Consider the following 144,179-nt stretch of genomic DNA (forward strand, 5'->3'; position numbering starts at 1 on the left):
TTGTTCCATTTCAAACCTCACCTTTTGGAATGTGTTTGTTCCTCGCATGAATACACCGAAGGACCCTCCAGAAAGAGTTTCACTTAGTTTGTTATTATGTTGAATTGGTACATTTCCAACAGGATGCTCCTCTGATAGCAGAGCCGGGCTGTTTCTGATGAACTTCACATCCTGGACGGGCTGACTGTGCCCTGTGAAGGCCTTATTTGTGTCTTTTGGTTTTCTTTATCTACATTCCAGATGATGACCTTCTGTCCCATTACCCATGAACACCACACTGCGTTTATGTTGAGATGTTTGACAATGTGACCGAGAGGTGAATCCCCTTTTTCTGAAAGGATGGTAATAAAAGTGTGCAAAATGATAGCTGAGCATGCTGGAAATGAAGTCCGAGGCCTCCGACTTTATGTTTCTTGTGTTCAGAAGGAAGTGAAGCATGAGTTGCAGCTGCTGACACGTGAATAAAGTCTTATTATGAACTCTGACATTGGAAAGCCATGGTGAATAGAATCACATCTTTTCTATCAGATATATTTTATTATGTATTTTTATTTTATTTGAATTTTGTATCATCTTTAAACTCCAAGTTCATTCATCCTAAGCAAATTGACCCTTACTTAAAATGAGTGTTTCCCCCCTGTTCCCTCCCCCACAGTGAGGTGTGCCCAAAAGGATATTATGAATCAATACATTAAACAAGTTCTGTATATGCCACTTAAAAACGAATGTGCTTCTTACGGAGGGCGTGTGGGGGGGGCTCGTCCTGCATTTCTTTAGTCTAATGCTGTGGCAGAAACTCAAAAATACTCACTTGATTGGCTGGATGTTCAGATGTGTAGTTTATAGTGAAGCCGTCATTAGGATTATAATTGAGTGTTATGATTGGATGCAGAGTGTTTAGAACGTTCAGAGCACAGCCTCAAACACAAGTAGACGGTCTCCCATGGATGTTCAGCAACCCCCATGACCAGTCCTCCTCTTCTGTTGAATACACACCAGTCATCTTCCCAAGTCTTCACTAGACAGGATTTATTTAGAACATGTTTTACTGATCAGAAGCTGAAAGCTCTCCTGGGGGAACAGAGAGTAGCGTCTGAGAAACAAACCTGGGTTAAAATCTCTGACGTCCATGTCGTTGAGGCAAAACCTAATACATTTGATTTAAAAAAGCAAACAAAATGTGACGATCAGTTTCCTGTTTCCTCCATGTTCCAGAATCAGATAGCAGAATGTTCAGTAGTGAATAGAGAGTATTTTGTTCCACATTCTGACCCCACTATGACCCACTATACTGGCACCTTGCCGGTCCTCAGTAAGAAGTGCCGGTACCACATGGGTAAAAATCAGAAGTGCCGGTACTGTGTACCGGTCAGTACCGGCCCAATTCAAGCACTGAATATATACATATGTACACATGTACTTGGCAAATGAATAATAATTTATGCATATAATAATACACTGAACAAAAATATAAATGCAACACTTTTGTTTTTGCTCCCATTTTTCATGAGATAAACTCAAAGATCTAAAACATTTTCTATATACACAAAATAACCATTTCTCTCAAATATTGTTCACAAATCTGAAAAAATCTGTGATAGTGAGCACTTCTCCTTTGCCGAGATAATCCATCCCACCTCACAGGTGTGGCATATCAAGATGCTGATTAGACAGCATGATTATTGCACAGGTGTGCCTTAGGCTGGCCACAATAAAAGGCCACTCTGAAACGTGCAGTTTTGCTTTATTGGGGGGGTCCGAAAACCAGTCAGTATCTGGTGTGACCACCATTTGCCTCACGCAGTGCAACACATCTCCTTCGCATAGAGTTGATCAGGTTGTTGATTGTGGCCTGTGGAATGTTGGTCCACTCCTCTTCAATGGCTGTGCCAAGTTGCTGGATATTGGCAGGAACTGGAACACGCTGTCGTATACGCCGATCCAGAGCATCCCAAACATGCTCAATGGGTGACATGTCCGGTGAGTATGCTGGCCATGCAAGAACTGGGATGTTTTCAGCCTCCAGGAATTGTGTACAGATCCTTGCAACATGGGGCCGTGCATTATTACATTACATTACATTGCATTTAGCTGACGCTTTTATCCAAAGCGGCTTACAATAAGTGCGTTCGACCAACAAAATACAACTTGAAGAAAACAGAATCATATAAGTACATCAGGCTTCATAGAGAAAAAACATTTCAAGTGCTACTCAACTGGCTTTAGATAAGCCAGTCCTTTATTAGTATAAAAGTGCTTCGTTAATAGTTCTATCGCTCGAACAAAAATGTGTAATAGCTACGTTGGTCCACAGGGCCTAACTGTTAACCTGTTGAACCCCATCGACCCGTCCCCGGGCGGAAAAACACATCTGCAGGAAACAGCGTCTGAGGGCTTCTTAATATTTAATAAACTATGAATGTTTCATATCCATGTAACGGGAAGAAACTCAGCTAACGCTCATTGGAGTGGAGTCCTGTTCTCAAAGTCCAGCAGATGCCTCAAGTCCCTTTCAAATGGGGAATCTGCACAAAAACAGAGGAAAACTTGACAGTAGGTGATACCGTGAGAGGGGGGCAGTGAACCTACGAGGTCGACATTGACATGGTCAAACCTCCTCTCAGGTACCACAAAAAGTTCGAAAGGGGCTCTAGTATGGCAGTGCACTTTAGCCCGTTGACAGGCCACGCAGTCGACCCAGGACTTCACGTCCTTGTAAAGCCCTTGCCACAGAAACTTCTGCGACACCAACTTCACGGACGGTTTCCTGCTCGGGTGGGAAAGGTTGTGAATCGCCTCAAAAACGGGTCAGCGCCAGTTCGCAGGGACCAGCGGTCGAGGCTGGCCCGTGGAGATGTCACACCACAGCTTCACGCCCGAGTCACCGACCGTGACCTCCTCCAGGCACAATCCTGTGTCCGAAGCCTTGAGGGTCTGGACCCCGTGGTCAGAGGCCTGGTCTGTGCCCATGCAGAGGTAATTGAGGCCCAGCTGTACAGCTCCGATGACCGCTCTGGAGAGGCAGTCCGCGACCACGTTAGCCTTACCAGCGATGTGTCGGATGTCCGTGGTGTACTCGCATATGTATGAGAGCTGGCGTTGCTGGCGGACGGACCACGGCTCGGCCACCTTGGACATGCAGAATGTGAGTGGCTTGTGATCCACGAACGCCGTAAACTCCCGGCCTTCCAGCAGGAAACGGAAGTGGCGAATCGCCAACTAGAGGCCAAGGAGTTCCCTGTCGAAGGCACTGTACTTGCGCTCCCTGGGGGTCAACTGGCGACTGAAAAAGGCGAGCGGTTGCCAGGCGCCGGCGACCCATTGTTCATGCACCAAGCCTACAGCGTAGTCAGACGCGTCGGCGGTAATAGCGATGGGGGCCTTGTGTGATGGGTGAGCCAACATGGCGGCTTCACTCAGGGCGGCTTTGAGTCACATGACTTGGACTCAAGTCAGACTCGAGTCACCAATTTGATGACTTTGGACTCGACAAAATCACAAAACACTTGCGACTTGAACACCAATGACTCGGGACTTGACTTGGACTTGAGCCTTCTGACTTGAGGTGAATTGATACTTTAATTCAGGGGTCTCCAACACGCCGATCGCGAGATGCCGCTAGAAGACCAGACTCCCGTCAGGGAGAGCCTAATCTTCAGCCCTTCCTACTCTTGCTGAGAATCCTTGCAGGGAGGGGCGGGACTTTATTTTGCTGGGCCACCATGCGGCCAATCATATGCGAGGACATGTTATGTGGGAGCAGACGCTCCAAAGACAGCAAATGTAGTGGTACAGGCCAGCTACACAGAGCGAGACGAGGAGACGAGGAGCCGGATTTAAATGCAAGCGCGTCGGAAAAAGTCAAGAAATTGGCAAAAACCGAAAAAATAAGCAGCATCTGGCTGCATTTCAATGATGTTGGAGAAAGCAAAGCTGAGTGCAGGATTTCTAAAATGAAAATAACCTTCAGAGCAGGGCTCTGTATTAGTATTAGCATCAAAATATAGTTAAAGTACCACCTGCAGAGGGATCTAGATTCAGGTGTTCTCTTCCCCATAGAGACCGCCTCGCTGCACATTATCCCTTGCATAAAGATAGATTGTGGGTTCCTTACAACATGTTGTACACAGTGGAAATAAACATTCTGGTTACCTCAACATCAGGGATCTTATACATTAAACTCCTTCTGAATCAAACCGTCACGGTAGCCTTACCTTACTGATCCCTCTCAAAATAGAAGAAAACACGTTACTTTACCAGCAGAGAGAAAATTGATTAGTAAATTATTAATATGACTAATAAAGAGCAGTTTGATCTGCAATATGATGAGGAACAACTATGCATTTATTGATTGAGTTATTATTGTTATCGTACTCTTTAATGTTTGCGTTCAGGAGCAACTTGTTTGAGAAAAAATACATGATTCATGATTTGTGTACATTTTATATATTATATTCTGTTTTGGTGAAAGGACATAATGACTTGTCGGTTTTCAAAGTTTAGGGCTTGGACTTGACTGGACTTGCCCATCGTGACTTGGGACTTGACTCGGGACATTAGTCCAAAGACTTGAGACTTACTTGTGATTTAAGTCCAAAGACTTGAGACTTACTTGTGACTTGAGTTCAAAGACTTGAGACTCACTTGTGACTTGAGTTCAAAGACTTGAGGCTCACTTGTGACTTGAGTCCAAAGACTTGAGACTTACTTGTGATTAAAGTCCAAAGACTTGAGACTTACTTGTGATTTAACCTGTTAAGCCCCAAGCCTGTTTTTCAGTTCTCAGGCTCGAAAATGACATTTCCAGAACAAATGACCATATCTTCCCTTCTAAAAGGGGAAAATTAATAATCTTTTTTCTCAAAGTAATGATAAACCTGTGAGTTGGATGTAGAAAAGTCAGAATCAATATAGATTTTTTAGATATTTTAAAGAAAATTCAGATTGAACATAGTAAAAAACTGTAAATTATAGTGTCCGTCCAAAAATTATTTTTACTTATTGTGAAAACCACCCTTGGATGATGGTAAGGTAGACTAAAAGCTTTAGGAATCCAAAGTACAACATATAAGTACCCTGTATCAAGATTGATGCAAAACAAGTGACATTTGCCTTTTTAGAGAGGTTTAGCAAAAAAAACTCCACCTCTGAGGTGATTTGGGTGGAAATGGGCGTTTTTGCCGTTTCTCTGGAACCCATTGGTCGATTTTGATGATTGACATATCTTTTTAACCGTTAGAGCCAATAGAATCGAAGGGGAATTTCCACATACACATCACCGTTACCATTGAGAAGTGGGGGCTATGCGCACGCACTTTGCCCAAAACGAAAGCTGTTTTACGCTCTGAAATCTGAAAACTAGTTTTATTGCTGATGGATTAATAGAAATTATTTCAAAGTGACACAGACACATTGGATTAACCTATGGATTAACCTTCAGTAGCGTTTTTATCGTTTTAATGCCATTGAAGACAACTTTTGATCAGACAACGACAAAGGTAAGACATATTGCCTTGTTTGCTATGCTACGTGTTGTGATGTCTGTTTTTGTTTATAATGTTGCGAGTTCTGATCATGGAGTGATATGTTGGATGTGCAGTTACGATAAGTAATAAGGGTGTTATACCGTGTTTTCTGTGCTAACGGCGTTAGCATTTTTTCGCTCAGGGCTAATTCAGAGACTCAGCGTTAGCCTTGTGTTTTTTTTTGCTAAAAATGGTTCATACAGTATCATCAGTTAGCTGAGTTTCTTCCCGTTACATGGATATGAAACATTCATAGTTTATTAAATATTAAGAAGCCCTCAGATGCTGTTTCCTGCAGATGATGCGTTTTTTTTCCGCCCGGGGCGGGGGGATGGGGTTTAACAGGTTAAGTCCAAAGACTTGAGACTTACTTGTGACTTGAGTCCAAAGACTTGAGACTTACTTGTGACTTGCAAAACAATTACTTGGTCCCACCTCTGATAGAGAGTATTCTGACTGGCTGCATCACGGCCTGGTACGGCAGCTGCACCGCCCACAATCGTAAGGCTTTACAGAGGGTGGTGAAAACTGCACAGCACATCACCAGGACGAGCTGCCATCCATGGAGGACCTCTATTCCCAGCGCCAACATCTCCATACTGATAATGTTTTATTTCCTGAAGTATACAGTAGGATTTTCAGTCGAAAGGTAGGGGTTCGGCATCTTCCAGAAGCTGAACACCTGGATCCAGATGTGTTTGGTCAAAAACACTAACAACAGCCAGTGTGTGATTTTGACTCATATTTTTTACTTTTTTCCCAATAGGAAGCATCACATTTTTCAAGACAATGAGAAAAGCACAAATAATGAGAAATCAGCTATGAAAGAAGTACAGTTTAGCAAAGTGATTTGCATATAACATGAGGCAAAAGCAATGACATGCCACAGCGGCTTATCAAACAGAAATATGTGTCATTCAGTGTCAAACAGCATGCCATTACACTGCAGTGCAGTTAAAGGAATACAAATGCAATACAATCAATTGTCAGGATGTATGCCATAGTTTTGTATGTGGGCAACATACATTATTTTCCATAGAACCTCCCTACTTCTCAAAGAACAAAGACATCGCCTTTAAAGGACAGATTTGAGAAGAACTGTGAACTTAAGAGTCCTTTCAGGCCACCTTGTTTGTGTTTGTGTTTGTGTTGCTAAACACCCTCAGACACACATACTATGACCACTAATTAACTAAGACTAAATAAATACAAAACCAATAACACTGCTAAATTCTTCCAAAATACTTGAAAATGCAAAAGTCCTGTCCCCATAGTGTCAGGTTCCACCTCTGTCTCATCGGTAACAGCATAGAATGAGTCAAGTGATTCCTCCTGCTTCATGTCTATACACTAAATCCCTCCTCACCTGTCTCTGCATAGGATGCACTAAGTTAAACTCTTAGTCAGATACCACTCCAGAAGATTCCTCAAAAATTGTTAAGTTCCTTAAATAAAAGTCTTACAGCACATGGTCTAAAGCTTTTTAGCATTATCACGTACTGGTCTTGCTAATACAAAGTAAAAACCATGAGTGGAGCTCAGTGGACAGGACTCAGTTCAAGGTCAACCCCTCAACTAATTTGGCAGCAGTAATAGTAAAATAACATATGCAATCATAAGAGAATCAATAAATATCAAAATAAATAGAAATGTGACATTTCCGTTCTTAGTCCAAAGTCATGGCTACATCTCCTGGGCAGACAGGCTGGCAAGTGCGGACCCCCCCCCCCCCCCCCCCACCCACACCCACAAACAAACGCTTCAGTCAGAAATGCACTTCACTGAAATAAATGTAAAATTAAAAGATTAAGACAATGAGATTGGGATGAATGATCATTACAATAAATGTCATTATTTTCTTATATACCGGCACGTCGTGCAAGGCATAGAAGATCTTAATCTGGAAACAATAAATACACTAAAACAAAGTAAAACTAATTATGAAAAAATATATTGCTTGTATAAAAAAAATGAAATAAGATAAATTATTTAACAAAATGAAATAAACAGTGATACAAATAAACACTCAAATAAAAGATAATGAGCACAGTCCCTCTCATCTTCACCACCTGAGGCTGTGGTCCTGTCACACTTAGCAGGCAGCCCTGTGCTTTAATACCCATGCTGTGATGCCATGGTGTCCATTGTCCATCATTCTTTAAATAAACCACTCGGCACATCCTGTAGGGTCCACAGGTGGGGCCCTCACTACTACTACCTATGCTTAAAAAACTACATACATCCTAATGTCATATGTCCATGGTGAGGGCGGCTCAGATGAACCACTCCTTCTTGCTCTCGTCGATGGTTTCAGTGAAGGCCGGGTCGTTGACGATGATCGCTGCGTCAGCACAGTCTGCTGACTCGGCGCCCTTGGCCTCGTTGGTGTGGTAGGAACCTTTGTGGCGGAACATGTGACGGATCACAAACACCATGATGCAGAGCACAGTGAAGATCACGATGGAGATGATGCCTAGAGTCAAAACAGAAAAGGGCACTATTACTAACATATACTAACAACTGACAAATATGACATGTGGGGTTCCTCAAGGCTCAATCTTGGGGCCTCTTTCTTTAACATCTACATGCTACCACTGGCTCAGATAATAACAAATAAAATACAAAAATCATAAAATAAGTTACCAAAGCTATGCAGATGACACACACATTTACATAACCATTTCACAGGCAGAGGAGGTGGAGTTGCAGCCATATTTGACTCAAGTTTACTTATCAATACTAAACCTAAATTAAATGATACCTCCTTTGAAAGCTTTGTTTTTCCGACCTGGAAAACATTGCAATAAATCTTATTTGTTACAGTGTACCGTGCCCCAGGTCCTTATTCAGAATTATTTGAGTTTTTATCAACTTTGGTACTTAAAACAGATAAAGTCATTATTGTGGGTGACTTTAATATTCATGTTGACGATGATAAAAAGTATTTCTGTTGCATTTAACTCTGTATTAGATTCTATTGGTTTCAGTAAAAGTGTAAATAACCCAACCCACTGTTATACGTGTTTAGAGCACCAGGAAAAGCGCTATATACATTTAATGTATTATTATTATAATCACACTCTCGACCTTGTTCTGACTTATGGTATTGAAATTGTGCAACTATTAGTCGAACCGCATAATCCTGCTTTATCCGACCATTTTTTTGTAACTTTTGAATTGTTGTTACTAGACTACAAGCCATTAGTCAAAAGTCCCTGCAGTACAACATATATCTGTTAGTGCTATAGCCACATTTAAGGAAGATATTACATCAACACTTAACTCGATAGCATGTCTGTATGTAAAGGAGGAATCTTATACAACATTTTCTCCATCCAAATTTGATCATGTAGTTGATAGAGCTACAGGTGCGCTGCACTCTGTTGCTCCTTTGAAAAAGAAGAAAATAAAACAACATAGATTAGCTCCATGGCATAATGCCGAAACCCGCAAAATAAAGCAAAAGTCGAGACAACTTGAAAGGATATGGCGTTCCACTAAGCTTGAAGAATCTCGTTTAATTTGGCATATTACTCTCAAATACAAAATTGCCTCAAGGACTTATAAACTTGGATTTTTAAACACAGACAAAACTGTTATTGTACTTGACCACCAAGAATCTAGGAAACAAACTATCTAAAGATATACTAACTATGGATGGCATTAATTTGGCCTCCAGTGAGACTGTAAGGAACCTTGGTATTATCTTTGATCAGGATTAATCCTTTAACGCCCACATAAAAATAATCTCACGGACCGCCTTCTTTCATATACGTAACATTGCAAAAATCAGGCATATCTTGCCTCAAACCGATGCAGAGAAACTAGTCCATGCATTTGTTACTTCTAGGCTGGATTATTGTAACTCTTTATTATCAGGGTGTACCAAGAAGTCAGTTAAGTCGCTTCAGCTGATTCAAAATGCTGCAGCGTTTGACAAGAACAAGGAAAAAGGGACTACATTACTCCAGTTTTGGCTTACACAGGCTCCTTATAGAGCAGTGCTTCTCAAACTTTTTTCAGTAATGTACCCCCTTTGAAACATTTTCTCACCCAAGTACCCCCTGACCGACCCCGAACATGTTTGATAGAAAAAGCCTATATAAATAATTACAATATAGTGATGTTCCTTCAGTGTGTGATTTATTAACTCCTTCATGAATTACAACAAACAAAGAACATAACGAAAAAAATGTAAAACAGATTTTTAAGTAATAATTATATGTTTAACGAACCAATGAACAAAATGTTATATTATTCAAAAACTATAAAATACAATACACAAATATTATAATAAAATGTGGTGCCTGATGTGCTACCATCCAAAACCCCATGCATAAACAAGAAAACAGCATTAAATAAGCAGTCACAATGCATGAAAGGGTTAAAAACAAAACAAAACATTGTAACACAAATGAGCAATTACAAAAAAACTACGTAATAACACTGCAATTACACTATTAATGAGTTGTAGGTGCATTAAACTGCATTTTAAAATAGAACACACAATTTAGTGTCAAAACATTGACAAAAAAAAAAAACAATTGTAATAATAAATAAACTATAAATTGCAATAACACTAACACGTAATAATAAGAGCACTTTAGCACTCAATTGAGTGTGAAACGTGTGCTTGTCCTTCACTGAGGACCTTGGTGGCAGAGAGGACACAGCAGTGATCAGACTCTTTTCCAGGCCCAGTCTGTTTCTCTGCTTTGTTTTGATCAGTCATTGCAGAGAAGGAGGCTTCACACAAATATGTGGATCCAAAGGGCAGTAGCTGCTCCAAAGCTGTTTTTCCCAGCTCAGGATGCTCCTTTTTCACACACACCCAAAACTGCGTGAGAGTGGAGTTTTCAAATGTCATCTTTAGGCTGCGGTCAGATGACACATCCAAGAGTTTTTCCTGGTGACAGAGAGGAAGCTTTTCTCTGTTTGCTTCTGACAGAAGAAATGGGTTTCTTACTGTTATGCTTTGTTCGTTATTCTCGCGTCCAGGAGAGAAGCTTTAAAAAGGGAGACTAATGGAGTCTCTGAGAAGGTTCAAATGGGTACTTTAATTAAAATGGCGCGGTAATGTTACAAGCAGAAGATGGTCAGTGAGAGAGAGAGAAAAGCTCCCTCTCTGTGGTCGGCCAAGCAAAAGAGAACCCACAAGCCTCTTTCCCACTTGCTGGCTGTTCGCTCCTCCTCTCTGGGGGCTGTGGTGACGTAGGAGACTTCCCCCTCGGTCTTCTGTGTCCGATATTGCGTTAAACAGAGGATTTCGACATTTTACATTCATTGCTTACTTCCACATGCCTTTTCTCCTCGTTATCTCTTTCATAACTTTATATGTAACACATGTTAACGGCGTCAATAGCCACTTTAATGATACTAATGGACGGTAGTCCCGGATGTCGTCATGAAGGATTTTCAGAATAAAAGCTTGGTATTGAGAACTTCCGTTTTTTTCCAGAATAAAATAGCATTTAAACCGACGGTATGTTCTAACTAAATTATGCCATAAAACATTGATTTTAATTTCTAACATTACCCAATCAAGCTGTGCAGGTTTGTCCTCCATGTCTGGAAAGTACGACTTGAAACTAACTATCAGGTTGGCCAAGTGTTCCTCTATAATGGACTTGACTGGAGCGCTTTGCACATCCTCACTGGAGAGGAAAGCATCTACCTGAGGAAAGCAGGTGCACATGCCCGTTTCCACAACTCTGCTTTCTTTACGAAACCACCCACCTGGTCATACAGGTTCAGAATGTTGGTGTTCTTGCCCTGCATGCACACATTCAGCTCATTCAATTTGCTGAATATGTCTGCCAGATAGCAAAGCTTTGCAAGCCAATCTGTGTCCTCAAACAGTGTGGCATAGGGAGATCCTTGCTCTGACAGAAAGGTGTGCACCTCCGATCGTAGCTCCAACAGCCCGCTCAGTATCCTCCCTCGAGAGAGCCAGCGCACTTCTGTGTGTAGCAGTAGTTGGGTGTGTTCATCGATGTCCTCGCAAAGGCGGTGAAACAGACGCGCATTGAGTGGCCTTGACTTGATGAAGTTAATCACTTTGATGCTGTTGTTCAAAAAGTCTTGCAACACAGGACTCAGCTTTTTGGCCGCCAGTGCTTCCCTGTGTATGACACAGTGATTCCACTGCACTTCTGGATTTCTATCCCTAATACGTGCCATGAACCCTTTAAATCGGCCCGTCATTGAGGCAGCTCTGTCAGTACAGACACTCATGCAGTTTCTCCAGTGTCCAGCTCGTTTTCAATAAAGAAATCATTCACAACATTACAAATGTCCTCCCCCGTTGTTTTCCCCTCTAAGGCCTTGCAGAAAAGCACATTTTCATAAATGTCGTCAGTATCCACGTATCTCACGAAAGCAATGAGCTGAGCCTTACCGCTGAAATCGGTCGATTCATCCAGCTGGAGTGAAAATGCTTCGCCAAGTTTTCCCACAACTTGTTCAACAATATCTGCTCCCATTCGTTCTATTCTGCGTGAAACGGTGTCATTTCAAAGAGGCACCGTTTTTAACTTCTCCGCGGCACTTCTGTCCAGCATCGTCTCGGCCAAAACAACAGCAGCTGGGAGTAACAGGTCCTCAGCGATCGTGAACGGCTTTTTGGCTTTAGCGATGAGCAATGATACCGCATACGATGCCTCCAGCGCTTTGGCTGATGTTGTGGAGGCTTTTCGCATAATCTCTTGGGAGGATCTGTACTCAGCAAGTTTTCTTTTGAAAAACTCCGGTGGCTTACCAACGTGACACAGGTGTTTGGTGCTGAGTTGTCTCTGGAGGTGCGCTGGTTTCATTGAGCTGTTGGCTAGTTTTTACCCACAGAAAAAACACAATGCCTGGGGTGGGTTGCCGTTTGTGGACGTGAATCCCATCAAAGCATACGCCTCCTGATATTGACGGCATTTTGACTCAATTTTGGCTTTCTTTATTTCTCCGTTGTCCACGTTCCCTGCTGTAGTATTGCTACGTTTTAACCACGATTCCATTGAAATGTCTATTTGTTATAATATACTATTGCAATATATATACTATATGCTTTCCGCTCGGCGTGGTTCCGGGCTAGAGCCTGATTTAGCTCTGGTTCTTCCTGTTTCCACCGCAGCAAGCCGGCTCTAAGTACCGAAAACCGGTTCTAGCTGGCCCCATTTGGCTGCCCGGCAAGTACCAATACTTCACACTTACGTCGGAGGGGGGCGAGATTAACCTGAGCAATAACAGTTACCCCTAGGGGTCCGCGTAGCCCCATTTGAGAATCACTGTACTAGGGCATTGCGTTCCAAGAATGCAGGGTTGTTGGTTGTTCCTAGAGTCTCTAAAAGTACAATGGGAGCCAGAGCCTTTTCTTATCAAGCTCCACTTTTGTGGAATCAGCTTCCAGTTTGTGTTCGGGCGGCAGACAGCCTATCCGTTTTTAAGAGTACGCTTAACCTTTTAAGCCCTGAACCTGTTTTTCAGGTCTCAGGCTCGAAAATGACATTCCCAGAACAAATGACCATAACTACACTTCTAAAAGGGTTAAATTAATAATACTTTTTCTCAAAATAATGATAAACCTGTGAGTTGGATGTAGAAAAGTCAGAATCAATATAGATGTTTTTTATTTTAAAGAAAATTCAGATTGAACATGGTAAAAAACTGTAAATTAGTGTCCGTCCAAAAAATAGTTTGTACTTATAGTGAAAACTAACCTTGGATGATGGGTTAGTGGACTAAAAGCTTTATGAATCCAAAGTACAACATATAATAAGTACCCTGTAACAAGATTGATGCAAAACAAGTGATATTTGACCTTTTTAGACAGATTTAGCAAAAAACCCTCTTCTGGGGCCATTTGGGTGGATTTTCCATATCTCTGGCCCCCCTTCTTCGATTTTGACATGTGACATCTCTTTCTGACCGTTAGAGCCAATAGAATCGAAGGGAAATCGTCCCGCACACACTCATGTTAAAAAAAAAGATGGCGTCTTCGTGCCCACAGTTTTGCTCCAGAGTGAAGCTGTCTCTAGCTCTGACATCTGGAAACGGAAAAGCAGGTTTATTGCTTATGGATTATCAGAAATCATTGGATTAACCTATGGATTAACTTCAGCATCGTTTTTATCGTTTTAATGCCATTGAAGACCACTTTTGACCAGACTACCACACAGGTGAGCCATTTTGCCGTTTTTGGCTAACTAGCTCCATATGTTTTGATGTGTGTTCTTGTTATTATCTCCGAGAGTTCGTATAATTGAGTGATAATGAGGGTACCCATCGATTCTGTGTCCCCTCACGATGTGAAACGATGGGTTGAGATGTGCAGCAAAGATAAATAATAAGGTTTTGTGAGTGAATTTCGGTGCAGTCATCTGTTAGCATTTTTCGCTCATTGCTAATTCAGAGGCTCAGCGTTAGCATTGTGAGGTTTTAAAACATTTTTTTTTTTTTAAATGATCAGTTAGATGAGTTTCTTTCTGTATGGATATAAAACATTCATAGTTTATTAAATGAACATGCCCTCAGACACTGTTTTCTGTAAGATATTGCAGGAGGCCCCCGGAACCGGAGGCTAAAAACGGCAAAATGGCTCACCTGCAGTGGCGACTGGTCATTAGGGGCAGGTGGGGCACAGCCCCACCTAGTGTCAGTAGAAAGTATTACAAATAATGATTACAACAAAATGCAAAAAATAAATTAAAAAATATATAAAATATATTTTAAGATCATGTTTAATCATCTGATTCGTCTGTACATTGCTGTTTTAGTCTGTGTTCTTCTAATTAGTGTCTACAGTGTGTGCCTATTGAGCTGTTTGAGCCATGTGGGACAAAACCCGATCCTGCCCCTCCCTCTCTATGTCTAAGTGAACGGTGACTGTAAAAACTACACTGCGCATGCTCAGAATATTTTCCTATTTAATGTGTGTGGCAACAAAATAATGACCATAGGGGCATAGTGCTGCCATCCCCACCATACGTCATCTCACATCATTCAGAGCTGATTGGCTGTAAGTACGTGTGCCGCGAAAAGTGTGGTGTGTGAAGAGGAGACGAGAGAGCTGCAGTGAGGCGTCCTAAAACCCGGAAGTAAGCTGCGCATGGCTTCCCTCGACAAAAAAGCAATGAGATTTCTCCATAGGATTTTAGAAAATAGCTCCAAATAAGGTCTGTGGGAAACGTAGCTGTTAGATAAATGCACATTTTGTTCAGCTGGATAATATCCACATGTCTAGCCTACTTTTATAATTTTCGAATCATAAATCTATTGATTAGATTAGATTTATGATAGACTTTTGAAACTACAAGAACATAAGGAGGACTTTTACAAAAAAGTAATATAGATTTTTGTCCAGAAGGATAGGCAAATGGACTTAATCTTCAAGTCAAGGTAAGACTGCAATTTTATTGAAAATGGGATCTTACAATTCAATATTTAAATGATAAAATTACATTTTTTGGGTATCCTTTTGTTGAACTGTCTGTTTAAAATGAATTGAAGCATCAGACAAAAAAAGCTTTTGAAAATAATATTATATTTTGATTTAGGTCAAAATATAATATTTGTAAACCTGAAGAGTCAGTGCCAGTGCCTCACCAGCCATGAAGCTCACTGCAGAAGCTTATAGACATCTAAGTTTTTTGTGCCCCACCACTTTTGTACATATAAAAACGCCACAGCTCACCTGTGTGGTAGTCTGGTCAAAAGTGGTCTTCAATGGCATTAAAACGATAAAAACGATGCTGAAGTTAATCAATAGGTTAATCCAGTGGTTCTCAAAATGGGGGGCGCAGAGGCATGACAGGAGGGGGGCGCGAGAGACCAGGAGGAAAAATGGTTATTAATAAAAAATAAAAAAAAGATTAAAAAAAGAAAAATCATATTTTGAAAAATTATTGAATCGAAAATAATATGATACAGTACAGTACTATTACGTCTGGGTCTCTGTGTTTCATTAAAGCTTGGCTCTGTGTGTGTGTGGAACGAGCCATTTTGTGTGTGTGCGTGCGCGAGCGAGAGAGAGAGAGAGCGCACCGGTACCGGAGATCGTTGAGGTTAGCTTCTGGTGCTAGCGTGCTACGCTAACGGATATAAGGAGTGGACAACAAGGTGGAGGAGAGTCCTCTCCTGTCAGACTGGGAGACTCAGTGAGCTCAAGGACTCTCTCAGTGTTATCTCAGTGGGTCTCAAACGTTTTGGTCACCATTAATGTAAACAATTATTTCCGAGGCACACGTTTATATGATCATTATAGTTATAAAAAAATAAGAGAATAAATTAAAAACAGGTATGAAATACTATATGACATTAAAAAATGTATAATGTTTAAAAGGGGAGTGATTTGTAAAATATCCATAAAGAAATAGTAAATCTGTTTACAGTTCTGTGTTGAGAGATGTATCCATAGATCTCTTAATTTTGCTCTCAAAGTGCACCAGATTGATGCTTTTAACTTCAATATTTAAAAATAAATCTTCCCGGGGTAGCTTGCACCCGGACCCCCCTATGTGAGGTCCACATACCACCTATAAAAATAGCACTTTACCCCTGCTTACACCTATATGCCGTGAGCTGATTATCAAGCCTTCATTGTAACAGTCGCGGGTACATTGTGTGTGCGTGGGGAGTGTTGCAGTAGAACATTCCACTGTAGCGCCCGGGACATTAATGGGAAACCCTAAATGTTTGAGCACCCTCTATGAAACGTCAAGCTACCCCACAGTACCCCCAAAATAAATCTCTGGCGCCGCCACTGAGCCTGACTATTTGTGTTGGGGGGGCCCGACTTTTTTTTTTCTCCAAAGGGGGTTCCTGACAGAAAAAGTTTGAGAACCACTGGGTTAATCCAATGTGTCTGTGTCACCTTGAATGATTTCTCAAAATCCATGAGCAATACATCTGCTTTTCGGTTTTGAGATGTCAGACCGAGAGCTTCACTCTGGAGCAAAACTGTGTGCGCAAAGACGCCATCTTTTTTTTTAAACATGCGTGTGTGCGGGACGATTTCCCTTCGATTCTATTGGCTCTAACGGTCAGAAAGAGATGTCACATGTCAAAATCGAAGAAGGGGGGCCAGAGATAAGGAAAATCCACCTAAATGGCCCCTATATACACTATAATTTACAGTTTTTTACCATGTTCAATCTAAATTTTCTTTAAAATAAAAAACATCTATATTGATTCTGACTTTTCTACATCCAACTCACAGGTTTATCATTACTTTGAGAAAAAAGATTATTAATTTAACCCTTTTAGAAGGGAAGATATGGTCATTTGTTCTGGGAATGTCATTTTCGAGCCTGAGACCTGAAAAACAGGCTCAGGGCTTAAGAGGTTAAATTACACACAACATCTATTTCACGTCTGTCCGTCCTGAGAGGGATCCCTCCTCTGTTGCTCTCCTCGAGGATTCTTCCATTTTCCCCTTTAAACTGTGGGGTTTCTTTGGGAGTGTTTCCTTGTCTGATGTGAGGGTCCAAGGACAAAGGGTGTCATATTCATATTCTGTACAAACTATAAAGTCCACTGAGACAAATGTAACATTTGTGATAATGGACTAAATAAAATAACTGATTGATTGATTGACTTGGATATGTGTCCTGTGCATTGTCCACTTCACTTGCTCTAGGTATTTTCTTTCTTTATTTATTGCTTTTTATGCTTTTATATTTGTGCTCCTTCCTGACAAGATTAGATGTGATAAATCTTAAATTGTGTAATGTTGATAGAAAAAGACATTGTGTTTGAGGGAGACAGCTGCAGCTCTCACAGTCTGTAGGAGTTGAATGAGATTTACCTCCCACGATGGCAGAGTTGCGGTCCACTCCTTCCTTGGCCTTGTTCTCTTTGAAGGGGAACACTGCTCCAGCTGTGGAGGAACATCTGTTAGAATCTGACTGTGGTTGGTTCTGAGGTTAACATGCATCATCTGTCTGTGTCTCTACCTGCTTCGACGTGCCAGGGGTCACTGGCTGAGGCCATGGGGAAGATGGTGAGGGGTGATGCTCCACAGTTGGAGGGGACTAGAATCCCATGGGTGCTGACGGGTGCTGCGGGGCCCAAGCGCAGGGCTGCTTTCAGTGGGGCCACGCCGTTCAGCTGGACGCGAGACAGACAGCCCACAAAGCCCGGCGTGTTGTAGCGCTCGATTAAGATGGGGTCAATCTGTCCAGTTTCTACATGATGGTCATAACCATCAAAAAATAATATTATTCTAACAAGGAACATGCATACATATTCATTCATCTTAAAAAGAGCAGAGATGATCCATGACATCCTCGTGGATTCATCTTCTTATTACAGACACATGCATTTCCTAACATTCGGTCTATATGCTGTAAAATGTATTATCTCTTCGATTTACACACTTCACTTATTCTGAACAATCTGTGCTGTTGTATTTGCTGTAAAGTGTCTCTACTGTAGGCTATTTTTATTATATGTACAGCACTTTGGCTCCACCAAAAATCGTTTATAAATGTGCTATATAAATAAAACTTGATTTGATTTGATGTCATATTTAGCTATTAAACCAACATTTAGGAACAGCAAAAATAAAAGCATGAAAACTTGATTGATTATAATTAGCACATTTGAGGATAGTTCTTATTGGAAAAAGGTATTATATTATAGTAAGCAACAGTGGCCATTCCTTTCAGATGTTAGTTCCCTTACACACAACACAAACGTGTTTAAAACTGCTCTTAAACTCCTCTCCTGTCAACATCCAGTGTCCCTCACCTGGAAAGTTGCCGGCACTGGGAAGATTTTTGACATCACCTCTGTCTCCCCCCTTTCTCATCTATCACTGAGAGCTTTGTTCTTCTAAAAATATACGTGTTTGAGAAATATGAGTTTGAATGAAGTTTACAGCACGAGTTACGTGTGTAAACAGATATTTGGACATATGTTCGCTTTTGTCAAACCTTTATTTAATGAAATTAATCAACACTCAAAATAAGCATATTCTCATATTCATATTCAAGAATTCAAGGTTGGGTAATTGATTTACAAATGATAATTTTGAAGCTTATCGTTCAAGATGCTGAAACTCCTAATGCATAACCCCAGTAGATTTCAGTGCTGTCTGAACAGGATCCACACTCACATTTTCTCATCTTCACACTTACCAAATACTTTTCCAAGAAAGATACTCTTGAGCAGGTTGAAGTTGGTGTCGGAGGCCTCCGGCAGGAAGTGTGTGGACACTGGGTAGTGGTCCAGCTGGAGAACATGGATGAAAGAAAAGACCAGTAAGTCCTACTATTATCTTTCATATGCTGCTTCCACCTGTTCATCTTCCAGCGTGGGCTCTAAGAGGTAGATTATTACATGGGCAGCCCCTTTTATGGGAAACACTTCAGAGAAATCTAATTGTTTTATTAATGATATACTAGATAGCTCAGGTGGTTTCCGTTCACATCGGTTTTTGCTGTATGTGTGTAACATTTACAGGTTTGTGGGTCTAATATACTGTAAGTAGTCAAAAGATATGTCAGAAATGTTAAAAGATATAAATATCGAGCTTTTGGGGAAGGACCTTGGACTGACAGATATTTGGAGGCTTGTCAACCCGCGAGAGAGAGATAGAGAGAGATAGCGAGAGATAGCGAGAGAGAGATAGCGAGAGAGAGAGTATACATTCTATTCTATCAACCATAAATCTCACTCAAGGATAGATTACTTTCTGATCAGCAAAGATTAGGTGGAGAGCGTTTCAGACTGCTCGATAGGACCTATAGCATTGACTGATCATGCTGCAGTTCAACTATGCTTAGTAATGGAGCCAGATGGGGTTAAGAAAAGCAGATGGAGGATGAATGTTTCCTTGCTTCAGGACACAGAATATAATAGTTTAATGGCAGAGGATCTTGAGAGTTTCTTCTTGGTGAACAGCGGGTCAACAGATAAAGTAGGGACAGTCTGGGAGGCCTCTAAGGCAGTGCTTCTCAAACTTTTTTCAGTAATGTACCCCCTTTGAAACATTTTCTCAGCCAAGTACCCCCTGACCGACCCCGAACATTTTTGACAGAAAAGGCTTATATAAATAATTACAATATAGTGATGTTCCATCAGTGTGTGATTTATTAACTCCTTCATGCACAAATTAAAACAAACTAAGGATATTTTCATCTTTATGCATGAGAAAAAAATGTTAAACTGATTTTTAAGTAGTAATATATGTTTAACAAACCAATGAAGAAAATGATATATTATGCAAAAACTATCAAATACAATACACAAATATTATAATAAAATCCACTGTGGTGCCTGATGTGCAACTATACCATCCGAAACCCCATGCATATTAAGAAAACAGCATTCAATTAGCAGTCTCTAATGCATGAAAGGGTTAAAAAACTAAATCCGTTGTAACTGAAGAAAATGTGCAATTATAAACAAACTATGTAATAACACTGCACTGACATTATTTAGTTACTTCCGGGTCAATAATGTGGCATTTTTGGCAGATTTACTAAAGGTGTGCAGCTGCTGCTCTGAGGAAAGATCAGGCTGAATTTACAATGGGCCTTAAAGGTCACATATCATGCTATTTTTAGGCAATAGCATACAGATGAAGCACTCCAGATCAGACTCAGGTGGGTGTGTCCCAGTCAAAAGCCCAGCGGATGCCAGCGGCTGGGGATGTTGCCAAATTGCTAGAGGGCGTTGCCCAATTTCCCCATTTGTTCAATTACAGGATTTAACCATGAGATGGCGCTTAATTCACAAAATACACAAAGACAACTGTTTGCAATGTTTACAGCTCTGCAGTTGTGTTTGCTGAATACTGTAGCATTTAATCACTTATTTGTTACTGTATGGTTTTCACAAGCTACTATAATGAAAAAACATCAATATTTTAGATCAAATAAAGTATATAGTTTGCTTTATGCAGTATATTTCTTGTAATATTGTTGGGGTGTTTTTACACAGTAGATTGAAGTAAATCAATTTATACATTAAGATAAGATAAGATGGACCTTTATTAATCCCGTGGGGAAATTCAGTAGTTCAAACAGCAACAGGGTGAGAGTGAAAAACAGGACAGCACAGATTCACACAGATTAATAAAATCAAAAATAAGATGAGCGATAAAAATAATCATAATGAGAAACTATGAAATAAGAAATGAATAAAACTAAAATATAATTATCATATCATATATTATAATGTATTGTATTATTAAGTAATATCATACATTAACCCCATTATAGCAGATGCCACATTGAATGGATGAACACATTTATGCATCAATAATTACAACAGAGTATTTCTAAATACAAGTTGTAAAAATACTTATATGTATTTAATATTAACCCTTTGGAGTCAACCGTCACGCCGGCGTGATCAGATCACATGACCTGTGCCGCATAATAACAACAGTCCGGACAACATTGCCGTGTGTTTCTGTCGAAAGTACTGGCTTGAAACTATATCCCAGTCTTTGTTTCATGCAAAAAGACCCAGTAAACACGGAGATACGATGATATAAAGTTAATACATTTCAAAAGTATGAAAAATGGAAGCACATATTTGAATATCTTCGTCGTATTTTATCATTTTACGAAACGGAAAATACTGGAAACTGTAGATCCTGCTCAACAGGATGTATATGTGTATTTCTGTCGAAAGTACTGGCTTGAAACTATATGCCAGTCTTTGTTTCATGCAAAAAGACCCAATAAACACGGACATAAGATGATATAAAGTTAATACAGATATATTTCAGAAGTATGAATAATGGAAGCACATATTTTAATATCTTCGCCGTATTTGATAATTTTACGAAACGGAAAATACTGGAAACTGTAGATTCTGCTCAACAGGATGTATTTACCAGGGAGGGGGTGAGGTAATCAGGTAAACGGAGTGATACGAAACGAGACGAAAAGAGACGAAGAGGGACGGCGGGAACCGAAGAGAGACGGCGGGAAATGAGAGAGACGAAGATATACGAAGACAGGCGGCGGGAGACGAAGAGAGACGGCGGGAGACTGCGATTGAAGTAAAGTGACAGACAAACATTGAGAATTTAGATATAGTTAGATAGATTTAGAGTTTTGAAGATTCAACTATGATGAAGAGAACTCTGAACGTGAGTCAAGCTTTAAGCTTGTGTTTTGACATGGAGGAGGAGGAACCTGTGATGTTGCCCTCTGAGTCGTATTGACAGAAACCGCTTTGAAGCGTGGCACAGATAAAGACAGAAAAAACTGATTTTTGTACATAATGTGTATATATATATATTTGTATTATATTTATAATAACACTTTTGCCTTATCAGAATGAAATCCCATGCTACCTCAATCAAACTTTCACATTATCATAGTGACATCCCATGTATATATTTCCAGCTTTTAAATGGTTTCGTTGTGTATGTTTGTGTTACCTATGAAAAATAATATCATTTTCAAAATCTGTTTTTTACGTTTTTTTTTGTGATTTTGGGTCCAAAATGTTCATATAGTAGAAGATCACTGCTCTAAACAAAGTCAAAAATCCTACATCCAAACGAAATAAATATAATTAATTATGATGAATACGTTAAGTCTTGTTCATTGTTTTTCACTTTTATTAAATGTTTGATATTTCCGGTGGAAATGGTGGACTATCGGACATTCAAAATGCAGCATATTTTCACTCTTACACACATATATTCTCCTTTTACATACATACATCTTCACTCTTACACACATATATTCTCCTTTTACATACATACATTTTCACTCTTACACACATATATTCTCCTTTTACATACATACATTTTCACTCTTACACACATATATTCTCCTTTTACATACATACATTTTCCCTCTCACACACATATATTCTCCTTTTACATACATACATTTTCACTCTCACACACTACTCACACATTCATACATTTTGCTCTCATATTATCATATTTCAATGCACACATTCATATATTGTCACTCATACATTCATGCATGTTGTTCTCATATTCATATAATGTAATGCTCATATTTATACATTTTGCTCTCATGCGAAATGTACTAAAACAAAGTATGTCATGGTAGTGGTCAGCTGTTAAACACAAAAGTGTATCTTAAGGGCTGTAAATATAATAAGCCTGTTGTCAATTTTAGACACAGGCTTATTATATTTACAGCCCTTAATAACATTCATTTTCTGGACTCAATGTGTGTCTTGGCCGTTTTCTTTGTTCCAAGCAAACGAGTGCTTTTTGTTTTGAAATCACTTCCGCGAGTTTCGCGGGCCTCCCCCCTCGCTCCACTGACCATCAGACATTAGACTCTTTAGTAAGGTAACAAGCAAAAGGGCAAAAACGCCTCTCAGACGCTCTTCCGTTTACTTGTTTAATAAAGAAAAACAAATGGTCCGTAGATACACAGACTCATATAGCCTATGTATGTATACTGTAAGGAGAATGTATGTGCGTGAGAGGACCATTATGAATTACGGCATATACATATGCAAACACAAACCTACAGACTGGGGGATGGGAGATCACAGGAGTGGGGGGGGGGGGGGGGGGGAGAGCTGTGGAATGTGACCATTGGGAGAATTAGGCAACATGGGGGGTGGGGGCTGGTGAACGGTCTGGTCAATGTTTGTAAACACAATCCCCAGGATGTGTCCTAATCAGGAGCCGGGTAAATGAGAGACTGAGGAGCCCCCGAAAAACAGATCCCGAAATAGCTCGTCCTGGTTTCCGCAGCCGATAGGCCTACAGTATGGTGTCTGTGTTATGTCAGTCATTTTAAATAAAACGTTGAAAACTGAACTTGAAAATTGTTTCCTCTTTTTATTTTATTTATCATTTTCGGGACGGGGAGACGTGTGTGATTACAAATTAATTTGCAGAAATGTAAAGTGATCTAACTAAGTTCTATTCATATTCTTGACGGGAAGAGCAGTGTAAATGGGTGGCCATATTTATTTGAAAAACAATATAAATCACACAGTTATTATACAATAGGCTATAAAAGCACCATCGATAACCATTACCTTTCTCCAATTCAAACTTTGGACGGGAAAAAAGGAAGGTGTACATGGTTGGGCTATACTGTAGGCCCAGGAGCGGCGGGTGCTGGAGGCTATGGAAGGCTAAGCCTTCCCAAATATTTGTGTAACTGCATCCTGGTAAAATAAAAATATAATGTCTTTGACATTAGCGCTGCTTTGCAGCCACCTGTGCCCTGTACCACGAAGCCAGTTCAACAGACCCTGGATATGCTTGAGTTATCTTAACTATCCCTAACAAACGCGATCTCGCTAAACGGTCCTACGACGCTAGTTATCAACTCGGTAAATCAAGCCAGGGTTTCTCTCTCCAGCTGAGAACGCGTTCACGTGAAAGGGGCGGGGTTAGCTACATTTGACCAATCACAAACAGGGACAAGTGTACTGACAGCGCAACATCATACTTCATTCATGAAAAGTAAACTAATATTAGACAAATATGAACTTTAAACATCCATGATGACTTAAACATATAATCCAGGATACAAGCCACAGAGTTGCAACTGCAAGGAGAATACAGAACAACTCGTTACAAAATAAACTACCGAGTGTTTGAAAGCGTACAACAGTTTTATGATACTGCCCCATCTAAAACAAGAGGGGATCTGACTTTATTACATTTGAGTTGAGTGTTTCGTCAACTTAATGTGTTGCTTAAAATAATACGTCTGCATACAGTATATGTGACAATGTAACTAAGTGTTGTACGGCCAGATACGGCTCGAGAAGCTGACTCAGATAAGGAAATATTGTGATATCGATGTGAGATCGATGATCTGATTGATGATGTGATGTCAGTGTGATATGAATGATAAGTGCGACACGTCGGCGTCTTCTCTGCATACGGCAGTTTAAACTGCATTTCCTTTTTCCTGTAATATGACTTGATAGATTTAAACTCCGCACACTGAGCTCTGATCGGTCAGCAGGCGGTGCTTTCACTGAGTTGATCTCTTTTCTATAGACGCCGGAGGCGGGCAGCGTAAGATGAAAACAAAGTTATTTAGCCTTCCCAAACCTGAGCCTCACGCGCCGCCTATGTGTAGGCCTACTGTATACATACAAAGGCCATTCAAGCTAGAGTTCTTCTGGAAATGTTCACATCAGGCACCTTCAAGTTAAACAATACTAAACAATTAACACAGTAGGCCTAAATTATGTGGATTAAACCACATTTATTTCGTTAAAAATAAACGAAATATGATTTAGTTTTCATGATTAAATGTCATCAGGAACCTTCAAGTTAAACAATCAGGTGCACACTTTAATGTGCCGCCACCTCCGGACTCGGCTTGACTCGGTTTAAAGAATGCACAAATGTGTTTAATCGTTTATGTCAGATATGTACTAAGTAGCCTAAATACATTTGTTCCTGCTCAAGATTAGATTCAACTTTATTGTTATTGCACATATTGCAGGTACTGAGACAACGAAATGCAGTTTAGCTTCTAACCAGGTGCAACAAGCAGCGAAAAGTAATGTGCACAATACTACAGTAAACAATAAACACAGTAAATTATGTGGATTAAACCACATTTATTTCTTTAAAAAGAAACGAAATATGATTTTGTATGAATGATTAAATGTAGGGTGAATTGCCCTAATGTGGGACATTTTTGCATTTCAGACTTCGGGAATATATTGCGATATGAAGCCGATACAATAAATCTAAATCCAGTAGGCTACCATTCCGAAATCCCCAGTAATATTAGACACTAATAATACAGTCAACTATTAACACTGTACATATTATTGTTTGCCCGTGGGATTAGGATGATCAGTAGTGAGACCCGTGCTGCATTTTCCTCCGGTCGGATGTGATATAAAAACAAAGCGATTATTTTTGTTGTTGTAAACTCACGTGGATTAAATTTAGTGCATTAATTTCAACTCGCGAACATATGATAGCCTACATTAAATGATCGTGAGGATGATGATTGAAAATCGTTTGTTTGAGCCTGGATGCATTTCCTGATCTAAAAACATAGCGATGGTTTTGTACTTACGCCAACGTGAATTAAACAGTATTTTGTTAAATAAAAACATGGGGATGTTTAGTAAATGATTACATGTCTCTTATTTAGCACAGAATATGATCCTATCCGTGACATATGGATCTTAACAAATATCCGCGATATCAGATACCTGTAGATCAGCTGTTTATTTCACATGAGTTCCAGTGTGGCAGCTTTTCACGGCTCCCCCTGGTGGATCCATTATCCATTGCAGCTGGTTTCATTATAATTAAATGTATTTATCAAGGGGGCGTTTCAAATCCGGCGGGGGGGTTTTCCTTTTCAGCAGGGGCCACCCAGTGCCGATCACGGACCCGCACGGGTAGGCGTCTGAAATGGAGCGCTACATCTGTAGGTCTCAGATATATACAAATATATAAAAACATGTCTATGAAGTGTTTTGCTCAAAATACCAAACAGATCACCCATTCTAGCCATGCCTCATATCCCTCTATTTCACTTCCTGTTTCAAAAGTGCTGATTTGGGGTATAAAGCTTTACAAAAAAAAAAAATTGATAAAAAAAAAGGAGGGGGCTGAGCTCATGCAGGAGATTCTACAAATACTGCGGTGATGAAACGCCATATCATGGATTATCAAGGAGTATCTCTGAAACAGTATGGAGCTCAAAGGCTTTCTCTCTTGCCGGTTATACCACAAGGTGAGTTCCTTTGTATTTCCTGCTTCTTCACACACATGCTCTCCAGTACAGGTTAGCCCTGGGTGTTAGCGATGCTAATGTAAACACCGACCATATTACGTCCAAAACAGTCGGGCATTGTTTCTGATAGCAACGTTTTTGATAGGGCCGTGGGTGTAAAGCCAGCCTACATTTCCGCTATTACGTCATATCGGACGCAAATCTGGATCAGCTCCGTTGTTGCCCCGTTTTTAGAGATGTGGGTATGGAGGAAAAGAGAGAGGGTTTTATTTTCTGACGCTGCATGAGTTCCCCGACGCACCGGGGATACATATTTATGTATACAAGACATCAAAAAGTGCATTTTGCATGATAGGTCCCCTTTAATGGAGACATGTTGAACGTTTTTGTCACTTCATGCCCTCAAGAGACATTTTGTTTAATTTTTTTGCTTAATTTTTTATTATTTTTCAACGTAAGAGGTTTTCCTACAATTCAAGCATCAAATTATGTCCCAGGAGTGTAGGGTTTGGGAATTATGGCAGTTTAAAAAAAAATGTAAGGCGTATTTCAAGCTCTCCTCCACTCTAGCTGTGACATCACGCACTCTAAGCCTTAACGAGCTGCGCAACACACACTAATGTTAACATCTGAAGAAGGCCTCTTTACCAAGCTCCAAACTAAGTTAGATATCTCAAAAAGTGTAAAAGATATCAAAAATCTGAAAAATAAGTTTAATAGCTGAATGTCTTGTGATTATTTTAAAGTTGGAATGAAGTCTCTAGCTGAAAGTATGTGGAAGGAGAAGCATTTTGCAAACAGTGTAGCTAAAAGAGGATTTGAAGGTTCCTCCCCTTGAGTTCCATGTTACAAAAAGAGTTTAAAAAGCTGAATATTTCAAAAAGTATAAAATATTTAGAAAAAGTAAACAGCATTCACACTAATAATTTGGGTGCCAGGGGGGGAGGCTGCTGCCTGTATATGTTTGTTCTGCATTTATGTATAAAATGTGAAAAATTTAATAACAATCTTAATAACAAAAAAAAAGATATAAATAAAATGATTTATAATTTTAGCTTAGAGCAGAGACCTTACTGCCTTAATTTATTATTTTAATACCTTAGTTCACACCGTAGTACTTTTCCCCTTTAGTTCCGTTAGTACCTTTTATGTCGCATTCACACCAAAAAGAATACTTAGTGCCGGGAACTTTTACTCCCTTTTTTAGTGCCTGCTGAGAGGTGGTACTCTCCTGGGGGGAAAAAAGTGCCCCAGTTCTGATTGGCTGGGCGAATTGCAAACCACGCCCCGTAAAACTCTGAAATGTTTTGTAGAGCCACCATTTTATTATCCTTGCATTAGCATTATTAGCATTAGCATTCGCCCAGCGCACAAATGGAGAGAGACTAACTTATGGCAACACAAAAGAAAACATGGGAGCGGTGGAGATGAGGAGGTGTCGGCGTTCTGGCGATTTACTCGGAAGGCTTCAGTAGAAGCTGCTGGGAGTCCCAGCAGCTTCTACTGAAGCCTTCCCCAACTCCGGGGACTTCCGGCCGGGGACTTCGGGTGGCAGTATACGCCGTGAAGTTGTTTGTGGCCTGCCAGTAAACCCAAAGCAGAAGAAGACGAAGTGACGTCAGCGGCTTCATTTGCCTAATCCTCCCTCAGGGAACTTATTCCGGTGTGAACGCGATCGGCTCTTTAGTTCCATAGGGGAACTAAGTGCTGGGAACTAAGTGCAGGGAACTAAGTACGGCAAAGTACTTGGTGTGAACGCGGCTCTTGGAACGATTTTTACGACCAACATACAAAAACACAATTGTTTCCTCCTCCAGAACACTTCAATTAAAGATATCTTTAACATGAAGTACATTCTGTAAAGAGGAAAAGAGAGTCCAGTGTTTTTATATTGTGCATATGTTGCAAGCTTGAGGAGCAATATCCAAAATTGGCTAAAGCCACTCAATATGGATTTTAAATGTCAACATTTTATTTAGGGTTCACAATAAACATGGTCTTGTAGAGCCGATGAACGGGAGTCAGAGGCGGTGCATTCAGAATGGATTTCCACACTTTATTATTCATTAATCTCTAAGAGGTAAGTACATCAACTGCTCTGCATGACAAGCTAGCAGGAATAACCCCAAACCCCGGTACCCTCACTAACCGGTCCGGGTTGCAACACACACTATGACACAGTGAATTATGTCCCGTAACTGTCACCACAGTCTACAGATAATAAATACAGTTATTCTGTTGGGTAAACACTTTGTTTCGAAAGCACAATCAACACGTTTTCTGAATTGAAGGTTATTTAAAGAACCTTAAATAAAGAACATTGCAAACGCAATTTCTTTTGAAAAACATATGACCACAAACCATCACTAGGTGGCACCACACAACATGAAATGGGACCAAAAGAGCTCTGACAGAGTGGGATTATATATTAGCAATGAGTGCATCAGACTGTCCAGCAAGCATTTCAAATGTTGAAGGTTTCTTTTGAACTCAGATTTGTCTTTTTTATTAATATTATTATTTTATTTGTGTGTGTTTGTGAACTCATCTCATCATTATGTTGTCTCCTTTATTCGTATCTCTTCCCTTTACTTAAAATAAAAACATTCTTACTTCTCTCTAGTGGTAACTATCCACACACATCACATGTGTTTGTGCTCTCACAATGGAAATATTCCCTTCCCTAAATCAACAACAAAATCACAGAATCAGTTTCCCTATTTGGATGGTCAATCCACAATTTGAATAAGTTATAACCATTCTACACACCCCCCCCCCCCTCCTATTTCCTTTAAAAAAGAAATCAATTACAGTCTGCAAAACATATTCTAACAGGTTGAGTCTAAATGTAAGGAGAATGCTCTACTACTTTTGTTAAAATAGTGAGTGAGAAATAGCATGTCACTCCACCTAAGAATCACAACATCTTGTTACAGTATGTGCAGCATACAATGATGTGCCTCCTCCCTCTCCTCTGCCATCATTGGTCCATGCTCCGCTCAACACACTCAACCACCAGACCCTCTTCATACTCTCCAACAACTGGGACTCCCAGATCTCCTCTGTCTCTGATAGATTATTGTCAGAATGTGAGCTAAATAAAATGTATTGCTGTCATGTAATAGGTGATGTTTGGAAGCAGGCTAGCTGTTTCCCTTGCTTCTGCTTTTCAGATCAGTCATTTAAATAGCTTTATATATTTACAAGAGATTAAAATCCATTTAAAGAGGAGATGTTGTGCTTTTTTTCAGGTTCATATCAGTATTTGGTGTCTCTACTGGGACGTGTCTCCATGCTTTAATGTTCAAAAACTCTTTATTTTTATCATACTGCCTGTGCTGCAGCACCTCTTTTCACCCTCTGTCTGAAATCAGAGCCCAGTCTGCTCTTATTGGTTAGCTGCTGCCTATAATCTGTTGGAGCGCTAGCCAATAGGAGCATGAGTGTTACACTGAACACAAATATAAATGCAACACTTTCGTTTTTGCTCCCATTTTTCATGAGATGAACTCAAAGATCTAAAACATTTTCTATATACACAAAATAACCATTTCTCTCAAATATTGTTCACAAATCTGAAAAAATCTGTGATGGTGAGCACTTCTCCTTTGCCGAGATAATCCATCCCACCTCACAGGTGTGGCATATCAAGATGCTGATTAGACAGCATGATTATTGCACAGGTGTGCCTTAGGCTGGCCACAATAAAAGGCCACTCTAAAATGTTCAGTTTTATCACACAGCACAATGCCACAGATGTCGCAAGTCACTTTTCTGCAAGTTGAAGAAATTGCTAACAAGTCAATTGGTCTGATAAGTTGTCACATGGTCTGGCTGCTTCTTAAAAGGTCATGGAAGTTTCATGTTCATATTTCACCTGAAGAAATTAGAGCGAGAAGATTTGGTAAACAAATAATGAGGTTTCATACAACAGAAAAGTCAGCGAGTAACTACAGAGTAGTGTAATGAAATAACTAACAGTTAAACCAATGACTCTTGTGTGATCTGTCATTTTGTGTGGATTTCGTTTGTGACTCCCAAAATAAAGAACAGGAACTGAGAGTAAAAAAGTCCCACCTCCCAAAGCTGGTGTGTAAGACTTGTTCCTCGGAAATAAATCATTGCAGCTGTACTAGGTTCCATACCTATTATAATGACCATCATACCTAATATTATAACCATTTGTATACATACTGCCTATGTTTCATACACTCCATCTCTGCTTTCTTGATTTCATTTTTTAAAACGTTTTTAAGAATAGTTTTTATTATTTGGACACTTGGTCCTCACTGTTTAGTGTGGTAATTCCACAAAGCGGCCTTTGCTAATCTAGGAAAATTAAATGGGGCTAGAAGCTTGATGAGCATGTCAGTTGGCAAACCTGTAGCTTGTTCACTTCATTCGACCTCTATTACATCATTTATTTTTAAACGTAGAACCCCACTGTTTTATTTCACAAAGCCAGATGAAGCAGTGAACCAAATTCAGAGGGTGGATTTAAGGTTCTTGACGCAAGATGTTACCAAGCCGTATTTAAGATCTATATATAATAAGATTCAGGAAACGGCCGGGTTTTCACCCTCCTCTCTGCAGTTGTGCAATTTGGAGCTGATGTTAAGATCTTCTTTCATTTGTGGTGTAGCACTCAGAAAGCTCTTTTTTAATTTCCTGTAAAAAATGTTTTGACATTTGATCAATTTATAATATTTATCACAATGATAATTTATGTTGACAGATGATGACCATGTTTGTTTCTGTTGCTATAAGTGAGCCAGTGGCTTGCTTTTACTACTACTGTGTAAATGTCTAAGTGGATATCCGGTTGGCTTTACTGTAACTTACTTTGCACATGTTTTTTTTAACAAATTCATCGATTCTGCACTGTGTATCTAGGAGCAGCTCATTTCCTGACGGATGACTGGTTACATCATCTTCAGTGCTTTTCATGTGATGGATCAAATATTTTTTTGCAATATTGCTGTTATTAATGTTGATGGTTGATCGGAGCAGGTTAGGTTCCAGGATAAGAGATCAACTCAGTGAAAGCTAGGGCTGTACCCGAATATTCGTTCGTTGGCCAACTATTCGGGTTCCAATTTCATTATTCGGATATTCGTATTTATTTTTCCCCCCTAAATGTATGCTATCATAAAGGCGAATTGCCATATTCTTATACTTTTGAATTGCACTGTTAAAATGTGGAAATATATACAATCTCAGCCTGTGCTCCTGACATCGCGTTCACTCACAATTACGAACGCAAACGGCACGCTTCACCTCGCTTCACACACCTGAACACAAAATGCAGAAGACTTCAGCTGTGTGGGACCATTTTAAATTGGACGACGGTAAGAAGAAGGCAGTGTGCCAAATATGCGACAAGAAACTGGCCGGTGGCACAACAACTCTGGAAAGTCACCGGATGCTGTAAGTACTAGCCTAGCTTAGCTTAGCTGTTGTCAAGTTGCCATGATGAAGCTGCTTTATCCGCCGTTTAAACAGTAACGTTACACATGGTAAAATCGTGCTCTTACTTTGCTTGGAAAATAGTTGCAAGCAAGCAACCGAATTGTTTTTTTATATTAGTTTTTCAATTTTATCCGAATAGTGAAAATAATAGGAGCAATGTGGGAACATCTGGGGCCAAGGCAATTATTGGCATACAGTTAGTTCATTTATTTTTCGTTCTTCATTTATTTAAATACTGTTTACTGTATCGGTAACAAGTGTTACCCTGTTAGGCCGACTGTTACAGCTGTTATTAAAAGTATTGTTGTTATAACAGAAATATGTGTTTTGTATCTTCAGGTTGTAAAACGTTATAGACGGAATTTGGAACCAGATTTGGTCCCCGGGCGCTGCGCTGCGGCTGGGTTAAATGCAGAGGACACATTTAGTTTTAATGTATGCGAGTACTGAGACAATAAATAAATATAAATCGTAATAGTATGCTCTTTCTGCGCTTCTGCTTAACAGCGTGTTGTCAGGTGTCTCGGAGCGTGTTATGAATTAAAAAAATTCGTGTTAAAAAATTTATAAAAAAAATAATAATAATCTCTCTGCACCGAATATTCGAATATTCGCTGCTGATTACTACCGAATATCTGGAGCCCGAAAAATGGTATTCGGGACAGCCCTAGTGAAAGCACCGCCTGCTGACCAATCAGAGCTCAGTGTGCGGAGTTTAAAGTGATCAAGTCATACACTGAACAAAAATATAAATGCAACACTTTTGTTTTTGCTCCCATTTTTCATGAGATGAACTCAAAGATCTAAAACATTTTCTATATACGCAAAATAACCATTTCTCTCAAATATTGTTCACAAATCTGAAAAAATCTGTGATAGTGAGCACTTCTCCTTTGCCGAGATAATCCATCCCACCTCACAGGTGTGGCATATCAAGATGCTGATTAGACAGCATGATTATTGCACAGGTGTGCCTTAGGCTGGCCACAATAAAAGGCCACTCTGAAACGTGCAGTTTTGCTTTATTGGGGGGGTCCGAAAACCAGTCAGTATCTGGTGTGACCACCATTTGCCTCACACAGTGCAACACATCTCCTTCGCATAGAGTTGATCAGGTTGTTGATTGTGGCCTGTGGAATGTTGGTCCACTCCTCTTCAATGGCTGTGCCAAGTTGCTGGATATTGGCAGGAACTGGAACACGCTGTCGTATACGCCGATCCAGAGCATCCCAAACATGCTCAATGGGTGACATGTCCGGTGAGTATGCTGGCCATGCAAGAACTGGGATGTTTTCAGCCTCCAGGAATTGTGTACAGATCCTTGCAACATGGGGCCGTGCATTATCATGCTGCAACATGAGGTGATGGTCGTGGATGAATGGCACAACAATGGGCCTCAGGATCTTGTCACGGTATCACGCATTCACAATGCCATCAATAAAATGCACCTGTGTTCGTCGTCCATAACATACGCCTGCCCATACCGTAACCCCACCACCACCATGGGCCACTCGATTCACAACATTGACATCAGAAAACCGCTCACCCACACGACGCCACACACGCTGTCTGACATCTGCCCTGAACAGTGAAAACCGGGATTCATCCGTGAAGAGAACACCTCTCCAACGTGCCAGACGCCATCGAATGTGAGCATTTGCCCACTCAAGTTGGTTACGACGACGAACCGGAGTCAGGTCGAGACCCCGATGAGGACGACGAGCATGCAGATGAGCTTCCCTGAGACGGTTTCTGACAGTTTGTGCAGAAATTCTTTGGTTATGCAAACCGATTGTTGCAGCAGCTGTCCGAGTGGCTGGTCTCAGATGATCTTGGAGGTGAACATGCTGGATGTGGAGGTCCTGGGCTGGTGTGGTTACACGTGGTCTGCGGTTGTGAGGCCGGTTGGATGTACTGCCAAATTCTCTGAAACGCCTTTGGAGACGGCTTATGGTAGAGAAATGAACATGCAATTCACGGGCAACAGCTCTGGTGGACATTCCTGCTGTCAGCATGCCAATTGCACGCTCCCTCAAAACTTGCGACATCTGTGGCATTGTGCTGTGTGATAAAACTGAACATTTTAGAGTGGCCTTTTATTGTGGCCAGCCTAAGGTGCAATAATCATGCTGTCTAATCAGCATCTTGACATGCCACACCTGTGAAGTGGGATGGATTATCTCGGCAAAGGAGAAGTGCTCACTATCACAGATTTTTTCAGATTTGTGAACAAAATTTGAGAGAAATGGTTATTTTGTGTATATAGAAAATGTTTTAGATCTTTGAGTTCATCTCATGAAAAATGGGAGCAAAAACAAAAGTGTTGCATTATTATTTTTGTTCAGTGTACATAGCAATATCACTATGTTCCTGAAGTAAACAAAGGAGTCCAATGGAGGCGTTTCAGGCAGGGGGGGGTGTGTGTGTGTGTGGGAGAGATACTCCCTCTGGAGGGAACACAGGAATTTTAGAATTTGCAGACCATTAACACGCGCGAAAACCTATAGAACATACTACAGTAAAGTATCAAAGGGCCTATTTAAACATGTACTTCTCCAGAATAAAACTAAATTAGCTAATTTCTCAGTGGAACTGTTACCTAAAATTATTTTGCAGTGTTGCAGTGTTGCACTGACCTGCAGCCGTATCTCCCTTAGGTTCCTCGTAATGTTGACAGAGTGAGGCTGTCCATTAGCCATGTTACGATGGTCAACATCTATGGTGTACGGTTCTGTTAGCCCCCCGAGACTGTAGCGGATCTGGAGAGTGCCTGGACACACACACAAACACAGGCTAAAAAATATATATTTTTATATCGTTGTAAGAAATGGATGAGGTCCAATGATGAGCCCACCGTTGTGTCGGAGCACCACTGCTAGGTAGTCCTGAGTCCTGGAGCTGATGTAGACGAGGATGCTGGGGGTGCTAGAGGTGCTGAAGCTGAACACCAGCTCCTCCTGGGTCAGATTGGCATCACCACGAACACCAAGTTCTGAGAGGCTCTTCCTCTCCTGCAACACGTTTGCTGCCGCCTCCAGCAGGAAGTCATAACGCACCAGGGTCCCCGTCTCAAAGTATCCGCCTACATCTAACAAACACAAGAAGGATTGTTGCTCCCAAGGGTGTCACTTGGTGTTGAAAAGTGATGGGGACAGAGTGAGTGGTCTAAGGATCTCAAAGTCATCTTCAATATGTACACGTTTAGACAATGTAAGTGAGGGATCAGTTTGAGGTCAGAGTAGATACTGTATTTATCAAGATTGAAACAAAAGACGAAAGTATGTCAGGAAATGTTTAAAGTCACTGATTGGTACATGCATGATTTTGGTAATTTTATAATAAGTAATCTAGACAGGGATTTTCTTAAGACTACCCACACCAATTATATATATTATTATTATAATAAAATTGGAATTGATGTATCTTATTGTACTTTTTGATAAACATTTATTAAAAAAAGTAAACTTTAAAAAAGGTAAGCCTTTTTTTTGAGAGCCTTGAAAGGCGCCTATATAAAATAAATGAATTATTATTATTATTATTTTTGTGGTGGGGACATTTGCCTTCCATCCCCAGTGTAAATGACTGTGTCATCTGATCTATCTAATGAATAACATCATCTAAAGGGATGCAGCATGTTGGAGGCCATACCATCTGAGCAGAAGGGTCCATCGTACGCAGTGAGGGAGCAGTCACACAAGTATCCGTTGTACTGCTCAACACACTTCCCTCCGTTCCTGCAGTGCATCCCGAAGCTGCTGCAATGGCCCTGGCAGCCTGGATTCACCCCTGGAGATACCTGTGCCCTCTCTTCCAGGTCAAAAGTCAGACCATTTATCTTCAGAGCCCGCATGCAGCCCAGGAAGCCTCTTTGACCACTGGATGCCCCTGGAAATATGACATTAGTCACAAGTTTCTTCATTCAAGCTGCACCGCCACTGGCTCATTAGAATACATGCAATACATTCATGCAAACAATATATTGTTCATTTTAATACTGTCAAGCCTGCACAAACCTACGAATTGTGTATATTGCACACAAAGCTAGTTTAAAAGAAATTAATTTGTAATAATTTATCTTCTTTGACTGTGTTTATGTATGCACCATACACACCGAGGTAAATTCCTCATATCTGTGAATAAACCTGTTTCTGATTTCTGAAACGTAAAAATGCAGGTGTAGAGCACAGACACTTTTTACGTATTTCTTTAGAATAAGTTATAGCAAATATAGCAAATTTGACAAAAATAATTATAGTTATAAAGACATACTATAGCTTTCATGAACTGGCACACAGTTTGTTCATCATGACAAACGTCACAGGGATCCTTATGCTGCGTTCACACCGGACGCGATGCGAATATTCGCTTCGCTCTAATCACTCCTATCGCATCGCTCTAAACGCTCGAGTTTCACCGCGGCTGCCAGCTGTGTTTACTTGCGTAATTCAAACAAGACGCGCTGGCTCGGAGCTACAACTACAACAAAATGAACATATTTTACCGTGATTAAATTGTAATACACGTTTCTAAATGATGGTGAAGTAACAACATACTGATACCGGTTAGTAAAAACCATGAATTAATGCTTTGACAAGTCTGCAGACAGACGGCAGACGAAAAACCTTTTAAAATGCTTGTTTTCTGAATGAAGATCGGGTCGACCAGGCTAAGCTAACGTTGTATATACTCCATCCACACTCATAAAAACGGCCTATACAGACATAAATAAACCAGCGACTATATTCGCCATGACACAGACAGTCTGTGGTTTGTACTTGTTTAGCTTTTGTCCAGTTTCTGAACAGATATGAGGAGCTGTGAGCTCTGAGTGCTAACTGCTAACAGCTAACGGCTGATGTTTTCTGGTTGAACGTCAGTGACGGCAGGCTGAGATCCTCACCGCTGATTGGCTACCGCGAGATTGCGTCACGCGAATATGACGCTGGAGTTGAAAAAATTGAACTCGAGCGTTTGTCGCGGCCCCCTTCAATCACGCCGCGGCATTCACGTCCACCGCTTCATGCTTGCCGTCGGAGCGAATTCGCGTCCGTCCGCGTCTCTGCATTGACTTTACATGTAATCGCGCCGCCCCCAAACATCGCATCCGGTGTGAACGCAGCATTAGAATCATTCTGCCAGAATCCCAGTGGGACTCCCTGATGAGGTTTGGAACATCTCACATTTTTCTTGTGTGTTAATGGTCATGTAAAGCACTTTGATTTGCCTTTGTGTCTGAAATTTGCTCTATAAATAAACTAACCGTAACCTCTGTTGATACACTCCAAAGACATTTCTCAGCTGTGGACAGTACAGTATGTGTGTCTTACCAACATAAAGCTCACTGTAGAACTCCAGTTTTGTGTGTCCATGGGGGGGCATTGGTCTGACCTCTCTGTACTGTCCATCAAGCTGCAGCAGGACCTCCTTGATGTTCTTCTCTGCCTCCAAGTGATGCCACTGGTCATCGTTCAGAGGCAGCGGCGAGCGGACGCTGAGCTCCACCCGCTCACCGCCTACATCAAAAGAGAAGGAGACCACCGAGCCCCCTGGGAGCAACACACTCAGATCAGCACTGCCACATGTGAAAGATCAACTCACACTAAACACAGGGTCCTAATGTCCTGGTGTGAAATCACTCAAACCAAAATACATTAAGAACAATGTATGCCCCTGCTTCTAGTCTTTATCCCCCTGTTTCTAGTCTCTAGTCTTTATGGTCCTGTTTCTAGTCTCTAGTCTTTATGCCCCTGTTTCTAGTCTCTAGTATTTATGCTCCTGTTTCTCTAGTATTTATGCTCCTGTTTCTCTAGTATTTATGCTCCTGTTTCTAGTCTTTATCCCCTGCTTCTAATCTCTAGTCTTTATCCCCCTGCTTCTAATCTCTAGTCTTTATCCCTACTTCTAATCTCTAGCCTTTATCCCCTGCTTCTAATCTCTAGTCTTTATCCCCCTGCATCTAATCTCTAGTCTTTATCCCCCGGCTTCTAATCTCTAGTCTTTATCCCCCGGCTTCTAATCTCTAGTCTTTATCCCCCGGCTTCTAATCTCTAGTCGTTATCCCCCTGCTTCTAATCTCTAGTCTTTATCCCCCGGCTTCTAATCTCTAGTCTTTATGCTCCTGTTTCTAGTCTTTATCCCCCTGCTTCTAATCTCTAGTATTTATGCTCCTGTTTCTAGTCTTTATCCCCCTGCTTCTAATCTCTAGTCTTTATCCCCCGGCTTCTAATCTCTAGTCTTTACCCCCCTACTTCTAATCTCTAGTCTTTATCCCCTGCTTCTAATCTCTAGTCTTTATCCCCCTGCATCTAATTTCTAGTCTTTATCGCCCTGCTTCTAATCTCTAGTCTTTATCCCCCGGCTTCTAATCTCTAGTCTTTATCCCCCTGCTTCTAGTCTCTAGTCTTTATCCCCCTGTATCTAATCTCTAGTCTTTATCCCCTGCTTCTAATCTCTAGTCGTTATCCCCATGCTTCTAATCTCTAGTCTTTATCCCCCTGCTTCTAATCTCTAGTCTTTATCCCCCTGTATCTAATCTCTAGTCTTTATCCCCCTGCTTCTAATTTCTAGCCTTTATCCCCCGGCTTCTAATCTCTAGTCTTTATCCCCCTGCTTCTAATCTCTAGTCTTTACCCCCCTGCTTCTAGTCTCTAGTCTTTATCCCCCTGTATCTAATCTCTAGTCTTTATCCCCCTGCTTCTAATTTCTAGTCTTTATCCCCCTGCTTCTAATCTCTAGTCTTTATCCACCTGCTTCTAATCTCTAGTCTTTATCCCCCTGCTTCTAATCTCTAGTCTTTATCCCCCTGCTTCTAATATCTAGTCTTTATCCCCTGCTTCTAATCTCTAGTCGTTATCCCCCTGCTTCTAATCCCTAGTCTTTATTCCCCTTCTTCTAATTTCTAGTCTTTATCCCCCGGCTTCTAGTCTCTAGTCTTTATCCCCCTGTATCTAATCTCTAGTCTTTATCCCCCTGCTTCTAATCTCTAGTCTTTATCCCCCTGATTCTAATATCTAGTCTTTATCCCCCGGCTTCTAATCTCTAGTCTGTATCCCCCTGCTTCTAATCTATAGTCTGTATCCCCCTGTTTCTAACCTCTTGTCTTTATCCCCCTGCTTCTAGTCTTTATCCCCCTGCTTCTAATCTCTAGTCTTTATCCCCCTGCTTCTAATCTCTAGTCTTTATCCCCCTGTATCTAATCTTTATCCCCCTGCTTCTAATTTCTAGTCGTTATCCCCTTGCTTCTAATCTGTAGTCTTTATCCCCCTGCTTCTAATCTCTAGTCTTTATCCCCCTGCTTCTAATCTCTAGTCTTTATCCCCCTGTATCTAATCTCTAATCTTTATCCTCCTGCTTCTAATCTCTAGTCTTTATCCCCTTGCTTCTAATCTCTAGTCTTTATCACCTGCTTCTAATCGCTGGTCTTTATCCCCCTGCTTCTAATCTCTAGTCTTTATCCCCTGCTTCTAATCTCTAGTCTTTATCCACCTGCTTCTAATCTCTAGTCTTTATCCCCCTGCTTCTAATCTCTAGTCTTTATCCCTTGTTTCTAATGGCTGGTCTTTATCCCCCTGCTTCTAATCTCTAGTCTTTATCCCCTGCTTCTAATCTCAAGTCTTTATCCCCTGCTTCTAATCTCTAGTCTTTATCCCCCTGCTTCTAATCTCTAGTCTTTATCCCTTGCTTCTAATCTCTAGTCTTTATCCCCCTGCTTCTAATCTCTAGTCTTTATCCCCCGGCTTCTAATCTCTAGTCTTTATCCCCCTGCTTCTAATCTCTAGTTTGTATCCCCTGCTTCTAATCTCTAGTCTTTATCCCCCTGCTTCTAATCTCTAGTCTTTATCCCCCTGCTTCTAATTTCTAGTCTTTATCCCCCGGCTTCTAATCTCTAGTCTTTATCCCTCTGTTCTAGTCTCTAGTCTTTATCCCCCGGCTTCTAATCTCTAGTCTTTATCCCCCTGCTTCTAATCTCTAGTTTGTATCCCCTGCTTCTAATCTCTAGTCTTTATCCCCCTGCTTCTAATCTCTAGTCTTTATCCCCCTGCTTCTAATTTCTAGTCTTTATCCCCCGGCTTCTAATCTCTAGTCTTTATCGCCCTGCTTCTAATCTCTAATCTTTATCCCTCTGCTTCTAGTCTCTAGTCTTTATCCCCCTGCTTCTAATCTCTAGTCTGTATCCCCCTGTTTATAATCTCTAGTCTTTATCCCCCTGCTTCTAGTCTTTATCCCCTGTTTCTAGTCTCTAGTCTTTATCCCCCTGCTTCTAATCTATAGTCCGTATGCTCCTGTTTCTAATCTCTAGTCTTTATCCCCCTGCTTCTAATCTCTAGTCTTTATCCCCTGCTTCTAATCTATAGTCCTTAAACTCCTGTTTCTAATCTCTAGTCTTTATCCCCCTGCTTCTAATCTCTAGTCTTTATTCCCCTGCTTCTAGTCTGTATCCCCTGTTTCTAGTCTCTAGTCTTTATCCCCCTGCTTCTCATCTCTAGTCTTTATCCCCCTGCTTCTAATCTATAGTCCTTATTCTCCTGTTTCTAATCTCTAGTCTTTATCCCCGTGCTTCTAATCTCTAGTCTTTATCCCCCTGCTTCTAATCTCTAGTCTTTATCCCCCTGCTTCTAATCTCTAGTCGTTATCCCTCTGTTTCTAGTCTCTAGTCTTTATCCCCCTGCTTCTAATCTCTAGTCTTTATCCCCTTGTTTCTAATCTCTAGTCTTTATCCCCCTGCTTTTAATCTCTTGTCTTTATACCCCTGCTTCTAATCTCTAGTCTTTATCCCCCTGCTTCTAATCTCTAGTCGTTATCCCCCTGCTTCTAGTCTCTAGTCGTTATCCCCCTGTTTATAGTCTCTAGTCTTTATCCCCCTGTTTCTAGTCTCTAGTATTTATGATCCTGTTTCTAATCTCTAGTCTTTATGCTCCTGTTTCCAATCTCTAGTTTGTATGCTCCTGCTTCTAATCTCTAGTCTTTATCCCCCTGCTTCTAATCTCTAGTCTTTATCCCCCTGCTTCTAATCTCTAGTCTTTATCCCCTGCTTCTAATCTCTGGTCTTTATCCCCCTGCTTCTAATCTCTAGTCTTTATCCCCTGCTTCTAATCTCTAGTCTTTATCCCCCTGCTTCTAATCTCTAGTCTTTATCCCCCTGCTTCTAATCTCTAGTCTTTATCCCCTGCTTCTAATCTCTAGTCTTTATCCCCCTGCTTCTAATCTCTAGTCTTTATCCCCCTGCTTCTAATCTCTAGTCTTTATCCCCCGGCTTCTAATCTCTAGTCTTTATCCCCCTGCTTCTAATCTCTAGTCTTTATCCCCTGCTTCTAATCTCTAGTCTTTATCCCCCTGCTTCTAATCTCTAGTCTTTATCCCCCTGCTTCTAATCTCTAGTCTTTATCCCCCGTCTTCTAATCTCTAGTCTTTATCGCCCTGCTTCTAATCTCTAGTCTTTATCCCCCTGCTTCTAGTCTCTAGTCTTTATCCCCCTGCTTCTAATCTCTAGTCTGTATCCCCTGTTTCTAATCTCTAGTCTTTATCCCCCTGCTTCTAGTCTTTATCCCCCTGCTTCTAATCTCTAGTCTTTATCCCCCTGCTTCTAATCTCTAGTCTTTATCCCCCTGCTTCTAGTCTTTATCCCCCATCTTCTAATCTATAGTCTTTATGCTCCTGTTTCTAATCTCTAGTCTTTATCCCCCTGCTTCTAATCTCTAGTCTTTATCCCCTGCTTCTAATCTATAGTCCTTATGCTCCTGTTTCTAATCTCTAGTCTTTATCCCCCTGCTTCTAGTCTTTATCCCCCTGCTTCTAATCTCTAGTCTTTATCCCCCTGCTTCTAGTCTTTATCCCCCATCTTCTAATCTATAGTCTTTATGCTCCTGTTTCTAATCTCTAGTCTTTATCCCCCTGCTTCTAATCTCTAGTCTTTATCCCCCTGCTTCTAATCTATAGTCCGTATGCTCCTGTTTCTAATCTCTAGTCTTTATCCCCCTGCTTCTAATCTCTAGTCTTTATCCCCTGCTTCTAATCTATAGTCCTTATGCTCCTGTTTCTAATCTCTAGTCTTTATCCCCCTGCTTCTAATCTCTAGTCTTTATCCCCCTGCTTCTAGTCTTTATCCCCTGTTTCTAGTCTCTAGTCTTTATCCCCCTGCTTCTAATCTATAGTCCTTATGCTCCTGTTTCTAATCTCTAGTCTTTATCCCCCTGCTTCTAATCTCTAGTCTTTATCCCCCTGCTTCTAATCTATAGTCCTTATGCTCCTGTTTCTAATCTCTAGTCTTTATCCCCCTGCTTCTAATCTCTAATCTTTATCCCCCTGCTTCTAATCTCTAGTCTTTATGCTCCTGTTTCTAATCTCTAGTCGTTATCCCCCTGCTTCTATTCTCTAGTCTTTATCCCCCTGCTTCTAATCTATAGTCCTTATGCTCCTGTTTCTAATCTCTAGTCTTTATCCCCCTGCTTCTAATATCTAGTCTTTAGCCCCCTGCTTCTAATCTATAGTCCTTATGCTCCTGCTTCTAATCTCTAGTCTTTATCCCCCTGCTTCTAATCTCTAGTCGATATCCCTCTGTTTCTAGTCTCTATTCTTTATCCCCCTGCTTCTAAACTCTAGTATTTTTCCCTTTGTTTCTAATCTCTAGTCTTTATCCCCCTGCTTTTAATCTCTAGTCTTTATCCCCCTGCTTTTAATCTCTAGTCTTTATCCCCCTGCTTCTAATCTCTAGTCTTTATCCCCCTGCTTCTAATCTCTAGTCGTTATCTCCCTGTTTCTTGTCTCTAGTCTTTATCCCCCTGTTTCTAGTCTCTAGTATTTATGCTCCTGTTTCTAATCTCTAGTCTTTATCCCCCTGTTTCTAGTCTCTAGTCTTTATCCCCCTGTTTCTAGTCTCTAGTATTTATGATCCTGTTTCTAATCTCTAGTCTTTATGCTCCTGTTTCTAATCTCTAGTCTTTAAACTCCTGTTTCTAATCTTGAGTCTTTATGCTCCTGTTTCTAATCTCTAGTCTTTATCCCCCTGCTTCTAATCTCTAGTCTTTATCCCCTTGTTTCTAATCTCTAGTCTTTATCCCCCTGCTTTTAATCTCTAGTCTTTATCCCCCTGTTTCTAGTCTCTAGTATGTATGCTCCTGTTTCTAATCTCTAGTCTTTATCCCCCTGCTTCTAGTCTCTAGTCGTTATCCCCCTGTTTCTAGTCTCTAGTCTTTATCCCCCTGTTTCTAGTCTCTAGTATTTATGATCCTGTTTCTAATCTCTAGTCTTTATCCCCTTGTTTCTAATCTCTAGTCTATATCCCCCTGCTTCTAATCTCTAGTCATTATCCCCTTGTTTCTAATCTTTAGTCTTTATCCCCCTGCTTCTAATCTCTAGTCTTTATCCCCCTGCTTCTAATCTCTAGTCTTTATCCCCCTGCTTCTAGTCTTTATCACCTTGCTTCTAATCTCTAGTCTGTATCCCACCTGTGCTCCCCTGATCCGAACACCAACGCACTAGCCCACTGCGCCACAGCCTCCCATTTATGCTCCTGCTTCTAGTCTTTTTATATTGGCAAAGAAGAAGCATGCACACACACTGCAGAGCATAATATACTGTCATCGTGGTGAAACAAATTGAAATCATTCAATTTTAACTAGGGGTGTTTATACACACACACACACACACACACACACACACACACACACACACACACACACACACACACACACACACACACACACACACACACACACACACACACACACACACACACACACACACACACACACACACACACACACACACACACACACACACACACACACACACACACACACACACACACACACACACACACACACACACACACACACACACCACACACACACACACACACACACACACACACACACCTCTGAGTTCAATGTGAAGGAAGCTGGTTGTTCCTAGGTTCTCTAGAAAGACTCCACGGGTGGAGGAGGTCTTGAAGTAGAAGGATATGTCGGTGCTGGTCTCTCCTCTGAAGGACGGAAAGCGGAGGGAGGAGGCTGGGCTGCTGAAGGACGCTGCATTCCAGAAGCTCCCTTCGGAAAACAACAGCAGGCCATGCATGAACATACCAATGTTTCTGTAATGATACGTCAAGTCTCTGTGAAAGATAGATTCGCGTTTGTGTGATGAGGGTGTGTGTGTTTTATTCTAAAAGAGAGAGCAAGAGAGAGAGAGACACTCACGGTCCCCCTGGCATTTCAGTGGCCCTACAGTCAGTTTGGCCTCAGATCCAGCTCTGCTCGTATCACCAACCACAACCTGACTGACCGGCAGGTGGTCCTTATACACCAACAGGCCTGCATCCTCCCTCCTACACACACACACACACACACACACACACACACACACACACATTGATTTCAAAGTAAACACAACTGACGTATTAACAAAATATGTCTACTGCATCATTTAACTGTGCAGATAAAGGACTTCGCTTATAAGAGTTAATCAATGTACAAATACAACAAGGAAACTGCCCTACAGAGAGAATGCAACTAACTTTTCAAATAACAACTGTAATCGTCACTTCATAAAAAATATTCAAGTGAAGCATTATACCCCCCCTTGTAAAATGGACAGAACAGATGGGGGTCCACTCACCATGAGCGCAGGTCAGCGTCACAGTTGCAGTAGTGTTTGGCGTCAGTACAGTTGTGTTCGATACCACAGGAACACTTCTGTATGCCTGGTCCTGAGCCGCCCCAGTAAGAATGCCTCTCATTGGCTCTTCCTACCCACCAGGTATAAGGGGCACCATCTAAGTCAGACCATCAGCTTGGTGTCATTTTTCAATTCAAAATGTTTTAGTTCAGACACATGTTTACCTTGAAAATATCAGTAGTATTTTCTACAGTACAATTCACACCAAAACACATCAGTTACACAGAACTGTTAACCATGTGCACTTTATCTCAACTGTTTTGATAGAGTTTACATCTGAATGAGTCTTCAAACAGTGTGACTGAAGGGTATAACATTAGCTCACTCATGGTTTATAATAGGTGATGGCAAGCCACCAACGGAGCACACACCTAAACCTGTTGTCGGTTTAAGAGTGAGTATTTACATGCATTTAATTGTGCAGATATGCATTAATATGTGCCATAATCAGGGGTGCACATCACTTTTTTGCCCTGGTTCTCAAAGGAGCACCAGGGCCCAGGAGTTCAAAACTTTTAATCTCAATCAGATCCGATCAAATTTTGAAATCCCATTTTTTGTGATCCAGGATCAGACAAGTCGGCCAGATTTTGTCCCTGGAGTTCAAAGCAATTCAGGATAGGATCACCCTGATCCAGATTACGATTTTTCAAGATGACTAGATCCTGAATATCAGTGCTTTAATCCTACCGATCGCCATCTAGTGGACATGAAAAATAATACAAGGAAGACAAGAGACCACATTGCAGAGACATCTATTGTTCACAATTACTTTTGAAAGGTTTTTTTTGTTGAAGATATTTTTTCTTTAATCTAAATTACATTTGTGATTGACAATCTTTGTTGTGATACTTTCATGAGCATAAACATTTATGTCAACATTTGGTTGAAAACAAAATAGGCCACCACAAACGTGACCAAAAAATGAAAAATAAAATGTATTTCCCATGAAGGCTAAAAATGGTGTATTATTTCAGTTAACAAACTTTGCCATCTTATTTATATTGAAACATATTTTTAAATAAATTGTACAGTACATTATGCTCTGGTAATCCACTGGAAATCCACCCCTCTGGTGGGATCAGGATAATCCAGTTTGTTGGGATCAAACTGATCCCAATCCTGTGTTGTCGGTTTGAACTACCCGTTTTGAAGATTTGATCCAGATTAAAGCTTGGATTGGATTTCCTGATCTGATCGGATATCAAAGTGATCCTAATCCTGTTTTTTGGTTTTGAACTCCCCAAAATCCAAATCTGATCTGATCAGATAGGGATTAAAAGTGTTGAACTCCTGGGGGAGATGTTGCTTGGTGCTCATCCTTAAAATGAAATAAACCGTAACTTTTGAGGGGCTCTTGACTTTATTTGCCAGACACACGGCACTGAACACACAGAGGTGAACACAGAACACACATGCAGAGGTGAACACAAGACAACATTAGCACGACCAGTAATCCTACAAGCTGTCATCACTACCCTCCTGACTGTTCTCCTGACTGTCTTCCTCTCTGTCAGACATGGTAGCTGATGATGTAGGCCTACTTCTTCCTCTCTGGTTGAGTCTGCGATTAGCTGCTTGCATCCACAAGTCAACAGCTGGGTTTGGGTCGAAAGTCTCTGTTGTCATCTTAGACAAGTGGATGTAATCAAATAAGTATGTGAACATAACCAATAACCTACCATAGCCAATAACAAATTAATGTAACTTATTTTATTTGTGTTGTTCATTCATATCTTATTTTACCTTAACATTTATTTATTTATGCATCTTTTTTTTTATCTCTCCAGTTTTAAAGGATATTTTTGGTTACTGTCCTATAGTATACATTGGAATGATTTCAAACCTGTTTATCCCAATAATTATAAAGGAGTGCCTTGGAAATATGTGTTTACATAAATTGTGACCAAACCGTTTGAACTTAGACTAAAGTTAACTATCTAAACACTCAGAGTCCTTTACCTCACTGAGCTGTAGTTATCAGCCTCTCAGTCTGACTGGAGAGGACTCTCCCTCCACATTATTGTAGAAACATCTTCTTCTTCCGTTAGAGCAGCTAGCACGGCCCCAGATTCTAATAACAACAGCGCTGGAACCGGTGCACCCTCCCTCTCTCCCACGCTCACTCGCACTTTGGCTGTGAGCTGCGGGCGCCAGATAAGCCAACATCCCCCATTTTCATCACTTACAGCGCCCATCGTACAGGGCAAATGAAACGTGTAACCGGGGTGAAAAGGGTGTTACATTTACTTAATTATGAATATCGTTACATCAAGGCCGAAAATTAGGATGAGCACCAACGGTCAAAATGTTTTTTTCCCTCCCAGAGCTGCCAGCGCAGCGCCTCCACAGATCTGGCGCCCTAGGCGAACATCTATAACGCCAGTGCTACGGGCCGGCCCTCAGTTAATATGCAACTCGCAAATATCTTTCTCTCTCTCTCTTCTATCTCCTCTCTCCTCTGTTCTCCATTCTCTTTCTCAATGTTGGTGCGCAAATGCGCCTTTTTTCAAATGACCCGATGCTCTTTTTTTGGCAGATGTGCGCACGCGCACCTGCGCACCAGTTATGTGCAGCCCTGGCCATAATTGTGTTACTGATAGTACTTTTTGCTGACATTGTGCTCATGTGGTTGTTATGCTTGTGTGCTCTTATATGTATCTATTTATTCCATCATCATCCTCCTGGCACTGCAGACAACAATTCTGCCATATTTACATAATGGGTTCAAGTGTTCATGTAATTACGTACAATGTGCCTTCTTATATAAATGAATACAAAAATGCCCTGAAGAGTCCATTGGTTAATGGTTAACGTGCATCATATATCTGCATGCAGTTGTACCTGGAGTGTTGAGCAGGCGGGACATCCTGCAGGCGTAGCCCACGTACTGCTCACAGTACTCTGCACTGCTGGACACTGACAGCAGCTGCACTCACAGGAGGGACACACAAACAGAACTTCTTTCTATGTTTTCTTTTGTTATACAAGGTTAATGTTATTTTTAAACTGATACATTTTTTACCTTCATTACACAACACAGTGTAAAATAAATGTAAACAAAAATACCTTAACTAATGACTGTATCCTATTAGTAGCACCAATGCAAAGCACACAAATACTTCAAGTTCTCCACTCTGAACACAACAAGACAAAGTGTGCAGCCAGGTGGCTAACAGCAGGTGTGTAGTCATTGTGTACCTGTTCATCAGTCACATTGTAAGTGATCTGCAGCACTGCCTTCCCCTCCTGCTCTGAGCTGGTGACTGATGTCTGAGGAGAGAGGTTGTTCTTCAGCATCGTCCAAACCTTTCCCTCTAAAGCCCCAGAGAAATACCAGCATTAGTATCATATGACAGATAGATGTTTCTATACCACAGTACTTACATGTATTTTGACATTCACTAAAACACACATAATAATAATAAAGGAAAATAATTGTTTTTGTTTAAGAGCCTGTGTCCACATAGCGCTGCCAGGGCCCTAGGGAGGTCGTCCGCCCAGCATCAGAATAGTGTTCCCAGCACTTTTTCAATGTCTCTATGACAACAAATTATTGACAATGTATCATCGCTGTTGTAAGACAAGCTAGCATGGGTTTTTAAAAACTCTATTTGTGCTACTATATATTTGTCTGACAGGTTTTTTACCATTAACACCAATGAGATGGTTATTGCTCTCACACTTTGACTGAATGGTCTGTCAAAGCTCATTCTCAAAGCCGTAGAGCGAGGAGGACGATCTCGGTATGGAGGTAAAAGTCAACATCCATTGCTTGCTTAAACAATCCTTTAGGTCTTTGTTTTGATAGTTTCTATTTAAAAGATATGGTCAAAAACAAGCTTCTCCTCCAATGTATACAGTGACATCATCAGAGCTGTCCTGAAAAGTTGAAATACTTTCATCCGGAAGCACCACCAGTCGCACAAAAACGGCGATGCGCTTGAAAAAACATTTTCTCAAGATGGCTGCGCTTTCTCCTCTTTGGAAAAAATGGACAAAAGGCACTGGCGTTCAGAAAAAGGTGCCATGTTTTTTTAAGCTGAGGAGTTGAAAGAAGAATTTTGTGTAAAATGGTTGGGCAAACATTGACAAGCGCTGTTCTGGTCTTTTATTGCTTTATTACAATGGGTGGCACGTACAAATATGTTTAAACCTTTTCAGCGACATCTCACCTGTCATGTCACAGTGGACTCTGAAGGGGGCGATAGATCCACTGCCGTCTGGGTCAATCCAGAAGCTCCCTGAGCTCTTCCCCTGGTGCTGATACTCCTCACAGGACTGCGGATACATGGCTACAGAGGAGACACATGGGTCAGCACACACAGATCAGTTAGTGTGCTTGTGTGACGTGTGCGAGCATGCATGTGCACTTACATGTATGGCAGGTGGCTCCAGTGTATCCTGTGCCACTACAGTTGCAGCTGAATGTATCCCACGTCTGAGAGCAGCGCCCATCGTGCTCACAGTAATTAGGAACACACCTAATAAAGAAGGGAGGGATAGTGGGAGGAATCTCATGAGAACCTGTTTCAAACCTACCGTATTTGCTGTTAGGCACCAGAACAACCAACTGAACCTTCATCCATTCTTAGATTTGTTCCAATCTTATGTTTATACCTGTCTATAATGGCACACATATCCAGGCTGACATTTTCAAATGTTCCAATGAGGCCCTGCTCCACAGCCCTGAGGTCAGCCAGATGGTCGTCTATGTGGATCATCTGCATGCAGCCCTGAAAGGAGCGCTGAAGGGATCGAGTGTTGCCATGCAGAACGTTTCCTGAAGGCAAGCGGAGAAGGTCAAAAGTCTTTAATATAACACTAAAGATCTTATAGAATGAACTTTGCTGCGACTGAACAGTTTGTATGTGCTGCATCTTCTCCTGCTGTGTCACTCCTATGACTGTAGGCAAGATATTAGAAACATTCAGGTCCTGAGTCTAAAGTGTCTAGAGACAGATTACGATACGATATGATATTAATTTATTTGTCAGATCAAGTCTGAAATTTGACTTGCGTTACAGCAGCTCCATGTCCAACATCAACAGACAAATATCCAGATAAAAATATATGAAACACAAACAACAAACATTTAACATATTACATTACAAGTTACAACAGACAGTTAGTAATGTTTTTGAGGAATCACCTCCAAAGTGGTAGGTTCCTCCAGTCTGGATCTGGATTGGGATGGCTGTTCTCACTGTGGAGGCCTCGTCTCCATCAACTGTCAGCATAGCATAGTTCTCCAAAGCATTCAGATGGACACTGTGCCACTGGCCATCATTCAGACCTGAGCCTGCAAGGTAAACCACACTTTAGTCTATAAACACGTATGCTTTAAATGTATAATAATGTCATAAATATGTTCAACAACAGAACTTATTCCAACTTATTTCCCCTCACACACCGGCTAGAAAAAATGATTTTATAAAAGTTGTACACTGACTATCCAGCTCCAGTGCGGTTTGCTGAAGTCCACAGAATGGAATGACATTAATATCACTATAAACATTTCTCTGTGTCTGTCCTCCAAAAGTGCTCAAAGCAGCATTTGTCGAGCACATATGTCAAAGCTTTAATATAGTAAATGTCAAACATTTCGGTTTAATATATCTTAGCATTTAGAAGTTAGGGTTAGATTAATTTAGTTTGTTTTATATAAGAAGGGACAATGCACATTAATTAACATGAGCATGTGAGTCCATCATGAAAATGCCAGATTTAGCCATAGAGGCTAATTTTCATCTGCAGTCCCTGGCAGGTTGATGGCATTAAAAAAAACTAAAACAAACAAGAGTTTGCACAGATAAAAGCACATGAGCATGATTGAAACACATGAGCACAATTTACTTACGATTGCAGCCCAAAATAAAGCAAACAAAAACCAAACCCATTAAACACGCTTCTGTGTAATACATGAACTCTCTCCAATCAAAGATGTGTTAGTAATATATATAATATTAACGTGTTCTTGAATCAAATACATTTAACTTAAAGATAACATTTAAAATATAAAAAAATATGAGGAAAGCAGCAATAAAAACAATTGAATTAAAAGTTCTAACTTATTGAAGATCTGAGGGTTCCTGAACATCCATTCTGAAGATCAATGATCTGAGCAAACCTGATGAGATGTCAATACGCATGTTCTTCTTCTGTGTGACATTCATGTAGACGGTGACCTTGCCCTCCGTCAGTCCCACCTCCACCCAGCCATCAGCTAGTGCGGTGAACATCAGCAGCCCGTTGGGATTCCAAGTCCTGAACGACAGACTGACGGACAGCGTGTCGCTGTCAGTCTGACCCGGCAGCCGCAGGAAGGACGTGGAGTTGAAGAAGACGGAGAAGGAGTTGGCTTCAGCACAAGAAAATGTCAGGTTACGCTACAGAGGAGAAGAGACACAGAGACAGACTTGAGCTGTTACAGCAGCTCTAATTATGAACAGTAACACATCAACAACGGATCTAGTTACAGTACAAGTTGTAATGTGAAATGTTTAACTACTAGTAATTAGATCCGCAGTATCCAACCAATCACAAAATAGGACCTTCTCCATAGCTTTGGTGTTTAGACCTCGTTTTGTTCTGTTATTAAGCATACGATATATTTGGGGGGTTATAACTCAAATTGACAATGGCATCTAACCTAATTGTCATTTCAGGCCTATTGTTACCTCATCTCACCCATTGAATCATGATCAATATGACCTTATTTATGGATATTACTTAAATATAATGCATGCGTGAGTGTGGAAATGTAGTTTATAACCTACTGTAAACACACACACACACTCACACTAGTGATTTCAAAGTTGTCTTACAAAGCTGGAGGTGTCCACCTTCTTCCTGCGGACCAGGTTGGTGATGTTGTCTCCGTTGTAGGTGATTCCCTCCATGCAGCCAACAAAGTTATCTACGCCTCCGGAGCTGGGCTTTGCTGAAACAGGGTGCCCCCCGAAACTGATCTGAGGACAGGCAGCAGAGCAACAGAGACTAAATGAAACTCATCCCACCCCCATGTTTATTGTACTACTGTGAGACACACACACTTACCGGCCGGAACTCTCATTACTTAATTAGTACTTAAAGGTGGGGTACGTTTCAGAAACCGGCTCGAGATACACTTTTTGTTATATTCCATGGAATGCTCTTAACATCCCGATAGCAATGAATATCTGAAGTGCTTTGACAACAAATCCATAAAGAAATGTCATCTGTGGAAGCCGTAATACTGTAAAAAGTACAACCACCCTGCCGCCCTGTCTGTCAGCCTTCCATCTCGTGCACGCACAAACGTATCTCGTGCCCTCATTGGGCGTGCCGTCATTGAGCGTGCATTGCAGCAGTTCTTCAATGACTCGCCAGCAACAGGCGGCCACTTTCACCAGTCTGCTGACGTCATGTGCGCGTTCATGTGTGTTGGAGGAGGTGCTCTGGAAGGAAGTCTGAAGGAAGGGGCGGATTCTTTTCGACTGTGTACTTTCAAATTGTAGTGCACTCGAGCCGGTTTCTGAAACTTACCTACCCCACCTTTAATAAGACATTTTAACATAACAACAAAACTAAATTTAAATGATGATTTACTGAATAATTGCTAGGACCAAACAGAGATGTTTTCTTAAGTCTTGAACATTTGATCTATAGACAATACTTATTCAGAATGGGGCTTCCACACATATTTTGCCTTTATAACAAATATTGCGATTTTAGAAATTGCACTTTGCCATATTGCCAATTTGATAACAGCAAAATGTATGTATTAGTGCGCATACGCCGACCATGCATACATACAGCCGGTTGCAGTTGCTAGATTTTTTTTACTATTTTTATCTTTTAGGATTCCTATTTTGATTAGATTTTTACTCTATTAGTACCTTTTTCAATCAATCAATCAATGTTTATTTATATAGCCCAATATCACAAATGTTACATTTGTCTCAGTGGACTTCACAGTTTGTACAGAATATCAGTATGACAATACGACACCCTCTGTCCTTAGACCCTCACATCGTACAAGGAAAAACTTCCGGAGAAAACCCACAGTTTAAAGGGAAACATGGGAGAAACCTCAGGGAGAGCAACAGAGCAGGGATCCCTCTCCCAGGACGGACAGACGTGCAATAGATGCCGTGTGTAAATCGAAAAGATAATACATTTACAACATAGGTAGTCCAAATGTTTGGAAATGCATGTGTCTGTAATAAGAAGATGAATCTACGAGGACATCAACAATCCTGTGGGAGCCATCAGGGAAGTAGTATGATGAGAGTCAGGCAGGACCACAGAGACAGGTTCAGCCACGACTCGAAGTCCAGGACTCAGGATAGAGGATCCAGGATCCAGGACTCAGGACTAAGGATCCAGGACTCAGGACACCGGATCCAGGACACAGGACCGCAGCAACAGGATCAGCCACCACTCAGGATCCCGGCGTAGAGACACCAAAAATAAATTTGGGGGAAGCTGGGTTATTTTAAGCTGTGCCCTCTCTAAACTTTGGTGTAGAGAGAGATTTCGTTTTTGTTTTATCGACATTGATTTGCTTCTGTTGTGCATCCAAGCCACTATATGGCTGCCTTGTTTCCAGCAGAGAGAAGCTAATCATGCTAAAACAGGCTAGCATAGTGGTCCGAACAATGGCTATCCCCACTGAAATCTGGAGAAGGACACAGGGGGTGCCGTGTAACCCAGAAGAGACGAAGGAGGCATTTTGGTTACAGATTAATGGAGACAAGAGACGTAAAATCACTGGATGATGGGAATGAACAAACTACGGGTGTTAGCCAGGAGTCAGACACAATATCAGGAGTGTAGTTGAATGTGCTTTACGGAAACATGGCTGCTTCAGGATATATCTGATATTCCTTTGATGGCTTCCGAACTGTACAGACCGTAATTTACCTCATGGTCCAGGTCCAGGTGGTCAAACTCTCCATTGGTCCTGAACTGCTGAGTGTGATGGTCGAGTGTGAAGTTAACATTCCTTCGGTAGCGCTCTATGACGACTGAGTGCCAGTGGTCATCATCTAGTAAGCTCCCACTGGTCACAGATGTGTGACCCTGGATGGAACCATACTGGTCACTTCCTGGAAAGCAGCAAGTAAATCACACAGAGAAAGATTGTACAAGTTTATCATGGCATTATCATGCAGCAGTATCAGCAGTATGATATAGTCCTTAAAACGACAATAGAATAGAAAAGGTTCTCTGTTGTGAACATGCTTGCTACCTAGGTTGAGGCTGAGCTGCAGTCTGGCCCTGCGCAGCTCCAAAGAGATGTAGTCCCCCTGCTGTCCCTCTCCGTGGAGCAGGACCCCGGCTCCAGCTGTGGTTCTGAACTTAAGAGAGATCACATCCTTCACAATCTTTATCTTCTTACTCCTGAAGCGGTACGAGATGACACCATGGCCATCAAAACTGATCACATCTGCCCCTGGAAGAAAATGAGAAAATCACAAAAAAGGTTCAGACAATTATCTTTCCTGCCAAAAGAACAGATCATGGAAGCGGGGTCATCATTGTGCCTCCTTGCTGGATCGTGGGAAAGTGTTTCCCTTTTCCCTGCATTTCTTTAGTGCTCATCACAGCTAGTGCTTAGGAGACGTTTTCAAATGGAGATTAGAAATTCAAATAGATTTGAATGGAGATGACACAACATACAAATTACACTGTTGTGCGCATGCACATAACAATGTAGATGCTAAACGCATAATTGTGCATTTGATGTGCGGGGTGGGTGGGGGTAATAGGAGACTTGAAGAATAGCCGCTAATAAAAGCTTTGCTAATTTTGTGGTGAACATTTAATTTCCTATACATTCTTCACACTAAAAGCTTTTGTTATTTTGATATTTGAAGGCTTTTGTGGTGAAGCAGAACAATCCATCAAAGCTGGTTCATTACCGCTGTTCATCAACAGTAAATCAACACTACTCCTATACGGATAAAAGGGTACACTAAACTTAACTTAGCTCCAAAGAAGGAAAATATGAAGTTACAAAAATACTTTTAAAAACGGCTGTGTCTGGTCTCCTGCGACACACACTTTCTGTCAGGGTGGGCAACGGTAGGGGAAACACTGTATGTAAAACTTTATGAATCCTAGATGACCCACGAAATAAGGAATAGTAATCCAACATTATTCATACAATCATCCCAAATCATATACATAATCAACATTAAATAGTGTGAATGCTCTGCAACAGCATTCCTTTGAATCTTTAATCCTCCTCTTCTTATTAGTGCAAATGCTGTTTACAGCATTCCACTATAGTTAGTGGAATGCTGTAAATAGCATTCCACTATAGTTCTTTGAATCTTTATTAGTGCGAATACTATTTATAGCATTCCACTATAGTTCTTCAAATCCGAATCAGAATACCTTTATTAGTCCCACAGAGGGGACATTTGCATCGTTACAGCAGGAAAGAGCCACAGACAGCTTAATGTTACATATGTTAAAAAAAAGTACTAAGTTATGATATAATAAAAAATATAATAAAAAAATAAAAGTAAAAAATAAAAATACTTTTCAAAATACAAATCCTGTAACAGTTCTTAGGATTTAGCAGCCAGGTATATATTACACAGTTATTAATGGCATATGTATATATTGCACATATAGCACATATCGCACATAGTTTGATGGTATTTAATAGCAGCAAGTTACACAATTTACAAAATACAAAATGCAAAAAACACACCTTGTAACGGTTCTAAGGATTTAGCAGCCAGGTATAAATTACACAGTTATTAACGGCATATATATATTGCACATATAGCACATATTGCACATAGTTTATTGGTATTTAGCAGCAGGGGGTGATATAGTCTGTGTTGTGGTGTGTGTAGCGGAGGGGGGGGGGGGGTCTACTAGGGGCTGTGCTGGTTATATAGTCTGACCGCTGGCGCTGCAGGAAGGAAGGACCTGCGATATCTCTCCGTGAGACAGCGGGGGTGCAGCAGCCTGTCGATGAAGGTGCTGCACAGTGAGGACAGGGTGTCCTGGAGGAAGTGGGACACATTGTCCAGCAGGGAGGACAACTTGGCTGCCATTCTCCTGTCTCCCACCACCTCCACAGTGTCCAGAGGACTCCCCAGGACATAGCTGGCCTTCCTTACCAGTCTGTTCAGTCTCTTCCTGTCAGCAGCCGAGATACTGCTGCCCCAGCAGGCCACACCATAGAAAATGGCTGATGCCACAACAGAGTCGTAACAAGTCTGAAGGAGTGCCCCCTGCCCCCCGAAAGCCCTCAGTCTCCTCAGCAAAAAGAGTTTGCTCTGTCCCTTCTTGTACAGAGCAAATCTTTATTCTTCCCCTTCATCTTCTTACTTCAGCAAATAATTTGGCTCTCAATAACTTCAGCATACTTTAGCTACAGAAACCATTCAAATATCAAACTATTCAGCCTTTTCAGCAATCGATGGAAAACCTTCAACTTTTTCAAAATATTTCATACTTTTTGAAATATTCAGCTTTTTAAAACTCTTTTTTTAACATGGAACTCAATGGGAGGAGCCTTCAAATCCTCTTTTAACTACACCTTGCGCCAAATGCTTCTCCTTCCACATACTTTCAGCTAGAGACTTCATTCCAACTTTAAAATGATCACAAGACCTTCAGCTATTCAATTCTTATTCAAATCTTTGATATCTTTTACACTTTTTGAGATATTTAACTTAGTTTGGAGCTTGGTAAAGAGGCTTTCTTCAGATTTTAACATGAGTGTGTATTGGGAAGCTCGTTAAGGCTTACCCCCAGTTTCCACCGGGTCCGTCTGCGCCACACTGCGCCGCGTTACGGCTGCGCCACGGTTTTAGTCCGACCTCCTCTAGCGCCATAACCCACCGGACGCGTCCCAGAAGCGTTTCAGAAGCGTAGCGTCGTGCGTGCAGGCTCGCAGTTTTGTTATTGATTCGGGCATCCTGGACATTTGTACTTCTACAAGAAAGTAAGTAGGCTACGTAGTTAAATGTTTTATTATTGTGTCTGTTTAAATTGTGTTTATTGTTGTTATAAATGTCCTATTTTGTTGTGTTGTAGTCTACAGACACAGTTAATAATAATTGTAATAGTCCCGTAACCCATGGTGGTGGTGCAGGCCTTGTCCTTTCTGATGTTGTCCTTGTAGTAAGCATTGGTTACATCATATAAAATAGTGTTTTTCCACTTCCATGATGAAAACCTCGTCGTCCATTGTGCGTATCGTAGTGGAGGTGTTGTGATGAAGGAGGGGGGTCTCCTAAATTAGTATATGTGGGGGATGGGCCTGGCCCAGATGCTCACCTTTCCACTTCCTGCGACGGGGGGCTGCCTGCCCGACCTTATGTTACGGCTGCGCCGCGGCAAAAATAGGATTCATCCTAATTTTAGAGAAGCGCTGCGCCGAGCCGCTTCTGGGACGCATCTGAGCTGTAACACGGCGCGTGTGGTGGAATAGCACCCATTGACTAGAGTGGCCGCGATCCTTACGACCGCCGCGGCGCAGCGCGGCGCAGAGGGACCCGGTGGAAAATGTTTGAAACCTGCCATAATTCCCAAACCCTACACTCCTGAGACATATTTTTTCATGAAAAACGTAGGAAAACCTCTCCTAGGTTGGAAAATAAAAAATAAATAAGAAAAAATATTAAACAAAATGCCTCTTGAGGGCATGAATAGTCAAAACTTGTCAACAATTCCACCTAGCTCCCAATAGACTCCCATGTAAACAATTTCCGGATCTTTCTTCAGAACAGAGAGAAGTAAACTTAAGTTTAAACAAACTGCTCCCATCTCCACATTTTACTAACAAAACCCAAAAAAAGAACATATTTGTATGAACATATGTTCATTGGGGTTCCCTGATGCTCACGGTCTGTTCATTTTTTGATAGGAGCGATAGTTTTTGAACAGGTGGCAAAATTGTCAGATATAATCCTCAATGCATTCTTAATGGCACCCAGTGCTGCAGCTGGTAACCATGGTGTTGCTGGGCAGATTGAAACCTTTGATCTCTGGGCTCACACAGGTATTATGATTATTTGCTATGATTAGGTGCTCAGCACAGAAACAAACACTGACAAACACACTGGACTTTAACAGACTGTCTCAGCCTATTATTTTCTGTCTGATGGAGACTTCATACTGACTTCAACAGGTTCCACATATTTTATACATTATTGGTGACGTATGGTTTTAGTCGAAAAGTTTGCAGTCAACATATTCTGCTGCTTTCCCAAGCCTTTTTACTTTCTTTTCTCTTCTTAATACACATTCATTCACTACTTAACTATTCATAACTCCTTCAGCCTATTTTCAGCTGCAGAAACTATTCAACTCAGAGGTCGCGTTAACCGAATATTTTCCGTCAATGACGGATTTTTTCCAACAATGACGGAAAAATCTGAAAGCAGTCCGTCATTTTGACAGATTAGAACACAACTCGGAACAGCGCCAAAATGTCCACCAGCGGCCCACATTATATTACATCCTTAGTGGCCAGGTAGACTGAGGGCGATCTACTGTACTCTACTGTAGTCTGTAACTGTTATTTAGTCATTCACACCCCTGTCCAGTTGGTGGCGAGTGTGTGTATATTAAGTAGCTATTGTCTAGTCTTGTTTTTGACCTCGTTGATTACCTCGTTGTTTAACCGGCTTTAGCAATCGCAAAATGTCACGGCAGCTGATCGTCCGAAGCTTTTTTAATAAGCCCAGTAGTTGTGATGGTGTGGATAAACGAGGTGAAAAGAGGGATTAATGCGTGGAGGATGAAGGACAAGCCAGTAAGACTCAAACTGACAACGTTCAGCCAGCGGCAGAGTGGCAAGCAAGTGGCAAGGAGTTCAAGCGGGAGTACCGGGTTCAGTGGGAGCAAGAGTTTAAGTGGCTGAGGAGGGAAGATGGCAAAATGTTCTGCGACATCTGTAGAAAAGCTAAGATGAGTAACGGATTTGTCCGAGGGTGCACGACGATGCAGAAATCAGCGTTCAGGCTACAGCAGGTCAATTGAGTTGTTCTTGTACATTTTTTGTTCATATTCTGATTGTAATTGTCTCGTTTAAAACGATGGCATTGTTCATATTTGCCTGTTTAGGCACAATGGTCGTGGTGTTTTTAGCGGCCTCTGCCCCCTCTGCTGTCTGTCAGTGCAGGAACAAATAAATCATTCATGTTCGTGTTCACATGAAAAGTGACCACACGGTCGGTGGCTCTGTTCATCATTTTTTTTCTCTCCATGCCCTTAAAAGTTCTGTATGAATCATTAAAACATGAATGAATGAACATTTGCTGCTCAGTACCCAAACATACATATTAAATATGTCTCATCTCATCATTAAAACATGAAAAATAAAATGACAGATACTAATGGATTATGACGGACATTTTACGATCCTGTCCGTCAAAATGAATTTAACGCAACCACTGATTCAACTATTAACTTATTCAGCTATTTCAGGGCATTGAGGCTATACATGTTGTTGTTTATACCTTTTTTAAACCTTTTCTTTTAAATATTAAGCTTCTTCACTATTTTTCCTACTCTTCCAGTTTAACATTTCACTTTCAAGTTTTCAACAAAGTCATTGCAATGCATTTGAGCTGTAACAATTTGATTGAAATGCATTTTCTAGTTATGAATAGCTATTCCCAAAAGGATAGTGTTGTTTGTTGTGTGTTGAGGTGTGTGTGCATCACTTTAATTCAAACAAACCACAGTGGCAATGAGGGAACATGTGTGGCTCATTGATGTGTTTTCCTATACTCTTTGTACAACAGTAAAGCAAGCTCTACAGCGCAGAGGAACAGATCAGGAATAGGATCAAATGTGGCCCCCTTCGTTTCTCATACACTGCAGGAGCTATTCTCGGTAGGCTGTGGAGTACAGTACTGTCAAATGATATAAATCAATAAAAAAATTATATTGCTGGAAATAAACAAAACTATGTATTTTTTATTTCTCAATGTTACCAATACATTTCAAATTACGTTGGAAAATTACCACACCAATCACTTCAGGGAAAGATAACATTTGTTGTTGTTGTTCTTGGATGCAGTGACACAAATTGAAAATGGTTTTGAAACAAAAAATGATGCAGGAGACAGTACCACCACAAATAAAAGCTCCAGAGTGTCTGATGAGGAAATAAATACTACTTCCCTGATGGCTCCCACAGGATTGTTGACAACCTCGTGGAGTGCTGACTAACTCAGTGAGGGACTGCTGGCAAGTTGCTGCCGCGCCTCCTCTGTTGTCTGTCGATTGTTTCTATTGAATGTTGTCTTGTGAAACTGGACTCCAAACCCATCTGATACAAACCCGCCTGTCCCATCTAACATTGTGACGATTAATTTAGCCGTTTAAATAGACCCTCCAGAAAAACGCGGGCAAAAATCCTTGATAATGCGATTAAACGGGCATCCACAACCTGATCTTCTTCCTACACGGACCACTATTGCGGTAAGCATGTTGTAACTTCCGGTTCTTGTTGTTGTCATCTCCGGGTATCCCGTGTGCCTGTTCTGTTGCTGATAGCTTATTATCTTAACTTAATCGATCGTTTTAAAACTCTTGATCACGGCAACTGCCTGACGTTGTAATCACACGTTACTACAGCTTAAGCACTCACAACTCTCTTTCTCTTAGCGACTGTAACTCCACAGTTGCCTACACTCTTTTCGGGTTTGCTAACGGTAGCTACTTTAGCTTGATAGCTAGCCATGGCTCTTTCCCCACCCTCGGGTGTTATTTCCTGCTCTTCCTGTCTCATGTTTGGTTACTCCCCTGCCTCCTTTACTGGTACCGGTACATGTGTTAAATGTAGTATAGTTGTTAGGTTGGAGGCGGGAATCATAGCCATAGAAGCCCGGCTCCGTATCTTAGAAAGTAACTCAGCTACATGTACAGTAAAGCCCATGTTAGCCAGTGCAGACCGGCAAAAGGTAGCTCCTCTTAGCCGTCCCCCGGCAACTCCCGAGCAGCAGGGAGACTGGGTGACTGTTCAGAAGGGGCATAACGCGAAACCCGCAGGTCCCCACCAACCCGTTCACATATCTAACAGATATTCCCCACTCAGCGAGACACCCGCTGAGAAGCCAACTCTGGTTATTGGTAGCTCTATTATGAGACACGTGAAATTAGAGACCGAAGCCTCCACAGTCACATGCATTCCGGGGGCCAGAGCGGGCGACGTTGAGGCGCATCTTAAACTGCTGGCTAAAAATAAACGTAAATACAGTAGGATTGTTATTCACGTCGGTGGTAATGATGTTCGTATACGCCGATCAGAATGCACCAAACTTAATGTGGAGTCGGTGTGTAGTTATGCTAAAACAATGTCGGACACCGTAATCTTCTCTGGTCTCCTCCCCAATCTGATCAATGATGACATGTATAGCCGCATTTCATCATTTCAGCGCTGGTTGTCTTGGCGGTGCCCAGCAAACGATGTGGGCTTCGTAAACAGCCTTCTGGGGAAAACCTGGTCTGATTAAGAGAGACGGCATTCATCCTACTTTGGATGGTGCAGATCTCATTTCGGCAAACATTTCAGGGCTTTGTGGACTTAATCCATGACAAACTGGAGTTGAGACCAGGAGGCGGTGTCGCAGTCTTACACGCTTCTCTGCGCTCTCTCCTAGGCAGTCATCCATAGGAATCCCGAACCCAATAAAATACCCAATATTAACGGTGTGTGTGTCTGCCCAAGGACAATTTAAGGTAAAACCTAATAGAGGTGTCATACATAATAACCTAATAAAAGTAAATGTAACAACTACTACAGTGCAACAAAACAGGAAGATTAAATGTGGTCTCTTAAACATAAGATCTCTAGCATCTAAAGCAATATTGGTAAATGATTTAATATCAGATTATAATATTGATATATGCTGTCTCACTGAAACTTGGTTGAGACATGAAGAATATGTCAGCATAAATGAGGCCACCCAGCCATATCAATACTCATATTGCTCGAGGCACGGGCCGAGGAGGTGGAGTTGCAGCAATCTTTGACTCAAGTTTACTAATCAATACTAAACCAAAATTAAATTATACCTCCTTTGAAAGCCTCGTTTTTAGTCTTACGCATCCGACCTGGAAAACTTTGCAGCCAATCTTATTTGTTACAGTGTACCGTGCACCAGGTCCTTATTCAGAATTCTTATCAGAATTCTCTGAGTTTTTATCAACTTTGGTACTTAAAACAGATAAAGTAATTATCGTAGGTGACTTTAATATTCATGTTGACGATGATAAAAATAGCCTTACTGTTGCATTTAACTCTATATTAGATTCTGTTGGTTTTTGTCAGAGTGTAAATAAACCAACCCAATGCTATAATCACACTCGACCTTGTTCTGACTTATGGTATTGAAATTGAGCAACTATTAGTCGAACCGCATAATCCTGCTTTATCCGACAATTTCTTAGTAACTTTTGAAGTACTATTACGAGACTACAAAGCATTAGTCAAAAGCTCTTGCAGCAGAAACCTATCTGTTAGTGCTATAGCCAAATTTAAGGAAGAGATTCCACCAATACTTAACTCGATAGCATGTCTGCATGTAAGAGAGGAAACTTATACAAAATGTACACCACCCCAAATTGATCATGTTGTTGATAGTGCTACAGATGCGCTGCGAATAAAATTAGACTCTGTTGCTCATTTGAAAAATAAGAAAATAAAACAACATAGATTAGCTCCATGGCATAATGCCGAAACCCGCAAAATAAAGCAAAAGTCGAGACAACTTGAAAGGATATGGCGTTCCACTAAACTTGAAGAATCTCGTTTAATTTGGCATATTACTCTCAATGAATATAAGAAAGCACTGCGTAAAGCGAGAGCAGCCTACTACTCTTCATTAATAGATGAGAATAAGAATAATGCAAGATTTCTTTTCAGCACTGTAGCCAGGCTGACAGAAAGCCACAGCTCGATTGAGCCTTCTATTCCCATAGCACTCAGTAGTAATGATTTTATGTGCTTTTTTAACGATAAAATTGTTACTCTTAGAAACAAAATTAATGACCTCTTGCCTTTGACCAGTATAGTGTTATCAACAGCTCCCGGAAACGTAAGTTCTAATATTACACTAGATAGTAAACTAGAATGCTTTTCAGCCATTAACCTTGAACAATTAAATTCAATGATTCTCTCTTCTAAACCATCAACGTGCATGTTAGACCCAATTCCAACTAAGCTGTTGAAGGAAGTGTTTCCATTAATTAGCACTTCTTTATTAAATATTATGAATATGTCTTTATTATCAGGCTATGTTCCACAATCATTCAAAGTAGCAGTGATAAAACCGCTTCTTAAAAAGCACAACCTCGATCCAGAGGTTTTAGCCAACTATAGACCTATTTCTGATCTTCCGTTCCTCTAAAAAATTCTCGAGAAAGTGGTCGCAAAACAGTTGTGTGATTACTTAAAAAACAATGATTTATTTGAAGATTTTCAGTCTGGCTTTAGAACACATCATAGCAGAGACAGCTCTGGTTAAAGTCACAAATGACATTCTAATAGCCTCAGACAAGGGACTTGTCTCTATTCTTGTTTTGCTCGATCTCAGTGCTGCATTTGATACTATCGACCATGATATCCTATTGCAAAGACCACAGCACTTAGTTGGCATACAGGGAACTGCTTTAGGCTGGTTTAGGTCCTATCTATCTGAACGCTCTCAGTTTGTACGTGTTAACGATGAATCTTCCACGCAAACCAAAGTTAGCCATGGAGTGCCACAGGGTTCAGTGCTCGGACCTATTCTGTTCACATTATATATGCTTCCGTTAGGCAATATTATAAGGAATCATTCTGTAAACTTTCATTGTTATGCGGATGATACTCAACTATATTTATCAATCAAGCCTGATGAAATTAATCATCTAAATACAATTCAAGACTGCCTTAAGGACTTAAAAACGTGGATGACCTTAAACTTTTTGATGTTAAACACGACCAAAACTGAAGTTATTGTACTTGGCCCGAAGAATCTACGAAACAAATTATCTAAAGATATACTAACTATGGATGGCATTAATTTGGCCTCCAGTGAGACTGTAAGGAATCTTGGTGTTATATTTGATCAGGATTTATCCTTTAACGCCCACATAAAATCAATTGCAAGGACCGCCTACTTCCATCTACGTAACATTGCAAAAATCAGGCATATCTTGCCTCAAAACGATGCAGAGAAACTAGTCCATGCATTTGTTACTTCTAGGCTGGATTATTGTAACTCTTTATTATCAGGGAGTACCAAGAAGTCAGTCAAGTTGCTTCAGCTGATTCAAAATGCTGCAGCTCGTGTACTAACCAGAGTTAGGAAAAGGGACCACATTACTCCTGTTCTGGCTGCCTTACACTGGCTCCCTATAGAACACAGGATAGAATTTAAAATTCTTCTTCTCGCCTACAAAGCCCTTAATGGGCAGGCGCCATCTTACCTTAAAGAACTCATTATACCCTACTGTCCTACTAGGGCATTGCGTTCCAAGAATGCAGAGTTGTTGGTTGTTCCTAGAGTCTCTAAAAGTACAATGGGAGCCAGAGCCTTTTCTTATCAAGCTCCACATTTGTGGAATCAGCTTCCAGTTTGTGTTCGGGCGGCAGACACCCTATCCGTTTTTAAGAGTGCGCTTAAGACCTTCCTTTTTGATAAAGCTTATAGTTAGGGCTGATTAGATTCAGCCCCTAGTTTTGTTGATATAGGCTTAGTTTGTCGGGGGACATCTTACTTCGTCCTTCTCTCTGTCTATACCTGTGTACTCTCATGTTCCGATTAACCCAGCTTCCCCAAATTTCTTTCTTTTTGGTGTCTATATACGCCGGGATCCGGAGTCATGGATGATCCTGCGGTCCTGTGTCCTGGATCGCGAGCCCTGGATCTTGAGTCGTGGCTGTGGTCCTGGATCATAAGTCCTGGATGGATATCCTCGTGGATTAATCTTCCTATTATACACACATGCATTTCCAAACATTTGGACTACCTATGTTGCAAATGTATTATCTTTTCAATTTACACACGGCATCGATTGCACGTCTGTCCGTCCTGGGAGAGGGATCCCTCCTCTGTTGCTCTCCCTGAGGTTTCTCCCATTTTTCCCTTTAAACTGTGGGTTTTCTCCGGGAAGTTTTTCCTTGTACGATGTGAGGGTCTAAGGACAGAGGGTGTCGTATTATCAAACTGATATTCTGTACACACTGTGAAGACCACTGAGACAAATGTAACATTTGTGATATTGGGCTATATAAATAAACATTGATTGATTGATTGATTGATTGAATGATTAAACATGCCGGGTTTTTATGTGATTTTATGCGGTGAAATTGCAGGAAGTTGCGAAATATGCGAAATATTTTTTGGGAAATATTGGGCTGTCTTATTTATTCTCTATCACACACAACCTGCCACTAACGTTAAACCCCTTTACTATTCAATTAAACACATTCAATGTTTATTTATTGTAAAAGCAATTGGGCTATTTCACACACACACACACACACACACACACACACACTTCTCCGCCTCATTCTGTTTTCATTTACTCGTTCGTTATCTGACCAGCTTCAATCTTGTAGGCTACTCACCTCGTTTCTTGTAGCCCTCGAAAGGGTTTTGGAGGTTGATGCCTCGGTGAACGTGAGTTGTTTGGCTTTCTTGTCCGCAGCAGCAGAAAGCATGTTCGTCGGTAAATGAGATGGATTAGATTTTTTCATCTTGGTGTTTTCTCTCTCGTGTGAGTTCCACACGTTCACTCTACGGTGTTGTTTACCTTCTGTGATGCGCGAGCTGATGACGTTGCCTCATCATCATCACTACCTCACGTCAAGACGAGTTCACTTTTCTTTTTTTTTTACTTTGTGTGGAAAAATGTGGGGATTATGCGCCCTTTCAAAAATCTGCGCCATTTTGCTGATTATGCGGTCAATTCTGCAATCGCAGAATCGCGTTTTTCTGGAGGGTCTATTTAACAGTCTGTACACCGTACGCACTAGTGCTACTGTGCTGTCACTAGGTAGCTTGAAGCTAGCCGCGCCGGTGTTATGCCATAGATTGAAGCCCTGCCATAGATTGAAGCACTGTTCGCGGGGACGTGCAAAGGTGACGTCATCGCCTGTATTCGTTCGTCTAGTTTAATAAGCTTTTTTCTCTCTTTTTTAAATGATATATTTCCCATCAGATCAAACAGCAAACGGCTGAATAAATAATGTGCATACAATTGCGAGGAGGCTCGTTTTAAGGACACTTTTCAGATCTGTCACAATCTTCGTATTGGAACAAACTTCCGTTTTTGAGAAATTAAAATTATTATTTTTTTTTTTTTTTTCACACTGGTGGAATATCAAAACAACGGCCCGCCCGGGGTGCAAAACGCATCAATGAAAGCGACCCTCTACCACACAAAACAACACCTGTAGATAACCCAATGTGTGTTCTTTGAAATTGAAAAGGATATTGCATTGTGTTTGTTACTTTCGTTGCAGTTGTATGTCTTAAGTGTAATTTGGCATGCTTTTATTTTGAAGGCGAGTTTACGCTGTTGACAGTTGTTGTTGCTATGGAAACAAGAAACGTTTCACAGCGGGCGGAACTTGTCATAAAGTCCGCGATAATAAAGCCCACCCATTTAGAGGGAAGATATGATTGGTCAATTGTACTGTCATTTGACATTACTCTCTCGTTCAGTTACTATAGCTGGCCCTCTGTGAATTCATAGCTGGACGTCCAATCAGCTCCTGTCTTCACAGATTCGCAGAGAGGAGCTTCTTTCATTAAACCCTTCACATTCAAACAGAAACTGAATAGGCAGATTCAAAGGATTTATTTCTTTGGAAATGTTATTTTAAATACAATTTAATCAAGTTATTTTTGGTAAAACTAATGACAAATATTACTAAAAACATATTTTAAAAAAAATATATAAAGAAAAATATAATTTGTTTTAATGTTTTTAAATATTATTTTGTAGAATATCTTAGGCCCTCATAGACAGGCTCGCCACTGGTAAAAATCTCATACACACGTGAAATGCTCTCACAGACACACACAACAGCGTTGCAGTCGGGAAGAAAAGCAATGTGGAGCGAGAGAGAGAGAGAGCGAGAGAGCGAGAGAGCAAGAGAGAGAGAGCACACCTTTATCTATTTAATAAAGTTGTAAAAAATAAAGTAAGAAATCATTCCAATGTGTACTATAGGACAGTAAAACGTTTAAAAGGGGAGGGATTAGTCAAATATGCATAAATAAAAAGAAAGAATGCTAACTAGGTAACATAAGATAAGAATAAACAAGTTTAAATGATTTGTTGTGATCATATTCTAAAGACGTTTGGATTATTGAAAAGTATACAGCTCCCTTTCATCTGAGTGTTGAGAGCTGTATCCATCAATTCATGTTGGGCTCAAAGTAGGGCTGCTCGATTATGGCAAAAATCATAATCTCGATTATTTGGGTCAATAATTGATATCACGATTATTAAAAACGATTAACCATTTACTTTGAAAAACATCAATTTATTGAAGAAAATAATTTGAAAAGTATGTTTTTAACAGTTGATTACCCTGAACTTTAAGTATAATTCAATTAAAAAAAAAAAAAAAAGTTTTATTTCGTAATCGTTGCAAGCCAAAATCGTAATTGCGATTAAAATACGATTAATTGAGCAGCCCTAGCTCAAAGTGCACCAGATTGATGTATTTAACTTCAACATTTAAAAAAAATCTTCCTGGGGGTGCATGCCCCCGGACCCTAGAGGATGTGACGTCCACCACCAAATAAAGCAGATTAAAATAATTAAATTGCATACATTTTATTTTAGTAAACACTGAAAACGGGTCCCACAGACCCAAACAGCACTCAAAGGTTAAAGGTAGCATATAATAATGTTAAAATGTGCTAAATATATACACTGCAAAAAAACTAAAAAGAGGAGTAAAAGTAGCTCACGACTTGTTTTATTTATTGAAAGTAGCCCTCATCCTAAAAAAGATTGGAGACCCCTGTTATAGAACGATACATTTGACAATTTTAAGCTTGGCCTACCATTTTATTGGAGCGACGAGGAACAGGTGGGGCTTGAAAAGGCCCACCTGTTCAAAGTGGGGAATGACAGAAAAAGTTTGAGAACCACTGGTCTAAGGTGAGAAGAGGAGGTGAATATCTGATGGCCCAGACTTTATCATTAAAAAATGAAAGGAACTTTTCACATAGAGTAGGTGATGGCACAACACAGGGAGAGTTACAGGGATTTAAAAGACAATTAAGAGTGGTAAAAAGGAACTGGGGCCTATTTCTGTTTTTGGACACAAGATTTGAAATAAAATGAGTTTTTACACATTTAACAGCCCTCTGATATTCGCTTAAACCGTCTCTTAGAATCCCCAAGGAGACGTGAAGTTTATCCTTCTTCCATCTCCTCTCTGCTCGTCTACATGCGCGTCTACATGCGTATCTCAGGGCGCGGGTAGAGTCAGTTAACGGTTCAGTCACATGTTTAGGGTGTCTGGCCGTGAATGGAGCGATCAGGTCCAGAATATCCGTGCAAGTAGAATTAAAAAGGTTGAGAATCTCCTCAGCACTGGCATCACAAGAGGCATTTAACGTGGAAAGCACAGAGTCATTAAAGGCAACGGAAAACTGTGACGCTGTCAGAGGATTCAGCGCACGTAGGCGTCGCTCCGGAACGCACGAGTCAACTTGAGAGCAAGGCAGCATCATAGTAAATAACACAGGCAAATGGTCCGAAATACCAGTGTCACAAATGTCCCTGATACAAACATCTAAACCATGAGTCAACACAAGGTCCAGTGTGTGTCCCTTCTCATGTGTCGGGCCATTAACCGACTGTGTAAGATTAAAAGAGTCAATGAGATTCATAAAATCTTTGACGAGCGGTCGGGAATCACAGCACACATGAATATTAAAATCGCCAATAATTAAAAATTGATCAAAGTTCAAGATAACCCCCGCTACAAAGACTGAGAATTCCTGAATAAAATCCTTATTGAACTTCGGAGGGTGATAGATCAAAGCAAAGAGCAAAGAGAAACTGTTCGACGGAGTGCTGATGAATGAACAGTCAGGTGGTAGAAGTTCCGAAAAAGCTGTTAACTCACCAGCACGAATCCACGTCTCCGTCAGAAACATAAAGTCCAAATCCCGGGAAAAAAGTCATTAAGCAGGAAAGTCTTGTTAGCTAGCGATCTAGCATTGATGAGTGCCAGGCGGAGAGTAAGCTCCTCTCTTCCCGGTTTTTGAGTAAAATCCAGTGGGCAAACGTGTCTGTGATCCACGCCACCCCTGCGTATCCGCCTGGGAAAATTTGCCTGCTCCGGTAGGCTCACTGAGCAGCCATCCGGAAAGACGTGGAGGAGCCATCTCTGCCTAGTCATCGGGGCAGCGTAGCATCCACTGCTATTGAGGCCAGGGGCCTTTCCACGTAGAGATAGCAGGTAAGCCCTGATCCTTAAGGCTTCTCCGCCCCGCTTTCCCCTTCGTCTTGGGCGCTTCCTCTGGGGGATGGCATATACCTGGCGGCGCAGGTATGTCGGTATGCTTGAAAGAAGTGGAGGAGGAGGATTCGAGGTTGGCTCTCCTAAACATTGCTCTAATACCCCCTCCTGAAACGCTTTGATTTCCATAAACAACTGGCGGTCGTAAACTAGTAGAGCAGAGACATTTTGACAAAAAACACAAAACAATAAAACTACTAGAACTAATAAAAGGCCGAACAGGCCTGGGAGACATCTCGCCGTGCACACTGCTGGCGCCATCATTCCCCTTCTGTCACCCATCATCATTATTTCCATCTACAGACCACCAAAGCCCTGAATTTCTCACTGAATTTTCATCACTACTAACATCTGTATGTCCCCTACTGTTATCCTCTTAGACGACTGTAACATCCACATTGACGACCCATCCAATGTTTTTGCAAATGATTTCATCTCACTCCTGGACAGCCTCGATATCACACAACATGTCAACCTCCCAACACATAACAAAGGTCACATACTGGACTTACTCTGCTGCACTGGCATCACTCCCACTAACCTTGCTGTCATTGAATTCCCCATTTCTGACCATAAAACTGTAATTTTTTATATCCATGCCCCCCTTTCCAAAGAACAACGGTACATCACCTTCAGAAACATTAAACATATTAAACCCACAGATCTCACCACTCTGATTAATTCTTACCCCAATCCTCCAACATCCCCCCACCCTGCTGACCTGGTGAATCACTATAATAACTGTCTCTCCTCTTCCACCCCCATTCTCACGCAACAGTGAACTCCAATTGGCTTCCTGTACGCTACCTTATTAAATACAAAAACCTTCTACTCACATATAAAGCTCTCCACAACCTTGCCCCCATGTACATCACCGACCTCCTTCAGCTGTACACCCCCTCCCGCACCCTCTGCTCTTCCTCCGTAATACTTCTCACCATCCCAAGCTCTCGCCTCAAAACCATGGGTGCTCAAGCTTTCAGCTGCTCGGCTCCCAGACTCTGGAACTCCCTGCCACTACATATTGGACAGTCTGATTCCATAACAACATTCAAAACCCAACTCAAAACCCACCAGTTCAAACTGGCATTCTCTTTATAAACTGTACCCTGTGTCCTTTTGTCTCCTAGTCCATTTCCTGTTGTTTGTCTTGTTTTACCCCGGCTGACATTTCATTAAATCCACTGTTTTAATTTTCCCTATGCCCTGTAAGGTGTCCTTGGGTGCTATGAAAGGCACCACCCAAATAAAATGTATTACTATACAGGGTTCATACACTTTTTCATCAATGATTTTCAATGACTTTTCCATGACCTTTACCTAATTTTCCATAACCAAAAACATTACTCTTTCTCAGCGGCAGCGTTTCCGCCAGGGGGGGGGCGTCTTGTCGTCATTTGACGCACTTATTCAGCTCGGGACGCCCTGAACTCGAGCCGAGGGCGTCCAAAAGTATTAATAATTCGAGAGAAGATCGAGATTTTTATCGCTTGAAATAACGAAAAGGAAAAAGAACAAGGACAGCCCTCCGTTGGAGGGGCAAAGGAGTCTGGTGGGATTATTTTCGGAGTATTGAAGATCGTTTCCCCAACATCAGCGGTGCCTGCTACAGGACAACACAGAACGTGCGCGATTTGGACGCGATGAGCGGTGCTAGTGGAGCACGCGCGTGAGCTGCGAGCACCAGAGCCTCGCAGCGGCGAAACTGAGGCTCCGTGGTAAACTGTGGTAACATGAAGAGCCGTTTGGGAGCCGAAAGAGCCGGCGCTTTAAGAGAGCCTAGCCAAATGATCCAGCTCACTAACGTAAAAATACAATATCTATAAGGGACGGCTCAAGTCAAAATTCAAGCCCCTCCCGCTCTCGGGGTGGACGCCCTCTCAGCCCTGGTCTGGCGGAAACACTGCTCAGCGGTACCAGTGAAACTTGTTTATTTTAACATGGAACAGGAAAATAAGGTCTGCATATGAAACATGTAGTGCCTATCTAAAACAAATCAAATAGTAGGCTTACTAGCTTCTACACGCTAAAGCAGGGGTCGGCAACCTTTTTGATATGAAGTGCCATTAAAAAAATAATAATTATCAGCGTGCCGACGATCGTGAATTAACAGCGAATTCACGATCGTCGGCACGCTGAAAAAAAAATTGTTATGCCGTTAAACCAATTATTTAAATTTGATTGTTAAATTCGGCATCATGCCTGTCAGCGCAACTTACATGATGCCGAATTTAACAATCAAATTTAAATAATTGGTTTAAACGGCATAATAATTTGTCCGTTCTATGATTCTCCAGAACACACAGATGGCCAGTCCGCCCCTGTGTAGTATATTATTTCGATGAGAGATGAACAGATCACCTCTGGGCTTTCAACTAAAGTCACAGCCACGCAAAAACTGCGGCATTTGTACAGCTCCTTATGGGTACTGCAACTTTCCTCTGTGAAACGATCAGCACTGCACCCCGGAGGAAAGCGGCAGAAAGTCGCCTGGAGTTAAAGAGAGCGGGGCTGCGTTGCGTGCATGGCTTCCTTCTGGAGGTAACGGGGAGACGCACTCTGGCGGGGGTCTCGTTCAGGATCCGAAAATAACATTTAAATATTTTGCACACTTATCCCACTTATTCCTAGTGTGCCACTGGTTACGGTGCCAATGGTGGCACGTGTGCCAGGGGTTGCCGACCCCTGAGCTAAAGCAACTAAAATCTCTCACCAGCAAAACACCTCGTCAGCATGGCCGTATCCACCATTGAGGATTACCTTTTAACAAACGTTGTAATGCTTTTCTTTCATTTCAATTTGAGTAAAACATTGAAGATATAACATTGTATTGTTTTCTTTTTACACTGACTCAGATATAATTAAAAGACTATGTCAGTCAAAGCTCAGCTTTGGTAAGGAAGAGACAGGACAGGCAGAGAGAAAGAGAGAGAGAGAAAGTGATGGAAGTCAGGGAGGAACTGCAGGTACAGTCACACAAAAAAATGTAGGCTTAATAAACCCATCTATATATCTATCTATGTATCTATAACAATAGTCTTAATTTACAATAGGCATAAACGCATAATTGTAAAACAACATATATCTATTGCAGTTATGATGTCATAATAACATACAATTGTATAAAACACAATTTACTTATATCTTTGTTCTCTTTTGAGAATCAAACAAAACAGATTTAAATAAACAAAAGAAGGCAAACAAACAACAAGTGAAATGAACTAAATGGCTGAATTGCTTTTGATTCACTGGCAGGAGCGACAAGTGAGGAGGAGCAAAAAGTGAACAACGAGGGAGAGATTGAACAAAGAGAAAGAGTAGAGGACAGAGAGAGTAATGAACAGGAAGAAGACAGAGAGACTCAAGAAGATGGAAGAGAGGCTGCAGGTTATGGAAAGGAGAGAGACATGGAAAATGAATGTTGACAATGTTTTGTGATCATTTTAGCCTCTTCTGCATGTCCAGATCATTAATAGTAACAATCAACTGATTCTTATGCATTACACTTTCAAAAATAATTGATGCTGACATTGTCAGCTCACTGACATGGGTTGAAATCAATATATTATCCAATGTGTGACCCTGCACAGGACTTCAAAAGCACCTAACTAGATCATGAAAATCCCAAAAATCTCGGGGGGTATACCCCGAACCCCCCTAACATGTTGGGACCTCGGTATTTAGGAAATCCTGGATACGGCCCTGCTCGTCAGTTAAATGCCATTTTAAGTTTCATTACTATACCATACAGTATTTATTATCATTATAGTATTACTATTTTGGCGATTAGATCAAATATCAATTATATTTGATGCAACTTTAGTTACATTTCCATGACTCTTCCAAAACTTTGAGAAAAATATTGTTTTCCATAACTTTTCCAGGGCCTGGAATTTGCATTTTGAATTTCCATGACTTTTCCAGGTTTTTAATGACCGTAACCCTGATTATAAAACCCTGAACACGAGGATTCCCTCTGTTGTCACTCACAGTATGAGCAGCCGTAGAGCTCCAGGCGCAGTCCGATGCGTCCCTCCCTGCTCCAGACCACTGGGATGAAGCGGATGTAGCGAGCCAGAATGGCGTGCTGCAGCTCGTGGCGAACAGACGCTTCACTGTCCATATTCCCCTCAAACGTCTGAAACACAAACATGCAAAACAATTCTGTCAAAAAGGTCGCTATAGTTCTAATTATTGTCATCAGACAGAGCGGTGGCAAGCTCATTCATGGACAGTGAAGTGCTTATAGCAGTTATTAACGCGTTAACTTGACAGCACTAGTAATTTGCATTAGCTTAGTGCAAATATGCAGTTTGCTTTGCAATCATTGAATTAGCAGTAGCTACTGTATAGTTTTTTGTCACAAATTGTTTATTTTCATTTTTACGTTGGTTTCCTGCTTTACTTTGAAAGGTGTTCACCCCCTGTCTCATGTCTGTATTTGCTTCCTGTCTCTGTGTTTTCCCTCCTGTCTCATTGTGTTCACCTGTTTCCCCTGTGTTTCACCTCCCCTCTCCAACTGTGTCTTGTCTTGTTATTAACCTTGTGTATTTAGTCTTTCTTTCCCTTGCGTTCCTTATCAGTTCGTCATGGTTTGTCCTGTGGTTTGGATGTCTTCTTCTGGATTCCCCTGGTCTGCCCTCCTGTTCTAGTTTTGTTTGTTACTTTTCCTTTTGTTCCACCTCGCCTGCTCCTGCCGTTTTTTGTGTTGAACCAGCTTTTCATAAAAGCTTGCCTTTCGTTTACTTTCTCATATCTGCCCCCGTTTGTACTGCTTTTGGGTCCACACTCTGGCCAAACCCTGACAGTTTTTATGTACATTTCTTTTTAATTCTATGCATTTCCTACTTGCGTTATAACTATTATTGTAGGAAATATGTGAAGTTACATCTGAAGAGTTTTGAGGTTTATGTATTGAAAGAGTCACTGTCACTGCAGAGACTTAGCTGCACTGAGTTCAGCAGTATGTAAATTACATATTTGGGCAATTTCTGGCCACAAATGTCCTCAATTGGTTAAGAGTAAAGTTTAGATGAGATGACATATGATTCTTACCCAGATGTTTCCATCCTGTAGATAAGGCCTCCAGTTTTTCTGTGTGTCACTGTAAAGTAGCCGATATTTGCTGGTCCAATCAGAGCTACTGTAGCGACCCTGTGTCGCTACGGAAACCACCTGCTTCCTTGAACCCAGGTCTACCTGTAACCATTGATAACGGTCTGTATCCAGGGGGGACCAGCCTCCAGCACCTAGTGGTGTGGGTAGGGGGGAAAAAATGGGGAAAAGGAAGAAGAGCACAATTATGGATTTGAGCATTATAAACACATTTATAGGAAGTTTCTTTTCAGTCAAGGCAGAGTTGCTAAGGTACTCAGAATCAGAAACAGGTTTATTACCAGTTAGGTTCACACGTACGAGGAATTTTACTGTTGTCGTGCATACATAAAAGTAAAAAAACACTAATTTAAAAAAGAACACAGAAAGCGAACTATATTAAGAACACTTTAATAAAGATATAGTAAGATAGCAATAAAATAAAGCAGTAATTTACATTGAAATAGAATGCAATAAATTATAGAATATAAAATATGTGCTGTAAGCAATATTGTCAACACTGTGTGCATTAATGGAATGCATAGTCTATGATGTGGCTGAGGTAAAGTGTCAGTGGGGGGGGGGGGGGGGGGCCTTGTTGATGAGGCCGGGAGGGGAAGAAACTGTTCAGGTGGCAAGAGGTTTTGGTCCTGATGGAGCGCAGCCTCAGAGGGGAGGGGGGTGAACAGTGTGTCCCCAGGGTGGGAGGGGTCGGCCACTATCTTCTAGGGCTGTACCCGAATATTCGTTCGTTGGAGTACTATTCAATTTCGTTATTCAGATATTCGGTTGGTTTTTTTCTCCGTTTTTTTATTCCAATATCAACATAAGAGCTTGTGCCTCTTCGAGGGGTGCCAACACTTAACCATGAACGTTATCGTTTACTTTCTCCGTCTTTATATGTAGATATGACTTTTTCTCCATTAATCTCCGTCACGTTGTTTCCATAGCAACAACAACTTCCTGTCAACTGCGCTAACACTCCTTCAAAATAAAAGCATGTCCATACAAAATAGAAAGCCAAGCTAAATTAAACTTAAGACATATACAACTGCAACGAAAGTAACACACACAATGCAATATCCTTTTCAATTTCAAATAACACAAATTGGGTTATATACATTAACAAATAACTATAAAACAACAATACTGTAGAATAACAAAAAGAATGCCGTGAATAAACCGAAATACACGTGTCGAAGTGGTACGCTGCTGATTACTACCGAATATCCGGAGCCCGAAAAATGGTATTCGGGACAGCCCTACTATCTTCCCTGCCCGCCTCAGGGTCCTGGAGGCGTGCAGGTCGTGGAGGGACGGCCGATTGCAGCCGATCACCCTCTCTGCAGAGCGGATGACACGCTGCAGCCTGCCCTTATCCTTGGCTGTGGCTGCAGCGTACCAGATGGTGATGGAGGAGGTGAGGATGGACTCCATGATGGAGGTGTAGAAGTTCACCATCATCATCTTTGGCAGGTTGAATTTATTCAGCTGCCTCAGGAAGAACATCTTCTGCTGTGCTTTTTTGATGAGGGAGCAGATGTTCTGCTCCCATTTGAGGTCCTGGGCGATGATGGTGCCCAGGAAGCGGAACGACTCCACAGCAGTGACTGGGGAGTCACACAGAGTGATGGGGGCGGGTGGGTCTGCGTTCTTCCTAAAGTCCACAACCATCTCCACTGCCTTGAGAGCGTTGAGCTCCAGGTGGTTTTCCCCACACCAGGTCACCAGATGGTCCATCTCCCACCTGTAGGCAGACCCCCCCCCCCCCCAGAGATGACGTGTCGTGTGCGAACTTCAGGAGCTTGACAGACTGGTGACTGGAGGTGCAGCTGTTGGTGTACAGGGAGAAGAGCAGAGGGGAAAGAACACGGCCTTGAGGGGAACCGATGCTGATGGTCCGGGGGTCAGAGACGTGTTTCCCCAGCCTCACGTGCTGCTTCCTGTCAGACAGGAAGTCTGTGATCCACCTGCAGGTGGAGTCGGGCACGTGCAGCTGGGAGAGCTTGTCCTGCAGCAGAGCCGGGATGATGATGTTGAAGGCGGAGCTGAAGTCCACAAACAGGATCCTGGCGTAGGTTCCTGCTGTGTCCAGGTGCTGGAGGAGGAAGTGAAGGGCCATGTTGACAACAATATCTACAGACCTGTTGGCTCTGTAGGCGAACTGCAGGGGGTCCAGGAGGGGGTCTGTGATGGATTTGATGTGGGACAGGACAAGGCACTCAAAGGACTTTATAACCACAGAGGTCAGGTTATGACCTCTGTGGTCTGGGTCTGTAGTCGTTTAATCCTCTGATCCTTGTTTTCTTGTGAACCGGTATGATCGTGGAGGTTTTGAAGCATGCTGGGACGTGGCATGAGGTGTTGAAGATGTCTGTAAACACCGGAGACAGCTGATCAGCACAGTGCATCAGGCTGGAGGGGGAGACATTATCTGGGCCAGTAGCTTTTCTGGTACTGAGTTTTTTTAAACGTTTATTTACATGGGCAGTGGTCTGGGAAAGCCGGACACTGTAGGGGAGGGGGGCGTGGAGGTGTGAGACTGGAGCTGTTGGGAGCTGTCACGGGGGATGGTGGGGTCAGGACTAAACTCTTCAAAGCGACAGAAAAACTGATTCAGGTAGTTTGCAAGGCGTCGGTCGTTCATGAAGAGTGAGGTTTTTGGCTTGTAGTTAGTGACCTGCCTGAGTCCAAGCCAGACAGAGCCAGAACTGTTATTGCTCAGGTTAAGCTTTCCCCTTCCAACGTAAGCATGAAGTATTGGTTCTTGGTTCTTGCCGGGCAGCCGAGTGGGGCCAGCTAAGAACCGGAGCTTAATCAGGCTCTAGCCCGGAACCGGCCCTGGAATCGGTTTGGTGGAAAAGGGGCATATGTCACAATATTTAGTGTGTGGCCCCCACCGCTGCGGCCCATTCAGTTTGTGGGCAGCCCTCTGGAAATACAGATACATTAGTATCTGAGTATATCTGTTAAAATTAGGGCCGGGACTTTAACGCGTTAATTAAGATTAATTAATTACACAAAAATTAACGCGTTAAAAAAATTAACGCATTTTAATCGCACTTATTTTTGCACCGCGGAACGTTTCTCACTGGATGAGTTTCAGGCGTACCGATTATACTGGAGCACCAACTAACGTTCATGACTTCAGACAACAATAAACCACAGTGAACAACAGTGGGAAATGTTGTTTTAAAAAATGGACGGATGGAAGCGTCGATAAGAGCACGGTTGTGTGCAAATTATGCAAAAAGGAATTCGCATATCACCGCAGCACATCAAGCCTCAAGTATCACCTCAATGCAAAACATATAGCAGCTAGCGTGGAAGCTAGCGTGGACGTTAGCCTCTTTTATCGCGTTCACACCAAAAAGAGCCGGTACTAAAATTAGTTCACCCCACGAACGTACGGCTCTCTTGTGAGAAGAGAGCTATATGTCTGATTGGCTGGGCGGATTGCAAACCACGCCCCGTAAAACTCTCAAAAAGTTTTGTGAAGCCGCCATTGTCGCCATATCCTCGCATTAGCATTATTAGCATTAGCCCAGCGCAGAAACGCAGAGAGACTAACTTATGGCAACACAAAATAAAACATGGGAGCGGTGGAGATGAGGAGGTGTCGGCGTTCTGGCGATTTACTCGGAAGGCTTCAGTAGAAGCTGCTGGGACTCCCAGCAGCTTCTACTGAAGCCAGTCCCCAACTCCGGGGACTTCCGGCCGGGGACTTTGGGCGGCAGTATACGCCGTGAAGTGGTTTGCGGCCTGCCAGTAAACCCAAAGCAGAAGAAGAAGAAGTGACGTCAGCGGCTTCATTTGCCTAATCCACCCCCAGGTTCAAAGAGTTCTCATGAACCTTTGTGGGAAAAGTACTGCGGTGTGAATGCGCCTAATGGTATACTAAAATCCATGTGAAAAAAATTGCTTCTCACTGTTCTCAGGTCAAATATTTATATGTGATTAAAAATGCGATTAATTTCGATTAATTAATTACAAAGCCTCTAATTAATTAGATTAATTTTTTTAATCGAGTCCCGGCCCTAGTTAAAATATATGTATTCAACACCACTCTAGTTAGGTAACTTGCAAGCTAATTTGTGAAGGGTGTTATAAGTTTGAGAAAAAAAATATCTATGGCGAACACACATTTAAGGTACTTGCATGCAGGGGCGTAGTGCTGCCAGATCGCACCAGAACGCCGCACTGGCATTTTTTTTCAGAGGAAAATGTATATTTGTAGTAGGCCTACGCATAAGGCCCCGTACCAATGCCAAGTATTTGCATGCTCAAATTTCCTGTTCATCACCAGGGGCCTCATTTATAACGCCGTGCGTAGGATTCACGTGGGAAGGTTGCTTACGTAGTAGAAATTAAAAAAATAGGTACAGACATTTTCCGATTCACCAAACATTGCGCACCGGCGAGGAAAGTGCGTACAGCACTTCCTAGGCCGGTTTCCCTTTATAAATCACAATCGACCCGAAATGCGGTGCAGCTTTTGCGGGCTTCACGTAACGCCCATATTTGCCTATAAATAGTCAAAGAAACGCCCATTCATTCTGACTGACTTTATGAAGAAGATCGCAGGAAATGACGACAGAACAGCTCAAAAAGACATCTCACACTAGGGGTTTCACCAACTAATCGACTAGTCGACTACCTTTACCACTAGTCAGCGCTGAAGGCCCTAGTCAACTAGTCGTGAAAAAAATTGAGGTAAACGAGGTGCTGCAAAATGCTCCAAAACATGTCCGACATTCTTATGTATGGCAGTACTTCAACGAAGATGTAACCAACTCCACAGTGAAGTGTCAGTTGTGTACAGCTGTACTGAAGTACAACAAAAATACATCTGCTATGCGCAACCATCTGACGATGGTGAGCAACGGACCGGCGTCAGCACAGGACAGAGGCAGACGAGCAGCAAGAAAAAACGGGTCTACAGTGATGCGGATGATGAGCTACGCGATTACTGCCAGCGGACACCGCATATCCCCACAATGGATAACCCACTGGAGTGGTTTGGCAGAAAACGTGCACCGCGTCCCCCGTTTAGCCAAGCTTTCGAGGAGCTACCTGGCTATTCCAGCCACAGGCACCCCGAGTGAGAGGGTTTTTTCCCTGGCAGGCAACACTGTCACCCGAAAGCGGTCAAGCCTCCTGCCCTACATGTCGATGCGTTGGTGTTCCTCAACGCAAACCAAAAACCTGGAAAGGTGGACGTTATCGTGGAGGACAGCGAGTAAAGTGTTGCGCAATGCGCACTTGATTTACGTGGCATTTCAGTAAACAGAGTTTTTTGCTGTCGATTTTGGTGAGTCCAGTTACTGTTTGTTATTTACTAAGTCCAGTTACTGTTTTTTATTTACTCGGCCATGTAACACAAATTAAAATGCAGTGTTTAATGTAACTGTATGAGTTCCAATATAAAATACAGTTGTACACCTCTTTTTGTGTGTCTTTATTATGACGTAACGACTAGTCGACTGCTATTTTTAAAAACGTGTCGACTAGTAAATATTGGTAGTTGTGAAACCCCTATCTCACACCGTGTCAGATTTTGGTTATTTTGGGGAGGTGGAGATAAATCATATTGTTTGGTGGATGCAGTTTGAACCAGAGTAGCAGCATGGAGGTCGGATCGTCACCAAAATAAATAAATAAGTGGTCCGAAAAAGGTTAATGACCAAATAAATACACATAGCCTTCCTCAGGCAGTGTGTTTGTACCGGGGACAGGAGACCCCCCCCTTGATGAGAGACTGTAAGAAATGATCGGGGAATCCCTCCGGAGTGGAGTCATGACGACTGGATCTGAATTATGTTTTTGTATTTGGTGGCTTGTGTCCCAGCTGTCGATCAGCTGTGCGCAGCGTCTCCACTGCAGCCTGTGCATCTCAACCCCCCCCGCAGCAACCCTATATCCACCAGTTAAAGGAAATACAACTAATGTGTTGTGTTATATTAGCTGTACAATTGACCACATATGGTGTTCTTAGCTTCCATACCTCCTGTGTTTTACGAGCGACTTATCAAGTCTTGGCAAACGTCATAAAACACGATTAAACGTGATAGTATATAAAACCATGCTCGTATCTACAACCTATAGAAATGCAAAACGGCGTCAGTTTAGATGTAATTCTGTCCTCCTGCTTACCGCATCATTTATGAGAAAACATTTCATAACATTAACACAACATATTCGAGGTGGTTTTAAATAACATATCCGTATTTTTTTATTTCTCCAAGTTATGTTTTTGTGTGCACTGAGGAGTCTCAAACAGGCGTTTGTTTAATCATTTTAAGATTGGCTTTAATCAATGTTTGAAAATGAATTCTTCATATATGATAAATGAGAGGTAACATTTTATTTATGGTATTATTTCCACATATTTCTCTCCATCCTTCCTTCTGCCAACGCGGTGTCGCAGTTTCTCGTCCCTCCCGTGTTTGTGCTTAGTGTCAAATTGGTGACTCGAGTCAGACTCGAGTCACCAATTTGATGACTTGAGACTCGACTTGACAAAATCGCAACAGGCTTGTGACTCGACTTGGACTTGAACACCAATGACTCGGGACTTGACTTGGACTTGAGCCTTCTGACTTGAGGTGACTTGATACTTTAATTCAGAGGTCTCCAACACGCCGATCGCGAGCTGCCGCTAGAAGAGCAGACTCCCGTCGGGGAGAGCAGAATCTTCAGCCGCTCCTACTCTTGCTGTGAATCCATGCAGGCAGGGGCGGGACTTTATTTAGCTGGGCCACCATGCGGCCAATCATACAGTATGCGAGGACACACTAGGATCATACCATTATGTGAAAGAAGGGTGGGGGGCACAGCAGCTGTAGTGGTACAGGCCAGCTGCACAGAGCGACGGGGAGACGGATTTAAATGCAAGCGCGTCGGAAAAAGTCAAGAAATTAGCGAAAACCGAAAAAAGAAGCAGCATCTGGCTGCTTTTCAATGATATTGGAGAAAGCAAAGCTGAGTGCAGGATTTGTAAAATGAAAATAACCTTCAGAGCAGGGTTTTCTTTTTGGTAACCACTCAGGATGTATTGCCAGAGGTGGGAGAAGTTCAGATCTTGTTCTTGAGTAAAGTACCAGAGTGTAGGAATACTCGGTTACAATAAAAAGTCCTGCATTCAAAATGTTACAAGTAAAAGTAGAAAAGTATTATCATCAAAATATAGTTAAAGTACCACCTGCAGAGGGATCTAGATTCAGGTGTTCTCTTCCCCATAGAGACCGCCTCGCTGCACATTATCCCTTGCATAAAGATAGATTGTGGGTTCCTTATAACATGTTGTACACAGTGGAAATAAACATTCTGGTCACCTTAACATCAGGGATCTTATACATTAAACTCCTTCTGAATCAAACCGTCACGGTAGCCTTACCTTACCGATCCCTCTTAAATTAGAAAAAAACACGTTACTTTACCAGCAGAGAGAAAATGGATTATTAAATTATTAATGTGACTAATAAAGAGCGGTTTGATTATTAAGTATTATTCTGTTGATCGATGTCATTACATTTGGTGAAAAGCACATAAGGACTTGTTTAAGACTCGTTTTGTCAAAGTTTAGGACTTGGACTTGACTTGAACTTGCCCATCCTGACTTGAGACTTGACTTGGACTTGAGCGCAAAGACTTGAGACTTGACTTGGACTTGCAAAACAATGACTTGGTCCCACCTCTGGTGCGTACGCATGGGTTAGAGTTTGCGTGGAGGACCGCACATTTCCCCGTCAAGTTGATATTTTATAAATCGCAAACATTACGTAGAAACTGGCGTACGCAATTTTTTTAGCGTATATCCCTTTATAAATGAGGCCCCTGGGCACTACAGTGTCATTAGTTGAAAGTATCCTAGTTTAACTTTTGGAACACAGCAGCACACACCACCTAGTGCAGATTGAGTAAGATTTAACATGAGGAAGACACTGTTAAATCGACACAAATAAAATAATGAAAGTGATTTGGTAAAAAGTTCAAATATGGCGAACTGGCAATATATAATTATTGTCTATCGTCTACTGTGGATAATCACATATTTGTGACAACAGCATTTGCACTGCAATGTGAGTCAGTGATAAACAACAACAGAGACAATATGTACTTTTGTTAAATAAAATCCACATCTCCTTCATCCAAAAGCAGCCTGCTGTAGATTTTTAGATCTAATGAAAGTAAATGCAGTTGGCTGCATATAAAGCGTATTGTGCGTGCAGGCACTTCTCAGGCTGCAGCCCTGAACCTATGGCTCTGCTGCAGCGATTTCATGAAATGATTAGTGAGCTTTTTATACTATGAACTAGCAGCTGTGTGTATATAACATAATAATAATAATCTGCATTGTCAATTCTGTTCGGAGAGTGTTAATTAACAGCGGTTACATAACCTTTCAAACGAGCCAAAACCGTGTGCTTGAACGTATGCATGCGTCATAGGTGCGCTCCAGTACAAATAGCACTACACCCCTGAATGCATATTTTGTAATCTCCACATATTAACAACACTTTATGATTTTTGAAGCGTACATGCAATCGCCAAAAGTAAAGAGCTAATGTAGGCTATAAAGAAACTACATCACGGTCACATGTCTGCCTTCACCACCCCTAAGCTAAAGGCGGCTAATGTTCAGCGTAATTACATTTAGTAGTTTCATTTAATGAGCATGATATCAACTGCTGTTTGTATGATGTATTTTATGCCGTAGAACACAACACTTTAAATCTCTTTAGTGTGTGTTAACAGATCTTATGACAGTCCTCTAACCACAAATATGCTCACAACACCATTGACTACCAGACGAGGGAACAGAAAATGGTAAATTGCTAAATAATTTCCTTGTTTTAGGAACCATTCGTACACCACTCTATTATATCATGTTTAATCTGAAAGGGAATATTTGAGCTTGTAGCAGCTAATGTCTAAAGGCATGTACTGCAAGCTAAAACCACCTCAGTGGGTGAAGAAGACTGACCCTGACTTGGTGGAAGTGGATCCTCCCTCTCTACTTACAAAGTGTTGTTATTTTCATAATGGAAAAAAATCCATCACAATTCTTCAGTACTATTCCACGCAACAACTACTAGTATGCAGGATTAAATGTATCATCAGTATATTAACAGACACAATCTAGAGCAGGGGTGCCCAACCTTTTTTGAACCGAGAGCTACTTTTAAAGTTGCCAGTCTGCCGAGATCTACCAGTCCAAATAGAGAGACGTAGCCATTACTGACAGCCTACTACCAGGTAAATACACACTTCTACTTGTATAAAACTGACCTTTGTACAATAAATACTTCATAAAATACTGCAGATCCTTTATCTTACCTCTTTCTAATCTACACACATACAAGTATTTAACTGAAGTTACACAACAGTGTTGTTGATTCACAGTTGGAGTTTATTCACACGTCACATATTACAGTGGGTAATGTTTTCAAGAAACATTGAACAGTGCTGCCACATATGACACAGGGAAAAAAGAAAATACTCTGAACCCTTTCTTTGCCATTATATAAAAATAGTGTTGCTACAAAAGTATAAATGAGGCTTACTAATAAGACAACTCAGATCTGAAGCTACACAGGAATCTGCTGCCAAAGTGCAATAAAAAAAAAAACATTAATAGAATCAAACCCTTTTTTTGTTGCATTTTAGTAGAGTATACAAATAAATGCCTTTAATAGGATGCAAGCAACACTAGTTTCTTAACCTGAATTGATAATAGACTATAATCAATTTAAGTTTGCATTCTTACACCATTTTGTACAATAATTATAATGAATAAGTTCAAACAAACTAAAACTTACAGCAGATTAATAACGGTATCTAACTTGAGTTTTTATTATATCAAAAACCTGTTGAAATGCTACTGTTATTGTTGTTGTTTACTGTCCCCCAAAAGCGCATCGGCAGCCTCCAGGAATGCTTCTTTCACAACTTCGCCATCTTTGAAAGACATCATGTGTTTCTCAAGAACGTGCCTGACACGATAAGATGCTCTGGTAGCAGCCTTGCTCTTGATGTTGGGCCTGGTGAAAATGGTCTGCTGTGCATTTAGCTGTCCTTTCAGGCCCCTCCCCTTTTGGAGCGTAGGGCAGAATTAGGAGGGAATTCCGTCTCGTAGCGTTTGTGCACTGTTTTGAAATGCCGCTCCTAAATTACCCTTCTTCGATAAAGCCACGCTCGCATTGCAGATGAGACAGATGGACTTTGAATTGGAATAGATACAAAAATAATCATCCTCCCACTCGGAGTGAAAATTATATATTTTGGGCTTTTTTGCTTCTGCCATAACTGCGGTCTTGTGTGTGTGCGGACTGTCACTCCTGTTGACACGGGCTGCGTTTCACTTCTCTTATTTTTCATTTCCTCGCTCCTCGGTCTCACCGGAAGTTGATTTGTCTGCGCCATCTTGAGTAGCGTCCCAATGGCCTTATTTTTGCCAGAGGATCGAGGAGCGATAATGGAGGAGCTATAATCGAGGAACCACCAGACCATCCTTCGATGAAATCCTCAGACACTCGCCCCGCCCCCTTACTGTGTATCGCTCACTGATTGGACGAGGCAGTGCATGCACTGATTTGATGCTTCTTGACATGAGAGCAGTTTCCCTGCGGAGTGAAGAAAACACATGAAACTCACGGGAGTCACTCCTCAGTTTATACCGTGTTTTGTTTCAATTCATGTTTCATTTAGTTACAAATATGTGATATATCTGAACAACAAAGTGGTCAAAAATCATTTTATTCATTTTTTAGAAACATTTTCATGATCGCTTTTTTTGTTTTACATTTTCATTTATTGTCATTTCCATTCAGTCAGTCATTAAGTGCTATTAAAATGTTAATGTGCTACATATCCACACAAACAAACAAAGTGTGCAATCCAATGAATGTTAATCTAACTGGGTTTTGATAGATAACATATCTCTTTTTCTTCTCTCAATTATTTTATTTCTATTGTGCACTCTAATCAATATTAATCCAACTATTGTTCGTTTATACATTTTAAGAATGGCGTTTATCTTTTTTGAGAATGAGTTCTTATTTGATTTTATTTATTTGGGTCTACAACAGATGATACAAATGTTAGTGTCAGTAAATGTGTACTAACAGAGGCGGGGGTGTGTGTGAAAATAACGGGGACAGAGCTACTGTCAGACGATCAGCTGTGCAGCGTCATCACAAACGGACGTCGCTTCACGTGACGCTCCGGAGGAAAGGACGTCCCATTGCTCTTAAAACTAATTTCCCCGGTTCTCGTGGTTTCCTTGCGTCTCTCCATGCTTCCCTGGTGGGAGGGACTAGTCGCAGGGAAACGACGCAAGTGAGGGAAGCAAGGATTTAATTTAACCGAAGTGAGAAGGGCCCACGGACAACGTCAGCGAAATAGTGCCCATTGCCCACCAGCCACGCCCGACACATGGGGTCACGCCGGCCAATCACAAAGCTTTGATGCGTTCAAGTGCATTATTCTGGCACAGGAAGATTATGTTATAGGACATTAACGATAAAACAGAATATTGTTGTTCTATTTTTAGACACATCTCGCGATCGACTGGGAATCTCCCCGGTCGATCGCGATCGACTGGTTGGGCACCCCTGATCTAGAGTATGATCCTATGTGCACACACTATAGTAAGAAGGACACAGCAGCAGCTCCCATTACAGAAGCATACAGTACCTTGTTTCCGATTGAGTTTGGCGTAACCCGCTCCACATCCTTGGGTGTACACTGAGGAGCTGCTGAAGGAGCTGTAGGGCAGAGGAGTGGCCAGGCTGTTCTCACACTTTCCTGAACGACAGACAGAAAGCAGACGCAATGTTGATCAGCAAATATGTCAGTCTGTATTGGCTGATTATCAACTGTAAGCATGCCAACTAATAACTGTCAAAATAACAGAGACACAACACACCAATACATTTCTGATATGGATAGCATTTGTGAATCACATGTTTAAAGGTCTCCTATTATAGTACTATTTGTAGGCATATATTATAGGTCTGAGATACAAAACATGTCTCTGAAGTGTTTTGCTCAAAATACCAAACAGATCACCCATTGTAGCATGCCTTATACCCCTCTATTTCAGCCCTGTTACTAAAGTGCTGATTCTGGGTCCATAGCTTTAAAAAAAATAATAAGAAAAACGCTGCCGTGATTAAACGCCATATTATGTTCTAAACCACATCAAGCATTATTTCTGAAACAGTATGGAGCTCAAACGGTTTACCACAAGGACTGTACATTTTACAACCCGCTTCTTTACACCTACTCTCTCCAGCACAGCGTTAGCTCTGAGTGTTAGCGTAAACACAGACCATATTACTTCCAAAACATGTCGCGCATTGTTTCTGATACAGCAACGTTTCTGATAGGGCCGTGGGTGTAAAGCACCTCTTAATTCTGCCCTACGCTCCCAAAAGGGGAGGGGCCTGAAAGGACAGCTAAATGCACAGCAGTCCATTTCCACCAGGCCCAACAACAAGAGCAAGGCTGCTACCATAGCACCTTATCGTGTCAGTCACGTTCTTGCGAAACACATGAAGTCTTTCAAAGACGGCGAAGTTGTGAAAGAAGCATTCCTGGAGGCTGCCGACGCGCTTTTGGGGGACAGTAAAAATAACAGCATTTCAGGTTTTTGATATAATAAAAACTCAAGTTAGATACCGTTATTAATCAGCTGTAAGTTTTAGTTTGTTTCAACTAATTCATTATAATTATTGTACAAAATGGTATAAGAATGCAGACATTAAGATCTGTTCTGTTTAAATTGATTATAGTCTATTATCAATTCAGGTTAAGAAACTAGTGTTGCTTGCATCCTATTTTAAAAAGGCATTTCTTTTTATACTCCACTAAAATGCAACAAAAAAAGGGTTTGATTCTATTAATTTTGTCTTTTCTATTGCACTTTGGCAGCAGATTCCTGTGTAGCTTCAGATCTGAGTTGTCTTATTAGTAAGTAGAGATGTCCCGATCCCGATCCCCGGATCGGATCGGCCCCCGATACTGGGTTTTAAGGTGGATCGGGATCGGCAGATCCAATTAAATGTCATGGCCGATCCATAGTTAATATTTCCCATGATTCCATTGTTACATTGTTACGTTGTTTGTCGTTGTTGTTATGAAGCTTAGAAGGAAGACCATACCCCTGGTGTTACACGTCACTGCAAGCTCCTCTCCCATTAAGTAATCAGGGGCGGTACTCCCCAGCTAGCAATCATTGCACCTGCTAAACCCTTTAAATCTGCTCTTCCCTCTCTGTCAGTTGTCATTTCAGGTGTCAACGCACAAGTGTATGCGTCACGGTGTTCATGGTTAAGCCAAGCAGCAGCAGGGCTTTGTCCCAGCGAGGGCTTCGTTCCAGCTCCAGGCATTTATTCATCAGCTCCGCAGTATCGCGGATTAAGCTACAGGCGGCGTTCCCCAGTCGGGTAGCGGGTCAGCCGGCCGTCCCACAAGCCCGGACGCGGGAGGAAAAGACAAGGAAATCGGGCTTCATGGAAGTTCCTCCGGCCTAATGGGAATGGCTACTTCACGCAAACAACTGACGTACGCTTCAGTCTCTTGAGAAGGCATCACTGGCATCAGGGCCTAATGCGGCGCTTCCGGCTTCACGCGGAACGGGTCCTCATCACATGCGGAGTTTTACCCATTCTGGCTTCAACTACAACCCCTCCTGCAGGCAGGCAGGCAGGGCTTAAGCTATCCCATTGAAGCTATTCCTCCTGCGCTCACTTCAACAGGTAACGTTGGCAAAGGCAGTTGCAACAAATTCACGAGATGTTTCGTATATTGTTACGACATTTGGGTCATGCAGAGTGAGATCGCTACCCCTTAAGAGAGGGGTGTGGCGTGTGCATTAGTGCTGGGGGGAAACGATTATTTTGAAAACGATTAATCGGGCGATTATTTGATCGATTAGTCGACTAATCTAACGATTATTTTTCTGTTGTTCAATTCATAAAAAACGTAATGTAAAAAAAAAAATTTTCACGATAATGTGTCTCAGGGGATCTTAATATTTAAGAACCTATTAATGTGTTATACCAGATTAACGGAAATAATCTCAGCTAATTGACGATACAAATTTACCAAAACAAAACACAAGTCTCATAAGAAGCATCTAAATGACCCCTGAGCGAAAAATGCTAACGGACATTGGGTACAGGTTGCGGCCAGCGGGTCAGCGTCATGTTTAACCCTGCGCGTGCAGGTTGCGGCCAGTGGGTCAGCATCGTCTAATCCAACATGCAGGCGCCAAGCATGGTTGGCGTTCACATTAACCCTACAGTTATTCCGACATTCTCATCATGTCCCCGTGTTATCTCATTTCATCCACAGATCTCCTCAATCAGCCAGCAAGGTAAGAAATGCTTCACATCTCAGCACTTCTCACTTCTCTTCTCTTTGGGGGTTCATCGGAGCGGTTTTCCCCTCCCGAATGATTATCCTACAAACCGGGGCCTAATCTCCAAACATCAGTTGATTCATTGTTGTAATCTGTCAATCATAATTTTCTATACCACGTGTCCGGTAATAAACATGTATTTCATACATCACGTCTCTCCTGTTTGAACTATTGCATCAGCCGCCATTATCGAGTTGGAAAAGTGGAACGGACACATATCGTTAGCTAGTTATAATGTCTGCAGTTTGGCATCATTTTAAAAATAACTACAAGTGAGTCGCCGACTGCGACATGCAAAGTCTGTGGTGTGGAAGTCTCAAGAGGTGGTGCTAACAGGGTCTCCTACAACACCACAAACCTAATAAAACATCTTAAAAAGCACCACCCCGACGAACACGCCGCCTACTGTAAAGCGACAGCGTCTGCGACTGATGGACTCCATCAACAAACACTGCGGGACAGCTTGAAACGAAAGGATTTACTTCCTCGAGACTCCGAGAGATTTCGCAAGATTACTGAGCTGATTGTGGAGTGCATAGCAGGGGACGACCAGCCAATTTCACTTGTGGAAAACTCCGGTTTTTGTCGTCTAATAAATTATTTGGGTGCCTATCTATTTCTTAATGTATACGAAATTAAATGCTGTTTGCCAACACAAAAAGCGATATCGGAAATCGGTATCGGAAAACCGGTATCGGGAAATATCGGGATCAGATCGGAACCTATATGAAAATATCGGAATCGGATCGGAAGCTAAAAGATGAGATCGGGACATCCCTATTAGTAAGCCAAATGTATACTTTTGTAGCAACACTATTTTTATATAATGGCAAAGAAAGGGTTCAGAGTCTTTTCTTTTTTTCCTGTGTCATATGTGGCAGCACTGTTCAATGTTTCTTGAAAACATGACCCACTGTAATATGTGACGTGTGAATAAACTCCAACTGTGTATCAACAACACTGTTGTGTAACTTCAGTTAAATACTTGTATGTGTGTAGATTAGAAAGAGGTAAGATAAAGGATCTGCAGTATTTTATGAAGTATTCATCGTACAAAGGTCAGTTTTATACAAGTAGAAGTGTGTATTTTCCTGGTAGTAGGCTGTCAGTAATGGCTAAGCCTCTCTATTTGGACTGGTAGATCTCGGCAGACTGGCAACTTTAAAAGTAGCTCTCGGTTCAAAAAAGGTTGGGCACCCCTGCTGTAAAGCATATTATATATGCTATAAAAAAATAGCATATATAATACCCCCAAACGCACCACTGACATCTCATTTCTGAAGAATCATTAGAATTTGAAGAATATTTGATCTTATTTTGTAATTTGAACAATATTGCCTCTCTTTTTCATGTATTCCTACTTTATTCAAACTATGTCAAGATGGCAGAGTAGTGTTGTTTGTTGGCTTTAACAGTTTGGAATAATCTTCCTTTTATCATATTTGTAAGTGTGGTCCTTAATGGAATTGTACTCCTTTTGTCATAAAATTCATAATTAGGATCAATTTGATGCTGGAGTTCAAAGGTTAGATTTACAGGGTATCAATGTTTGATACTGGAAGTATAAAATGCTCAATATAATTAATGTTATATATAATATACAAATCGTTTTAATCATGTGTCCTCCATCGTTTTTAACACATTTACACACATTCAAGTCCCTGAGAATGATTGGGACATTCACATTAAACATGAATAATAGATTTATAACACACTGTACTAATTTGTTCCCATGAAATCCTCCATCAACATTATTTTAGAGAGAACAATATCATCTTAAAGGTGGGGTAGGTAATTCACTTCAGAAACACTTTTTGTTATATTCCATGGAATGCTCTTAACATCCCGATAGCAATGAATACATGAAATGCTTTGACAATAAATATATACAAATATTTCATCTGTGGAAGCCGTGGCGCTGTAAAAAGCAAGTCCATATTTCCGATATAACGTCATATCGGACGCAAATCTGGATGAGCTCCATTTTCGGACACTTTGTGATTCTCCTTACACACATATTGTATTGATGTATAAAAGACGTCAAAAAATGCATTTAGCATGATAGGAGACCTTTTAATGTTACAGCAATAATGTATGTCAGTCTATTTCCACAAACATATATGATGGCATTTAATAGCAGCAATAAGAGGGACTTTTGGAAACTTGTCAGTAACTATTAGCTTATCTGTGCTTATGTATTTGCGCATGCGCTTTTAATGCAATCCACCTGCCAGCGACTGCAGATGAAAATGAACCTTAATGGCTAAATCTGCTACATTTACATTATGGATTCAAGTGCTCATTAAAATGATAAGAACATAAGAAGAAACAGCATTGCATCTATGCCCAACATCAGTGTCTTGTCATTTTATAAAGGCTGAATTAGAAATAATTCAGTATCATTAAGGTTATTCTAACCCTATTGCACTTATATGTTTTTCCCTAACAGTTTTTTTAAAGGCCAAATAACAATAACAATAAATACATGGAAACAGAACATTGATTTGGTTTTGTACAAGGCTGATCAGTTTGTTTCTTCTCAACAATGTCATGAACTAAATCATAAGTGTGTGTGTGTGTGTGTGTGTGTGTGTGTGTGTGTGTGTGTGTGTGTGTGGTGTGTGTGTGTGTGTGTGTGTGTGTGTGTGTGTGTGTGTGTGTGTGTGTGTGTGTGTGTGTGTGTGTGTGTGTGTGTGGTGTCTTTGTTCTCAACACATAACAGCTTTTCGGCGGGGGAGGGGTCAGCTCAGTGTGTGTGACAGGTGTGGGGCATGGTAATGCCTTTCCTCATATGCATTACAAAACACCAAGCCACGCATGTCTCAAGCTGTTTACAGGAAGAACAGAGAGATTCTCAACAAAAAAAATAGCATATATAATACCACTGCAAAAATACACTCCACTGACGTCTCATTTCTGAAGAATCATTAGAATTTGAAGAATATTTGATCTTATTTTGTCATTTGAACAATATTGTCTCTCTTTTTCATGTATTCCTACTTTATTCAAACTATGTCAAGATGGCAGAGTAGTGTTGTTTGTTACATTACATGTCATTTGTTAGACGCTTTTATCCAAAGCGACTTACGACAATCCCCACAGGAGCAATTTGGGGTGAAGTGTTGGACATGCTGACTGCAGTGGGACTCGAACTTGCTACGCCCTGATTCGAAGTCCAGCACTCTATCGACTGAGCCACAGCCGCCCCGTTAGCTTTAACAGTTTGGAATAATCTTCCTTTTATCATATTTGTAAGTGTGGTCGGTCCGTAATGGAATTGTACTCCTTTTGTCATAAAATTCATAATTAGGATCAATTTGATGCAGGAGTTCAAAGGTTAGATTTACAGGGTATCAATGTTTGATACTGAAAGTATAAAATGCTCAATATAAATAATGTTACATATAATATACAAATCGTTTTAATCATGTGTTCTCCATCGTTTTTAACACATTTACACACATTCAAGTCCCTGAGAATGATTGGGACATTCACATTAAACATGAATAATAGATTTATAACACACTGTACTAATTTGTTCCCATGAAATCCTCCATCAACATTATTTTAGAGAGAACAATATCATCTTAAAGGTGGGGTAGGTAAGTTTGAGAAACCGGCTCGAGATACACTTGTTATATTCCATGGAATGTTCTTTACATCCCGATAGCAATGGGTAGGCTTGTTTGAGACGCGTTGCGGCTCGCCTCGAAAGTAGACGAGAATAACCGATCGCAGCCGGGGGAGGTCTCAAAAAGCTCGCCTGAAGTCGGACAGCTCGGAGTCGGCTTCTTCTTCTTCTCTCGGTTTTTTGGCGGATTGCAAACAGCTTGAAGGTGCATACCGCCACCTCCGGAGTCGGCTTGACTCGGTTTGCATTTATAAAGAATGCAAACATGTGTTTAATCGTTAATGTCAGATATGTACTAAGTAAATAAATGTGTTCCTGCTCAAGATTAGATTCAACTTTATTGTTATTGCACAGATTACAGGTACTGAGACAACGAAATGCAGTTTAGCTTCTAACCAGGTGCAACCAGCAGTAAAGTGAAAAGTAATGTACACAATCTACAGAATAAAATATAGAACTAATTGAATGATGAATAAACAGTGAGGGGTATGAATACACTAGATATACACAGCAGCCTGTGAGCAGTATGAACAGTGTGTATGAATAGACTAGATATACACAGCAGCCTGAGAGCAGTATGAACAGTGTGTATGAATACACTAGATATACACAGCAGCCTGTGAGCAGTATGAACAGTGTGTATGAATATGCTAAGATATATAAAGTATGAAACGGTAAGCAGTGCAAGTATAGTATAAAATATATAGATATTAATTTAATGATGATAAATATTGTGGAACAATGATGAAAAATGTGAATGGATGTGACGACGTAAAACTGACACAAAACAACAACAAACTTTTGCCCAGCCAATTGAAGAGTTTCATCAGCAGCACGTGGTAAAAACCACCAATGAGCGCTCAGCTCGAGATACCAGCGAGTCGTTTCCCATCAAGCATTTCGCTTCCGCAGCCCGTGGAGAGGAACTGCGCCGCCTCGCCGCGCCTCGCTCTCAAGGCTGCGGGCGTCTTTGTCCCGCGAGATTTCAACGTCTCATGTAGGCGAGCCTCCAGAGCAAGTCGGACAAAATGACTAACCATCATGCAACGCACTAGCAAGACGTTGATCGCAACTGCACAGGTCTGCGCAGGTCTCGCTTGTCTCAAACAAGCCTAATATGTGCTTTGACAACAAATCCATAAAAATATGTATAAAAAGCACGACCAATCATCTGAGCCGGCCCGGCTAAAATAACTGGATGGCCTACCTGCCTGTCAGCCTTCCATTTGTGCACACACTTATCTCGTGCCCTCATTGGTCATGTGCGCGTTCCTGTGTGTGTTGGAGGAGGGGCTCTGTGAGGAAGTGGCAGATTTCTTCCGGCTGTGTATTTTCAAATTCTAGCGCACTCGAGCTGGTTTCTCCAAAATTAGGTAATTCACTTCAGAAACACTTTTTGTTATATTCCATGGAATGCTCTTAACATCCCGATAGCAATGAATACATGAAATGCTTTGACAATAAATATATACAAATATTTCATCTGTGGAAGCCGTGGCGCTGTAAAAAGCAAGTCCAATGATCTGCCTCGGCCGCAGCAGATAATTGGATGGCCTACCTGCCTGTCAGCCTTCCATCTGTGCACAAACTTATCTCGTGCCCTCATTGGTCATGTGCGCGTTTGTGTGTGTTGGAGGAGGGGCTCTATAAGGAAGTCTGAAGGAAGGGGCAGATTGTTTTCGGTTGTGTACTTTCAAATTCTAGCGCACAGCTGGTTTCTCCATTCTTACCTACCCTACCTTTAAGTTTCATTTACTAAATGTGCTGGATCTTTTTGTAATATTGTATAATCTTGGTTGAACTGTGTTTTTAACTTTTTACACACTGATAAACTTGGTTGACACATGTTTTAAATCGTGTGTGTATGATTTACACTGACTATAAGGCTATCATGTCTATTGTTGGTTACATTGTGGAGCACATATGAATGCATTGACCATTATGAGGGCAGTACTTGATTGTACTTGTGGCAGTAGTCCAAGTAGTACTCTGTCCAGCAGTACCACTTTCACTGAGAACTTGTGGCAAAAAATCATTTTATCTCTCATCAAAGATGGCATAAAACATACATTATTGTACTCTGGAGGGGAGTTTGACAGGGTATTACTCAAAAAGTACACGATAAAAGTACTTGATTGTACTTGTGGTCGTACTCCAAGTAGTACTCTGTCCAGCAGTTCTAAGTTCTCACTGAGAACTTATGGCAAACAAATGTGGTAGTAGTCTAACAAGTACTGAGTCCAACAGTACCCATTTTATTAAGAACTTATGGCTAAAAATCATTTTATTCCTCATCAAATATCATTGATTGATTGATCAAATATAACATCAGCTCGTGTACTACCGTCAGCGCCGCTTCTCGGCGATTACCGTAAAGACGCTATTAATCGCGCACTCAAAAATGAAGCGCTGCTCATTTGACCAAGCAAATGCGAGAGACGGCTGAGTTGACCGCAGTGCGAGGAGGGCGGTGTTCTGAATTATATGAAACAAATCACATTATTATGGGTGTCGTCAATAGTACAATTATGTATGAGCATGAGCCCTGCTGTGTGCTGCTGCTTAAACACTGCACTGCCCCGACAAGAGCGGCTACCAGATTAGCATGGTTGCTAGTGTGTGTGTGTGTGTGTGTGTGTGTGTGTGTGTGTGTGTGTGTGTGTGTGTGTGTGTGTGTGTGTGTGTGTGTGTGTGTGTGTGTGTGTGTGTGTGTGTGTGTGTGTGTGTGTGTGTGTGTGTGTGTGTGTGTGTGTGTGTGTGTGTGTGTGTGTGTACTTACTGTGGGATATTGGGGATGCTGCGCTGCAGGTGCTGATGATGGTCACCAGGACCGGCAGCAGATTCATGTTCTCGGTCCGCAGAGCAGAGCGGGATAACCAGATCCAGAAGCTCTGTCGTTTCACCCCGCGAGACCTGTGCGCGAGACGCTGCTTTCTTTATTAGCAGCGAAGACAGAGAGCAATGGCTGCCCGCCGCCTGTGATTTTTGTCTTGTCCTTCCTTTCTTTTCAACTCGCCTCAATGTAATTTATCGGGCTTTGATGCACTATCTCCAGAACTATCTTGAGACCTGACGGCTGTAACGCAGGCCGGGCATCGTGCTCCAGGTGCATCACCAGAAAGATGAACTGAGCTGAGCTGCTGTACTAATCAAACACCCCCACTTTTTGCCGCACTTAGTACGATCCAATACGTACAAAAATACAGGCTCTCTGGGATGAGGGGGGGGGGGCATGGATGTATTGGGAGGGGGGGCAGGAGGGTCCGACAGATGAAATTGTAACCACTACACTGCACACAAAGCAATGTCCTTAATATGCCTGTTTCAATAAAACTGAATAGAAATTGAATATGAATCTATTGCCCTCAAATGTTTTCATAATTTCATATTCCAGCTATTCCTTAGAAAACATGTTTTTGATATCATCCCATTCAAATTTGTAATTTACATTTTAAGACATAAGTGGGTAACAAATGTCCCCCGTGCATTTTCTATGGAATCCTATGGGAACCTTTGTTTCTTATCACCTGTGGCTGTCAGGAATACATTTACTGTAGACCACAGATTACATCAGAAGTGACACCTTTCAGGAAGATAATTTCAAACAGCAAGATCTGATAGCCTACTTGTCAGAATTATAATAATAATAAATTCGCTTTACAATACAAGGGAAGGTTATGGTGAGGGGTATATGACTAACAAACACGATCAACCGGCATGGATTGAATGGGGGGGGGGGGCTATGAGTAGTCAGAGGAGAAGAGATGAGATTTGAGAAGGGAATACTGGGAAGGACTCAGAATAGCGGAGATATTGGGGGAGGGGATTTCTGTCCCCGAAGCTGCCTAGTTTGGAGGGGAGGTGGTTCTGAGGGACCATGGGGGTTGGTAAGGGGTGAGAAGATCAGTGAGATGCGGAGGCCAGATGGTGGATGGCTTTGTAGGTGAGGGCCAGTATTTTGTAGTTGATGCGTTGGGAGACGGGAAGCCAGTGAAGGTCTTTGAGGACTGGGGTGATGGTGCCATGATCTGCTGTGTGTGAGGAGTTGGGCGGCTGCATTTTGTACAATTTTGAGTCTATTGAGGGAGGGGGAGCAGTTGCTGTAGATGTAGATAAATTAGTTACAGGAGTCAAGGCAGGAGGAAATGAAGGTAGAATAAGTTGTTCAGCTGCAGGGCAGAGAGGGTCGGATCTTTGCAATTTTGTGGAGGTGGTAAAATTAGGATTTGACCGAGGGGGAGGATGTAGATGATGAAGAGGATGGGGCTGAGTACTGATCCCTGGGGAACGCCTTGGGCATAGGTGGCGCGTGAGGCTCAGGTTTGGGAAGGCTGAATAACTTGTTTTACCTGACGCTGCCCGCCTCCGGCGTTAGAAAGGAGATCAACTCAGTGAAAGCACCGCCTGCTGACCAATCAGAGCTCAGTGTGCAGAGTTTAAATCTATCAAGTCATATTACAGGATAAAGGAAATACAGTTTAAACTGCCGTATGCAGAGAAGACGCCGACGTGTCGCACTTATCATTCATATCACACTGGTATCACATCATCAATCAGATCATCGATCATATAATATCGTAATGTATCATATTTCCTTATCTGAGTCAGCTTCTCGAGCCGTATCTGGCCGTGCAACACTTACATTGTCACATACTGTATGCAGAAGTATTATTTTAAGCAACACATTAATATGACGAAACACTCAACTCAAATGTAATTAAAGTCAGATCCACTCGTGTCTTAGATGGAGCAGTAATATCATAAACCTGTTGTACGCTTTCAAACACTCGGTAGTTTATTTATTAACGAGTTGTTCTATATTCACCTTGCAGGTGCAACTCTGTGGCTTGTATCCTGGATTATATGTTTAAGTCATGGACGTTTAAAGTTCATATTTGTCTAATATTAGTTTACTTTTCATTAATGAAGTATGACGCTGCACTGTCAGTAGGCTACACTTGTCCCTGTTTGTGATTGGTCAAATGTAGCTAACCCCGCCTCTTTCACGTGAACACGCTCTCAGCTGGAGAGAGAAACCCTGGCTTGATTTACCGAGTTGATAACCAGCGTCGTAGGACCGCTTAGCGAGATCTCGTTTGTTAGGGTTAGTTAAGATAACTCAAGCATATCCAGGGTCTGTTGAACTGGCTTCGTAGCAGCGCTAATGTCAAAGACACAAACATTATATTTTACCAGGATGCAGTGACAAAAATATTTTGGAAGGCTTAGCCTTCCCTAGTCTACAGTACCCGCCACCCCTGGCCTCGGGTAACTGAGGCCGTGGCAGAGGAGTGGTTGTGGAGGGAGATGAGGGATCGGTCTTATCGGTCTGATTATCTTAATTCTTTACCTCCGAAAATATTTGATGTCAAATTTATATATTTTAACACAACGTCCACACGGCGGCGTGCTTTGAAGCTTGCCGTGGGCGTGTCTGAAGCTTGGGGGTTAACACGACCAATCACATGAATCTCCAACCCAGTCTCACAAAAAAACGTGTAATAACTACGTTGGTCCACAACGTAGGACGTAGTATATCTACAAAAACGCCTCTGAAATTGTAAGATGCCTACGTTTTTTTTCACCATTCATTCCAATGGCTGGCTTCTATGTCACGTGATCTTCAAATTTCTCCCTGCAAAAAAAAAAACATGGCCGACCTTCGTTTTATACTCGGTGTAAAATGCCTATTTTAAGGTTAGTTTGGTCATTAAAATGCGTTTTGATGTCATTTCATGCGAGAAATATGAGTTGTTATTTAAGATTATGTGTGCAGTGGGTGTACATGATCTTTAGTTTGCTAGTTATTACGAAGATTACTTCAGGAAATTGTGTCCATTCAACGTTTTCATTGTTACCAAGATGGTTGCTAGGGACGCTGCTATCAATATTATTTCTGTTATGTTGTGTAAAATGGTGTTATCTTTATTGCTACCCCCTTCCCCGTCAATGTATAGTGTTGGTCCACAGTGCAAACGTAGGCCTATTAGTTTAACAAAATCAAAGGTACAAGCTAGACTTTTATTTAGCATCTCAAAACACATCGGACCGGCGGAGACAGGAAGTCCGGCTCACTAAAATGTCCGTGCAGAACAATACCCTGGCCTAACCCATAGATCCGTGGGTGAATAATGTCAATCACCACAATAGATACGTTATTTTCCGTTACCAACACCGTTATTAGTGTTGGTCCACTGCTTTTCTCTTTGAAAGTCATCACATAACGGCATTGTAATACACGGTTCGGCTGCATTAAATATCACATATCTGCTGTAGTTCTCTATTTATAGAGCCTTGATGAGACAAACATGATGAACTGGAAACGTGACATGGATCATAAATATATCAGTAATTAAACAACATCTAACATTTCTTTTCACACAATACGTCTCCTTGCAGTATCAACACTAATTCGGCTGACTTTTATATTTGATCCAATCGGTAGATAGGCTGTATTTACACCATAAAGGTGCACAGCTGATATAAAGAGACACCTAGTGGTTAATGCATGTTATTGAATTTCATTATTTTTATTATTAGATATTAATAGGATCCCTATAAAGCAGTGGCGAGCCGTCAGGGCCCTCTAGGCCCTCTGTGAGGGCCTAAGATATTCTAAAAAATAATATTTGAAAACATTAAATATAATTTTTTATATTTTTTTGTTGTTACATTTTTCATTAGTTTTACCAAAATAACTTGATTTAATTGTATTTAAAATAATATTTCCAAATAAATAAATCCTTCGAATCAGGAGTTAGAATGTGAAGGGTTAAATGCCGTCTCTGCGAGTTATGTGAAGACCGGATGGCTTGTTGGTCCCTCTCTACATTCACAGAGGGCCCGCTATAGTAACTCAATGAGAGAGTAATGTCAAATGACAGTACAATTGACCAATCACATCTTCCCTCTAAATGGGCGGGCATTATTTTCGCGGACTTTATGACAAGTTCCGCCCGCTGTGAGGTCAAGCAAGTGGTGCAGTGACGCGTCCTAAAACCCGGAAGTAAGCTTCGCTCGGATTCCCTCGACAGAAAACAATGGGATTTCTCCATAGGATTTTGGAAAATAGCTCGAAATAAGGTCTGTGGAAAACGAACCTGTTAGATAAATGCATATTTTGTTCAGCCGGATAATATCCACATGTCTACCCTACTTTTATTATTTTTTAATCATAAATCTAATCGATAGATTTATGATGGATAGATTTATGATCGATAGATTTATAATTAGCATAAGTTCGTTCATGATTGCTCACTTCAGTGATAGTGATGACATCGTTGCGAAATTATTAACCGAGTCATTTTCAAGATTGAGTTACAATGATAAACTGGAGTGGCAAAGGATCAGCTGCATGACCCCGCCATGAAGTGCTTCATCCAAAAGGACAGGACGATGGACTTTGTGTTTGAGTGATTTGATCATCAAAGGTAGGCCTAAGTCATTTTCAATGTGGGCCGCCGTACCGATTTAATTCATTTGTAATTGTTACTTGGCTGTGGGTGCCCTGTCATGATAGGTTTACCGTGTTTATATAAATGGTGTTGTTTTGTGTGGTAGAGGGTCGCTGTCATTGATGTGTTTTGCACCCCGGGCCGCTGTTTTGATATTCCGCAGAAGTATACGCTGTGACGTGATCTTCTTTTGTTTCGAGGGAAGGGGGGTCAGAGGGCCTAGGTATAAAAGTCACGGCTCGCCACTGCTATAAAGTATATTCATGACTCGTTATTCTCTACTAATAGTTAATTAAAGACTGTATATAATGACTATTTGGCACATCCCTTTCAAGATTTTCTAAGGTTTATTGACATATCATATAGGCCTACACAACTATGGTGTAGTTATGCATTGAATGAAAAACTTGGGTCGCAGGTTCCTCAATAGTGCATTACAAGACATCTATCAATATTTGTGCATACCTCCAGCAATGTTAACTATGTCGAAGCACTTATTTTAACTGATATTATACATAATGTATTATACTCTTATAAGATGTATGTAGATACCAAAGTTAGCCATGGAGTGCCACAGGGCTCAGTGCTCGGACCTATTTTGTTCACATTATATATGCTTCCGTTAGGCAATATTATAAGGAATCATTCTGTAAACTTTCATTGTTATGCGGATGATACTCAACTATATTTATCAATCAAGCCTGATGAAATTAATCATCTAAATAAAATTCAAGACTGCCTTAAGGACTTAAAAACGTGGATGACCTTAAACTTTTTGATGTTAAACACGACCAAAACTGAAGTTATTGTACTTGGCCCGAAGAATCTACGAAACAAATTATCTAAAGATATACTAACTATGGATGGCATTAATTTGGCCTCCAGTGAGACTGTAAGGAATCTTGGTGTTATATTTGATCAGGATTTATCCTTTAACGCCCACATAAAATCAATTTCAAGGACCGCCTACTTCCATCTACGTAACATTGCAAAAATCAGGCATATCTTGCCTCAAAACGATGCAGAGAAACTAGTCCATGCATTTGTTACTTCAAGGCTGGATTATTGTAACTCTTTATTATCAGGGTGTACCAAGAAGTCAGTCAAGTCGCTTCAGCTGATTCAAAATGCTGCGGCTCGTGTACTAACCAGAGTTAGGAAAAGGGACCACATTACTCCTGTTCTGGCTGCCTTACACTGGCTCCCTATAGAACACAGGATAGAATTTAAAATTCTTCTTCTCGCCTACAAAGCCCTTAATGGGCAGGCGCCATCTTACCTTAAAGAACTCATTATACCCTACTGTCCTACTAGGGCAGGGGTGGCCAACCCGCGGCTCTCGAGCCGCATGCGGCTCTTTGCCTAGTTTCATGCGGCTCTTCAGTTCATATCGAATTGTATATGTGTGAGTTTGGGGGAGAGACACTGACTCCTGACTAGTGTTGCACGGTGTACCGATACTTGAAAGGTATACCGCGATACCCTGTCGTTAAAATCGTTACGATTCCTCCGTTTCATTAGTATCGGTACTTTAAGAATGACGGGGAAAAGTACTCCGGTGAGAAAGCGCTGTTTTAATAAGAGCCGTGTGTGTTCAGCGCTCTGCTTCCACTCCCTGCACTGCAGCCGTGCCTGCACCCTCCCCTCTCAAGCACGCTCTAAATCCCTCCCCTCTCTCGTGCACGCGCTAGCTGCCAGAGCATGTGAGAAAACGAGAAGCATGGCTGCAAGTGGGAGTGCAACTGCCGCTGTGCCTCGGCTTGTTGACAACAAATATGCCAGAAGCTACATTTGGAAGTATTTTAGCTATATCTCTGACAGTGAGGGCAAGCCTACGGACACCACGAGGCCTGTCTGTAAGAAATGTATTAATTGTATTTAATACGAATTCTTGTCATTTATTGTATTTACTGTTCTCATTGTTTAAAAGTTTGTGTTATGGTTATGATTCTGGTGTGACATAAAGCACAATAATTACATTTTAAGACTGTTTCCCGTTTTTTAAGAAAAATAATCGGAATCGCAATTCTTGACTTGGTATCGAAACCAAAATGTTGGTATCGTGACAACACTGACAGTTACACCTGATATTTAGTAGGTCTGTTAAGTATTGAATGCCCATCATTCTGACGTAATTTGGCTGGTCAAAGTTGTTTGGGCTCGGATAAAATCGCTCCGTTACTTTGGTCCCGTGTTACTTTCGTCCCGGCTCTCCCTACGTGTGTATGTGTGGTGTCAGGTGTCAGTATGAGAGGATGACAGCGCGTCTCATTTTGATGTGGCCCAACAGCCAATCACAATAATACCTGCAATGCAGTGAACCAATCACCTTTGAGGGGGGGAAACCTATTGTTGATTAAACACTATTCAGTGTTTCCCCTACCATTGTCTTGGAGGGGCACTGCGAGCCGCCAACGGAGCCCCGCGCCCCCCCCTGAAATTCAAGGTGTTATATATATACTTTTTAAAAATATATATAGCATCAAATTGCAAATAATCTATAACTACTGTCACTTTTCACATTGAACATGTGCTCTTTTATTAAATAAACTAAACGCTTTCATTTTAATTTGTGGGTTTAGTGTTTTTGACCCTAAGAAACACTGATGCATTAATCAATAACAATAATACACAGCTCCTCTCTCTGCTCCAGAGGATTTTAAAAATATATCCCAATGCCACAAAAATGAATCAGTGACGTGGTTGAAATCTTGTCTCCAGAAAACAAAAAACTGAAACAAGCGGTATCAGTGACTGTGTGTTTGATGTGGCTCCTTGCAGTAACATAGAAAACATGTGGCTCTTAACCTCTGACTGGTTGGCCACCCCTGTACTAGGGCATTGCGTTCCAAGAATGCAGGGTTGTTGGTTGTTCCTAGAGTCTCTAAAAGTACAATGGGAGCCAGAGCCTTTTCTTATCAAGCTCCACATTTGTGGAATCAGCTTCCAGTTTGTGTTCGGGCGGCAGACACCCTATCCGTTTTTAAGAGTGCGCTTAAGACCTTCCTTTTTGATAAAGCTTATAGTTAGGGCTGATTAGATCCAGCCCCTAGTTTTGCTGATATAGGCTTAGTTTGTCGGGGGACATCTTACTTCTTCCTTCTCTCTGTCTATACCTGTGTACTCTCATGTTCCGATTAACCCAGCTTCCCCAAATGTCTTTCTTTTTGGTGCCTATATACGCCGGGATCCGGAGTCATGGATGATCCTGCGCTCCTCTGTCCTGGATCGCGAGCCCTGAATCTTGAGTCGTGGCTGTGGTCCTGGATCATAGGTCCTGGATGGATATCCTCGTGGATTCATCTTCCTATTATACACACATGCATTTCCAAACATTTGGACTACCTATGTTGCAAATGTATTATCTTTTCAATTTACACACGGCATCTATTGCACGTCTGTCCGTCCTGGGAGAGGGATCCCTCCTCTGTTGCTCTCCCTGAGGTTTCTCCCATTTTTCCCTTTAAACTGTGGGTTTTCTCCGGAAGTTTTTCCTTGTACGATGTGAGGGTCTAAGGACAGAGGGTGTCGTATTGTCATACTGATATTTTGTACAAACTGTAAAGTCCACTGAGACAAATGTAACATTTGTGATATTGGGCTATATAAATAAACATTGATTGATTGATTGATTGATTTAATCTCCGGCCTTGTCAGGTATTGAACAATCAATAAATAAAGAACACAGAATTGTTAAATATAAAACACAGAATTTGTGTGACTAAATGATTTACAAATAAACACCACTGCATATTTACAACTGTTACACATGCTGATGTAACGCAAATATTCCAACTTGGGATCAATAAAGTATATCTTATCTTAAGCTGATCGATGGCTACTGCCATATTTGCAAAATTTGCCTCTGAACCTTGACAAGTGCATGTTTCAGGCTTATCAATTAATGTAATGTAATGTTATCAATTAACAACAGGGGTCACAAACATAAGACCAGCTGTTAAATAAAGCTCTTCTGACCTTAGCTGGCATGTGTGTATATATATTAATGCTGCCCATTATGGGCACAAGCCATTTTCACCCATTTATTAATTATATGTTTTAAATTTGAGTGTTTCCTATCCCCTAAACCTCCAGGGATGTACACAGTTTAATACTGGCAACTTCTTATTATGGGAAATACGAAAACGTCTTTTAAAACTACAACTCCCAGTAGAGACGTGCCATAGATAGAGAACATGTTGCGAAACAGAATAGCCAGCATGTGTAGTTCTGGGGACGGGGTGGGAGAGGGGGGGACGGGGTGGGAGAGGGGGGGACGCGGTGGACCCGTTCAAATCCAGTTTTGGACAGTCTGCCGTGGTTCCATCCCATTTCAAGTGCTGTTCTAGGCTCGGCGTAACCCTCGGAGCACACTCTCCAATCACAGAGCTTGAAGACTATCACGGGGTTTGTCAAACAGAGCACATGGTGTAGTTCAAACGATAGCTGGGGATTCTGGGTAGTGTAGTGTCTTCTGCTATCCTTTACTCCGAAAAAATATTTGTTTCTCCGAATCGAAGGGGAAAAATACAAAAGCATTGCACACAATTTAAACCAATCAATGTTGTGTAATTAACAAGGATAATCTGGTGTTTTTTAGTCGATGAGTAGTGCAGATATCACTGTAAAATCAATCGACAGTAAGGGGAATACTTACTTCCGGGTGTACAATTATCCGTTATCCAATGGGAATGGACGCTCACATTGCCTTTAAGGGCAGCCGACACAAACGAATGCCGTGCTTCCATGAGCGTCATTACCAGTAGAAATACATTGCTTTTAAAATCGTGCTGTGCAACACTAAAAAAAGGGGAAAATCGTGTTGGTGAACACGAATCAATAGATTAAAAATCGTGTTGGTGAACACGAAATGCCATGAGACTGGGTTGGTACATGGCATATGTGTGGGAAAGACAATAAAAAGATGTGTGTGTGTGTGTGTGTGGGGGGGGGTGTGGGGTCTGTTTGTGGGAGGGGGCTGTGTGTGTGTGTGTGTGTGTGTGTGTGTGTGTGTGTGTGTGTGTGTGTGGTATGCAATTGTTTTGTTTTTTAAAAGTTTTAGCATTCAGCTATCGGGTCGGGCATGCAACAGTGGCATCGTCAGGGATGTTGCGGGTGCCATCTGGACCGGCCTGGTTGAGAAGACCATGCCGGTACCACAGAAAGGAGGACTGGAGAGCCATCGTTGTTGAGTTCCAGGAGCGCTGGAACTTTCCAAATTGTATTGGTGCCATTGATGGGAAGCACGTGGTGATCCAGGCTCTGGCAAATTCTGGGTCCCTGTACTTCAACTACAAGTCCACCCACTCCTTGGTACTGCTGGCTGTTGTGGATGCTGAGTACCTCTTCAGGGTAGTGGATGTTGGAGGCTTTGGAAAGAGCAGCGACAGTGGGAGCCTGCGGAATTCGGCATTTGGAGAGAGCCTCAGAGATGGCAATCTGCAGCTACCACCTGACACCGTCATCCCAGGAGCAGAGCGGCTGGGCCTTCTTGCCCATGTGTTTGTAGGAGATGAGGCTTTTCCGCTGCTGGACAACCTGCTGCGTCCATTCCCTGGACATCACCTCACACGTGAAAGGAGGATGTTCAACTTCTGCCTCAGCCGGGCCAGGTTGGTGGTTGAATGTGCGTTTGGCATCCTCTCATCTCAGTGGAGAATGTTGAGGCGTGTCATCACCACCAGCACAGAGGTAGTAGGGTTGTGTGTGAAGGCCGTCTGTGTGTTGCACAACTTCCTCCGCAGGAAGACGATAGGAAGGAGATCACGCACACCTATCGCAGAGTCCACGGATGAAGCTCCAGATACTCCAACCCTGGGTGATGCACCGAGGATAGGCTCCAACAATGCCACACGCAGAGCCATCCAACTGCGGGAGACCTTCTGCTCCTATTTCAATGAGTGCCATGGCAGCAGTGCCATGGCAGCAGAATGTAGTGTAGGGTCACCATGGCTCTTTTAAGAGCCTCCACATTTTCTTTAAAAAGCAAATATTCCAAATTAGCCATTTAAAAATCAAACATGCCTAATAAACATGTTTCTTGAGTTGATATTATGATATCACAACCTTTTTCCTACAGCCCTGTTTTTACTGATAAACCACTCATAATTAGTGCAACAGCATTCCACTATAGTTCTTCTGTTTCTCTTTAATCTTCTTTTTATTAGAATTCATTCCAACTTTAAAATGATCACAAGACATTCAGCTATAAAACTTATTCTTCAGATTTTTTATATCTTTGACACTTTTTGAGATATTTAACTTAGTTTGGAGCTTGGTAAAGAGGCTTTCTTCAGATTTTAACATGAGTGTGTATTGGGCAGCTCGTTAATGGCACATTTCCACTACAGGGCCTCGCTCGGTATGGCTAGGCCTCGTTAGGCCTTGTTAGGACTGGCTCACTTTATGCTGTGTTTCCATTATAGTTTAGTAGCTGGGGCAGTAACTATAGTAACGCAGTGTAGGCGGAGCCGTGACGTCATCTTCGATGAGAACCACAGAAAACCAACATCAGCCGTTAGCAGTTAGCACTCAGAGCTCACAGCTCCTCATATCTGTTCAGAAACTAGACAAAAGTTAAACAAGTACAAACCACAGACTGTCTGTGTCATGGTGAATACAGTCGCTGGTTTATTTATGTCTGTATAGGCCGTTGTTGTGAGTGTGGACGGTCGGAGCATATACTGCGTTAGCTTAGCCGATCTCCATTTAGAAAACACGCATTTTAAAAGAAATTTCACCGATATCTGCTAAGGTTCTTCAACAAAACGTTCACATGTAAGAGGTTTGTCTCTCATTAAGATAAATGGAAAGGCTCTCCTCTCACTGATTACTGCACACCACCACGGAAACCTTTGATCAGCACATGATGGGAAACCTTCAACTTTTTCAAAATATTTTATACTTTTTGAAATATTCAGCTTTTTAAACTCTTTTTTTAACATGGAACTCAATGGGAGGAACCTTCAAATCCTCTTTTAACTACTGTACACCGTGCGCCAAATGCTACTCCTTCCACATACTTTCAGCAAGAGACTTCATTCCAACTTTAAAATGATCACAAGACATTCAGCTATTAAACTCTTATTCAGGTTTTTTGATATCTTATACACTTTTTGAGATATTTAACTTAGTTTGGAGCTTGGTAAAGAGGCTTTCTTCAGATTTTAACATGAGTGTGTATTGCACAGCTCGTTAAGGCTTATGCTGCGTTCACACCGGACGATGCGAATATTTGCTTCGCTCTAATCGCTCCTATCGCTTCGCTCTAGTCTAATGGTGCGTTCACACCGGACGCAATGCGAATATTCGCTTCGCTCTAAACGCTCGAGTTTCACCACGGCTGCCAGCTGTGTTTACTCCCATCATTCAAACAAGACGCGCTGGCTCGGGAGCTACAACTACAACAAAATGAACATATTTTACCGTGATTAAATTGTAATACACGTTACTAAATGATGCCGAAGTAACAACATACTGACACCGGTTATTAAAAACCATGAATTAATGCTTGACAAGTCTGCAGACAAGACGGCAGGCGAAAAACCTATTAAAATGCTTGTTTTCTGAATGGAGATTGGGTCGACCAGGCTAAGCTAACGTTGTATATGCTCATTCCACACTCATAACAACGGCCTACAGACATACATAAACCATAGACTGTATATATAAAATGCTACCAAGCTAAGCTAACATGCTCCCCATCTGCACACTGGCGTCACATTTTACGTTTCTAAGGTAAGCGGACATGAAACTATTCAGCAAATCTATAAATAATAATCTAAGTTATTGAGTTTTTAGCATAATACTTCAGCATCTTAAAACCCCTTAATGTTTGCATTTGTGCTAAATTCAACACTGGAATCAAGCAAATATTAATATGTTTGCATGACAATAGTTATTTATATTTTGATATCACTTAATTATACGTTTAATACATTTAAGTCAAGCTAAGGTACATGTGATGGTAGCTAGTTAGTGCTCTTACCATTATGTCACGGATATCATACTCTGTGCTAAATAAGAGACATGTAATCATTTACAAAACATCACCATGTTGTTATTTAACAAAATAATGTTGTTTAGTTGAAAAAAACGAACGGGAGGAAATGCAGCCCGGCTCTCGATTTTTAATCCTAATTTAATCATCATCTTCACCACGATCATTTATGTTTATGTTCGCCGAATTGACATTAAATCACTGACACATATGAATATACTGTATTCAACTTCATTAAAACGTTATTAACGTGCCTAAACTCAGTAATTCACTAAACATATTTATATTTTATTGGAGCCTCGTCGGCAGATCAGGATCCCAACGCGTAGCGGAGGGATCTTGATCAGCATGAAGGGTGTTATTTTTCCCATAAGGAACAAGTCGCTGCAAATTATCCCGCTTATTACAGTACATGGCCACATTCTCAACAAAGTAACGACATGACTCCCAATATTAATTGAAATGCTTTTATGGATTTAGAAAATGTTTTTACTGATTTAAAAAATAGTTGTATGTATTGATTTAAATTGACATGCATCCGTTAAGAAAAATAGTCCGTTGTTACCGTTTTTTAAACAGTCTGAATGAAACGGCAGCTCTCAGCTGTGTATTTACACAACTAATGGCCCATCAACCACAGCTCTCTCCCCCCCTCCCCCCCTGATCTTTCTTCTCCAGCAGCTAAATTAACTGTAGGTTACTGAGTGACAAGCTTACAGTTAGTGACGTAACAACACCATAAAAGCTGGTGGGTTGAAAGCAATACGGGAGGTCAAAATAACTAGAATAATTGTGATTTATTTATTGTGACTTTTATGTTTTTAGGTATAAAATGTTATAGAATACAGGCTTATAATTCACCCTTCTCTAAAAACCTTCTATTAAAAAATAGCCTACTGTAAAAAATAGCCTACTGTAAGTTAAGAAATCATTCCAAAGTACATCTTCTGATGTAACAACAATAACATTATAAATAGTAACATAGCTGAACATGGTATTGCACATTTAGCTTTGAGTGTTACTGACCTGAGATGTTTTTATTACATGAATTAAGGTGACTGAGGCTTTTTAACATAGAGAGAGCACAACTGAAACATGACATCTGAAACGATGTAACAACATAATAAACTTTTTGGGCATGCAGCTTGGGATGTGAGGAGTGAGGGACACGGCTTAGAACGGACGTGTCGCCTACCCGGCGCCAGAATAAATCTAAAGGGAGGGCATATGATTTTCATGGGAGGGCACACAAAACCGTCATGTGCTGCAGGCCTGCGGCACAATATATATCAAACAGCATTGCGTAAAGACGCACACTTATCGTAAATACATACACAAATAAAGGGCAACATAGAAACCACTTTTGAAACATTGTGTGTGTGGCAGCACAAACATTGGTAAATCATGAGCAAGGCACACTCTCGATTGAGGCCCATCAGCTGGGATCTGTGGCCACTCCCCCCACTTCCTCCCCAGAAACTGTATTTAAATCTTATCCTAATCACTGACCTGCCAGTGTGCAACTCGATTTTGACAGGAAAGCAACTGGAGACTTCTAGAATTGTGTGAGTAACATTCTGTTTTTAGACTTCTCTGTTTCAGTGTGTGTACTCTGTATCAATGCTCTGTAGTTGATCTGACTGAAATTGTGATTTTAAATCTCAAAACCGCTACAGTATCTGTCAGGCAGAAACTTGGGACAAGTAATTTGACTGAAACCTTAAAACTGAACTAACTGACTGCTAGGGTTAACTTTGATTTAAACATTTGTAGAATACTAAGAGCTTTATTGAGTAGGTGTAACTGTATTAAGGGTTAAACTCGTAACTTTATAACTTAGGGTTTAATGTAATTGTAAAACCATTGGGCCACTGAAAAGACAATAACAACTCAGGAGGAAGCCAGTCTAGATTTCCTTTTGAGGGCCACCAGCTGCAGAGAGTTAACTAATTAAAGGGACGTTGCCCCACAGCTGTGAGAACTCAGCAATCAGGTGTCCATTTTTAGGTAGCACTTTCCTGGAGCGTCAGCTTCAGCGTCAGACAGGCTAAGACTGACAAAGACATTAGAGTCCTGCTGGAGTAAGACTGACAAAGACATTAGAGTCCTGTGGGAGTCACGAGGGTGGCAAAGAGGAGGCAAATCCTACTCTGATTGAGCTAAGTATCGCTGGTGTTTTATTTTCTTTGGTTGTTTAGCCCCTCATGCTATAATCATGTGTATTTTCTCCATTCCTGTTTATGTGTCTTCTCGCAATTATCACGTAGATCGTAGACCCACTGGCAGAGGAGGTGGCACTGGTCTCCTGCTCTCTCCCAAATGGAGCTTTTCCCTCTTCAAGCTACCTAACTTCACTCCTTCCACCTTTGAATTCCATGCCGTCACAGTAACCCATCCTATACAATTAACCATTGTTGTTCTCTACCGTCCACCAGGCGCCTTGGGGGACTTCTTGGAGGAATTAGATCATCTCCTCTCACACATCCCTGAAACTGGCCCTCCCGCTGTACTTCTCGGAGACATCAACCTCCAGACAGGGAAGATAGACGAACTAACATCTCTGTTAACCGCCTTTGCTTTCTCACTGTCTCCGTCCCCACCAACTCATAAAGCTGGCAATGTCCTTGATCTCATATTCTCAAGGAACTGCACTACTTCTAACCTCTCTGTAAACCCGCTCCACACATCCGATCACTTCTTCATTTCATTCTCTCTACCCCTTTCCAAACATAAAAAACTAATCTCTTCCCATCCTGCACCTGTCCGCCGTAACCTTCGTTCCCTCTCCCCCTCTACCTTTGCCTCATCGGTGCTCTCAGCCCTCCCTTCCTTTGACTCGTTCCAACTCCTACCTCCAAACTCTGCTGCAGAAACTCTCCTCTCTACTCTCTCATCCTCTCTGGACTCTCTCTGTCCTCTCACATCTCGGCAGGCTCGTCAGTCCCCTCCTGCTCCATGGCTTAATGACGCACTGCGTGCTAATAGAACCGTCCTTCGGGCAGCAGAGCGGAAATGGTGGAAATCCAAACACCGTGACGACCTCCTAACCTATCAGGCTCTCCTCTCCTCTTTCTTTGCTTCGATCTCTCAGGCAAAAAGCACTTTCTTTCAAGATAAGATCCAATCTTCCTATTCCAATCCCAAAAAACTATTTTCCATCTTCTCCTCCCTCCTGGACCCCCCCAAAGCCCCTTCCCCCTCCTCCATTCTGTCAAGCGACTTTGTTAACCACTTTGAAAAAAAGGTTGATGATATTCACTCTTCTTTTTCTGACTCACCGTTACTCACCGCTGGGTCACCAGACCCTCCTTTCACCCACACACTGACCTCCTTTTCCCCTCTCTCTCCAAGTGAGGTTCTTACCCTCATTACCTCTGCCCGCCCTACCACCTGTCCTCTGGACCCTATCCCTTCAAACCTCCTTCAGACTATCGCTCCTGATATTCTACCATTTCTAACCCATTTCATCAACACTTCTCTAACTTCTGGGCACTTTCCAAACAGTCTCAAGGAGGCAGGAGTAAACCCTCTTCTAAAGAAACCCACTCTCAACCCGTCAGATGTTATAAACTACAGGCCTGTCTCTCTCCTCCCGTTCCTGTCTAAAACACTGAACGCGCTGTCTTTAGACAACTCTCCTGCTATCTCCATCAGAACAACCTTCTGGATCCGCACCAGTCTGGTTTCAAGGCAGGTCACTCCACAGAAACTGCCCTCCTTGCTGTCACTGAGGAACTGCACATTGCTAAAGCAGCCTCCCTCTCCTCTGTCATCATCCTTTTGGACCTGTCTGCTGCATTCGACACGGTGAATCATCAGATCCTCCTTCGCACTCTCCAAACACTTGGAGTTTCAGGCTCTGCACTTTCCCTCCTCACCTCATACTCAAAGACCGCACCTACAGGGTTACTTGGAGAGGGTCCGAGTCCGACCCTTGTCAATTAACTACAGGGGTCCCTCAGGGCTCTGTTCTTGGTCCCCTCCTCTTCTCCTTGTACACAAACTCGCTCGGATCAGTCATTAGCCTGCATGGTTTTTCATACCACTGCTACGCTGATGACACCCAATTAATTCTGTCCTTTCCCCGCTCAGAGACCCAGGTCGTCGCACGCATCTCTGCTATAGCTGACATCTCTCAGTGGATGTCTGATCATCACTTCAAGCTCAACCTTGACAAGACTGAACTGCTTTTCCTTCCGGGAAAAGATTGTCCCACTCTTGACCTAACAATCAACATTGGCACCTCTGTTGTTTCCCCAACTCAGACTGCAAGGAATCTGGGTGTGACCCTAGATAACAACCTGTCCTTCACTGCAAACATAGCTGCTACAACCCGCTGCTGCAGATACACGCTTTACAACATCAGGAGGATGCGTCCCCAGCTGACCCAGAAAGCGACGCAGGTTCTGGTCCAGGCTCTCGTCATCTCACGCCTAGACTATACTGCAACTCCCTCCTGGCTGGTGTACCTGCATGTGCCATCCAACCTCTGCAGCTCATCCAGAATGCAGCTGCTCGCCTGGTCTTCAACCATCCTAAATTCTCCCACACCACGCCGCTCCTCCGCTGCCTTCACTGGCTTCCGATAACTGCTAGAATCCACTTCAAGTCAATGGTACTTGCGTACCATTCTGCGAATGGATCTGGCCCTTCCTACATCCAGGACATGGTTAAACCATACACCCCAGCACGTGCACTCCGCTCTGCATCAACCAAACGGCTCGCTGCACCCTCGCTGTGAAGGGGACCCAAGTTCCCATCAGCAAAAACACGTGGGTTTGCTATCCTGGCTCCAAAATGGTGGAATGAGCTCCCCATTGACATCAGGACAGCAGATAGCTTACACACCTTCCGGCGCAGACTGAAAACTCATCTCTTTCGACTCCACTTCGAGCGATAGAACTATTAACAAAGCACTTATATACTAATAAAGGGCTGGCTTATCTAAAGCCAGTTGAGTAGCACTTGAAATGTTTTTGCTCTATTAAACCTGATGTACTTATATGATTGTTTTCTTCAAGTTTGTATTTTGTTGGTCGAACGCACTTATTGTAAGTCGCTTTGGATAAAAGTGTCAGCTAAATGCAGTGTAATGTAATGTACTTATTTGTTTCCCCGCGTATCTGTCTCTCTCTCCACACATTCTCACATGAAATGTGTTCTTTTGATGCGGCATGCCTTAGCAGTCCTTTATCAGTCTGTAATGCGTGTTTCCAGTCGCAAAAACCTTTGACAGTAAAAGCCGCATCGGATGAAGACGTATTTACTTTAAACTGTCTACAGGGGAAACAAAAGGCTGCGTCTGCTTTTAACAAATCTTCAAGCCATGGTCTGTTGTTGTACCATGCAGTGGCTAAAGTGCGCTTCTTTCCTGAAAACAATCTCCCTGATAACAATCCAGTTTCACCTGGTTGGGTTTATTATCCCCAAGATCATCTGGGGCTGTTGATCTTTGAGCGGTTGCTGGCCCAATAGTACCCGTTGATGTGCTGCAAGGTAGCGTCTGTAGTGGAGGCACCGGCACGGAGCAGGAGGAGGATGCTGGCGGGTGTGGTACAGGGTGTGGCAACGCAGGTGGTGATGGTAGGGGCACAAGGAGCTGTGCCTCGGAGGACAGCGTTGGTGGCGGCCGCCTTGATGAGTCATGAATTGGGCTCGCTAACTCAGCCCCGGGGTTTGCCGAGGTCAAGCTTGTGACATTAAGGCGTGCAGGGTCGCCAGCAGCACCATCGGCTGCAGTTCTTTCATCGCTATTTCGTTTTAATAAATCCTTAGACCTTTTAAGCCAATTTCTGATGTCCATTTTGTAATTTAAACAGAAATGGGAGTCTACAGAATGCACAATAAACAAATGCAGAATAGGCGGCAGTGTGTGACGCTGTGATTGGTCTAAATGTGGACGAATCACAAATCACAACAGACACATGCATTTATTTGACGTAGCCTGCGATATTTTCAATTCAGTCTGAATGAAACGGCAGCTCACAGCTGTGTATTTACACAACTAATGGCCCATCAACCACAGCTCTCTCCCCCCCTGATCTTTCTTCTCCAGCAGCTAAATTAACTGTAGGCTACTCTGATAACTCATTCACACCAACGCAACTCCGGTTCAAGCTCCATGCTGGAGCTTTTCAGCTTCAGAAACGGTTCTTCTGTTTAGCTCCGGCTCTTTTCACACAGCCCAAAGTCCGACTGGTGCTGCGTCATTGCGTCATTGTTTGCGTCATGACGTAACCGTTTGCGTGCCTGCTTCATAAAGCCAAACCGCGCGGAAACCCCTCAACAATGGCCGATTGTGCTCCAGCTTCCTCTGTACCTCTTCGGAAGACCAGATAGCTGGTCTCTTCAGTGGATCACTGCTGCTTGTTAAGTTTCTCCATCGTTGTGTACAAACTGGATAAAACGTCGGCTTTTTGTTGTTGTTGTTCAGGAGTTGATCCCGCCCCTGCCCCTGCCCCCGCCTCGACGTAAGCGTGACGTATGCGGTGCTTTTGCTCTGGCCGGACAATTTTTTGGTGCTTGAAATGAACCGGATTCCGGAGCTAAGAGGCTGCTCCGCTGCGGTGTGAACAGGAAAACCCGGTGCTTTTCAAGCTCCAGCTCCGAACCGGCCCTGAAACACCGTTGGTGTGAATGAGGTATGAGTGACAAGCTTACAGTTAGACACAACACTGTCATTGCAAGTGACCCTCAGTTAGTTGACTTTTATGTTCAACTGCTAAATTCGTTACTGATAAAAAAGGGCTTCTACCGTACCTTATTACCTTAACACTAGAACCGCCAGAGGTTTTTGTATCGGCCAACCTAACACCGTCAAATCCCGCTATTAGAATGCCATTTTTAACAACATAGGGTGCTATATAAACACACTTTCAGGAAAACTCACGGACTGGGAGACTTTAATATTTTATTGAAAAAAGGTTACATTGCACACACACAACACACATCACACAAATTGACCCGATTGGCGGTTCTAGTGTTAAATAAACTCACTAATTAATTAAACCAGTTCAATACGCATTATTCTTATTCTTATCATTCTTTATGAGCGCAGAAATAGTCTTAAAATCAGACCTGTTTTTTAAATGAAATCTGACGGCAGGCATTTAGCTCTGATCACCTATGATAAATGTGCCACACCTAATCGCTGGCCATTCAGCCACAGAGCTCCCTCTATACAAATCAAACTGTAGACGGTGTGAAAGCACCTATTGTTTTAAATAATTGTCGGAATGTGACCTGTGAGCCTTCTGAATTACCGTGGGACAGCACACAAACTAATCTTATCTTAATAATATCTTCATATTAATAATAATAATAAATCATACAGTATGTGTCCGAAAGGGAGCAGGAGGAAGCAAACACAAAAATATACTGCATATGAAAGCAAACAATTGTAAAGGTAAAAGTATGAGCATAACAAATAAAGAAATGTAATGAAAACATTTACATTATTATGATTATTTAATATATAAAGACTATATATTATTGAATTACAAGATTAGATATAATAATAATAATAATAATAATAATAATGGGTTCCATTTATAAAGCACTTCATATTTGATTTCAAATCCCGAAGTGCTAGATATACTTTAGTTGATCTAAAATATTGATGTGTTCAAATGCTCTTCAAAACACAACTGCAAGTCCATGAAACTTGTCTTTCTGTATTTGTGAATGAAGCGCCATCTCCTGGTTAAAACCTGAAATTGAAAATCTGGCAACGCCCTCTTGGAAAATAGTGGGAGGGCTTAACATTCCTCGATACTGGTCTTAGGCAGGTCGTAGGCAGGAAGCTGGAGTCTGAAATGAGGTGCTACATCTGTAATAACCACACTGTATCATGCAAACTAAGTACCAGTTCTAGATCCTTTACTTTAGACGAACAATTCAAAAGACAAAATGTATTTAACCCTCTGGAGTCGGTGGACACGCCTAATAATTTACGTAATTAATCATATATTTTCGATTATAAGGAGTAGAAATATGAATCAGATATCCGCGGAATCGCTGGAAGAGTAGCTTTCCAGTAGTATCTCCTGTGAGACTGTAACCAGGAACAGCAGCCAATATGGCCGCTCAAAGCAGCTTGACTTTACACTGTGTGGGATTGGTGGATTTGTGTGTCCGTCAAGGAAATCTCGGCCGGCAGCCATCATGGTCTGAAATGACCAATGGACATCGAGAAATCACTAAGGACCTACCCACCAGGTAAAAAAAACATAAATCACGTGTCTCCCATCAGTTTACGTCTCTGAGGAGAGAGAGAGAGACAGAGAAAATGGCTAAAAAAAACTTTACAGTCGCCGACTTCGCTAGAGATTTTTTCCGCTAGCAGCAGTGAAGATAGAGCCTCAGAACCTGAAGTCTTCGACTCTTCTGAAGAAGAAGAATACAAAGACAACAACAAGGATCCATTTGGACATGGGTAAGTGTAAATATTACAGTAATAGTGTACTGGCAATGTGTGGGGAATTCCGCGAAAAGCAACAATAGGTTTATTGATATATATTTTTTATCGAGAGTCATGAACTTTTTATTGGGACAAAATAGACTCCATTAGCAAACGTTTACGCTGTGTTAACGTTATTTTTGTGTGTAAAAGTGAGACCCTCTACAGTTTTCCTACCAGGAAAACATTGGCGTAGAGCAGTGGTTCTCAAATGGGGGTACGCGGACCCCTAGGGGTACGTTGGAGTACTGCAGGGGGTACGTGAGATTTATTTTTATGTTAATGAAAATACCAATTTTAGGAAAAGTAAGGAAGTTTGAGCAGTGTGGGTTTTATATTAACAGAGTTACATATATTTCAAAACTTAAAGTGTAATAACTGCAGTTTGCCTCCCTGTCAGAATGACAAAGATCATCAGTGAAGCACAAGCCCATGTTCCTCACTAAATTGTAAGTACAACTTATTAAAAAGATCAGTTCAATGCAACTAATGTCGTCTCAATGTTATTGCATGATGTTAAAATTGGTTTGTCATGAATTTAGTGATGGATTGTAAACATTTGAAATATAGCATTTAAGTGTTTCTCAGTTACAAGGTTGTTGTTTTAATAAATCAGACACTGATGGTGCAGCACTGTACTGTACCTCTTTCTGTAGGCATTTCTTCCCTAACAAATAATTAGGGTTAGGGTTATTTTTGTGCTGATCAGGGGGTACTTGGCTGAATTTTCTTTTCAAAGGGGGTACATCATTGAAAAAAGTTTGAGAATCACTGGCGTAGAGGATGCTATCACCTACATGCTCCACAGAGCCTACACACAGCTGGAGGAGCCGCACAGCTCACTAAGAATTCTGTTCTTCGACTTCTCCAGCGCCTTCAACACGATCCAGCCATACCTGCTAGCTGAGAAGCTGTCAATGATGCAGGTGGATCACAGCATGGTGGCCTGGATCACAGACTACCTCACCAGCAGACCTCAGTATGTCAGACTGGGCAGCGTGTCTGATGTGCTGCTGAGCAACACTGGAGCCCCCCAAGGAACTGTGCTGTCACCTTTCCTGTTCACTCTCTACACCTCCGACTTCCGCTTCAACTCCGGCTCATGCCACCTACAGAAGTTCTCTGATGACTCCTCCATTGTCAGCTGCATCACAGATGACAATGAGGAGGAGTACAGGGCCCTGGTTGAGAACTTTGTAGGCTGGTGTGCATGGCTTGGATTTTCGTCATTTTAGGGACAAGGCCATTTGGCCTTTGGTGTCACACATTTTTTTCAGGGCGGAAAGGCCACATGCCAGGGCACAAATGCCATTGAGGGAAAAATTAGGATTTGGAGCTTACAAATAAATAACTTCACTTTCTAATGACAAAAAACAAATCACTTTTTTAATATCAATAATCGTATCATCATATAGGCCTATGCCTCCTTAGTATTACCGTATATAAAAAGGAAATACTCTACTTTGAATAATTAGTGTTTGGTATGTTTTCCATCTACTACTTCTCCCCTTCACAAATCCGAAAAAAAATCTAAAATTCTATTAATATGTAACAAATATATTCCATTGCAGAGCAGAAGAAACAGCCTTCAAGGGTCAAACTCTGCACATACATCATTCAGCAGTGCACAGTGAAGCTCCAACATCCAACTGTATGAACAAGCAATACTTTGAAATGCAAAAGTGTGTGTGCGTGTGTGTCTCTTCAATCAACTCCTCACAGCTCCTCATATCTGTTCAGAAACTGGACAAAAGTTAAAGATGTACAAACCACAGACTGTCTCTGTCATAACGAATACAGTCGCTGCTTTAATTCTGTCTTTAGGACGTTGTTGTGAGTTTGGACGGAGCAGCTACAACGTTAGTTTTCTTTCACACACACATACGGGTATTGGGCCGAGGACGACACCGTACTTCCGGTATCCGCCGTTTTACGCGAGGTGCAAGCAGGCCAAGGGTTTAGCCGTACACCGTCTAGGTGTTGCTAAGCTTCCTGTACTGAATATCATAGTCTATTGCCTTAATCAATATCTAGTCAACTCTAAAATACCACATATATGCAATGGCATGATAATATTATTGTGACAAGTGGGGTATTCACCTGGTGTATCCAGAAATTAGACGTAGATGCAGCCAAAATCGACGCAGTCTATAAGGGCAATCAGACAACCCACACAGCTCTAGTTTACGCTGGTAACGACCTTGAGCACACCCCTCAAGTCCAGAGATGTAATCCGAAGACATGCAGCGATTTCTTCTGTCGTTAATTTAGAAAAAAAAACCTAGTGCGCTCTGCCTTGCTACGTTAGGGTGAGTGAAGCAGGCAGGACCCAAATGCAGAAAAAAATGAAAATACCTTTATTTCAAGGATATGGCACACGGAAAATCAGAACACTCCCCGGTGAACACAGTCACAGACAAACGACGAACCAACACTGAACACAGGAAGAGACAAGCCTAAATACAGGGAGGGGTAATCACAAGACGAGAAACAGCCGGGCAGGGGAGGAGAAACACAAGGGCCACAGGTGAACACAATCAGACAACTAGACACACCAGGGAAACTAACGACAGGAGGAAAAACACAGGGAAAAGGACCAGACAATATACCAAGAGGAAAACATGACAGGGAGAACAGCAAAACACCCAAAACAAGACATACAAAACGTGACATAACACAATAATCGTAACAAGCTAGCTGTTTATATCAACCCGGTATCACGGCAAGACGTGAATATGTGACGATTTCGTCCCTTCAAACGTGACAGTTACACGGTATTGTTAACCCATGTTAACCAGTGGAGAAATAACCGGAAATGCCAAGCAAATGCTACCCCGACGAAATGATTTATTTTTTAATAGTCACACTCGATTACGCCGATTTTCTTGTTGCCCCAGCTGGTCGACACCTCTTTTAGCAGAAACAAAGGCTACATTAATGTATTAAATCGATGTGTGTGGATGTGGAACCGGAAACAGACATAGGCAAGATCCTCAGCTCGATGATTGGATGGTTTAGCCGCAATGCATGCTGGGATTTGGTGTTTATGTGATGTGAAATCTGAAAAGATTTTTTTTAAATAATACTTTATTCCGAGTGTGCTTGCTTTTCTCCTTGAAAGTCATCATATAACGGCATTGTAATACACGGTTCGGCTGCATTAAATATTACATATCTGCCGTAATTCTCTATTTATAGAGCCCTGCTGAGAAGACTTCTGGACAAACAGGAAGAACTGCCGCCAAAACTGAAAACGTGACGTGGATCATAAATATATCAGCAATTAAACAACATCTTACATTTCTTTTCACACAATACGTCTTCTTGCAGTATCAACACTAATTCGGCTGACTTTTATATTTGATCCAATTGGTAGATAGGCTGTATTTACACCATAACGGTGCAGAGCTGATAGAAAGGGACACCTGGTGGTTAAAGCACGCTATTGAATTGTATTATTTTATTATTAGATATTAATAGGAGGATGTGCAAAACAGACAAACTAATAAGGCTTAATTTAAACATTAAAGAGTACTTTAGGTTAAGGTCTTCTTTTGAATAAGAAAAAAGCTTTGGGGGTATAGAAGAAGAATATGGAGGGATGAAACCCTTTTTAATGGTCACACATTTAGAGCACACAGCACACACAGTGACATTTGTATCTACAGATAAATATTAAGCCTGACAAAGTACTCAATATATTGCTTTCCTGCAATGTTAACTATGTTGAAGCACTTATTTTAACTGATATTATACATATGTATTATACTCTTATAAGATGTATGTAGATAGTATAAGAAATGTGCAGAATGACAGTTTAATGGTGGAGGTATACACACATATTGATAGATGTCTTGTAATGCACTGTTAAGCAACCTGCGATCTTAGTTTTTCATTCATTGCATAACGACACCGTAGTTGTGTATAATATGATATGTCAATAAACCTTAGCTTAGAAAATCTTGAAATCTTGAAAGGGATGTGCAAACTAGTCATTATATACAGTTTTTAATGAACTATTAGTAGAGAATAACGAGTAATGAATATACTTTATAGGGATCCTATTTATATCTAATAATAAAATAATACAATTCAATAACGTGCTTTAACCACCAGGTGTCCCTTTATATCAGCTCTGCACCGTTATGGTGTAAATACAGCCTATCTACCAATTGGATCAAATATAAAAGTCAGCTGAATTAGTGTTGATACTGCAAGGAGACGCATTGTGTGAAAAATAAATGTAAGATGCTGTTTAATTGCTTATATATTTATGATCCGCGTCACGTATTCAGTTTTGGCGGCAGTTCTCCTGTTTGTCTAGATAGAAGTCTTCTCAGCAGGGCTCTATAAATAGAGAACTATGGCAGATATGTAATACTTAATGCAGCCGAACCGTGTATTACAATGCCGTTATGTGATGACTTTCAAAGAGAAAAGCAAGCACACTCGGAATAAATTATTATTTTATTTAAAAAAAACGTTTTTAGATTTCACATCACATAAACACCAAATCCCAGCATGCATTGCGGCTAAACCATCCAATCATCGAGCTGAGGATCTTGCCTATGTCTGTTTCCGGTTCCACATCCACACACATCGATTTAATACATTAATGTAGCCTTTGTTTCTGCTAAAGGAGGTGTCGACCAGCTGGGGCAACAAGAAAATCGGCGTAATCGAGTGTGACTATTAAAAAATAAATCATTACGTCGGGGTAGCATTTGCTTGGCATTTCCGGTTATTTCTCCACTGGTTAACATGGGTTAACAATACCGTGTAACTGTCACGTTTGAAGGGACAAAATCGTGACAACTTCACGTCTCCCAGCATGGTAAATCGTCACATGTTCACGTCTTGCCGTGATACCGGGTTGGTTTATATTTGCACTTCCAGGATATTTGCACCTCCATGAAAATGGCGTATTTATATATATATATATATATATATATATATGGCGCGTGTTGCATTGTGGGTAGCTCGTGACGTCACTGTGTGTGAAAGATTAGCCTGATCGATCCAATCTCCATTCACAAAACGCGCATTTTAAAAGGTTTTGGATGCCGTCTTGTCTGCAGACTTGTCAAAGCATTAAAGCATGGTTTTTACTAACCGTTATCAGTATTTAGTTACTTCGGCATCATTTTGAAACGTGTATTACAATGAAATCACGATAAAATAGGTTAATTTGGTCGTAGTTGGTTTCCACCAGGGGCGGGGCTTCAGGGGGGGCTGTAGGGGCAGGGCTCCCCGGGCCCTGGATGGTCGGGACCCAATGGGGGCCCGTCGCCGAGGCAGCAGGCTCCGCCCCCGAGATATTCGGGCGGGCCCTGCTGCCTCGCGCCACTGAGTGCACTGACGTTCGTGGTCATATTAGGTATAAAGCATTGTAGCCTATAATATGAGTTGAACTTGTTCTGCTATTTTCACACTCACATTTAACATTAAAACATGAAAAATGGCAAGTGAATCCCTTCTATTGTCTCCAAATGTATTTTGGGTAAAATCGTCATCAACAGCCGTCCATCAACACCATACGTAAATGAACGTCAACGTCATCATCAATCACTTGTCATTCAACAGAGCACTGCCTAAGCATGAGCAGTTATAAACACAAAAGTGGAGCTACAAAATGCAAAGAAAAAGATAAAAAAGGAGGACCAAGGAAAAGCCAAATTGTCCAAGCTCGATGGATATTTTTTTCGCCAGCCGTGTTTCATCCCCGAGCCCCAGCCCGCCAACAACGTTAGTGGGGGTTAGCCAGATTTACAGGTAGGCTACAATCACGGCCACACACTGTCAACAAGAAAATGTGAGTTTGTGGTAAATGTTGATATCATATGGTTGTTGTTACTTCGTGTAGCTCGGCCGCCTAGCTTATTTACTTTTCTGTCTCTCGGCTGTAGTGATGATGATAATAATAATAATAATAATAATAATAGGGACGACTCAGCAGCTGCTAGCTGCTAGCTGCTCGTCTAGAGGAGAGCCAGGCCTGACGCTTGACCAGCCGCACCCCTCCCCCTCCGGCTCCTTACTGGCTGCGCCGCAAGGTGAAGAAGTACCGGACACTCTTGCCCTGGCTACTAAATGGGGAAGTCAAACACAGTTTGAAACAACCAGGGCCAGGAAAGTTAAGAGACACTTTGATGAACTTTCTGAAGACAGCCGCCTCACTGACGCAGAGAGCAACTTTCGGGTGACCGTTTTCAATGCATGTCTCGATATAATCATCCAGCAACTGTCCCAAAGATTCACCAGTTTAAATGAAACTGTGAACATGTTTGAGGCAATTCACCCCAACACACTACTGCAAGCAAAGGATGAGGATTTACACCAAGCTGCTCAGCGGCTTAGAGAGCACTACAGTCGGGACATCGCCGCCAGCTTCCCTGGCCAGCTGCTTTCTTTCAGAACCTGTTTCAGGGACCAAATACAAAAACTAAAATCTGTCGCGGATCTGGTAAAAATGCTCATTGTTTACAACCCAGCAGTAACATCTACATTCAGTGAGGTTTGCACAGCCTTCATCTTATTTCTGACTCTTCCTGTCACCGTGGCAACCGCCGAGCGCTCTTTCTCCAAATTAAAACTCGTCAAAAACTATTTGAGGAGCACGATGGGACAGGAGAGACTGAGTGGACTGTTCTTGCTGTCCATCGAAAGTGACCGAGCCAAGAAATTGGACATACAGCGTATTGTGGACAAGTTCGCGGAGCGCAAGGCTCGCCGAGTACCCTTCAAGTAGTGGTGAGTACACTTCACATTTAATTTGTACAGTAGCCTACTTGTACGTGAATGTATGGGCCGCCGTGCCAATTTTACACTGCTCTGCTCTCATGGTGGCTGTCCATGGTGAATGGTGTGTCAGAAATGTAGTCATTTTATTAGGCTATGTTTTCATTGTCCTTGTGGTTTGTTGGACTTTATGTCATGTTATATCATTATTATCTCTGTTATATATTTCGTTTCTATACCCTTTGTAAAAACGAAATCTTAAAGGGATAGTGGAAATGGAACCTCAAATAGTTTCGTTTTAACTTACATGCAAGCATAATTACGTACCAAAACAATCACACCTGATTAAAAAAATATAATAATTGCCTTACGCATGTTAGAAGCACTTTATTGCAGCTTCCCCGAAGTTTTTTAGAAACGAAATGTTTCTCAGCCTAACCGGAAGTGACGAAAACTCAGGAAGACGATATGATAACAAACCATGGCGTCTATGCAGAATGAACGTGGAAGGGCAAATATACCAGACAAAGAAGAAGGATTGTACGAGGTATCCAGTGATGATAGCGAGTCAGAAACATCCTCTCGGCTTTCCTACGAAAATGTCGTTTTAGGAACTGAATCTGAATCCGGTTCAGTAAGCGACGATGGTGACAATATTGAGCCAGAAGATGGACCATTACGTCCTTATTTGTTCGAGCCCGAGCCCGAGGTGATGGTTCACGGCATGGGCAATGGCGAGGATGACCAGGACCAGGCGCCAGATGATGCACCCCTACGCACAAATAATCTTGACTGGTAGGTCCCTAAGCATAGCTCACGCATCTTAAGATCACCTGTAGCCTTTACAAATATTAATCATTGTTAACCAGTTAAGGCCGAAGGTCCCCCCAGTGGACCCCTCCCACAGTTTTTTTTCTCTCACATGTCTCAGGGCTTCTTAACATTTATGAAACTATTAATGTTTCATACCCTTTTAAAGGTAAGAAACTCCGCTAACTGACAATAAGAACAATTGTTAGCTAGAAAAAACACAAGAGTAATACCAAGCCTTTGAATTAGCATTGAGCGAAACAATGCTAACTAATGCTAACGCTTTTTTACACACAACACACGGTAGAAATGCCCTTATTACTATCTTAACTGCACAAACAAGATATACGATTTAAAGCTGAGACTCCACAGATTCCACACATGTAATGTCATCACTGTAAGACCTCGAATTCCTGGAGCTATCAGCCAGAAAAGAGAAAGTAAACAACATCCGGTTCCAAAAATATTACAATAATTACGTCTTACCTTTTTTGATTTGTGATCAAAAGTTGTGTTCAACGGAATAAAAACGCATCTCAAGGTTAATCCAATGTCGTTGTGTCACGTAGAATTTTTCTGTCGCACTACAGCCATACAAAACACATCTATTCACCATAATAAAGGTCGGCTATTCACATGCAAATGCTATTGAATGTCCGCTATTGTTTGTGCCCGTCTTCCTGAGCTCTCGTCATCACCCGAAGATTCCCGACGATTCCCGAAGTATTTCGTTTCATTGAGAGGGCGCAGTAAAATTGAAAATAAAATGAAACTAGGCGGATGAAATTTAAAAAAATTGTTTAATATGCTTCTTTTTAATAAAAATACATAAGTTAAACCCAAAATTCGCGGATTTCCACTATCCCTTTAAATATTACACCTTTTTCTTTAGTTACTTTTCTTTCAAACATTGTTTTAAATTGTAATCTTACTGACTGAGCGACTTTTTACGCATGAGCGTCAGATTACCACCCCGGACTCCCGATATTTTTGTCAAGCTTTATTGGGTTTAAAGGGCCCGGTCATGTGGCCCCGCCCCCCGGCCCGGGTCTGATATGTGCCGCCAGTGGTTTCCACCACAGTATTTACATGGAGATACGCCCCTCCCCCTCTCCAGCGCATCCCGTTTGAATGACAGGAGTAAACACAGCTGACAGCCGCGGTGAAACTCCAGCAGTTAGAGCAATACGAGTATTCGCATCGCGTCCGTTGTGAACGCAGCATAATGCAGTTCAGAAACCACTGTTCTGACCATAGCCGCGGGAAGTAGGGGTGCTGGGGGTGCTGCAGCACCCCCTGTTGGCGAGTGGTGTACATTTGAAAAACTGAGAGACCACCTAAATAAAAATGATTAAACTACATAAAATAGTTATGATTTTACTTAAAATAAAATTAGCTGTATACAGTAGCATATAATAGTCATAGTATATATTTGTATCAGTCAGGTGGCTTGAATTTATTTTCCAAATAAGTGAAATCCGAGTCATCTAGGTCGTAGGTCTTGGGAGAGTGACGTAATTGACGCGACACACACACACTGCAGTGACAACTTTCTAGAATGGCGCAAAAAAGGATTTTGGATTTTTTTCTCCAACAAACAACCCAATAAAAAGAGTGGACCACCAGCTACTCCTCAGCCCACCACCTCTACAACTAGAGTAATATGACACAGAAGAGACTGACACATCTGACTTTGATGCATGTCCATAGTAACATTTTGGACAATGTGGATGTATCTGCTCTAATGAGGGTCTTCATTAGTGCCACGCCACCCCAGGCTACATTTGGAGTTTTGTGAAGCATGTATGTGGGCATGTGCAGCTGTTGCTAAGTGATGTAGGTCTAATGGTTTAGTAAGCCTAGTTAAGGCGAGACACCCCAGGTGAATAGGGTAATTTCTCCAGTTAATTACCTACAATAAGGCAATTGTTTCTTATATTACAAGTTTTCTGAATATGCAAATTAACCATTATTTCATTACATTTGCGCATATTTTAACACATTTCAGGAACCGAAATCTGAACTTTGGATAAAGCCAGGTTCAAAATTCTCGTTTCATTTTGTAGTCATATTAGCATCTAAGGCTTTCACAGAAGGGATTTTGGATATCTCTTTTTATCACTCCATAAATCAGAAAATATTGTCAACAGCCCTAAAATATCAATTTTCGCCATGTTTCTAGGTATAAAATCTTATATAATTCAGGCTATGAATGATATATGAACAAACCCTTCTGTAAAAGCCTTCATAATATTGATAGGAATATAACTGGAAGGTTTGGTGTATGTAAGTGCAACTGAAGTGGAAATGTCGGACTCAGAGTAGGAGAAAAAACTCATTTTGAGAAAACGAACTTTAAAGATTGCAGTGGATGACAGCTTGCGCCTCGACGCACTCCGTGAAGGTATTTCATGTTCGGGGTCATTTGTTTTTTGTATAACCTTGTTTCGTGCAAGTGACAATTGTTGTCGTCTTCTCTGTGAAAGTTTTTTTCGCCGTTCTTTTGCCATTTTGAGATTTACATTTCTAGCGGAAAGCTAACCAGGAAGTGTTTTAGCACACCACGTGATGCATCTAAACGAATCACGTTGTCAGAAATTGACACCAGCCAATGAGATTTCGTTTCTTGGTTTAAGACCCTTTTGTGCTTTCACGATTGGTTGCTGATACAAAGGAAATGACCATATTTGGATCCGATGAGATCATTGTGCAGGAGAGACGGAGCTTTTCCAACGATGACATTGTGCAAACAGCGATCGCGGTACTTTATGTTACGTTAGAAATGCTAACTTTTGGTGAATTTAGGAGAAATACACAGATGCAAATAGACAAACTATAGTAAAATGAACACTTAAATGTGTATTTTGTACGTTTTCCTTCCAAAAGCCTGAAAGAAAACATGTTATGGAATCAAAATAGCACAACATCTCAAAATTGACCAGTGCTTCGCGTCGGGCTCCTGATCAGCCTGTCGGTGTTCTTTTCCCCATAATGACCAAGTCGCTGCACATTATCCCGCTTAATACATGGCCACATTCTCAACAAAGTAACGTTATGACTTCCAATATTAATTGAAATGCTTTTATGGATTTAGAAAATGATTTTATTGATTTAAAAAATAGTTGTATTGATTTAAATTGACATGCATCCGCTAAGAAAAATAGTCCGTTGTTACTGTTTGAACTAACGTAGCAACGGCAGGAACTGCTTCAATAGCGTTTTTGAGGAACTTTTTGATCACAGATTTGAAAACATCGCTGCTTGCTTTAAAAGTAGCACAATTCATTATGTCAAACCTTGGAAAGTATCTAGATATCCCTGCCCTAATGCCAAAGTAACTGGCAACTGAATATGTGTCGCCGTTTGATGTCTATGTCTGGACCGCTGCGTAAAAAGGAGGGTTTCTGCCCGTTACTTCTCCGCTGTTTTCTTGTCGCTCTTGTCTTGTCAGTTAGAAAAGCAAACTGTATGCAGATTGCTTTTCGGCCAAACCGTATACAGTTAAATCGAACGGACTTGTTTGTGCAGATGTGAGCGTCCTTAACAACGGTCAATAAGTGCTTGACAGCGGTCTGTCTGTTCGGTATTAACAACGTGTCACGTGTTCTGAATTGACCAAACAGAATCGAGTATTGTTAGAAATTAAAATCAATGTTTTGATAGCATAATGTACCTTAAACATACCGTCAGTTTAAATGCTGTTTTATACTGAAAAACCAGAAGTTCTTGTGCACAACCAATTGTTTTATTCTGAAAATCCTTCATGACGACATCCGGGACTACCGCCCATTAGTATCATTAAAGTGGCTATTGACGCCGTTAACATGTATTACATATAAAGTTATGAAAGAGATAAGGAGGAGAAAAGGCATGTGGAAGTAAGCAATGAATGTAAAATGTCGAAATCCTCTGTTTAACGCGATATCGGACACAGACGAACGAGGGGGAAGTCCCTTACGTCACTACAGCTCACAGAGAGGAGGAGCGAACAGCGAGCAAGCGGGAAGGACGAATGCTTGTAAGCTCTCTTCGGCACGGCCAGCACCTGGGAGAGGAAGCTGCAGACTTTCTCTCCTGTCGAACAAACCTGTTTGTGACTTTACCGCGCCTTTTTTATTAATTAAAGTACCAATTTGAAAACATCTCAGAGACTCCATTTAGTCTCCTTTTAAAGATTCTCTCCTGGACACGAGAATAACCAACACAGATTAACAATTGGGACCAGCTGACGTGATTCTCGTTGGACCTGGAGAGATTAACAACCAGCTGTTTTCCGGAGATGCGGCACCCGTTCGACACAACGAGCTCGAATACTTGGTAAGACAGTGCATGACATTAAGGATTTTGGGAGATGGCCCTATGGGCCATCTAAGCTAATTTACAGATGGCCCTGAGCCCAATAGAGATTGCCCTGAAAATTGCGCGCGGACGAAATGACGCACGAAGGGTTTGGGGGGGCCTCCCCCTAGAACATTTAGATTTGTGCAGGTCTTAGATGCTGTCTGGTGCATTCTCTAGACTGAATTATAAGATGAACCACCACAATATTGTATTGTACAATTTCAATTGTATTCTTCATTTCACTTGTTTGTTTGTTCTTGTTTGTGTTTGCTCGCTTGCATGGCATAAGAAATACTTAAGTTGTTGGTCAAGACACTTTCCATCTGATGAAGGCAAATGCCTTCCCAGATGTAAAAAAGTAGAAAACATTACATTCAGTTATAACTGCCAAAACAAACATTATTTACACTATTATGGCCCCTGTTAAAAATGTTTGTAATGTTATCTACTGTAAATTGGTCGAACGAATGCCCCCTCATCCGGAAGCTGACCGAGCAGCAGTCGAGAGGAGCCGAGCGCATCCGCGAAGCACACAAAATGGCGACGTCAGAGTTCCCGTTAGCCAGCAAATCTAAATCTCTTCGGTCAAAATGTCCGGTCAAAATAATTTCCCTTTAGCCCAATACCGCTTCAGTTGCGCCGCTTATGTGACAGACAAGAAGAGTATGTGACAGACATGAATAGTCAATTCTAATGTCTAACACTTAATGTGGAGAAAGAGATGTCCTGTGTGGGTTGATTGTGCGTTGATCTGTTGGTAATGCCTCGGGGTTCCGGTGGGCATGTAAACAAATGCATAATGCTGCGCTATACTTTGTGGCCTCACCCGGTTGCATAGCGACACTTATTGTTTAGGTGTCTTTTAATAAGCAGGTAGTCATATCATTAGCTAGAACTAGCTGGATCTGATCGATATGGACATAAACGCGAGTGAAGTCTAATCTGACGGGAGAGAGAGATCAGCTGCTGCTGACGAGTCGACACACAGCTCTGCATGATCACATGCAGCGGTGAGCGGACAAAACACACACTTCAGGTTAGAATATCACACGTAGCTATTTTAATTACCTCTCAAACTACCTGAACTAGTTATAGATATGTTTAGTTTTACTGTCGGGTCACTCATTACTGGATCCGCGAGCTGCATGATACTGGCATAATAGATTGCCCGATCGGGAAACCAGCAGGTGAGGCTTCATTGCCCGAGCTAAATACTAGATGGCCCCGGGCCATCGGGCAGTCCTTAATGTCGAGCCCTGTAAGAGGAAACCTGTTATATCAAATTCTTCATAGCTTATGCAGTACAAAATAGGTTTGTGTTGGACGGAGGCCAGCGGATCCTGAAAATAGCTGTGCATTTATTGATAAAACAACCACAATTGATAAATATAAGCATCCTAAAACACGTGGCGTTGCATTTTCACAAGCACGGTGAGTTCAAATTTCTTCTTTTTCTTACATTTAACCCTGCATGCTATTCGTTTGTCTGTTATTACATGTCGGCAAAAGGCTAATCGCTCCAATAAGTGTTTTTTGTTACGGTTTAAGTTAACGTGAATGGTTTTAGGCCATTAAACAGTGGGGACTGTTTGAGATAAAGAACACAATCACAGTGGAAGCTGAGAATATTGGAGTGAGTGTTTGTGTTAAGGACAGTGTGAGGCTGTTTTTCTTTTTTAAAAGTCCTTTGTGTGATGGCATTCATTTCAAGTGTTTCTTGTTACGTCTTAATTTAATGTGAATGGTTTTAGGCCATTAAACAGTGGGGACAGTTTGAGACAAGAACAAAGTTGAGTGAGTGTTTTAATTACAGTGTGAGGCTTTCTTTTAAAAAAAAAAAGTCATTTTCTGGGAAAAGGCCTGAAAAGTTTGAAGCTTTCAGTGGTTGTTTTTTCTGTTTTCAAACAGACATTGCGTCTGGATTACGACGAGAAGTGCGACATTCGTGCATTAGATAGATGATATTCTGCTGATTGTGTTTGATTAGCGTCTTACTTTGTCCCATGATAGCGTGTTTAAACAAGAGGAGAAAACCATACTGGCTCTTAAAGTCAAAACATTACGTACACGGGTTGAGGGCTGTGACGTAAGGGTATGAGGCCCATTTATAATTGTAAATTACATAGAAATGTTATTTTAAACTGCAGTGTTGTTTTGTGTTGAATTTTCTAGAATTAAAAGATCACCCTCATTATTTCAACTCCACTCTGAGAGCCACGAGGTGTTTTCAAATCCCCTTGTTCTTCAGGTCAAAGGTTGGAAAATCAGTTGCCATCTTATCTTGTCCTCGTGTTTACAATGAGCAATGGCAGTCGCCATTTCGTGAAATGCTAATTTGAAAGTACTCAGTCCTACTCACATGAGCAGGGTGGGAATTTCACGACGGCCATGGCCGTCGTTGCCCCGCACTTTGGCCGTGATGCCCTGTAAAAAAAAATGCAATTCACGGCCAAAGTGGCCTTTGTGCCCCTGTCAAAAGTTCCAGTGTAAACAACGCTAGTGAAGTCATACTAGTGCGCGCAGTAGGATAGTCCCGTGCCTGTGGATCAGAGCGATTGTTCTGCTGTGATTGTTTCGTCAGACATGCCGTGTAAACAATGCTAGTAAAGTCATATTAGTGCGCGCAGTAGGATAGTCCCGTGTCTGTGGATCAGAGCGATTGCTCTGCTGTGATTGTTCCGTCAGAAATGCCTGTAGGGGCCCGACAGCCTCCTCCTCAGCCGCGGGAGCAAGACAAGCACAGGTAAGCAAGCGGACCAAGCTGTTTTGATATGATTTAACTGAAGTATGTGGTAGTATTTGAAAGGACTTAACATTTACGTGTTTATAGAAAGTACTATTGATAGGTAATTACCATTGTATTAGCCTATTTAAAGTCGACTCGTTACATTTTGTCATGAAAACTAGCAATAGCTAGCTAGTTTGGATAGCGCTAACGTCTTACCTTCAAGGGGTCTACATCTAGTGTTGCTTCTACAAGCTAGCAGATAGCTGTCATCTTTGAATCTAGTATTTTTCTTGCTAAGCGGTTTTGATATAATACATGACTGACTTATGTGGTTTATGGCTGAACTTAACGTATACGTTTAAGAAACACTATTGCTATTCAGCCATTTGTAAAACGACTGGTGTTGACGTTAGTGCTACACTTTTCAGTCATGTTGATTGACCAGCGTAATTTAACCAAACGGCCTTTGTGCCCTGTCATGTGGCCTTTGTGCCCTTAAAAAAAATGTGAACGGGAAGGCCAAATGGCCTTGCCCCTAAAATGACGAAATTCTAAGCCTGCACATGAGGCTAGGCACTCCATCTTGAGAAGGATAAATCATATTTCTTTGCAGAGTTGGAACTATAAAATAGACAGGTTATTTTACCGTGGGAAGTTTGGTATTTGTGGGGATCTGATTTAAGAAGTTTATTTTCTGCTAGAAAGTGTGAATTGACGTTTTTTAAATAGTTTGCAAATGTGTTTTGGCGTTTATGTGCTGTGTTGTTTTACCATAGTGTAATGTTCTTCCCTAGTGTAATTCTCTTTCCATTTTTAAGAAGAAAAATAAGCTTTTCTTGTTAAATAGAGGTTAGTTTTGCAACAGTAATCCCTAGTGGATTAAGCTGGAAATTACAATAGCGCACTCTGCTGGTAGTGCAGAATTATCACCAATAGCACTCAATAGCATTTAGAAGTTTAATTTTAAGTGTTATAAATAAACACATGCTTCATCGCCGAGATAGAATTGCAAGTGGTTTCTAATTATAAGATAAGAAACTTTACATAATACTTTTTCAAATAAGCAAACAAATGTATTGAAGCTAACACAAGTTAGGACATTTACATAATTGCATACACTTTGGTATGCACTGTACACAGTAGATTTAGATTTTCACCAGATTTCTAATTTTCATATTTTAAAGTCAAAACCATACACTGTACAATTTTTATTTTAGAATTTCAGATTTTAAAATTTGCATAATTTGTATCTTTTAATTAACTTTATTATAAAAAAAATCATAAAAAAAATCTATAAATTGAAAAAAAAACAAAAAAACAGATTTAACAATTCTGATGACATAGGATATTTTTGAAGGAATACAAAGGTACTAGTCAGAGGACTAGTGCTTCAATCTTTGATCATTCGAATAGTTAGTTTCTCTTGGTGACATGTTTTCTAAGTTGAGACCAGACGCAGAGCCAGGCTCAACTGCAGATATCAAGGAAAGGGTAAAAATCGGATCAGATGCTTTAACCTTTCCAATTAAAAGAACTATATGGAGGGAAGATGAAGAAATATTTATAAGAGTTACAAGTCTGATACTCCATCTGGAATATGCCAGCCTATTGGCACACAGCATAAATGTGGTCCGAGTAGCAGACCTGCCAGTGAGGGAAGACATAGCAGAAAAAACAAAAGACACCGTAGCTTGTATGAACAAGACAAGGAGAAGGGAGGGGAAACTTCCAGAGAAGGCAAGGCAGACACCTCCAACAATTCAAGCTCAGGAAGAACCAGAGAATGCAGGGCAGACACCTCCAACAATTCAAGCTCAGGAAGAACCAGAGAATGCAGGGCAGACACCTCAAACTGTTAAATCTCAGATAGTGCCAGAAAATCAGAAGCAGAACCAACAACCAGGAGGTTTCCATGATGACAACGGAGGCAGGGGGTCCCAGAGATGTCAAAGACGAACAGGGGTGCCAAACATGACCCAAATGTAACTGACACCCTGGTATCAATCACAGCAATGAGGAAGCTCAGAGGGCCAGACCAACAGGTGATGCATCCTCAGCCCAAGGGTATTTTGAAACCCAGCTACATTGAGCCATATCTGTCAACACAGGAGGGAGAAGTTGAATGTTATTTAAAGAGATAGTGAGTAGCATATTGCATTTACACATAAAGCATCCACAGATTAGTAGAAGATTAAAACATAGTAGAACATTTAGCAGACTATTTTTGTAATTATGAGAAGGATAGAGATTACGAGTGATGTTGTTCCCCCACACAGAAAACTATTGTGTCCACACAGCTACTGAGGTCAAGACGATGGGGTTTCCACCCAAAAATATGAAGACGGAAACCTAGTACTCGCCCAAGACGGAGGATCCATACCGAATCCTCCTGTTTACACTGACTGCAGTTCAAGGGGCGGTGATACACCTGACGTGGAGCTGTTGAGACCTAAAAACAGAAACTCGATTCTGCTGTGGTGAAGTCTGGCTACAAAGGGAGGTGTCCGATAGGGTCGCTTGTCTCAAACCAGTGAATAAGTCAACAATAACCCAGCAGAACTAGAGAGTGACTGTTAGCGGGAGAACAGTGACGGAGCGACAGAGACTGGCACAACATTTTCCAGCCAGTACATAGATAGACCCCGTCAGAAGACCGGGGCTGTGTTTAAAGGGGAACTTCATTTATTGTTAGTGGAAGTGTAGTTTTTTAGTCAAACAATTATGTGATTTATGGAGTCAGATTACATTTTTCTCATAAACACAATTTTATAATCTGTCTGAAGTATCTGTTTTAAGGCAATGAGCTGCAGATTAAATAACATAACACTGATTGAGAGCTTGGATGAAGAAGTTGTAGGGTTTTTACAACAGTTTCAAGAATCAGTTTTTATTTATTTATTCTTGAGTAATTTTACTGATTTATAATGTAGTGCGTAAGGCAATATCTCATTTTGAGTGAGGGGCACCAGCCCTTCATGCATGTCACCCTCTGTGAGAATAGTTCGTATTTTCTCTCTAGTTTAGAGAAATATTATTTTATCATATGTTTGTTCAGCAGTCTCAACCAATCCTCTAATCCTAGAATTATTGAGACGCATTAGCGACACCAGGGGTATTGTTTTTCGCAGCAACAATGATGCATAATACCATGACAAAAGCCATTATTGCAACAAGTAAACCATTTTTTGGGCTAATGGCAGATTTTAGTGAATATGTTTTTATACCATCAGAAAGCCATACATCATACGATATTTTGTACGCCTTATGGGTACACGGAGAAGTTATATGTATTTAATGCAACGTTATGGGTTTTACATGTCCTGTTCAGAATAGGGTAATCATTGCAATATTAATTGAGCATGTTCTGCTCAAAGGAGGGAGTGTCATGATTATACAGATATGTTGATTTCAGTGACGTTGTAGTTAATAAATAATAACATGTAGTTAATAATAGGTCTCATAACGACAAAAGGTATGCCGACGCTTGGGCCTCCTCCAAGGAGGGAGTGGTCCAGTTTTAGATATTAGACGAATAAAAGTAATGAATATGTCAGAACTCTGAGTAATATTATCCAAGTTTTGTCTACACAGGCTAAGAAAGCTACAGAGATACCAGACGAGACACCAGAAGAGACTCCTGTTCGGCCAGGTGATTGGGTGAGGGTGAAAGTTCACAAAAGACAGTGAGCTGATCCCGGTGGACGGAACAGTGAGAAGTTGTAACGAACTTCACACGCACTCCGGTTTAAAGGTAAAGACAAAGGAGCAAATTGACACCACCTCACACATTGTCACCCTTCACTGGCAACTTCCAGAACATTATTGGGAGTTAGGACTGATTTGGCAGAGCTGGAACAAAACAATACATAGAAATAAGATAAAGATAGAAACAGCTCAAAAGACGAATTGTCTATAGATTTGTATATATTTTATGTACACTAAAGTGAAAACCTATTTTTTGTTTTACATCTGAAAAAGAGTCCAATTTTAGTATAAGTTATTATAGTACTCATTATTTAAATTCTGTAACTGACACAACCAGGGAGAAAATAGAGATGTCAAGAACAAAGCCAAAGCAATTGTGGGGTCCCCTAGGGATAAGAGTCAGAATAGCATTGTTGATTGTGCTCATTACACTTGGCACCTTTCTGGTTGGATGGGGAGTACAATATCAAGTAAGACATGGATCCATTAGTCCACTCATAGATAATGCCCACATCACTAACAAAACTCCAGCTGTGTTTCAGAAACGTTCACTTATCCCCAGAGCCAAAAGATCAGCTGAGCAACAAGAGGAGGAGTTATAAATACTCGTTCCCAAAGGTGAGGCGGTTACAATCAAGAAGATTCACCCCCCATATATGCAGTTCTTGTATCAAATGATGAGATGGGTTTAAGTGATCGGGATAATCAGTGATGGGGATTTACAGATTAGGGGAATCTCCAAATACACTGGATCCATGTTTTAGTCTGTGCCAGAAACACCCCTGTTAAGTTTATGGACAACCAACCGGTGACCTGAGCACAATTATTGAAAATGATTACAGTAGAAACAGGCTACTAACCCACAAGTACAGCTTTGTACGTACAAACTCTATGAACAAAATTCCCCAGCAGATCGTGGAGACATTGCAGATATGTTCAGTCACAAAAGTTACTTATGTTCTAAATAACAGTGAGATTTAAAGTAATGGAGAAAATATGGGGACGTTCTTTTATAGTGTGTGAAATATGTGGTGCTTGAAACATGTTGGTATTTTTAATTTATAGAAGAAAATGGTTTCCTGAAAGAGTTATTTGGAGTAGCCATGTTACAGTGGGTGGAAACAATGTTTAGGGATATGGCACAACCATTAGTAGACATTAATTGGGTTTAGATGACATTTAACATCTAAGACAGATAGTAAGATTAGGAAAATAGAGTGGAAAGGATTGGATATATTTTACCTCAGTGTGTTAGAATTAACTATAGGTAATGCGGCCCGAGATCTCTCTCTCTCTCTCTCTCTCTGCCTGTCAGAATGCTACGACCTCATCTTCAGACAAATGACCTCACCACAGGAGACTCCTCCTCCTCCATTAAACAGACAGACAACCCGAGCTGAACCAACAACGACCTGGGGCATCCAGAACCATCTCCACCTGAGGCATCCAGAACCATCTCCACCTGAGGCATCCAGAACCATCTCCACCTGAGGCATCCAGAACCAAACCAGCATGCTGACAAAGAGGCAAACTCTCATCGGTCCCCCACAGGAAGTTCCAAACTGAGCCACGAGATTTGGCACAAGAACAGAGTGTGGGACATGAGAGCAGAATACGCCCTCCATGCAACAGCGTAGAGACTGAAAAGGAGGAGATGAAATGCAAAGCAGTTGGGCCACTGAAAAGACAGCGGGAAGATCCAAGTGCGGATGGACTGAGGAGAAGACAGGACGGAGGAGAAGACAAAACCAGAGGAATTGGCATGGGCCAGCAGAACGTGAGGGGGTCGTGGCTTGACGACCAGAGGGGGAGAGAAGGAACACAGGAGTGAGTGAGTTTACACATAAACACACTTATTAGAAAATAATCCTAAAAACACACTGAGGGTAGAACATATTATTCAATATTTTCATCATATAAACAAATTATTCTTATAGAGATTCTTATTCATGTGAAAATTTGGGGAAGATTTAATTTGTTACAATATAGATAGCAGGCAAATCTTTATTTGAATGGAAAATGTTAAAGGTAGAGCTGGAACCAAGCCAAAGAAAGTATTCCAATCTAGAGTATTGGTTTCACCATTGTAGCATGGTTATTACCACAAGAGAACTGTTAAGGTGGAAACAACATTTGTTTGTCGTCCAAGATGTAGAGTTTTAAAAAAAAAAAGAAACTAGGCAAAGAGCGATTGAAAATTTTAATTTTGAAAAACTAGTATAATTGGGAGTAATACATGCAGGGCTTTGGATCACTCATTTTAATGGTGCATATTTTCGACAACAAATATCGTTCAGGGAGAAGGGGTTGCTCAACCCACCCTGCAGATGTTTTAAATCTTACTTGCAGCTTCAGAGGGAGCGCACGGCACCAGAGTATGAGTTTTAAAAGACAAGTGCCACCACCTCCTAATGCTCATCCATTTAATCAGTGATGACCTGACATTTAGAGATGTTATTTAAAAGGAGAAACATATCTGCCTTGAGTGAAAATTCCTGAATTAAACTACAAACCATTAATGAAATGACTTCTGTTTTTAAAGTCCTTGTTAAGGGATGGAGTAATTATCACATGCTCGGGCACCCAAGGTTCCACACACTGTTAAGGAGGTTAGCATAGTTATTTAAGTAGACCAGAAATGAAAATAAATTAGTATAATGAGTTATTGAAATTCCACCGATTTTCACACCATTTCAGGGACTTTATCACTGCATTAGAACAGAACACCCCAAAGCCAGTAGGGCTAAGAGACCAGTCCCAGGGGGATTTTAGGCTCCAGGGTACAAGGATAGCATAGGGGCGCCCAGGGGAGGCCTAGATGTTGCACTAATTCCATGTCCTAAAATACCGATTGATTACAACGGCCTCTTCTAGAGAACATATTACTTTCATACCTTAAATGATATGAAAGGAGGGAGGGTACATTTCTCATGGGGGACAGTTACAAATGCTAGTAGAACAGGACGATCCACCCCTGTATAAAGATGAATGAAAATGATGAGTTAGTTTGAATGATGTTAATTGATATGGATGTTCAGAGACCAGGTTGTTCAATGAATGTCCAGCCAATGTGATTCTTTAAATGATGAAATCATGTGAAGAAGTGAGCAAAATAAAATGCTAAAATGGAGTGAATCCATTTCAATTTATAATATACTATTCCAAGATGGTATATTTGTATTATTACATTACACTGGTCCAAGATAGTTTATTTCATTTTTATTATTTTTCACTGTTCTAATATGATGGATCCCATGTTTTATAAATCATTGCTATTCTGAAATGGGTCGTTTCTTTTCACTTTGTAAAAACAAGTGCCTTAACACTGAGCGTGGTATGGGAACGGTTTCTGTGAAAGGAGGGAGGAAGAAATGTTCTGATACCAAGCCATTGCTGCTATTTTGAAGAACCATATTGAATGTTAACACTATAAGTTATGCACAAGGGAAAACTTTTGTTTAAGCACAGTCAAGGTATTTTTGTATTTTTGTAAAGTTGAGGCTATTCGAACCATTCCATTTTGATTGTATGTTTTTGATATATGAGTTATGTACTATGCAGAGTTCAGATGAATAACTCATTTATTTCAGTATTATACACACCTTTTAGGTGTGTAAGGAGGGACTGTTAGAAATTAAAATCAATGTTTTGATAGCATAATGTACCTTAAACATACCGTCAGTTTAAATGCTGTTTTATACTGAAAGACCAGAAGTTCTTGTGCACAACCAGTTGTTAAGCTTTTATTCTGAAAATCCTTCATGACGACATCCGGGACTACCGCCCATTAGTATCATTAAAGTGGCTATTGACGCCGTTAACATGTATTACATATAAAGTTATGAAAGAGATAAGGAGGAGAAAAGGCATGTGGAAGTAAGCAATGAATGTAAAATGTCGAAATCCTCTGTTTAACGCGATATCGGACACAGACGAACGAGAGGGGGAAGTCCCTTATGTCACTACAGCTCACAGAGAGGAGGAGCGAACAGCGAGCGAGCGGGAAGGACGAATGCTTGTAAGCTCTCTTCGGCACGGCCAGCACCTGGGAGAGGAAGCTGCAGACTTTCTCTCCTGTCGAACAAACCTGTTTGTGACTTTACCGCGCCTTTTTTATTAATTAAAGTACCAATTTGAAAACATCTCAGAGACTCCATTTAGTCTCCTTTTAAAGATTCTCTCCTGGACACTAGGGGTGTAACGGTTCACAAACATTTCGGTTCGGTACGTACCTCGGTTTTTTGGTCACGGTTCGGTTCGGTACGTTTTCGGTACAGCAGAATTTTTTTTTCACAAAACAAAACATATATATATTTTTTTTTTATTATTATTAAATTGTGAATAATGTATTCACTCAAATAAATACAAAATATAATAAAATAAACATTAAGGTGCAGCATTTCGATGAACTGAAATAATCTGTATTTGAACTTTACTGTACTAGTACTCACAAAACATAAACTATTAGTTTTGGGTTTTTAATTATTATTAAACTGTAAATATTCACTCAAATAAATACAAAATATAATAAAATAAACATTAAGATGCAGCTTTTCGATGAACTGAAATAATCTGTATTTGAACTGTACTGTACTAGTTCCTAAGCAGCCAGCTTGACATTAGGACTTGCTTGTCATTGTATTTTCATGTTTTTTTAAAGAAAAATTAACTTGTCCACATTGCTTGCCGAAAGGGCAGCTCTGCTGGCACTAACAATGTCTCCTGCTGTGGAGAACACCCTCTCTCTAGGGACAGAGGTAGCAGATACAGCCAGGTAGCGCTTTGCTAACATGGCAACATAAGGATATTTGGCGTTTGTAATAGCTTTGGCTTGGTCTGAACTTTCTGCGAGTGGTGGAGGCTTAAATGATAGTGGGAGTTGGGTTTGACCTTCAGTCTTTTTTCTTTTGGTACCGGTGATATTCACGTTCGGGTGATGACTTTTCAAGAGTGTGCAAGTTTGATGTATTGCCAGCCGCGTAACCAATGTTAGTTGAACAATGCCGACTAACAGCTTTGGTTCGGTCCACCTGTCTTTGTCCTTCATCCTTGTACGTAACTGCGAAACCAAAATGTTCCCAAACCGGAGACTTCAATGATGCTGGAGGTTTTTCGAGCTCAACTTTATCTGCGTTCGCCATTCATTTTCGACAGTTCCTCAAATCACTGACTACATGTGAACGCATCCCTCTGACCAGCTCTCATAGTATGCCTCTCATCCAATGAAATGACTTGCTCGCTCTATGACGCGTTGAACCCAATGTGAGCAAATTACTCTGAATGCTGCGACGCAGCACCTGAGATTACTTCCCAAAAGTTGTTCACGTTCTCAATTTTTTACGTTTAACGTTATATTCGTTCGGTACACTTCGGTACACACCTGTACCGAACCGAAGGGCCCGTACCGAATAATTTCGGTACGGGTACGTGTACCGTTACACCCCTACTGGACACGAGAATAACCAACACAGATGAACAGTATTCAACTAAGCCATGTAATAAAGTGTGTTTAAAAAACAACTACAGAAACACTATATATTATACTATAGTTATACTATTTAAAATAATATAGAAATACTTCAAAGATCTAGATACATAGTATTACTATTGAAATATTATAGGGCTACTATAGCTAATAAATTGGCACTACAGAAAAAACTATAGTAATACAATAGCTGGTGAAAAACATTCAATCTCGTCCAACTGATCTTGCAACTGTCACTCCTCGGCTCTTGGTAGTTCAGGCAAACCTGGCAACTCCGGGCATCCTTGCAGCTGTCAATCAAAGTCCAGTGGCTCTGCCCCTAAGTGCCAGAAACTTTTCACGCGCATAGACAGACGCGAGCGAGCAAGAGGGCTGTCTCTCTCTCGAGCGCATAGCAGTACACAGTACACAGGCTAATGTCCCGCAGTGGCTGCCTCTCTGGTGGACTCCGGTACTGCACATTACTCCCGAGACGTTTAAAAAATAAATAAAAATTAAATCTTTTTTTTTTTTAAGTGAAACATCCGGGGCTTTTCAGAAAACATCCGGGGCTTGAGCCCAAGTAGCCACCCCCTAGCGCCGCCACTGGGCCTAGCGCTTTTCTACAACTCAAAGACGCTTGCACGCTTACACATGTCCTGCAATACACATGCTGCAGCTGCCCAGCTGCTCACTGTTTGTAAAAGTAAATAAATAGTATTTTCATTTCAATAATGTACTTTCTATACCCTGCTTCATAAACAATACTGACATCCCTGTGCTCCTCCGAGTCTGGGGGTCCGGGGATGTAAGGACAGCGCGAGGACACAGACAGGGAGGCTGCTTCACTTCATAAAGGAAATGGTCGTCAATATTAACAACACAGGAGCAAAAACGCTTAATAACCTTAATTACGTGTTAGAGAAAGAACATAAGAAAGTTTGACAAAGATGGGGCTGTTAAACGGGCAGCGGATCCGCTGTGTGTAGAAAGAGAGAGAGAGAGAGACGCTGAGCTGCACCGTGCAGCGATCAGCTGATACGGAGCATAGAGAGAGAGAGAGTTGCAGTCCGCGGGGCTCGGCCTCCTGTCCTCACAACTCTTATTAATCCCGGTACCGGACAATTGTTAATTGTTCTTACTCGGAACCGAGTTTTGCTTCCCAACCCTGCCACTGTGCTACACTTCCCGCCCCCATCTAACTGTACAGAAAGCGGCGAGATGCATTTCCTTAGGAATCGACAAGCAGAACAGAAACTAACATTCTAAACTAACAATGGCGGACACGTATAATTTGCGAATGAGTTCTGCCTTTTGTAAACTGAATTTGTCAATAAATCAGGGCGAAAAATGTCACTTGTCCGCCGGACAAGTCAATTGAAAGATCTACTTATCCGATATTGTAAATAACACGTCCCGGACGGTGGGACGTGTACTTTTTCGCACACTGAATCATCTTGAAATATGACATTAATAATTGTAATATACACACATCTTATTGTGAGGTTGATTTCACATACACTACTTCGACATTAGCTTGTCTACATACTTGAGCATAGCCAATTTAAATTAACCTTAGCGAAGCATACAGTAAACAGGGTTTTATTGCTCTGTGGGGGAGGTGTAGGTAGGCAGGACAGGGGGCTAGGTGGATGAGAGTATATTCTGCTTAAGATCTCTAGCATGTCATGTTTCAGGGAAGTCTACATATCTTGAATAGTAGATGTGTGTGTTTAATTACTTTGTATTAATAATAAGCAGTATATCTTTGTGAGCAAGGGAATATTCTTTAGACACAACTGAGGTCTCTGGAATGTGGGGGGCTGTGTGTGTGGAGGCTGCAGAAATATGAGACAGCGAATGCCAGATGTGTTTGTTTTGCTTCAAACTGAGACTGTTTGCGGGTCCTCTGTTGGCACGAGCTGATTCGCTGTGACACAGCATCTTTTGCATCTCCCAATGAGATGACCTGAAAAGATGACCAGCTGACCCAACTCCTCCTGTTTTATTCTTGTATGTAAGCCTGTTCGGCCTTGTGTCCGGTCTCTTTCCTGCGGCCGTCAAGATGATAAGTTCTCCCGGCATTAGGACCAGAGCAGGGGGAGGCCTGACCCCTTTGAGAAGTGTATTGTATTATTACCGTTTATTATTAAAACAGATTATTGTTTAACCCTCGTCCTGGTTGTTTTGAGTTTTCCTTCTTTTAAAGCAAACTCATATAGGATCGGCGCGGAGCAGAGATACCTACTGCAACAATGGGTAGAAACATGTTTTTGTATGCTGTAAAGTTGGGCATTTTAACATGGGGCTCTATGGAAATTGCTCCTTTCTGCAGTCAGTCCCTATCGGCCAATATATAAACTGCAGTGTGTGGCACTTCCGTATTGGTGTCCCGGCTCTTCCCCAGAGTTTGCCGCTTGAAATAAAGCAGCGACTGTATTCGCCATGACACAGACAGTCTGTGGTTTGTTCTTCTTTAACTTTTGTCCAGTTTCTGAACAGATATGAGGAGCTGTGAGCTCTGTGTGCTAACTGCTAACAGCAACGGCTGATGTTTTCTGGTTGAACGTCAGTGACGGCAGGCTGAGATCCTCACCGCTGATTGGCTTCCGCGAGAACGCGTCACGTGAATTTGACGCTAGAGTTGAAAAAATTGAACTCTCGCGTTTGAGGCGGCACCGTTCAATTGGGTGATTCGCGCCGCGTCCACCGCTTCATGCTCGCCGTCGGAGCGAATTCGCATCTGTCCGCGTCTCTGCATTGATTTTACATGTAATCGCGCCGCCCCCAAACATCGCATCGCGTCCGATGTGAACGCAGCATTAGAGTGCGTGATGTCACAGCTAGAGTGGAGGGGAGCTTGAAATTCGCCTTAAATATTTTTTTAGAACTGCCATAATTCCCAAACCCTACACTCCTGAGACATAATCTTATGCTTGAATTGTAGGAAAACCTCTCCTACGTTGAAAAGTAAAAAATAATTCAGCAATAAAATTAAACAAAATGACTCTTGAGGGCATGAAGCGACAGAAACATGTGAAAAAGTCCACCTAGCTCCCAATAGACTCCCATGTTAAATGTGTCCCGAGCTTTCTACTGACCTGAAAGAAGTACACTTTTTTAAAAAAATAAAAAAACATATATCAGTTCATTGGGGTTCCCCGATGCTAAAGGTCTGGTCATTTTTTTATAGGAGCCATAGTTTTTGAACAGGTGGCAAAATTGTCCGATATAATCCTCAATGCATTCTTATGGGACTCAGTGCTGCAGTTGGTTACCATGGTGTTGCTGCGCAGATTGGGGCCACACACCTGAGTGACATCATCTAATCAGAGCAGACATGCCCACAGTCAGACTGGTACACGCACAAACAAACACTTGATGTTTATACTACAGTTCACACACACAGTCAGACAGGGACACACATACAAAGACTGCACATCTCTACCACAAACAAACAAACAAACAAACAAAAACACACACACACACACACACACACACACACTTTACCAAAAGCAGCTACAGTTTTTAAACTATAGTTAGAAATGTAAGAGGTTTATTTCTCCTTCAGAACAATGGAAAGGCTCTCCTTTCACAGCACATCTCCATGGAAACCTTTGATCTCTGGGCTCACGACACATACACAGGTGTTTGATAACGTCGACACCATGGTAACAGTGGCGGCCGGCCCATAGGGGCACTAGGGGCGCCGCCCCACCTCTTCCCACATTGAAAAAAATATATATATATTTAAAAAGCAAAAAAATGTATTTTTATTTTTAATGAACAAGGTAAATATTATATAATTGGTATCAGTAAAATGTATAATCTATAATAAAATCTCGTTTAAAATTGTGTTACGATGTCTAAAGCTACTGATAAGTCACATGTTTCCTACCTGGCCTTGCCCGTGTATCATTAGCCTCTCGTCTGGGCGCTAAGAGAGGAGCCCTCAACCAGTGCAGCAGCAGCCACCAGCAGCTGACTGTTGCTATCTGTAAACTATGCCTCCAAAACATAATTTCAGCCAATCAGCGTCGTCAAATCTGATGATCACCGGGCGCCAATGTCAGCGCCCGGTGCAGTCTGTGAGTAGTTTGGACAGTGACTCGTATCCGGGTGACGCAGTAGTTGATGAGGATGGCTTCGTGTGCAGTTCAAGAGCTAATCTCCAATCCTTTCGAAAGGAGAAGTTTGGGAGATAAATTGTTGCTTAAAGACCTTGGACCGGACCAACCCGATTTGTATATATCGAAGCAAGCTTGTGAAAAAGACAAAATGTATCAACAAGGCTTCTCACGTAGCTGGTACACCAAAAAGGCATGGCTAGCTGGATGCAAACAGGTAAATGCTGTCTTTTGTTTCCCATGCTTTCTCTTCAAACAGCCGGGGACAGATACGATGTGCCCGTGGACTGTGACGGGGGTAAATGATATGAAGCATTTATTATATAATATGAAGCATTGTTAACTTG

At 41.5% G+C, this 144,179-nt stretch overlaps 1 protein-coding gene across 1 annotated transcript; it reads right to left on the bottom strand.

Annotated features, from left to right (window-relative positions):
* Positions 1-6,252: 6,252 nt before the first annotated feature.
* Positions 6,253-95,172, bottom strand: LOC117539994 (contactin-associated protein-like 2). The gene is made up of 25 exons (XM_034206375.1): positions 94,788-95,172; positions 85,647-85,757; positions 73,911-74,104; positions 72,846-72,993; positions 53,583-53,786; positions 53,255-53,439; positions 51,175-51,318; positions 50,478-50,736; positions 49,500-49,649; positions 48,968-49,130; positions 48,725-48,831; positions 48,523-48,642; positions 47,549-47,664; positions 47,192-47,276; positions 44,288-44,444; positions 43,870-43,997; positions 43,549-43,719; positions 37,003-37,221; positions 35,324-35,560; positions 34,527-34,760; positions 34,309-34,442; positions 18,650-18,743; positions 17,465-17,695; positions 17,317-17,388; positions 6,253-7,998 (listed from the first exon to the last, which is right to left on the bottom strand). Exons 1-25 carry the CDS (start codon positions 94,852-94,854, stop codon positions 7,799-7,801), a joined length of 3,930 nt encoding a protein of 1,309 aa, XP_034062266.1. The 5' UTR covers positions 94,855-95,172; the 3' UTR covers positions 6,253-7,798.
* Positions 95,173-144,179: the final 49,007 nt, after the last annotated feature.

The sequence above is a fragment of the Gymnodraco acuticeps genome, unplaced genomic scaffold (assembly GCF_902827175.1).
Source record: "Gymnodraco acuticeps unplaced genomic scaffold, fGymAcu1.1, whole genome shotgun sequence".
NCBI lineage: Eukaryota > Metazoa > Chordata > Actinopteri > Perciformes > Bathydraconidae > Gymnodraco > Gymnodraco acuticeps.

Excerpts from the sequence above, each read along its gene's own strand:
- LOC117539994 (XM_034206375.1), bottom strand. The coding sequence starts at position 94,854 with ATGAATCTGCTGCCGGTCCTGGTGACCATCATCAGCACCTGCAGCGCA. Across the intron at positions 53,440-53,582 it reads GCAGCTCAGCCTCAACCTAG|GAAGTGACCAGTATGGTTCC; the intron begins GTAGCAAGCATG and ends GCTGCTTTCCAG. Across the intron at positions 51,319-53,254 it reads ACCTGGACCTGGACCATGAG|ATCAGTTTCGGGGGGCACCC; the intron begins GTAAATTACGGT and ends GCCTGTCCTCAG.